This window comes from Gymnodraco acuticeps, unplaced genomic scaffold (assembly GCF_902827175.1).
Source record: "Gymnodraco acuticeps unplaced genomic scaffold, fGymAcu1.1, whole genome shotgun sequence".
In the NCBI taxonomy this organism is placed as follows: Eukaryota; Metazoa; Chordata; class Actinopteri; order Perciformes; family Bathydraconidae; genus Gymnodraco; species Gymnodraco acuticeps.
This window is the reverse complement of record NW_022990125.1, coordinates 1,344,224-1,488,402: the sequence shown is the minus strand read 5'-3', so window position 1 is coordinate 1,488,402 and position 144,179 is coordinate 1,344,224. Positions and strand designations below refer to the sequence as shown.

Below are 144,179 nucleotides of genomic sequence, written 5' to 3'. Positions count from 1 at the left end.
ATTAAAGACATTTACTTGATGATTTCTGGAATAGAAGTCTTGACATTGGATGAATGCAGGTTTATTATGGGGACAAATTAAGAGACAAAGTGATTCAGAGCCCTTTAAAAATACATTTTGGAGATTTTTTTTTTAAGAATTCAAATGTTTTAAGGGTAAAACGTGTTGAAGTTAGTTATTTTTACGTTTGAAGTGTTCCGTTTCGTATGTTTAAACATGCAAATGAAGCATTATGTTATCCTAACATTTGGTGAATTGAGGCGAAATCTACACTTAGAAAAACTGTTAATTCAATGCCTACATAAATACCCTACAAAGTTATAACAAAAATGTGAAAGGCAAGGGATTCAACTAAAGTGTTCTTGCTCACTGCTGCCGACATGTTTATTCAGAGTATTTTAGCCTACACAAACACAATGCAGCATTTTCTGTTATCTGAGAGATACATTAGACGTTACTGTAGGTCCCTGCCTTCACGTAACCACTAGTCAAAATGTCCCTGTGTTATAGCAGCTCTGAATGTTGGTGGGACATTGAGGCGTTACCTGAGAGTCCAGGTCCTCTCCCTTCATACACAGATTAGCATCAATGACATTTAGTCCAACGAGCAGCCCAGCGATGACAGCTCCTTCCTCCTCCATCATCAAGGCATTCGCTTCATAAAATTCACTATAAAGTAGTAGTGAGAAACACTGTCACTGACAAGAAAACTGCTTAATGTTCCAGCAGTTTCACATTTGTTTGGTTGTTACAGAGCTTATTTTCTGCTATACTTCAAAATCCAATGGAAAAACATTGTGAATTATGTAGAGGGAAGCAATGCGATGTTATCTTCCAGGCCGAGAAAAAAAGACATCATCCCCGTACCACTTTTGAGGGTCTAATGAAAGACTCTATAGAGTGGTGCAGGCCTGAGTCCTTAAACCGGGAAATGAGTCAGCATTTTAGCACTTCCGGGTTCCCTTGACTTGAAAAATCCCATTGCTTTTTGTCGGGGAACCCTTGGGATGCTACATTCTGGGTCGGGATACAAAAATACGTCAATGCACCACTCTACTCATGCTGCATTATGGGGAATGTAGGATCCAGTGTTTTTGGTGCTTGGACCAGTAGCAGGGAGACAAAGACTTATTTACCACAAACAGGGAAGGTATGTGCAAATTGCTTTCATTAGGTGATTAAAACAGAAAACTATTTCATTTATTGTCCTTACTTCTAAACAGTTATTCCAGGTGCCAGTGGGCCTCACACTGTATGAGACTCACCTGAGCAGGTCCTTTCTGTTGATGATGGTCTTCATGTAGTCAGAGAGTTTCTTCTGCATCAAGGCCAATCGCAACCAGGCACGCCCACGTCCTAGAGGAGTCCTGTAACCAAACACAGGAGACTTCAATTAAAAAACTCTTCAATAAACAGCTTCAAATGGGCACCAGGGTTCGTTTTTTGCAAAAAAGCGCCATGATAATTTCAACAAAGTCTAATAGTCTAGTTGCCAGCTTAGTGAACCCGGAAATGTTTAGTAGAAACATAGAAACTGCCTGATGCTAACTTGAATATGTTGGGCAATTAGCACAATTAGTGTTAATTAGCATTGTAGCCTATGTTGACAATAGTAAAAAGAACTGGCTTGGCCCATTCGGATAATTTTGGTCTGGTTTTGGAGGTTATTGAGGATGCTGAATCCATTTCTGAAATGTTCAGGATAAACAATTGCAGTTTTACCAGAACGTGGCCATATTTGTACTACCATGAATAGTGTTGCGACCATTGGTTTAGAGAGCACCCAATGAAAGTGATTGCCTCTACTGTGGACGCGTTATTTTTCAAATAAATAAGCAATCTGTCCAATCGAAATGATCCAGAGCCCCCTAAATCTTCTAAATCAACCCAAAATTAATCAGAATCAGCCCACAGAGAGTACAATTATGTTTTTTTCTGGCTATAGCTGCCATTTTGTATCCCGAAAATGTCAGAAATGGACTCAGCATCGACAATAACCCCCAAATCCCGTACTATACATTTCAGACATTAAACTTTGGTGCACTCAACATTTCAGGGTTCACAACAGGACTCTGAGCTTAAGTTATGACAAATCAGTCCTCTTTAGGTAATTGATGTATTCAACTCACTTGAGGCCAGGCAGGTCTTTTACACTGGCAGTGATTTCTCCTGCCTCGGGGGTCAACTTCTCCACCAGCTCCAACGCCCCCCAGAACGACTTGTTCTGCCCCAGGAAGGTCTTCTTGGCTGAGGAGGGAGACAGTGATTGGTAAGCCTTTGTTTTTGAGGAATTTGGGTCATCATGCTCAGCAACAGAAACTAACTTGGAATAATCTTTGAACTGAAGTGTACAAAGATAACTCAAATGTACCCAATACAGAGCATTCAATTGGCACAAATGTCGTTCTAACCACTTATATATCCCTCATTTGGTTGGTTTGAATAGATATTTGCTAATTAAAGTAATTTTCATATGATGATAATACAGATGTAGATTGGATGGATATTTTAATGAATATATAAGGGAAATCGAACAATATGGAAGATAAAAGTAGATTGTTAATATTTCTTTACAACTACACAGATTGTATATTTCTATGTATTCTGGTAGTGAACTAAGAGACATTTTGTATATATAAAAATCATTGCAGTACGCTTGCTTTTATGTTAACCAATACATGAGGAAAAAGTGTTTCTGTGTGTTATAGACTGTTGCTGTCATACACTGTTTGAAGTGCGCTGTACATACTTTTCAAGCCATGTTTCAGACAGTGCTCCATGACCACAAAGAACTGCTGAAGAGGCGCATAGTCGGAGTCCAGCGTGCGTCCGAGGTTCAGAGCAGACTCGATCAGGCCCTTGATGCTCAGTTTGGCCATGTTCATCAGGTTAAGCCTTTCAATCGCAATGGGATCCTTGGGATCTAACAGAGAAGAACCAATAGGAAGAAGGAGGTCATAAGTCATGACACAGACTCAACGGGAGGTACATTTAGTAAGATCCAATGTTTTCCAGGAAGTGTTGCAGTGTGAATAGGGCAGTACATGATGGTGACAAAACAAAAGACCTTTTCCTGGAAAGTCGGAAAAGATTGAAACTTAAAACTGACCTGATGCATTACCCTTAATACAATTATTAATACAAACATTAAAGTTTAAACGATGAATAGCTTTGAAAAAGAGAACGGCGCTGACAATAACCAGAGACTTTTAGTCAAAGAGTTATACAGGGTTGTGCTCTCCTTTAGCATTTGTTTACATTTAATGAAACATCCAGATATTTGATCTGTAGTTTGCATTTGCTTGGACTTGAGTTATATAACATGAAACTATTGACTTCCAAGACAAAATGACGGATAATTAACTAAGGATAGGACTATGAGGGACTTTATCGTGAAACATCTGTCGTGGTGAATTGCCATTATTTGGGCCATGTTATACAGGACACATAAAGGTTGGTATGTTATTGCAAAAATGGTGTAAATATGAACCACGAGTATCATTTGAATAGCTCAGATTAGATTTGAAAAGCTTTTACTCATTGACTAGACATGGAAATATTGCAATAAATAAAAATGATCAGCTTGAATGAAATGACTCTGCAGTTCTAGATTTTCAGATACACATGGAAAATTAAATATCAAGCATCCCTGATACTAAACGCATTGATCAGACTTTAACATAAGAGAGTGGTGCTGATAAATTTGGTTTTACAGTGGCCGCCGGACAGAACAAATGCATCTGTTGTCTATGACATTTCCTCTGACATGTCATGACAGTAGAGAAGTTTGAAGTGCTGCAGTGTCAGACTTGCTAACCAGCTGGAGAAACTGCCTCCTTCCTCGGGAAAACAGTGACCTGCCTGCTCTGTGCTGAGAGAAGGCGTGGCCAGAGAGGCGGAAGAGGAAGCCTTTGCTGTGCAGCAGATACTCTGCTCCAATCCAATTAAACCATGAAACCACAACAAAAACGTCCACATAAATTACGTAAAACAGAGCTGCAACAATATGTCGAAAAATGATCGCCAACTATTCTATATTCAGTGATGTTATGCAAAAACATTCTAGCTTTCCAATATGGAGATTTCTTTTTGTCTCCGTTTTATATCACATTGAACTTAAAGTCTTTGGGTTCAAGACTAACATTAAAAGACACCACCTTGGAGTGCGAGAAACTGGGATGGACATTATTCAGTTCTCTTACATTTTATAGACGAATGGATTAATAAAGATAATGATATAGAGACTAATCGATAATGAAAAGAACAGCTTGTTTATATCTGGATTCAGTTGCATCCTGTTTTGCTAAGTATCAGTGAGGGTCAAAAACATCACCAAGGCGCAAACCTATTCCTGATGTATGTTATAGTAAGATTAACGAAAGCAGACACCAAATATTACCCATCATTGCTGTCTATTTGATTTGCTGCAATCTAATTTAATCAAACGTCAAAACAAGTGGCACTTCCTGGTTGTTTTGTTGCCCGGCCCCGTCTTATTTACAGGCGGCGTCATCCTGCTGTGTTGCTCTCAGACTCTCTCACCAAACCCTGAAATCCATGGTGACACAGCTCAAACGGGACACATTAGCACAGCTCACTGGATTGAACGTGTTGCGTCTGGGGACCCTGTGCAACTACCACGCCCAAAACAGAGATCCCACTGTGCCCTGCAGCCCTCCTCAGGACCGTGAGCTAATCTGTCACATTACCTTCATGGGCCGGCTCTGGATCTGGCGTCAGAGAGATGTCGTTGAGCTCTCGAAGGCAGAGCCACTCGCCGTCCACAGACACGCGAAAGTTGCACAGATAAATGGTCTCTCGGGCGGCCTGGGTGATCTTGTCGTTGTTGGGAGTGGGGGTTTCGCTCTGAGGCGTCAGATCAGACATGATGACTCAGCTGATGCAAAACCAACACCACAAGGGGGAAAAAAAGGTGCTTTTGTTCGAAAAACACGTCCCAGCAAATAACAGGTCAGGGGCAAGAGGAAATGAGAGAGGATGACGAAAGCATCAAAGCAAGGAGCATAAAAAGGCCAAAGACAAGGAAGGCCTCTAGCAGCTCTCAGCAGGTGTCTGAAAGGGTGCTGCTTTCTTTTCCTCCTCTTTAAGCCTGCATCCTCCTCCCCTCCTGCTTACAACTGAGTGGAATACGCGGCTGTGTTGAGAGAGGCTGCCCTTCCCTCTCCTCCTCCACCTCCTCCTCCACCTCTTGTTAGCTCTTTTGTACAGACTGGGGGATTTAAAATGCAAGAGAGCACAGTGTCGAAAATCACAACCCTCCTCCGGTCAGCTCAGCACCGGTTCACTGTGATTGGACTGCCTGTGCACCGCAGTGAATACACTGGGTGGGTGTCGACCAAGATGGCTGACAGCAGTACTGGGTACAGCAGCACATTGTCACGTGAGCAGATGGTGCATGCGTAAAAAAAAAAAAAAAGGGGGGAGGGGGTCCCTAGAGTAGTCAATGTCTAATGATGCAGCATTGAGGACTCATCTGTCTCTCAGGCATCAACAGTGTCCCCTGAGCTGGGTTAGAGGCAGGTTATTTGATCTTATGATTATTGAACGGGCTGCAGCAGGACAGCCAAAGCAGTGAGCAAATATAAGGCCAATCATACGGAAACATTTTTCATCATGTGATGTCTGTCTTAGAAAGTCAGAAATAAAGGCTTGTATTTCTGTACAGTTTCCACCTGCCAGGTGCAGGTTGGTCTAATCAAAAGGCTAAGTATTGATGAAAAGGGAACATTAAGGGGATGATGTTTGTGTTATAGAGAGGATGGGAAAAATAAACGGATGTTGTAAACCGCTTATTATATAAATGTTTAAAAATCATTGTATAAAAAGTTATTTTTATGGCTTATAATATCTGAACAGCAGGATCAGATTTGTTTTCTTACTTGGCACGATGGCAGGTCATTGACATTTTAAATGGACACTCAATGTTTTTGTGTGCCACTATTTCAATCTATGCAGAATACTTTAGAATTGGAACACCACCGCGTCAATTGTCATTGGACAGAACAAATAAGCAATAATAAATGGTACTTTCATTTGTGTTTAAAAAAAACAACGTTTTACATACACAACCTTGCTGACAAGTTACCTGGAATTTACACAGCATTCACCTAACACTTTATTTGGCAAATGGCAGGTGGCTTTGTTATTGGCTGGTTTAGGAAGAAGTTGTCTATTCTGAACAATTGATCTTTCAGAAAATAAAATAATATATTTTGTATGTTGGCCAATTACTTAGCAAAGTACCAAACTCACTCCAAGGACAATACATATGCCAAAAGGACAACATTAGAAAACAGCAAAGGAATAGGCACAATAGATTTGTTTCTTAGAGTCGACTTAGAAGAAGCAGTCCCAGTTTTATCCATATTGCAGTATTTCATTTCATATTGCAATATTTAGGGCAGTCTTGACTTAAGAGAAACTTAGTTGACCAACTACATTTTGACTAGTGGTAATAGTTTTTTATTCAATCTATCATTTCATTTAATTGATAAATGTGCAAAACTGAGTTTCAACTAAAAGAATAATGCAAAATCACCAACTTATATCTAATGTTTACAACATATGTGCACATAACACCCTTTTGAGGTTAGTCATTCAGCATTAAAAAGGACTAATTGAGTAAAGAACATCTCAGTCAACTAAGTCTAAAACAACCAATTAGTCGACTAATCCTCTTGAATGGTGAGTCCTTAGCAATATGATGGTACAACGCTGACAGTCATCAACACAAACATACAGGATGCTCACATCATTTCCCTCCTTACAAATGAGTGTCTCACCTAGATAGACAATAATGTTATGATGATGATGCAACATTAAACGAAATGATGTTAGTCTATCATGGTGTGTTTCTGTTCCTGGCATAATATGTTGTTGGTGAGGTGAATTGTGGGAGATTGATCACAGACAGCTAGCTAATGTGTGACCAATCCACCGTTAAATGTAAACCATATCAGCCAGTGGCGTTGAGAAGCGATTAATCAAGTCAGACAAAACAGACTTGACGCACAGGACGTGCAACCGGATGAAGTTTACAGCAGCTATGTTTACTAATTGATACACCACTAAGCTGTCCTTTCGCAAACACATGTGAGGATGCAATTTAACTGAAAAGACAGTTTGTATTATGTATCATCTCCCTAACACTAGCTGTTATCAGTTTTATAAATCAAACGGAGGTAGTAAGTAGTTTGTTTAGGGACAGTCAAAAGTTAGCTAACAACCCTCACAAGCTAGCAAAGCTAACAGCAGGTACAGTTGTTAATGCTAGTACATTGCGGAGGCTGCTGTTAACTAGCTGGACTATTTTAAAGTTCGTAAACACTTACTTCTGCGCTTTGACTCGATTCTCTCAATCCTGAAGTCATACTTTCGAAGCGGGGAGGGTGACAGCGACTCAGCCTTTCCAAATATCAAGTTAGAGGAGTTCAACGCCTCCTTGAAGTATATCACCGAAGTCGGAGAGAGGGTCTCATCTGGACTTTCAACGTGTCCGTTTTCATCTGAGGAATTTTGTCTCACAGAACTTTCCTCTGAAAATGACTGCAGAGGTGGATGTCCCGGAGACACATCCCGCTCAGCCATCCTCTCTCCAGTTAGATTCCCTTCATGTGACCAGGGAGTGTGCTGTCGGTCAGCCTGCTAGCAGCGATTAGTGGCCATGCACCTCCGTGTTTAGCAAAGCAAAACAATCGATAGGCCGGTTAGTTTACTCCTTTTCCCTAGGAATCACAACGCCTTTCGCCCTGTCCTCCACAACCTCCACCTGACCCGGAAATAGCTTTACGTTAGCATTTTTGTTCAAATCTGTTGCTAATTTCGCGAGAGTTTGCTCGCTGTGTCAGCATTCCAGCCATTCGTTCACATGACCAGAGATTGTTCATATGAGGGGAGATACGTCACTAGCAGTAGACCCATGACTGAAGGCCTGGAAGCTCCCACGATTCATTGCGACACCGGCCGGAGCTCTTGTGCCTCTTATATTTCTGAGACTCTGATGAAGTTCTTGTTTTCTGTGTTAAAAGGACACAGACATTACCTTAACGAAAACAATTTGTATGATACAAGGTACTTTTTGTCATGAATGAGTGCGTATTTATAATAGCAACGATGTCAGATGTATACATGGTTTTGTGACCAGACGCTCCTGTCTCATGTAATACCCCAAATGGACACTAGAAGGAGATACATTACAAATATGACTCAGGTGGCAGGAGCATAGACTGTAAAGGGCAGGAGTTAAAAGAGACTGTAATACACACATGTGCTTTCTTTCTCAATATACATTTTTTGGACCAGCTGCATCTGCCAGGTCAGACATTTGTAACATTTTAGACCAATTTCAAATAAAAGGCCAAACATGTTGGTTTTCTGTTACAATGTTGGAAATGTTTTTTCCAGTTTTTATGCATAACTTACTTTATTTAGTTCTCAAGAATATCACATTTAAGATGTTGTCAGATTCTCTCGAATGCTAGGAAATGGCCCCACAGTGTCTCCGGTGTTAACCAGAATGACATGAGACAGACTTTTCATTTAAGCCCAGTAAATCAATGTCACACTCGAGTCTAGACAACAGAGCAGGGACATGCACAGACATTTTGGGGGGCGGGTGCTCAAGTGAGAAAAAGGGCACTTCCCATAATCATTTACATTTTTTTTTTTTTTTTAAAGTTAAATATAGTTGCACATCTCTGACTTACTGACCAATTTATTTTAATACCCTCACACTCACGTAATTGTTTAATACTCAACAGAATTCTACAAAAATAATCAGCTAACACAGAAACAATGGTCTTCTTTAGTATTCACATTGCACAAGAGCAGATAACAAACTAGTTAAATGAATAGTTATTAAATGAGCAGCCAACAATCAAAATGATGAAGTTACTGTTTAAGGCAGGACATTGCAGGCAAAAATATCGTTTTTTCATGTACTTGTTACTTCTACCATGTCTGAATTCATCTATAGATTTAAAGCTAACTGCATGCAAATTAGCACATTTAGGCCTAGTTAACGCCTAATTTGCATATCAATATGGCAATTGTGATGAAGTTATTAGATACACATTTTACTGTATTCACTTTAAGTGTCTCCCCTTAAGTCAGTGGTTCTCAAACTTTTTCTGTCAGGCCCCCCCTTTGGAGAAAAAAAAAAGTCGGGCCCCCCCCCCAACACAAATAGTCAGGCTCAGTGGTGGCGCCAGAGATTTATTTTGGGGGTGCTGTGGGGTAGCTTGACGTTTCATAGAGGGTGCTCAAACATTTAGGGTTTCCCATTAATGTACCGGTCGCTACAGTGGAATTTTCTACTGCAACACTCCCCACGCACACACACAGTGTACAATGAAGGCTCGATAATCAGCTCACGGCATATAGGTGTAAGCAGGGGTAAAGTCCTATTTTTATAGGTGGTGAAGTTAAATGCATCAATCTGGTGCACTTTGAGAGCAAAATGAAGAGATATATGGATACATCTCTCAACACCCATTTGAAACAGAACTGTAAACAGATTTACTATTTCTTTATGGATATTTTACAAATCACTCCCTTTTAAACTTTATTCTTTTTTTAATGTCATATAGTATTTCATACCTGTTTTTAATTTATTCTCTTATTTTTTTATAACTAAAATGATCATATAAATGTGTGCCTCGGAAATAATTGTTTACATTAATGGTGACCAAAACGTTTGAGACCCACTGAGATAACACTGAGAGAGTCCTTTAGCTCACTGAGTCTCTCAGTCTGACAGGAGAGGACTCTCCCCCACTTTGTTGGTAAAAAAACTCCTTATATCCGTTAGCGTAGCTCGCTAGCACCAGAAGCTAACAACAACGATCTCCGGTACCGGTGCGCTCTCTCTCTCGCACACACAAAATGGCTCGTTCCACACACACACAGAGCCGAGCTTTAATAAAACACAGAGACCCAGACGTAATAGTACTGTACTGTATAATATTATTTTCAAATCAATAATTTTTCAAAATATGATTTTTTTTTTAAATAACCATTTTTCCTCCTGGTCTCTCGCGCCCCCCCTGTCATGCCTCTGCGGCCCCCTGGGGGGGAACGCCCCCCACTTTGAGAACCACTGCCTTAAGTACAGTACATTAGCCTGTATGCCCATGATAAATTGCCTTAGCTAAACCTAGAGCTAACTTATCCATTAGCTAGTAGCCTACCTTAGTTAACTATATTTGTTATTGTCTTTTAGCTAATTAGCTGTAAACTCGAGGCACTGGCAGTTTAGTAATTTGTTCATCACTAGTCACCTTCAAAATAAGCCAAGAAAAGCCGGCATAAAATGGGACAGTAAAGTGGGAGGTGTCTGAAGTGACTGCCGATGTACGCACCACTGTGCAGGAGACGTGGAGGGAGAGAGGGAGGGAGAGCTACGGAACTTCACAGTCTAATCTCCCGACCTGATATTTTGTATTCAATCAATATATTTTTAGAAAGGGAAACTGTGCACAAACAGCAGTAGATATATATTCATTTATAAAAATAAAAAAGGGGGGGAAAAGGGCACTTTCTCTGGAGGAAGAAAAAGGGCAGGGGCTCAAGCCCACTTTGATGTCTATGTGTGCACGTGCCTGCAACAGAGACACATTAACCCAAAACACAGCCCATATTACACAATCTGCAAGAGCAATGTGCACCATAAGGGACAGAAACCAGCAGTTCAGATCTGCACATCATGTCTACTGCACATTGGGGGCTTGGTTCACACCCCCAGGAAGTGCGCGGGACTCTGTGCCCAATAGAGAGGCGAAGTCCCGCCCTTCTACTTCCGACCCATGGGACCTTATTTCGGAAAAATTATGTATTGAAGTCAATGTGGAGAGAAAGATTATCTTTCGATCCCGTTTGAATTGTGCCACGAATTTGTCAATCTTAAAAAATAATTTCCATGTCAAAAAAGTCACAGTTTGTCATAAAACTGTTGAAATATAAGACTATGAAAAATACGCAACTAGAAAGACTACACATCCCAGAGTCTCGTAAGTGATGTTATTAACGTTACACATTACACTCGTGTTACTCACCGAAACCTTGTAAAGCCGGTCCCACATGCTGGCTCTTACGGAACCGACTAACTCCCCTTTTTTGTATGTACAGCTCTCAACATGGCCAGACTTGTAGTGATTTTCACCTCTTTTAATACTTTTCACTTCATTCTGAAAGAAAGAGGTGAAATGTGCTAACGTGACGGCCATCGTGGTGTTGGTGACGTGTGCAAGACCAGAGATGTAGTTCATTGAGCATTTCACAAAAAAAAATGTGTTACTTCAGTTTTACGACACATTTAAAAAAAAATTGGACTTGTTTTCTGAATGGAGATCGGCTAAGCTAACGCAGTATATGCCCCGACCGTCCACACTGATAACAGCGGCCTATACAGACATAAATAAACCAGCGACTGTGTTCGCCATGACACAGACAGTCTGTGGTTTGTACTTGTTTAACTTTTGTCTAGTTTCTGAACAGATATAAGGAGCTGTGAGCTCTGAGTGCTAACAGCTAACGGCTGATGTTGGTTTTGTGGTTCTCATTGAAGATGACGTCACGGCTCTGCCTACACTGCGTTACTGAAGTTACTGCCACAGCTACTAAACTGTAATGGAAACGCAGCATAAAGTGAGCCTGGCCTACCAAGGCCTAACTATACCGTACTAAGCCGTGCGAGGCCCTGCAGTGGAAATACGCCATTAGAGAGGTGGTACTTTCCTGGGGAGGAAAAGGTTCCAATTTCTGATTGGCTGGGCGAATTGCAAACCACGCCCCGTAAAACTCCGAGAAGTTTTGTGAAGCCGCCATTTTATTTGCTCGCATTAGCATTATTAGCATTAGCCCAGCGCACCAACGGAGAGAGACTAATTTATGGCAACACAAAATAAAACGTGGGAGCGGTGGAGTGATGAAGAGGTGTCGGCGCTTCTGGTGATTTACTCGGAAGACGCTACCCAGCAGCTTCTACTGAAGCCAATCCCGAACTCCGAGGGACTTCGGGTGGCAGTATACGCCGTGAAGTTGTTTGCGGCCTGCCAGTAAACCCAAAGCAGCAGAAGAAGAAGTGACGTCAGCGGCTTCATTTGCATAATCCTCCCTCAGGGACTTATTCCGGTGTGAATGCGATCTAGTAGGACAGTTCCAGGGACTAAAGAGTTCGGGGGGACTAAGAACCGGGAACTAAGTACCGCAAAGTACTTGGTGTGAAAGCGGCTATTGGGCCTGTAAAAAAGTTCTCCACACATTTATTTTTTAAAGCGTATTAGTCAAATGTTGGCCCCCTCAGTGTTTCAGGTCACAGCAGCCTCTGAGCCTCTGCTCACAGGCCTCTGCCATGTTTACTTACTGTACACTGAAACCTCACATCTGTATGAGAACATATGCCTTATAGCTAATGTACACATGTACACACAACATGCCGCTCTTGTCTCAACAATGTATACATTTATAACTGATCAGGAAAGTAGTACTTTCATGACCTGGTTATAATTCCCTCAAAAACGATTACACAATGCTTTTGGAGGGAGTTCTAGACCCTGTTCTTTTCTGAAACTCTTTGTGATTTCAGTTTTCATAGGAGTTGTTTGAACATTAATCCAGCACTTGTCTTGTCATATTCATGTTTATATCTCTACTGTAGGTTTATATCCAGTCTTTGTATAATTCATCTCCATTTTCTTTGTGTAACTTCTGGACTCATGTAAGTTTGTTCCACAGTTTATTGATGGTTATCTTTCAAAGAATATCTACAATGTTCCTTCAAAAGTTGTCGCTTTAACATCTTAAATTCCCCGAGTTCATTTTTTGATTAATAATTCATTCATATGGGTCAGTAAACAGTATTCAACATTGGAATTTAGTTTACATTAGTGTAAATGTTCAATGCAGGGGTGGATCAACAGCTTCTTCAAAACAGACAGAAAACACTCAAAACATTATAGCCATCAAATCATCACTGGTGAACTATTGTCCTCAGTTAACATTAGATCCATAAAGAAGTAAATAATACACAAATAAATAAGTGTGGTAGAAAAAAAACACATTTTTGATGGCACCAATACAACTGCAGACTATACTAAAGGGCTCTTTCTATTTCAATTTTTGATAAAAAGAACATGTAAAATATAGGTTGGTCCTTGAAAAAGAAAAAACAAACAAAAACTTAATTTAAATGAAATAAAAGACACAACCTATTGCCGATGTGGAACATTTTGTTGAAAAAAGGAGACGACTCAGCTGCAATTTTGCCAATTTTTATGTAATGATGTGTCTTGAGGAATTTCAGAGAACAATATTACATCAAAGACATGACTGGCTCAAAATAAAACCCTGTGAAAAAACAAAAGGGATCAGAACCGCAGTATCACATTTTCACATTTCAAACTACAAAGGGGTCGACAAGCTTCTCAAATCCTCCATAAAGGGAAATTCAAGTCCAATACCTTATATTATAAAACGTAATTTAAGGTTAAGCTAGCAAACTGTAAACGCCCTGTTTTTCTGTCCTTCCGTCTCTCTTAACTTTTTTTTCCAGGAATAACACTTACAATACATACATGGTGGAAAACAGGGAAATGCTGACATGCTTTAGGTTGTTAAAGTGCAGCTGTTTTGCATTATACACTCACTTATGAGGGACAATCACTTAACACAAAAACTTTTCTCACATATGTCGCACTGATGTTAGCCTTAACAATATTTTGTGTTATGGATAAAAACATAAAACAATGTTTTGAGAACAAATTTCCACTTGTGGAAAATCCAAGTATAGTGATTATCAAAGCACATGACGACAATCTCTTACTTTGGATATGGCATGTTCAAGTTGGTTGTTTATGTTGAAGTATCCATTGTTAAAAAGGCGGTCTTACAGGGGAAATTGTAAGTGGCCTCTTGTACAGTCTACAATAATGACTGAATAATTAGTTTTGTAATCATTGTCAATCATAAAGATACCCATCCCAAACAGTTTATAGGACATAAAACCAGACATGCCAAAAAAAGGAAATAAATAGGCACACACTCCCTTCATGTAATACAAATAATATTCTCTTTTTTAATCTACCATTAAATAATTCTTAATAACCTTGGACTTGGAAAATTGTGATTAACATAACTATGATTTAGAAAATGTTGGGTTTTAATATACTTAAACATGTTCTAATATCATCTTTATAATAAGGAACACATTATCAACATGTCCCAATAATCAAAATGTACTTCTGATGATTTGAAAACACAATAACATTTTAATAGAAAATAATTGCTGCATCTCATTAGCATAGGTGTGAAATAATACATTTTCGGTTAATCTCCTACCTGACATATGCATACATATTTTTCATATAGTGAACTTTCGAAACTTATTTACAATAATAAAGCAGGTATGAAGTCAGTCTCAGGGTAGAGGGTGCAGACAGACTATGTGTCTGATTCACACGACAGCAACAATCCTTCTGTTTTGGCAATAGCCCATAACTTTCCAAAAAGTCTCAGTGTCATGTCTTTCTTTATGGCACCTGAAACATGCTAAGCAAGTAGTTTTTAAACTTGATTTTCAAACTAGATAAATGTTACTCATTAAGTTCTAAAGTTAAATGTTACTTTCCAGTGACGTAATCAAGTTGAAGTTTAAGAAAGGGGAGTTCAGAACAGTGTTAAAATGTTACACATGCAACCAAAGTGTGCGGTGCATTCAAACGTTTAACACAAAACACGACAGACACAGATCTTGCTTTTAAAATTTAAATATTGTGTTCATGTGTTGTAAAATCCCAACAAAAGTCAAAACCACATGCGTGTTCACTGTTTTCAATCTGGATTGCATTACAAATACATATATGAAGACATTTATAAAGACTTAATTTGACCAACAAATTATTAAAAGGCCTTTTAAAGCCTAGCTCATTGACAAAGAAAGACTGACACTCAATATTGTACTACGCATGCGTGAACCGTGGAAACCGCTAGGAAAGTGCGGTTTTCGAAAACAACAAGATACATATAATACTAACTGATTGTAAAAACTGTCAGTACTTGCCCCCGCTGTTTTATCTCACCACAGTAAATCAATAATGTTGGTAAATGCGCTTAAATTATTTGTTTATTTGGCGAACGAAAAGGTATCCTGGCATAAACATTGACTGTTTATGGGCGTCACGTTCACCTTTACTTTACTGCAGCTAGCTTAAGTTAGTTAGCATTGCTAACATAACTGCGTCAGTAAAGTTGAACAAGCAGAAGCATGCGCGAAAATATGTAAACAGGACTAATGTCGTAATTTTCTGAATGAAAATAAATAAGCCATAAAGAACAGGCTCACAAATCGTGTGGAATATAACAGGTACAGTAGGCCTATGTTTTATGTTTAGCTACAAATATTTGTCTGAAGCGAAACATTTACCTGTCATGCTGACACTGACAGATGTGAGCGGTTATCAGGTTCATGAGATATTTCGCTATCCAAGACAGTTTCGCAAACACGTCACCTTTCTCCTTGTTGACAAGATAATAACACAGTAACCCTATGGTTGGTCATACAGGTAAACCTCTACGACCTTTAACGTTTGGCTGGCGTACCCCTGACTGTTACTTGTTAATGTTTTACATTAGGGTTAACACGAGTTAATGAGTGGTATTTTTGTTGAGCAGAGGTGGGAGACAACCCAGTCTCACGGCATTTCGTGTTATAGTCACGACATTTAATCTATTGATTCGTGTTCACCAACACGATTTTCCCCTTTTTTTGTGTCACACAGAACGGTTTTAAAAGCAATGTATTTCTATTGGACGTGTGTTTCGTGCCTGCAACACGTCTTTTTGTCCGGTCGGGTCTTGGAAGACCGGCAACTGTTTGGTTCATAAAAACATTTCCTTCTAATTTTTTATTCTTTTCTATATAACACACTGTTATTTACTCAACAATAACACACAATTATCCTTGTTTTTATTTATTTGTTTAATTCCATAATCTCTGGCTTTTTTGGCGTCCGTCAGGAACTGAATTTCAAAATAAAAATAACTGGAAACAGACGTAGGCCTATATGGGACATTTAGAGCATCATTGCGATACAGCCACTGAACTGATTACCCAAGATCCTCAGCTATGGTTTAAGCTCGGTGATTGGATATTTTAGCCGCAATGCACATTGGGATATGGTGTTAATGCGATATGAAATCCGAAAAACATTTCGGAGTTTAGGATGCCCGAAGACACTACACTACCCATAATCCCCAGCTATCGTTTGGGACTACAGTCCCCGTGATTAATCTTCAAGCTCTGGGATTGGATGTTGGAGTGGCAGTGCGCCAAGGTTACGCTGAGCGTCAAACAGCTCTTTGAAATGGAACGAAACCACGGCAGACTATCCAAAGCGGGATTCGAACGGGACCTGCATATAAAGTGCAGGAGGAGATAAAAGAGCTACATAAAGTGCAAGATGAGTTACCCCTGTATTAAAGTGCATTTAGCGGTGATTGCACGTCTGTTTGTTTCTTAACCATTCTTTGAGTTGACCTTTAAAGCTATTGAGAGTGGGACAATCCCATATCTCAGTTGGGAGGCTATTCCACAATGAGCTGCCCTTTAACGGAGAGGACATTTTGTCCAAAAGTGGTCAGTCTACGGTGGACTTCACAGTCTCCTCTGGTTTCTGACCTAGTGCAGCGTCCAGTGTGTTTTTTGTGGATGAATTCCTCTAAGGGGGGGACAGTCCATGTAAACATTTATAAAAAAAATACGTACTTTTAAAAGACTTCAAATTGTCAAAACTCAAGAAATTGTGTTTTTCAAGGATGGTACAGTGGTGGTATGAATTTGGCTTTCTGTCAAACACCTTGATATCTCTCTTGTACAGCTGTTCTATTGGTTTCAGGTTTGTGGCACAAGCAAATGACCTGTTTGTAAAACAGTATTCAATGTGGGATAGAATCATGCAGTGGAGGTATGACTTTGCAGCATTGACAGTTAAGAAAGGTCTAATTTGTTTAAAATGTTGCAAGTTGAATTTAACGGTATTGGATACTTTGATATGTTTCTTAAAAGTCAAGTTCGAGTCCAGTATGACTCCAAGATACTTGAAGTGGGAGACTAGTTCTAATTCTACTCCGTTTGAAAACACATTGGATCCTTCGATTTTGACTGGTCGTTTACTGAACATCATGCATACTGTTTTTTTTGCGTTTAACTGTAAGCAAATGTTGTTCAGCCAGTGTTGAACCTTGTCCAAAGCATTTGAGAGACAGGATGAGATCATTTCAGTGTTTTTCCTGTGTACAAAGATGACCGCATCATCGGCAAACATTTGTACATTCAAATCAGGACATACATTAGGCAAGTCATTAATGTACAGAGAAAACAGTAATGGTCCAATAATGGAACCCCAACAGGGTTCACAAGGTAGGGGGATTTGGTACAGTTGACTAAAAGACAACGTATTCTGTTTGATAAGTAAGATTTAACCCACTGTATTGAATCTGCTGAAAAATTTAAATACGTCAAATTTGTAAGGAGCACTTGGTGGTCAACAGTGTTAAAAGCCTTCCTGAGATCAAGGAAGACAGCACCTACATATGGGTTTGTGTCCAACATAGATTTAACCTTTTCCACAAAGACACAGTTAGCTGTCTCAGTGGAGTGGTGAGCACAAAAACCAAACTGCATTGGGTGGAGCGGAGCGAAGCCTTTGTCTAAATGTTTGGTGATTAGTTTTGACACACATTTCTCAGCTATTTTAGAGACACATGGGAGGATGCTGATTGGTCTGTAATTGGACATTATTGCCTTATCCCCAGATTTAAAGATCGGTGTCACCGTGGCCACCTTCCAGGATGATGGGATTTCCCTCGTGCTGATTTGTTTGTTTGTTTGTAGCCTTTATTTAACCAGGTGAAAGCCCCTTGAGATCAAAAGATCTCTTTTTCAAGGGTGACCTGCAGGACATTAGTTACACATGTAACATAAAAACAACAGAACAACAATAAGGATGACAAACAACATACAGTAATGTACAGGGTACAGTTTACAAACTCTATTTACAGAGACAGGTACCATAAGTATCAAACAGCATGTCACCCAGCTGAGTTTTAAAATGATGCAGGGGAACCAAAGTGCTCAGTTTTAAACATGTTTGCAGACTGTTCCAATTTAGTGGAGCTGCACAACTAAAAGCTTTCTTCCCTAAGACAGTCCTAGCACTTGGCACATTTAATAAAACAACATCATGAGATCTCAGGCAATATGTACTTTCAATTCGTCGAGAGATCAGAGAGCAGATATAAAAAGGTAGTTTACCCAACATGGCTTTGTAAATGAACATGTACCAATGACTGAGCCTCCGTACAGTTAGTGAAGGCAGACCTGCCTTGGCGTACAGTGATGAGTAAGTGCTTTACAGTTAGTAACAAATCTCAGGGCACTGTGATAGGCGGCATCTAACTTTTCCAGGCAATGGGCAGGTGCATTCATATAGATCAAATCACCATAGTCCAGCACAGGTTAAAAGGTCACAGTGACTAGCCTTTTCCTGGCTTCAAAAGAGAAACAGGACTTGTTTCTGAAAAAGAAACCTAGTCTAACCCTCAGCTTTTTAAGCAGGTTATTGACATGAAGTTTAAAAGTAAGACAATCATCAAGCCAGATACCTAGGTATTTATAACTGGTAACCACTTCAAGTACTTGTCCTTGCATAGTAACAATATCCAAAACAGGCTCTGGTGTCTTTTTAGCTTTTGAAAATAGCATTACCTTGGTTTTATCAACATTTAAAAGAAGCATTAGTTCAGAGAGCTGAGTCTGAATAATGTTAAAAACAGCCTGTAATTTAACACCAGCCTCCTTAATGGAGGGACCTGCACAATACATCACGGTATCATCAGCATAAAAATGTAAAGTAGCTTCATCCACATTTTCACCTAAACTGTTGATATATATGGAGAATAAAAGTGGACCTAAAACAGAACCTTGAGGAACACCATTAGCAATGTTTAACCACTCAGAAGACAGCCCATCAAAGTGAACACATTGGGACCTTTCAGAGAGGTAGTTCACAAACCAACCCACTGCATGGCTGGATATGCCGATACTGAGTAGCCTCTGCTTTAAGATGTGATGATCGACGGTATCAAACGCTTTGGAAAGGTCAATAAATAGAGCTGCACAACTCTGCTTATTATGATAGATTGATTTACTAGCATAGTAGTTGGTTTTATTAGACTGTCAATATTTGTCTTTATAAAGTTGGTGTCTAAATCATCTGCATCCTTAGAACCTTTTAACCCTAAGATTATATTTTTTACCTGCACCTCTGTGATTTCCTCCAGGTTAAAAACGGCGTGTGCATCCACAGTCGGGCTAGGTGAGACCTCAGATGGCGGGAAAAGCTTTGTGATGTCCAGAGCACTATTTATGAAATACTCATTTAGAGAGCTGGCCAACACCGCAGGGTCTTTTATCAGGGCATCATTGATTTTCAATTCTAGAGCATTATTTTCCTGTTTCTTATGTTTACCTAATAATTTAGGATTTGCCAAACTTTTTTTTACCGTTACCTTTCGCACCTTCAATCATGGGCGTAGGAAGCATCCTGAATGTGGGGGGACATTTTTAACGGTGGGTGTGGGGGTCCCCCACCACGAAAAAAAATAATACATTTCCTGTATTCTGGTGCATTTTAACAGGTGGTTTGATACTTTTATGTGGCTATACCCACACGGAAAGAGAGTATACGAACATATATGCCAATATATGGCAAATATATGCAGAATATATGCTGCATATATGCCATATTTAGGTTCATATATGTGCATATATGTGGATTAATAGGAGATATATGTGTCATATATAGCTCATATATTTCCACATATATGCCAAAGTCAGGTTCATATATTTGTATATCTCCTACATAATGCTTCATATATAGCTCATAATCTGTCTTTTTGCATATATGTCATACAGAATCCCACACGGAAAGAAAGTATACAAACATATATGCCAATATATGGCAAATATATGCAGAATATATGCTGCATATTTGCCATATTCAGGTTCATATATGTGCATATATGTGGATTAATAGGAGATATATGTGTCATATAGCTCATATATTTCCACATATATGCCAAAGTCAGGTTCATATATTTGCATATATCTCTTACATAATGCCTCATATAGCTCATATATCTGTCTTTTTGCATATATGTCATACAGAATGCCTACATAGGTCTTTGCAAGGTAATGTGGTAATGTGCATATTATTCCAAAGTTCTATATAACTACATGAATTAATCATTGTACTTATTTCCATTCAATGCAGATTGAGGTTTGCGGATTGCCCAAGACAATTCAATGTATAAAGACAATATTGTTTGATTACGGTATGTTTTATTGTATGAAGCAACATTTTTAGTTTAGTTATTTCACCCAGGACCGGAACCGGATGTTTATATCCGCTCGACGTCAGCTGATCAGTTTAAGATTAGTAAATTATTAAATATTTGATAATTGTACATTATTGTTAAAACACTAGGGCTGTCAAGTTAACGCGTTAAAAATTAACGCCACTAATTATTTTAACGTGATTAACGCATGTGTATTTTTTTTCCTCGGCCGCCCCGTAGTTTCAGAGCGCATCGAGTTTAAAATACCATCTACAAGCTGATGCTGACAGCCCCGCTCCTGCTGCCTGCTTGCAGCAGACCACACTTCCACGCTCACCGGCAGGCACCGACTGGCTATTGGGAGGACCGGGAGGGTGTGTGTATGTGTGGCCCGAGCGAGCGAGAGAGAGACCTTACGTGTATTGTGGTTGTTAGCATCTGGTGCTAGCTATGTGAAAGCTATGTGAAACTTATATGCACATATATGTTTCACATATATGTGCATATATGTGCAACCTATATGTGCATATATGTGAAACCTATATGTGCATATGTGCAACCTATATGTGCATATATGTGCAACCTATATGTGGATATATGTGCAACCTATATGTGCATATATGTGAAACCTATATGTGCATATATGTGCATATACACTGCACCCATATATGTACATATATGTGTGTGCATATATGGATATACATGTACATATATGTTCAGAGACATATATGTAGGGGTCCAATTTCAGATATGTCACATATATGTTAAACATATATGTGACATATATAAAAAATATATAGGTTCATATATATTCCTTCTAGGGCTGAACGATATACCGTGTCATGGCGATAACCGCGGTATGCGCATGCGCGGTATTCACACCGCAGGGACGTGCGGTTTTATTCATTTAAAAAAAAAATGCTAACGCACTTTAGCACATAATTCAAAAATAAAGATACCCTTATTACTTATCGAAACTGCACATACAATATATCCGATTAAAGCTGAGACTCCACAGATTATTTAAGTATAGTATCTAAGCGATCCGATCTCGCAACAGGGGAAGCAAACACAGACATCACAACACGTACCTTTTACGGAGCTTTTCCGGGAGATCGTCTCACCGTAGCTGTCAATCTGATCAAAAGACGTGTTCAATGGCATTAAAACGAGAACGAAAAAACGCGGCTGAATCGGTTGATCCATAGGTTGATAATGTATCTGTGGCTTTGAAGCAATTGTTTATAATCCATAATTCCATTTTTATGTAAAAATTGGAGCACAAAAATTAGCTGCTAATGGTAGCCACCAGAGTGTATGCAGCTTCCAGTTTTGGCTACGCGTCACTCTCACTCCTTATTTGTTCATGTGTTGGTGTGTGTAGAACTTCCCCTGCATGCACAGCAAACCACCAATCACAATAATTCTTGATCAGATCACAGCAGGCCCGCCCCGCTAGTTTGCAGACCATCAAATATGGGCATAGATATGTCTCATAATTATTTGTGTGAACATAAAAATAATTTGTGTGTAAATATGTGATTTGTAAATGTAAAACAACATCCACAAATGCATTTAAAAGATTTGCAAACTCACAAATACATTTGCAAGTGTAAAACGGATCTGCAAATACGCTACATATGTTCACAAATAAAAAAAGATCTGTGAATATCTCTTTAACATTTACACCTTTCGATCAGGCATTTGTGAATCCAATTTGTATTTGTGGACTAAAAATGCGCTTGCGGATCTCAAATCTCTGTTCACGGATCTCAAATCTCTGTTCGCGGATCGTCTTTTTACACACACGGAATTTTGAGACATATTTTCCGCCGGTCTCGGCTAAAATCTACTCGTGTCACTCGGTTATTTTCGGAAACCACGTGATGGCCTGCTGATGGCGACATTTCCGCATGATTTCAAAGTAAGAGCATGATGGTTTGTTTTCTGTTTTTGTATTATAATGAACAGCGGAACGTTAGATGCATTCTTCATCACCATCACCATCATCATCATGTTATAGTGATACAGTTAGTTTGTGTTATTGATTCAATATAGCATATATCGAGCACTTTCGTTGATGTTGAAGTGCAGGCTATACGCCACTTTCGGGTCCCGGGGGCGTATAGCCTGCACTTCAACATCAACGAAAGTGCTACCATGATTTAAAGGAAGCGTTTAACAAGTCCAAAGCCTTGTCGCTACCTCCTCACCGAGATTTTGACTGTCCCATTGATCTCTTACCGGGAGCCCCCATTCCCAAGGGGAGACTTTACTCGATTTCGAGACCTGAGAGAGCAGCAATGGACGAATACATCTCCTCTTCACTCAAATCAGGGATTATCCGTCCTTCATCTTCTCCAGCCGGAGCGGGGTTTTTCTTTGTGGGAAAGAAAGACGGGTCTCTGAGACCTTGCATAGACTACAGTCCACTAAATGACATTACGGTGAAAACCCGCTATCCTCTGCCACTCATGTCATCTGCTTTTGAACTGCTTCAAACTGCTAAGATATTCACCAAGTTAGATTTAAGAAATGCATATCACTTGGTTAGAATAAGAAAGGGGGATGAGTGGAAGACAGGATTCAATACTCAGAGTGGTCACTATGAGTACATAGTAATGCCTTTTGGACTATGCAATGCACCGGCTGTGTTTCAAGCTTTTGTGAATGAGGTTTTGCTGGAATTTTTGAACATTTCAGTTCGTGTATCTGGATGATAATCTGATTTTCTCCCCAGACGCTAAATCTCATGTCCGCCAGGTTTTGCAGAAACTGCTTGAGAATCAGCTATATGTCAAGGCAGAGAAATATGAGTTCCACACGGAAGAGGTGTCTTTCTTAGGATACATAATCTCACCTAATCATATCCAGATGGATCCTGCTAAAATCAGTGCAGTTTCCCAGTGGCCCACACCAGACTCCAGGAAGAAGGTTCAGCAGTTTCTGGGGTTTGCTAATTTCTATAGGAAGTTTATTAGGAATTTCAGTTCTGTTGCTGCCCCTCTGCATGTTCTGACTTCTCCTAAGGTTCCCTTCAAGTGGACTCCCCAGGCAGACTTCGCTTTCCAACGCCTCAGAGAGAGATTCACATCAGCTCCTATACTCACCATTCCAGATCCCCAGCGCCAGTTTATGGTAGAGGTTGATGCTTCCAATGAGGGAATTGGAGGATTACTGTCTCAACGTTCTGTGGAAGACAACAAAATGCATCCTTGTGCTTTCCTGTCGCGGAAGTTGACAACGGCAGAGAGGAATTATGATGTGGGAAACAAGGAACTGTTAGCTGTAAAAGCTGCCCTTGAGGAATGGAGACACTGGCTAGAGGGGGCAGAGCAGCCGTTTTTAGTCTGGACAGATCACAAAAATCTGGAGTATATAAGAAAGGCTAAGCGACTCAACTCCCGTCAGGCCAGGTGAACACTATTATTTAGTAGGTTCAACTTCACACTCTCTTTTCGTCCCGGGTCTCAGAATAAAAAACCTGATGCTTTGTCTCGTCTTTACGATCCAGAACCACTTGCTGTAGAGCCCAAGACCATCCTTCCACTTAACCGTGTGATCGGAGCTTTTTCCTGGCAGGTGTAGTCGGACGTTAAAAAGGCGAATGTCATGAATCAGCATCTAGCGAGTGTCCCAACTATCTGCTGTTTGTCCCTGAGTCTCTTCACTCCAAGGTCATCCACTGGGCTCACTCATCTGTGTTTTCGTGCCATCCGGGAGTAACAAGGACAATGTTCAGGATTAAACAACGTTTCTGGTGGCCAGCCATGAGGAAGGATGTGGCGGAGTATGTAGCGGCTTGTCCGGTGTGTGCATGTAATAAGACCTCGTCTCAGGTCAAGATGGGCTTGCTCCAGCTGCTGCCGACTCCCCAACGTCCTTGGTCACACTTTTCAATGGATTTTGTGACAGGATTTCCTTCATCCAGAGGCAAGACTACGGTCCTAACAGTGATGGATCGATTTTCAAAGATGGCTCACTTCATCCCATTGTCCAAGCTTCCCTCTGCCAAAGTCACCGCAGAGGTCATGATGAATCAGGTATTCAGGATCCATGGATTCCCTGATGACATTGTTTCCGACAGGGGTCCACAATTCATTTCCGTTTTCTGGAAGGAGTTTTGTGTCACACTCCTAGGTTTATGTCACGGTTTTAGTGTTGTCTGTCTGGTTATGGGTTTTGTAAGTCTGTTCATTCGGTGTTTTGTCTTCCTCCTTGTGTTTTGGCTGGTCCTCCTCCCTGTCGTTAGTTTCCCTGGTGTGTCTGATTGTCTCATTGTGTTCACCTGTTGCCCTTGTGTTTCTCCCTCCCCTGCCCAGCTGTGTCTTGTCCTGTGATTACCCTTCTGTGTATTTAGTCTAGTCTAGTCTTCCCCTGTGTTTCATGTCGGTTCATTGTTTCCCCTCCATGTTATTCCACGGTCTGTGTTCCTTGTGCTGCTCGTTTGTTTTTGGATACTGCCTTTTTTGCCACAGCTTTTATTATTTAATAAAGCTCGCTTTTCGTTAATACTGCTTTTGGGTCCTACTTTTTCCACGCATCCTGACAGAATGAACCGACCTACAATGGACCCAGCGGATTTTTATGATTTTGAGTTGGATCTGTTGGATCTGGATTTCTCCCTACAGTGTTATCATGCCGAGTGGAGTGGAACCTCTTCTAGAAGGGACAAAGAGGCTATCCTCAAAAAGGCACAAATGGAGGTGGCCGAAATATCTTGGTTGAGGAGTTCGTTGCCTGAGTGGCTACAACTTTTCACAAGTTGTCCTGAGGACTTGTCCGAAGCTTCTAACCCTTTCCTGGGATCCGACTACTGTCCTGTTGGAGGTCCACGGAGTCTCCAAAAAGCCTCTAGGAGACGCAGGGCCAGGATTCCAGCCCGTGCTCCAACAGCCATGATCCCGGCTTCAGTTCCGGTTTCCACAGCCATGGATCCATGCACCAGTACCGGCCCGCAGAGTTATGTTTCCTTGCTCGATTACCTGGCCCACACAGCCATGGTCCAGGCCTCTGTTACGGTTCCAGCGGCTCCAGTTCCAGCCTCAGTCCTGGCCCCAGCAGCCATGGTTCCGGCCCCAGCAGCCATGGTTCTGGCTTCAGTACCGGCCCCAGTAGCCATGGTCCCGACTCCAGTTTCGGCTCCAGGACTGGCATACCGGCCGACGCCAGCCCCCCGAGTCCTGTCGGCGTACCGGCCGACTCCAGCACCTCGTCTCCTGTTGGCTCTCCAGCCGACGCCAGCTCCCCGTGTCCTGTCGGCGTACCGACCGACACAAGTTCCCTCTCAAGTCCCCTCTCAGGTCTCTTCTCGAGTCCACTCTCGAGTCTCCTCTCAAGGCTCCTCTCGAGTTCCCTCTTAAGTCTCCTTTCGAGTCACCTCTCAAGCCCACTCTCGAGTCACCTCTCGAGTCCCCTCTCAAGTCACCCCTCCAGCTCCCTCTCGAGTCACCTCTCAAGTCTCTTTTCGAGTCCCCTCTCGAGTTCCCTCTCTAGTCCCTACTCAAGTCCCTACTCAAGTGCTGCTGGAGGTTCCGCTGGGGGTCCTGCGAACTCCATGTCCTGCCTCGTTGGGGGTCCCGCCGACTACTCTTCTGCCAGGAGTCCGGCCAACCCTATGTCCTGTCCCGTTGGGGGTCCCGCCGACTGCTCTTCTGCCGGGGGTCCTGCCAACCCTATGTCCTGTCCCGTTGGGGGTCCCGCCGACTGCTCTTCTGCCGGGGGTCCTGCCAACCCTATGTCCCGTGCCGTTGGAGGTTCCGCTGGGGGTCCTGCCAACTCTATGTCCTGTCCCGTTGGGGGTCCCGCCGACTACTCTTCTGCCGGGGGTCCTGCCAACCCTATGTCCTGTGCCGTTGGAGGTTCCGCTGGGGTTCCTGCCAGCTCCATGTCCTGTCCCGTTGGGGGTCCTGCCGACTACTCTTCTGCCGGGGGTCCTGCCAACCCTATGTCCTGTTCCGTTGGAGGACCCGCTGAGAGTCCTGCCAATCCCATGTCTTGTTCCGTTGGAGGTCCCGCCGTCACCTGTATCGCCGGGGGTCCTGCCAACTCCTGGTCCTCTTCCATGGGGGATCCTGCCGAAGCCTGTCCCACCAGCTACGGTTCCTGTCCGGCCGACACCGGAGCTGTCTGGTCTTCGCCCTCGAGCCCGGCCCCCTGAGAGCCTGGCCCCCTGAGAGCCCGGCCCCCTGAGAGCCGCGGTTTTCGCCCTCGAGCCCGGCCCCCTGAGAGCCGCTGTCTTCGCCCTCGAGCCCGGCCCCCTGAGAGCTGCGGTCTTCGCCCTCGAGCCCGGCCCCCTGAGAGCTGCGGTCTTCGCCCTCGAGCCCGGCCCCCTGAGAGCCGTGGTCTTCGCCCTCGGGCTCGGCCCCCTGACTCTTCCTGCCGCTGCCTTCGCCCTCATGCTCGGCCCCCTGAGTTCGCCCGTTGTGGTCTTCGCCCCTCCATGGACTCTGCCTTGCCCCCGGGCCGTCCGCCCGAGACCCCCACCATGCACTCTGCCTTGCCCCCGGGCCGTCCGCCCGAGACCACCACCATGGACTCTGCCTTGCCCCCGGGCCGTCCGCCGAGACCCCCTCCTTGGTCTCTGCCTTGCCCCCGGGCCGTCCGCCCGAGACCCCCTCCTTGGTCTCTGCCTTGCCCCCGGGCCTTCCGCCCGAGACCCCCTCCTTGGTCTCTGCCTTGCCCCCGGGCCGTCCGTCCGAGACCCCCCTCCTTGGTATCTGCCTTGCCCCCGGGCCGTCCACCCTCCACCCGTCCTCCAAACCCCCTCCACCCACCCTTTCTTGGCCCTAGTTGTAGACTGGAGGGGTTACGGTCCTGAGGCTAGAAGCTGGGTAGCTGCTTCATTTATTGTAGACAAGACTCTGATCCGAGATTTCTACAATCAGCCTGGGCCATCAGGAGTCGGCCCTAGAGGGGGGGGTACTGTTGTGCACCGACAGAAATGTTAAGTCTAGTCATGTTTCATGTTTTGTTTAACCATTTTCTGTCTTGTCTCCCACTTCCTACCCTTGTGTGTTTCCTGTGATCATCAGCACCAGCCCCGCCCCTGATTGTTCCCACCTGTGTCTTGTTATCCTGTGTTTAAATTCCCCTGTCTCCCAGTGTTCAGTGTCAGTTTGTCTTGTCTCTTGCCATAGTCAGGTCTATGCTCTCTTTGTGCTCTTGAAAAGTTTTGTTCCTCACTACGTGAGCGATTTCATTTTGTTCTCATTTTTTGTCGTCTCAACCTGAGATTTGATAGTGACCTTTTTTTGTAAAGTATCTTACCAATACTTTACCTCTGTCTCCCGGGTTGTGCAATTGGGTCCTATATCCTGAGTGTCTGAGTTCATAACACACAGCCATAATCACTTTTTATTATTAGTGTAGGACACTTATGTATGTACAACATCTGAAGATGTGTAGTTTTATTCATGTTTTCACATAATTTTACAGCATATTGCTATATTATTTCAGACTCAGTATTTATATTCTTTAATTCAAAGAAAATCAGTGATATCTTTAAAAACTACAAATCCTTTTATATCAGCTGTGCACCGTTATGGTGAAAATATAACCTATCTACCATTTAGATCAAATATAAAAGTCAGCTGAATTAATGTTGATGTATTGTGTGAAGAAAAATTGAAGATGTTGTTTAATTACTGATATATTTATGATCCACGTCACATATTCAGTTCCCCTGGCAGTTCTTCCAGTTTGTCTAGAAGTCTTCTAATCAGGGCTCTATAAATAGAGAACTACGGCAGATGTGTAATATTTAGGGATGCTCCGATCGCCAATTTTTGGGCCGATCGCCGGAATCAGTATCGGCCGATACCGATAGGCGACCACCGATCCGATCGAGTGGGCGGGGCCTATGGGGATCTTCCATTTAAAGTGATGTTTACAACTCATTAATGGGGCTCATTCACTGGCGTTTCCACAAACAACAACCAACATAATTATTACATTCAAATGAAGTACATTATTCAAGTTTACATTAACTTTGGACAATAACACGGGAGAAATTAGCGGAAGCGCTCTCTTTTCCTCTCTCTCTCTCTCTCTCTCTCTCTCTCTCTCTCTCTCTCTCTCTCTCTCTCTCTCTCTCTCTCTCTCTCTCTCTCTCTCTCTCTCTCTCTCTCTTTATCTCTCTCTCTCTCTCTCTCTCTTGACAGCCTGTCAGTATCTCATGCAGCTCACTGATGAGTGACCCGACAGTGAAGAATAAATGTAGCTCAGCGCAAGTTCAATCAGGAAGACCAATATCCTCTGGTGTTACACGTCATTCAATACTCTCTCCTCTCTCATTAAGTGATCAGGGGCGTTACTCCCTGGCTAGCCAATCATCGCACCCACTAACCCCTTTAAATCTGCTCTTCCCTCTCCGTCAGTTGTCATTTCAGGTGTCAACGCGCAACCCTCCTCCACTCCTTCGCCTCCTGTCTCCTAATACAGGGCCAAGCTAAAACCTTCTCCCTTCAGACCGGACCGAACTACTTATCACCACCACCAGTGTCTAGACCCCGGGGGGTTCATCAGAGCGGTTTTCCCCTCTTGAATGATCATCCTGCAAACCGGGGCCTAATCGCCAAACATCATTTCATTCACTTGTTGTAATCCGTCAATCACTATTCCTTCATATGATGTGTCCCGGTAATAAACATGTATTTCATACATCACGTCACTCCTCATTGAAATATATTTATAACTAGTTTAGCTAGTTCCAGAGGTAGATAAAATAGCGTAGTGTAGTGTGTTAGGTTTAACTCTTAGTGTGTGTTTTTCTCCGCTCACCGGTCCGTCACAGCGGGTGGAGCTGCGGGATTTCTGCTTCACACACGTTGCATACCGCTATTTTATTGTCATTTTCGGACACCTTAAAATACTACCAGACTCGTGAAGCCATTTTTGCAAGCTTGTTTTGCCGCGCACAGAGAAAAGTGTCATGTATTTTACGTCATCATTTTACATCATGCGATCGGCATTTTTAGAGAGCACTGATCGATCGGCAGAGTGAGTATCGGCCGATATCGATCGGAGCATCCCTAGTAATATTTAATGAAGCCGAACTGTGTATTACAATGCCGTTATGTGATGACTTCCAAAGAGAAAAGCAAGCACACTCGGATTAAAGTATTTTATTTTTTAAAACATTTTTTTGGATTTCATATCGCATAAACACCATATCCCAACGTGCATTGCGGCTAAACAATCCAATCACCGAGCTTAAACCATAGCTGAGGATCTTGGGTAATCGCCAAAATCGTTTTACGCCAAAAAAACCCGAGATTATGGAATTAAACAAATAAATAAAAGCAAGGATAATTGTTTGTTATTGGTGAGTAAATAACAGTGAAAAGGAAAGAAAAGAAAAAAGAAAAGAATAACAAATTAGAAGGAAACAAATATTTGAAAAAATACAGATTTCAGTATTCTGAGGCTCTGAGCCCCATTTATTTTCCTCACTGACCGCAAAAGAAGTCCGACATTATACGATTTTAAAATAAAAACATTAATCGTGGCTTGATATTGAGTAAGAACATGTTTTTCTGAACCCCACAGCTTCCGGTCTTCTAAGAGCCGAACGGACAAAAAGACGTGCTGCAGGCACAAAACACGCTACCAATAGAAATACATTGCTTTTAAAATCGTTCTGTGTGACACGAAAAAAAGGGGGAAATCGTGTTGGTGAACACGAATCAATAGATTAAATGTTGTGATTATAACACGAAATGCCGTGAGACTGGGTTGTGGGAGAAGTCCTCAGATCAAATATCTGAGTAAAAGTACAAGTACCAGAGTGTAGGAATACTCTGTTTACTAGTAAAAGACCTGCATTTCAAATGTTTGTCAAGTAAAAGTAGAAAAGTATGAGCATTAAAATATACTTAAAAGTACCAAAAGTAAAACCACTTAATGCAAATTGGTCCATTTCAGAATAATATGATTTAGATATGATTATTGATGCATGAATGTGTTTATCAAAGCTGGTAAAGGTGCAAGGTAGCTTGTGAATTTACTCCAGGTGTAACTAAAGTCTTTTTCAAGTGTTGAATATATTTCACATCATTAATCCAAATCTGTAAAGTTGTTGTTTTGTAGCCTTTATTTAACCAGGTGAAAGCCCCTTGAGATCAAAAGATCTCTTTTTCAAGTGTGACCTGCAGCACATTGGTTACACATGAAACATAAAAACAACAGAACAACAATAAGGACGAAATACAACATAAATTACAGGGTACAGTTTACAAACTCTATTTACAGTGACAGGTAGCATGAGTATCAAACAGCATGTCACCCAGCCGAGTTTTAAAATGATGCAGGGGAACCAAAGTGCTCAGTTTTAAACATTTTTGCAGACTGTTCCAATTTAGTGGAGCTGCACAACTACAGTAAAAGCTTTCTTCCCTAAAACAGTCCTAGCACTTTGCACATCATGAGATATCAGGCAATAAGTACTTTCAATTCGTCGAGAGATCAGAGAGCAGATATAAGAAGGTAGTTTACCCAGCATAGCTTTGTAGATGAACATGTACTGAGTCTCCGAACAGTAAGTGAAGGCAGACCTGCCTTCACTTACAGTGAGTGTACAGTGATGAGTAAGTGCTTTACAGTTAGTAACAAATCTCGGAGCACTGTGATAGCATAGCATCTAACTTTTCCAGGCAATGGGAAGGTGCATTCATATATATCAAATCACCATAGTCCAGCACAGGTAAAAAGGTCACAGTGACTAGCCTTTTCCTGGCCTCAAGCAAGAAACAGGACTTGTTTCTAAAAAAGTAACCTAGTCTAACCCTCAGCTTTTTAAGCAGATTATTGACCTGAAGTTTAAAAGTAAGAGAATCATCAAGCCAGATACCAAGGTATTTATAACAGGTAACCACTTTGAGTACTTGTCCTTGCATATTAACAATATCCAAAGCAGTCTCTAGAGTCTTTTTAGCTTTTGAAAAGAGCATTACCTTGGTTTTATCAACATTTAAAAGAAACTTAAGCTCAGCGAGCTGAGTCTGAATAATGTTAAAAACAGCCTGTAATTTAACAACAGGGAGGGACCTGCACAATACATCACGGTATCATCCGCATAAAAATGTAAAGTAGCTTCATCCACATTTTGACCTAAACTGTTGATATATATAGAGAATAAAAGTGGACCTAAAACAGAACCTTGAGGAACACCATTAGCAATGTTTAACCACTCAGAAGACAGCCCAAAGTGAACACATTGGGACCTTTCAGAGAGGTACTTCACAAACCACTCCACTGCATGGCTGGATATGCCTATACTGACCTGCCTCTGCTTTAAGATGCGATGATCAAACACTTTGGAAAGGTCAATAAATAACTTAAGGTACACATTACACAACAAATGTAGTGCAGTAAAAATACATGATTTACCTCTGAATTGCAGTGAAGTAGCCTAGAAGTACAAAGTAGCATAAAAAGGAAATACTCAAGTAAAGTACAAGTATGTACTCGAGTAAATGTACTTAGTTACTTACCACATATGATGTTGAGCCTGACATGGATGGGTAATATCAAAGGAAATCATAGTGAAGCTAAAACAGGGTTCTTTTTTCCGTTCCTGAAAGACTTTGAAACTCTAGTATGACGTTTTATTGTTCCAGGTCCAACTTGGCATTTAATTAATACAAAAAATAAAAATAAAAGAGTAAATCCCAAGTCGACTCCAAACCATAAAGGACAAAATCGTTCTTTCTTTTTTGTAGTTCTTGAATAGTTTGCTATGACTAGAGCCACTAAAGCATTTGAATCCCAAAACTATGTCATTAGATCTTTAAATTGAATCTTTTGAATGTTGATAATGCTTGATATACATTTGTATTTCTATTATTGTGTTGCACTGTTGGAGAAGCCTGTGACCTAAGATTTTCATCGACATAACTACTCTGTAGCTAAGTTTCTTATGACAAATAAAGAACCTTGAACCTTGTATGATCTGATGGTGGCCTTAATTGTGAAAGAAAGATGATGACATACTAATTTGTCAGTGTGTTTTTATTCATGGTTCAACCTTTCTACGAATACAAATTCATTAACTTATTTTCAGATGATGGTTGTTTTGTGGTGCCTGAATATAAAATGATCTAAAATGTGACTCTTTGGTGTATAACTCATGATGTGGAGGTCTTGACATGTAATCCTCGTGCTTCCAACAGATGGCGCTGTATATTCATACAGACACTGAAGTTATCCTGCAATACATAATCATTTTGGATTCAAATACTTAATACTAACAACATTTGAATAAACATTAAATGTGCCACAGATAGCTTTGACCAAAAATGTAAACTCTTTTTTCTTGTGTAAGGAGGTAAGGACGCAGGAATATTGTTTATTTTTTTCAGATCAGGGATACTTTTTTAAATTCTAATAATTCAATATTGATACAGAAAATGAATGAAACCGACAATCAAACACAATAGCCCTCCCATTAGTCATCCAGTTTCAGAATAACAAAAATGGTAAATAAATCAGTATACAAATTCACATAAATAAACAAAATTCTATATATTTTAAGAAACCTTTCCCAACTATCAGTTTTTTTCATTAATAACGTAAGACTCCTTATTGAATTATTGATACATATATTATACAAAAGTTATTATTGCTTACTATTAACAGATGACTTTACAGTTGAACTGAACTGTGTGTGTGTTGAGCATTGACCCTGCCTGCAGCTGTTATAGCTGTACAATGCCTTGGCGTGTGTGTTTTTATGTGTGTGTGAGTATGCGCGCGTGTTGAAACAGTGATGATGGTGCAGCGTGGAGCAGTTGACCTCCCCCCGGAGGAGTGGCTGACAGGAGGACGGTCCGGCAGCATGCTGAGCGCAGTCCCCGCACAATGCCTCAGACTAACTTCCCCGAGCTGTGGAAGTAGACTTCTTTACCTTCATGCCACCGCAGGGGTGACAACAGAGCCACACACAGAGCACCAGATCAGACCTACAGCGGTAAGTTGCTCCACCTTGAGATTTCCTGCATGTGCGAACAGGCGTCTCGAACATAAATCACCATAATATGAAATCCTACAGCGTGCCTTGAGCGACTTTATGTCACTTTTTAATAGGTTTCATGTCATGCTTTCTGCGTGGCCTTCAGTTTTGTTGAAGCAATTTATCACACGATTAAAGGGTGGCGTGTGCGTGAATGCACACCGGGAGCGCGTTTTGTTTTGGCTCAGTTGTTGCGTGATTTATGACCCTGCTTCAAACTCATGTGTATATTAAGAGCCTAAACATCTGCAAAAAGTCTGATATTTGTCAGTAAAGTATCCTGAAATAAACAGAGCTCACAGGACTTGCAATGGTCCACAAAGAGTGTTTGCAATTGGTTGTGTCTGTATTTTGCCCTTTTAAAATTAGACTAAATCAGATTTTTGGCAGACCCATATTTGGTCAATCTGTCACGTGCTGAATGTCCTTCAGAATGTTGCTTTCTGATGGTTATATTGTGGATTAAGAAACTTTAATTTGAGTCAAACTATTTGGTTGTGTCGAGGCTCTGAGTGTGCATTGATTCCACAGAAAGCAGAGATATGACATGTGTTTCTTTGTCAGGTCAAGCATCAACAGCCGCTCCGGTGAGCCGCTCTGTTCGGGAGATTTATCACACGCAACCTGACGAGATGAGCAGCACAAAGAAGTAAGCGACTTCAACAAGCTTTGCAGGAGTGGTGTCCACGGAGCTGCTTGACATTTAATACATTGAATAATGCACACTTGGATGTAAAAGAGCACACACATCCTCTGGTGCTTAATTTATGGAAATACATGATTAGATATGATGTGAGCTTGAGTAAAAAGTGGTTCAGTAATGTGCTCTGGCTGCAAGAAGACGTTTCAAATATTGCTTCTATGACAGGATATGCTGAAACTGCTGTATTTTAAATCTGACGTGCATGTAGCTGAGAAACCACCTTTAACTAACTAAACAGGGCTGGGTATTAACACATCCTGAAAGGTAGTTTATTAACAAACTCCAGAGAAGATCATTACAAGTTTGTTAAAGTTTAAACGTGAAGACATGAACAGATATGTAATGGCTTTAGAACGATCCAAGCCTTGGAGGTATACTTGCAGGTGACCCTGAACACACCGTGCTCTGTTAGTTTCATGCTGCACAATCTCAACTGTGATGAATCAGTCAGCATCCCTGTGATCCTTAACAAGTATCAAAGTGAGATTTTGATATTATAGGCCCTACAATTTCTGGTTATTATTTTTATTATTTCATTTTGTGAACGTGCTCTGAACTGATGTCCCCAATGCATTTAGTTTCTCCGGGGCACATTTTTTCTCAAGTTGTCATGCCAAATTCAACTCTAAATCCACATTTAGGTGATATATTTTTTAAACAAATGCAAGTTTCCTCCCCGATGAGAAGGCAGTTATGTTGGTTAATGTTTACTGAATATATCAGTTCAAATTCAATAAAACTTATTAATGGTGTATACTAGATTGTATTTAGTTGCAGTAATTGTATTATTTTGTACTTATAGTGGTAAAATGTCTTTAAAAAGTAATTCAATTTATAATTAAAACATGTGCAGATACCCTGGTGAGTGTATATTGTATTATAGAGTTAAAAAGGCGGTATTGCATCTTTTAAAGAGGACTATCAAAATGTCTTACGGATTTTTTTCACTTAAGTGCTGTCAGTGTTCCAGGTACACGGCATCAATGTGACTTTGTGTTTTTGTGATTGCTTTTAGAAAACTATCACCAAAATGTTGCCCCTGCTGAATAATTGTTTTATTTCTGATTTCAGGATAGTAAACAGGCTGTTGTTGAACAATATGTATATATGTTGTTACCATAATTATGCTGTTTTATCTAGTAAAGACAACAACGGAAAAAAAAGCAGGAATTCATGAAAGTGACTAAAACCAGCAATATGACATGAATTCAGTGATTTCAAAAGAGCTATTTGATGTTTGTCATCATGATTTAGAAACCATGATTCCAGGATGTTAAATTCCAGTTCAAACCTGGCCTTTCCCATGTGATCCACATTTATTTAGAGAGAGCAGTGGGAACTTTGTGTGACAATTACCATGTCACAAAGCTTTGCATTTCTACCTCGTGCACCATAGTAACTTCTGTCAGCCTGGCGTGGTTATCATTAAACAAAAACTGTAATTGTTTATTGTGTGCAGAAGCCCTTGGAGGGGTTCAGGTCAATGAGATATCTGATGACATTCTGCCTAGTTGCATGAGGGATTTTCTAAACTTGATTGGAGTACAGCATACTAGATACATGACCCAGACACATTCACGTTCGTATCTCATGCTTTGACTACAGTTGATATTATATACCATAATAACACAGTCGGGATGCCTGAAGGCTGTTTGATGTTTCCACGGTTTGGACACACAGCCGCCAGTTTAGCTTGAGTACAGAGAACACACTCACCTCCTCACACAGATAGTAAATGTAGGCTACAGGCAGATTACTGTACGCCCTACAAGGGCAGGGAGACTGATAACGTATCTGTGGAGTGAAATATAGCAGCTAATAAACAATCAAGAGTGCAAAGTAACAGCTTGTCAAGGTTTGATTGCTTGTTAGAAGGTTGTTTGATTGATTAGATATTGATAATCAATACAGACATACCTTAAATTATTGACTGAAGGGAAAATCCACCCTAAAATACTTCACAGCGCATTGGGTTGGTTGTGTTATTTGCATGCTTTTTTTTTTACCTTTTTACTTATTTTCTTATGTTGCTCTTATCCATAGGAGATAAATAAATGTTAGATTGAAATATTTAATGTGCATCTTTAAGGGATTTTGATAATTAAAATGAATTCAGTGATCTAAAACAGAACAGGCAGAGTCAGAATTTAACATCCAAACTTGGAACAAGTCAAGATCAGTAACCAGTCCTGAATGAATCAAATCATAAGTAGAAGTACTGTATAGTTGATATTGTTGTCAATGTCATAGAAAACAAAATGCCCTTTTGCCTGATTATAGGTAGACTTATAATAATAATAATAAAAAAAGGTTACTCTGATTTACGCCGTTTAATTGTCAGAGAAGCATCAAACATTTGACCTTAACCCTAACACCTGCGTTTTCTTTTGCATTTTCCATCCATCCATCCATCTTCTCCCGCTTATCCGTGGTCGGGTCGCGGGGGTAGCAGTTCCAGCAGAGAGCCCCAAACTTTCTTTTCCCTGGCGACATCAACCAGCTCTGCATTGCATTTTGTGCAATTAAATTCCTTAATTGATGCTTTGTGTTGCAAAGTACACAACAAGATCAGCAGCCTGCAGAGTAAACACACATGTACAGATTTGGCCTCATCACTGAGTTTGTAGTCATATTGATTATTTGCTGGTTTCCTGTTAAAGCCATTTCATGCACACATTATTAAAATATGTGATGGAATAATCCTTTACTTATGGTATCCTATATTCCTTAAGGAATATAATACTCAGTGAAGAGTTTCTTTTATCCCCAGCTAATACACTCTTTTTTGCAACAATTGTTGCCCTTGTCGTTTCCTTCTTTTACTGTGTTAAGTTCAGTGTAGAAATACAACTCTGGAGCAGACATGTGTGGGGGTCAGGCAGAGTGGAGTTTGGCCTGTTATGTCCATGATTGTTCCATAGGTGGCAATGGAGGAAGTAGGAAGGGCAGTATTAGCAGGAGAGCTGCTGAAGTCCAGAGTTGAACTGCTGTGGAATCATGGTGTTGTTTTAAAACGCTTTACGAGTCCACCCAGAGCGGGAAGAGTGACGCATCAAAGTTAAACTATGATAAGGTGTGTTTGAGTAATCTATCAAATTACATTGACCCAGATTTATTAAAAATACAATTTCTGTAGTGAGAGAAAAAATATCTGATGGCATTTTGAATAACATTTTGGATTTTAAAGAAGTTAACAAGTTCAGTTTTGGAGTAAATAAACCAGATAGCGTCAGTATGTTCTGAAATTAACATATAAAACTTGAGTTAACTTTATTTCTAGAATAATTGTAGTTTGTGTGGTCTAAAAACCGTACAACTAAAGACAGCAAGTGTTGCATAGTTTTTTTCTTTCTTCAAAAAGTATTGATCAGGGAGTTGTTTGTTCTCACATAATCTGCACATGTTAATCAGAAACTCTGATAGGCACTTCTCGGATTGTTGCTAACAGATTTTGCCTCCTGATTTTTCTTTGTTAAATTTCAAAACAAGACACTTATTAACTAAATGTAATAATATGTACAACATGAAGATTAGTGTGGCATTATGCAGAGAATGTCTACTCATGGACAGGACACTCAATCCCCACCAGCTGGAGGAATACTGGGTGTTCCCCTGCCACTCTGCTTAGCCCATGCCGTCCAGTCAACTTTGACCTAGAATGGACTAAATTGGGTTAGAAAACATTACTGAAGGTATTAATGACATAATCACATCAAATGCATTTATCACTCAAATTTAGGGGATTAATGGACACAGATACAACATTTAATTACTAGCTAATTAATTAATAACTAATTAATGAATAGCTTGCACATTCCTTTTTTATTGTTGTTTTTTATATATATTTCTTTTATGTCTTGTAATTGCACTGTAGAGGAAACTGCGATCTAAGTTTTCATACAATAAATAACTACAATGTAGTTGTGTATAAGTTATGATAATACAACTTGCATCTAATAAAACAGAAAGTAATTATTTACATGCAAGTGGACAAACACTTCTCTAATCAACACTCAAGAAAGCAAGTGTTGAACTCTAGTTAATGCCGATTTCAGATAGTAAATACTTCTCTGAGCCAACACCAGAAAAGGCTACTACACTTTTCTTTTATTATGTAAGTTTATACATTTTAGTTTTCTCTCACAAACAAGGAGATTCTGCTATCTACTGTTAATTACACAAACAATAATTAGTTGTTTTTTTAACAATAATCTTTTTTGGATTGCCTGGGGCCGTTCAATAAGTTCATACCTTTTTAACTAAATGTGAAATAAATGCATTGCAGACACACTGAAAATGTGCTTAAACCAACACAGAAAACGCACATACTAACAGTATAATAACGTTTAATGTATGTTCAAAAATATTCAAGTCGAATGTCTATTGTTATCAAGAAATGACACTAAAGAAAACAAAGATTTATGCAATCTGTCCAATCCAAATCATCCAGAGATTTAAATCTTCAAAATTGACCCAAAGTCTATCAAGAACAAATATGGACATTTCCTGGTTTAAACTGCAATTGTTGATCCTGAAATGATAGAAATTGACTCAGCATCCTCAATAACGCCCACAACCACTTCAAAATTGTCCAAATCGGCAAAGCCATTTTTAAACTATTGTTCCTAAACGCTATATTGGTAAATCATGGTAACTAACTCAATGTTTTTTCCTCACTTTATCTGCAGTTGTAATCATATGCAGACTCTATGCATTACATTAATGCACACAATGTTAACAATATCTGTTTTTTTTACTGCACATATTTTATTCCATTCTATTTCAATGTAAATAATGCTATATTTTATTTTACTATATTTTTTATTATCTTTAATGTTATTATAGTTTTCTTAAAATAGTTCTCTATCTGTGTTTTGAACTTTTGTTTTACTTTTATGTATGCACCACGACACCAAGTCAAATTCCTCGTAGATGTCAACCTACCTGGTAATAAACCCGTTTCTGATTCTGATTCTGATGTAAATGTCCCCGTTGCTAGACAAATAAAGGATTTCTGCCCAACATATGAAGGTTAGCATCTGGCCGTTTCTATGTGTATCATAACACTTTGGTGAACTCAACATTTCCGGACTCTATGAGCTGGCAACTAGACTTTAAGGTGAGGACGAACCTGTGTGGAGTCATCTCGGAAAGCAGGGGGGGGGGGCTCCCACACGCCGTCCTGCTACAGGCTTCTGTGTGTTGTCACTTAAGTAAAGCTGGCGTAATCCTGTAAGGGCGGATGAGTAGACAGACATGTGATGCCCCACTTGTTCCTTAGATGGAGAGGGGGCTGGCAGGCATTACCAGCCAGATGGAGAGGCTTTGTAGTGTGTGGGCGTGTGGCTGATTAGACACAACACTAACAGATACCTTTTCAGATTCCTACTTCCACTTCAATTAAAACACCTTGATTCAGAGTCGTACGGTGTGGATATATCTCAACGTTTTAATTAGTCAACTTTTTGCGTATGGCCAGCGCCAGTCCCTTTGGTCAATACGCTCTATTAGCAGAGACTTCCTGTCCTCTCCCTAACCCCCCCACCTCCAGATTAAATCAATTACATCCTACCTATCGACTGCGCACTTTGCCCTCCTCAAGGACGACCCACATTCTCACACTTGAGGGTAGTTTAGTCACAGGGGAGCAGATCTCAAGTTGCTATCTCAGAGCTGCCAGGCAGTCCCATAGCGTGTCTGTCAATGAGTCTGTAACGGGTGGAGATGAGCGCTACCAGCAGCACCAGACTGAACCCAAATCCAAACTTACTGTATCCGAACGAGCCGAGGAACTATGGAGCCACGTTGTCTCAGGAGGAGAAGTGTGAACAGTCTTTCTTCCTCTTTTACTACTACAGGATGGAGGATGAGGCGGTGCTGGACCGGGGGGCGTCCTTACTCAAGCACATCTGTGACGAGGAGGAGGTAGAGGGTAAGTTATCCTGTTCCTGTGCATTCAAATGTCTCTAAATGTGATTAGAAGAGGTTTTATTTGACCTACCAAATAATGTAAACCACAAAACAATAGTAACTCAACTCGCAAAAAACAACAAAGGTGGTGCATTATAAAAACTTTACCAAGGTTTAGCCTCCTACTGAAATATTTATTTAGTACCTTGAAGAAGTTCCTCAGACATAACTAAGTCTGCTTAACAAAAAGTATGACCTTAAGCTATGCAATTATTTACATTTCTGACGCTATCTTTTATTTTAAACAACTCACCTCGTCTGAATTGATTTTAGAAGCATTCATTGACATAAACAGGAAGGACCTTATCTAGCATTTTTTAAGAGTGCCACATTTCTGGCCCTTCCTGCACGTACACCGTGACGCTCACCTGTTAACGAGCTGGCATGAGAGAGATGTAGAACACGGAGCATGACACCCTGTGTTTACCTCACTAATCCCCGTAAATACCCTCAGGACAACAAAGAGGATACAAATTCCGGTATGCTCAAATGTCTTCAAAGATTGCCTCCTGATAAAATGACAATTGTATTCTATTGGCATCTTTATAAATTGATTAATGCCACCAGAAAATAGATAGTAGCATTATTCATTAAAGTATAGATCTCTATTCGACAAATGAGTGATGAGACAATGATATGTTTTTCCATTTTTTATAAATGACACAACCAGATAAGGCATATATATATATATATATATATATATATATATATATATATATATCTGTGGTGCATGATATCAAGACAATCTAATTTCACAATATTTTTGACCAAATACTTTGATATCAGTATTGTGTCGATATTGTAGGGTTGACCATTTATGTGTACACAAAGTATTTACACAATGAGAATCTTGTTAAATAATCCCCAGTGATGTGGATTTGATGACTAAGCAGGCAAAGGCCAATAATAGAAATGCTAGAACAGTCTGGTAAGTTCATGAAAGAACATTGCTTTACTGAGACATGCAGCCTTTAAAACCACCAAAGGAAGCACTTACCATATCCAAAATGTAACCTGTTAGACATCAAGCCTATACAACATATAATAAGTACCCTGTATCAAGATTGATGCAAAACAAGTGACATTTGACTTTTTTAGAGAGGTTTAGCAAAAAAGACTCCACCTCTGGGGTGATTTGGGTGGAAATGAGCGTTTTTACCGTTTCTCTGGAACCCATCGGTCGATTTTGGTGATTGACATCTCTTTCTGACCGTTAGAGCCAATAGAATCAAAGGGGAGTTCACATAGACACCAACGTTAACACAAAAAGGTGGGGTCTTTGCGCATGTAGTTTTGCATGAGAGTGAAGTTATCTCTCGCTCTGACATCTGGAAATGGAAAAGCAGGGTTTATTGCTTATGGATTATCAGAAATCATTTCAAAGGGACATAGACACATTGGATTAACCTATGGATTAACTTCAGCAGCGTTTTTATCGTTTGAATGCCATTGAAGACCACTTTTGACCAGACAACGCCCTGTTGCCGGTTTTAGCTACCTAGCGCCACATGTTTTGATGTCTGTTCTTGTTATTACCTCCACGAGTTCTTATCATAGAGTGATAATGTATGTACCAAACGATTCTGTGTCATCTCACAATGCGAATCGATGGGTTGGATGTGCAGAAAAGATAAATAATAAGGGTTTTATGAGTGAGTTTCTGTGCTGTAATCTGTTAGCATTTTTCGCTCGTTGCTAATTCAGAGGCTTTCAGTTAGCATTGTGGGTTTAAAAAAAAAAAAGTTTCTTCCCGTTACATGGACATAAAACATTCATAGTTTATTACATCTTAAGAAGCCCTCAGACACTTTTGCTTGCAGATGTTGTGATTTCGGCCCCTTCGGCGGGTCCGTGGGGTTTAAGAGGGAAATAACATCTCACATCATGATATTGATATTATATCGATATATTGCTCTATCCTTAAATAGATTGGTAAGTTTTTGTAGTAACTTTATTACTTAAAAAATGTTTTATGGCAGTGTTTTGGAGTGACAGCTTTTATTTCCATTTATATTTATTTGTTATGCCCAAAACTCAGCTCATTACAATTTCAGTAGCCCTCAAAGTCCCCTCTCCCTCATTATGCTTCTTGTTACTTAGGAGCAGGGCTAGGTTTACATGGTGAGGATTTTTTTTGGGGTAATCGTCCAGCAAGTTAAAGGGCCTGGCATAGTGACAGTTTTACCACCAAAGAACTTCATGGTTTGTTTTGTTTTTTGAAGTAGTCAATGGTTACACACCATCCCAATACTGTTTGTCTTTTTTGGCAAGGATAAAACCCAGGACAAAATGAGCACAAAAAGTTGAATTCCCTCTGAATGACAATGTTTGTTGTTTACTAAAACATCAGTTCTGTCCGGTCCCATTAATTATTAGATTACACTTTATAAGCAAGCTTGAACGCCTGGCAACTTGTTTATGCACTGTATAGAAATACATGTTAAGCATTGGCTGTTTAAAAGAGTTTTCAACACAATGGAAAGGTTTTTTAACTTTAATGTAATGTAAAACATGCAAAACCACTTTAAATTAACTCAGTTATCTACAAGCTTGAAATACATATAACAGGGTCAACATTGGAATTTGCACATCAGTCCCTCATGCTGGAGGACAACATTTTGTCAGGTGTCACTTCAGCTTGAACCCTGCCTCAGCCTCTCTAACTTCCTGTTCCTAACCAGCATCTCAGCTGTGACTGCATGTGTCCTTGACTGCGGACTAATTCTCTTTTTGGAGTCTTCACTGTTCAGTCTCTTCCCCACTGCTTGACTGATAATAAGAACAATAAGAAGTAAGATAGCTTGTCATTTCACACATTGTACAAAATGAAAGTCTGGAGGATCCTTAGCTCACTTAATTATCTTTTTCTGACACTGATTAGTTAGTGGTTTCACTCAAGCCAAGATGGATCATTTACTTACGCATGCAAATAAGAACTCTGGTGTGACCTTAGGTGACATGATTGTACTCCATTGATGTAATTCAAAGTTTCATGTTGTAGCTGAGTCAGAAGTAAAAAAAAGAGGTATAGCTAATTCGGACAAAAAACTGTCTCCCCCCCACTGATCCAAAAGTATATATTTAAAGCCATTTAGCATTAGCATGCTGCTAGTGCTGCGTGGCCGTATGCCATCCTCCCCACTGGTCTGGTCAGGTCCCAGCGGCGCGGTTACTGGGGAAACTGGTGGTGGTGTTGCCTCTCCTCAGAAATCTAGTGAGCTAAACAAACCTCCCAGCATACACCAGATTTTAATTCATTCAGTGTGTGCTTACAGGCAGCTCCAAAAGAAGTTCTTCTTCCAAGCAAAAAAAAGAAGAGGAAGTTGCCTCACAAAGCTGCTCTGGCAGTGTGCAAATCTTCCTTTCGAGCTCCTTGACTCGACTATTTTTTATTCTTTCTCCGTCACCCTCCTCTATTTCTCTTACATCCTTTCTTGGCTCGTTCAACCTGTGCAAGCATCTTCATGCTCTGCTTTATTGCTCATCTATCAGCCCGAATAGCAGCGCCGTCTTTCTTTCTATCTGTCTATGTCTCTTTTCTCTTTTGTTGTTGCTGTCCAGCCATCTGCTTCTCTTATAATGCCCACTTTCTGTATGTTAAGTCTGATCGCTTCATTGTTCGACTCTAATATTACAGTAGCGTGGCGTGGGGAAAAAATTAGGGGAAGCCAATAATACGTCCTTTCTTTTGGGTCGGGGGTGTGGTGGTCAATGTAATAACGTAACCAGATGAGTGATTACAGCACCCAGTATCATTTTACACACATTTGTATCATACAGATGCAGGACTTACACACACCTGTTATCTAACCCAGGGGTTCCCAACCTTTATTGTGCCAAGGACCGGCAGATACATTAAAAAAAGATCGCGGACCGGTTGTCAATTTTAACTGATTTTAATATTTACTTACCAGCAGGTAGCAACAGAGCAGGGGCGGATCTAGACAAATATTCATGGGGTGGCAAGAGGGTGGCAGGAGATTTTGAGGGGTGGCATCCCCTGACAGAAGTATATGCTGATTTGAATCGCAATCATATCAATCAATTAGGGGTGTAACGGTACACGTACCCGTACTGAAATTATTCGGTACGGGCCCTTCGGTTCGGTACACGTGTGTACCGAACGAATATAGCGTTAAACAATTTAGAACATGAACAACTTTCTGGAAGTAATCTCAGGTATATATCATAGAGCGACCAAGTAATTTCATTGGATGAGAGGCATACTATGAGAGCTGGTCACAGGGATGCGTTCAAATGTAGTCAGTAATTTGAGGAACTGTCGAAATGGCGAACGCAGATAAAGTTGAGCTGAAAATCCTCCGGCATCATTGAAGTCTCCGGTTTGGGAACATTTTGGTTTCGCAGTTACGTACAAGGATGACGGACAAAGACAGGTGGACCGAACCAAAGCTGTTTGTCGGTATTGTTCAACTAACATTGGTTACGCGGCTGGCAATACATCACACTCATTTGAAAAGGCATCACCCGAATGTGAATATCACCGGTACCAAAAGAAAAAAGACTGAAGTGCAAACCCAACTCCCACTAGCATTTAAGCCTCCACCACTCGCAGAAAGTTCAGACCGAGCCAAAGCTATTACAAACGCCAAATATCCTTATGTTGCCATGTTAGCAAAGCGCTACCTGGCTGTGCTACCTCTGTCCCTAGAGAGGGTGTTCTCCACAGCAGGAGACATTGTTAGTGCCAGCAGATCTGCCATTTCAGCAAGCAATGTGGACAAGTTAATCTGAACATGAAAACATGAAAATACAATGACAAGCAAGTCCTAATGTCAAGCTGGCTGCTTAGGTACTAGTACAGTTCAAATACAGATTATTTCAGTTCATCGAAATGCTGCACCTTAATGTTTATTTTACTATATTTTGTATTTATTTGAATACATTAGTCACAGTTTAATAATAATAAAAAAAATGTTTTTAATGTTTTGTGATAATTTTTTCTGCTGTACCGAAAACGTACCGAACCGAACCGTGACCTAAAAACGAGGTACGTACCGAACCGAAATGTTTGTGAACCGTTACACCCCTACAATCAATGTTAACTTGGAAAGCCACAATATTAATATTTTAACTCAATCACATAGGTGATATTATTGTGGCACATCAGTAAAGCCTTACATATAAGGTGGCAGACGTAATTTAATGAATTTTAACTGAACAATAACTGAATGAGTTTGTCTCACTCTTAGACCAGCAGGGGAACCAAATCTATGCAGACTGCTGCAATAAGTACATTAATTAACTGTCTCATCGATGTTTGTCTGAATGAATATGATACTATTAACAATCATATTATTCCTATCAGCTGAATAAATAAATAATAATAGATTTAATTTGTTAGCGTTTTTATAGGTGCTCAAAGACGCTTTACAGATATAGTGAAGAACTGTTATGATTCACATATTCATTTATTATTGAATAAACTATATTTATTTTTTGGAGGAGTTAATGATGAATGTTCATCAAGATGCTTGCTCACCCTCCTTCAAATTTGAAAAACAAGTAATTATATCATTATTGATATACAGTTACAACCTTGACTTTACATCAGAAAGAACAAACATTAAAGAAGTGACTAACTGCATCAGTTAGGGTTAAACGTGTATTCAGCTAAAACATCGCTGCAGTTATTATCCAGTGGAAGGTCCTTACCTACTGGCCTAGTTAAATCAAAGTGGTTACTTTCTGTTGGCTGGGCAGTGTAGTTTTACACACCGTCTTATTTTACTTTTTCAGGACTTAAAATTGAAGAAAAAAATATATACACGCATACAAGGTCATCATCTTAACCGTTTGTTATTCTCATCGAGTCATCCGTGAGCAGTGCATCAAGTTGGCATGTCTATTACAGCTGAATGCGGCGATTACTATCTTGTTCAGCAAAACGCCTCACAAATGTATTAAGATCAACAGCTGTAGTGCGTTTTGATTCAATGCTGAGTACAGCCAAACTTGACATTCTCTTCTCTGTCATTGTAGACCGCAAATACCTCATTCCTTCAGTGCTTGGGTCCGAAAGGCTTCTCGTTTTGCGCCGTCCCGTTCAAATGAATTCGCCACCAATCATATTTCCACTCTCGCGCCAGGACCGGGGGAGGGGTTACATGACGTGCATCTTGTGCTGCATTCACTTGCACTCGGACATTAGAGACTTTCTCTCATAAATGTCCGATGAGCAACAACTTTTCTTTCAAAACAAAGATGCCAACTGGGGTGGCAGCTGGGGTGGCAAGGCTATTGTTTAGGGTGGCAGTTGCCACCCCATGCCACCCCGGTAGATCCGCCCCTGCAACAGAGGCTAATTGTATGCAACAGCATGAACAAATACCAGAACAATATGCATCCAAAACATATTAACAACGTTTAAAGAAGAACCGGTGTCGTTTTTTGGTTTTTCGGAAAAACGGAAAACCAAAAAACCGACGTTATTCAGTTTTTAAACCAAAACGGGAAAACAGATAAATCAACGTTTTGGTTTTGTTTGTATGATTTACGGATAATCCAGTGATGGGAAAACAAGGAGAAGGCGCATTATGAAGGAGGTGTGTGTGTGTGTGTGTGTGTGTGTGTGTGTGTGTGTGTGTGTGTGTGTGTGTGTGTGTGTGTGTGTGTGTGTGTGTGTGTGTGTGTGTGTGTGTGTGTGTGTGTGTGTGTGTGTGTGTGTGTGTCACTGGCATTTGTTTTCAGAAGATATTATGATAGTGACGTTCGTTCCGGTGCACGTCCGACAGCATTTAGTACTACATCGAGATTAAGATTAAACTAATTTATTTTGGGAACACCCGCATATACTGTAGGCTACCTATGGAGTTAGCCAGATGTGTGTAAATTACTGTTCATGGTCATTTGAAAACAAATGCCGGTGTCGGACAGACACAAACACACCGAACACACAGAGCTGAGCTGAGCAGAGCACACACACACACACACACACACACACACACACACACACACACACACACACACACACACACACACACACACACACACACACACACACACACACACACAACACACACACACACACACACACACACACACACACACACACACACACACACACACACACACACACACACACACACACACACACACACACACACACACACACACACACACACACACACACATCATGCGCCTTGGTGACTGGACATCTCCTTCATAAAACTAATAAAAGGGGGAGTAATCGGGCAGTTCGGTGTGTGTAGAGGTGTGTGTGTGTGTGGTTAACACGTAGCAGACTGCAGTCACTCGCTGTTCTGATGAAGGTAAACACAGCGAAGGCGGTGCGTAAAAAGGCACAGCTCTCGGCGCGCTGGTGCTGCACTTCTCAAAAGCGGAGTTACACGTCCCGCTGCCTCCTGATGCTGCCTGCAGCCATTTCATGAAGTGAAGGAGGTTTTCCTTCTATAAAACAGCTGCGGGCAGCAGATACCGTGAGAGTCCCGGACATGAATTCATAGATCAAGGCAGACTGGTTTACTCTCCTGTTTTGCTAATCCGGTGCTTAAACAAAGGCAAGGCAAGTTTATTTATATAGCACTTTTCAACACAAGGCAATTCAAAGTGCTTTACAAAAAAATGAAAGACATTAAGAAAATGGCATTTAAAATCAGTCATTAAAAAGAAAAGCTAATAAAATAAATAGCTCTACACCCCTGGCCGACATGTCCTTAAAATGAAGTCCGAGTTTGAAATATATCTCAAATAATGTATGCACTGCCATTTCCCCACATAAACACAACAGTCTGCAATTAAACGGTTGTCTCCTGTGCGCTCCTCTTCTTACTTGACGCACCGGCTTCTCGTGCACACAAGAGGCTGAGACCAGGCTGAGCCGCCGAATCCCTCGGAACATCATAATAGCCATTTTCAACGGTTATCTGGTGAAAGATTAACTATGGCTACTGGAGGAAATAATATGACTGGTATAGGTGCGAACATTAAACACTTTCTGAAAAAAATATTATGATAAAATATTTGTATATATTTATAATTCTGCAAATATTACGATAAACTCAGAGCTATTTCGCGGCCCAGCAGTAACACCTCCGCGGCCCGGGGGTTGGGAACCCCTGATCTAACCGACAGGTCCGCACGCACTCTCCAGACAAAACTCTAATAAGCATTCATTCACAAACTAAATCAGGAGACCTTTAACGTCTTACGTCCGATTCGCTCCTTTTTTCTTCTCTGTACACAGTACATTTGCCTATAGCCTATCCTTCTGGACAAAAATCTCTATTACTTTTTTGTAAAAGTCCTCCTTATGTTCTTGTAGTTTCAAAAGTCTATCATAAATCTAATCTAATCAATAGATTTATGATTCAAAAATTATAAAAGTAGGGTAGACATGTGGATATTATCCGGCTGAACAAAACGTGCATTTATCTAACAGCTACGTTTCCCACAGACCTTATTTGGAGCTATTTTCTAAAATCCTCTGGAGAAATCTTATTGCTTTTTTGTCGAGGGAAGCCATGCGCAGTTTACTTCCGGGTTTTAGGATGCGTCACTGAAGCTCTCTTGTCTCCTCTTCACACACCACACTTTTCGCGGCACACGTACTTACAGCCAATCAGCTCTGAATTATGTGAGATGACGTATGGTGGGGATGGCAACACTATGCCCCTATGGTCATTATTTTTTTGCCACACACATTAAATAGGAAAATATTCTGAGCATGCGCAGTGTAGTTTTTACAGTCACCATTGACTTAGAGGCAGGATCGGGTTTTGTCCCACATGGCTCTAAACAGCTCAATAGGCACACACTGTAGACACTAATTAGAAGAACACCGACTAAAACAGAAATGTACAGACGAATCAGATGATTAAACATGATCTTAAAATATATTTTATATATTTTTTAATTTATTTTTTGCATGTTTTTGTAATCATTATTTTTAATACTTTCTGCTGACACTAGGTGGGGCTGTGCCTGCCCCTAATGGCCAGTCGCCACTGCTTATATCGATTAGATTTATGATTCGAAAATTATAAAAGTAGGGTAGACATGTGGATATTATCCGACTGAACAAAACCTGCATTTATTAAACAGGTTTGTTTTCCACTGACCTTATTTCGAGCTATTTTCCAAAATCCTATGGAGAAATCCCATTGCCTTTTTGTCGAGGGAAACCGAGCGCAGCTTACTTCCGGGTTTTAGGATGCGTCACTGCAACACTAAATTGATGCGATTTGATTGGATTGTGAGGCAAGGGAAGCCAGCCGCCTCTGGCTTCCCTTGGCATGGCCTTGACTAATCACAGGTTGGCAGGGGCATGACGTGAGCCTTGTCTGATTGGTCAATCCCTCCATTTTTTTTCACCAAGGGAAGCCAGATTCGGCTGGCCTCCTCTCGCAACAGAGAGTGCAATCTACTGTTTGACCATAACATCTAGAGGGGCACTGTTTCACTCTTTGTAAAATACTCAATGAGAATGGGGGAGAGACGGGCCGGCAGCAACACACAGCAAATAATTTCCGAAACTAAACGAAGTGTTTTTATTTATTTATTAAAATTATAACTACAATCCGAAAAAACAGGGGAAGCCTGGCTTCCCTTGGCCTCCAGGAGAAAACGCCACTGTGAAGGTAAAATGTAACAATATGTTGCGTTTTTTTAATTCCATATGATCTCCTCTTATATATCCTACGCTATATGATATAATAATAATAATAATAATAATAATACATTACATTTATAAAGCACTTTGAGCACCAGGAAAAGCGCTTTATAACTGTAATATATTATTATTATTATTATTATATCCTCATAAAGACAATCTGATTTCTTATGCTGTACTCGACAAAGCCCTGAGGAAGTGAGCCAGGCATCAAAGCACATTTTCTTAGTGGCCTAACGGTGCTACTACAGCTGTCATGTCAGTACGTGATGTCATTGTATATGCCCAAAACACTTATCCCCATTTGTTTATATTGGCAAGAAAATGTCTGTAAATCAGTTGCTGATTGTTTTTTGCTATATCAGCTACTCAGGTGGAACACTTGAACAACCCTTCTTCAAATAATTGGTTCCTAAAAGTTGTTAAATGTGCTAAAAATGTTGATGCTCCAAAACTCAAATGTAATGTAAGTGGGCCTGGTTTCCACTCCATTTCAGTTTGGTACACAACATGACACATGCCTTGACTTGACATGCCAACTTGTAGGGACGGGTGGCGCAGTGGTCTGTGCATTTGATCATCAGATCAAGGGGGCGTTGGGGAACTCCAGTTCGAAACCCGCTCCCGCCCCACTGCGTCAGGCCGTTGTGTCCTTGGGCAAGACACTTCACCCGAATTTGCTCCTGTGGGTATTGTCCACAGTAGATGACCATTACATGTATGATCTGTATGTGTATTTGTAAAGCGCTTTGAGAGTCTTTGATAAAGCGCTATAATAAATATAAGGATTATTATTATTATTATAACTTAGTGTGGCATGTTAACAATGTCCCACGTGTACTTGCAGCATTGTAAAAATACAGACACAAATATTTTTCACATGTTTGGTCATGGTTCCAAAGGGGAAAAGATCCTCTAATAAACTGTCTGAGCTTCAGCATCAAGCTTGCAGTCTCATTGGTCACTCGCACTTTCCTCCATCTTGGCAACACTTAATTCGCAGGATGTTGCCAGCTCAAAATATTGTGCAGCATCCCACATTTTTTCTTTCACACTGGAAAAGTGTCAGGATGTGCAGTATTCTCTCATCATACAATGCCTTTTGGAAATGAAGGAGCTGCCCAGAGCTTGGAAAAAATGTCCCTTGTCCCTGATATTTGTAATGTTTTAATATTTTAACGAAATTGGGAAAAATAACTAAAAACATCACAGAATCATAAAATAAATCTCCACAATTCCCCCAAAAATCTCAACTTGGAGTTTTGTTTCTAGGTGAATGTATGTTTTGATGCCGTCGGGGTTTTAGCTGTATACGATTGATCTAGCTCTTTTATGTTATCCCATAAACATTGGATCGGTGGCGTCTTTGTTGAACCAAAAGCCAAGGCTGCAGCCCAGTGGTGTGGGTGATGCGGGTCTGTCTCCAACTGTTTTCTTCGGGATAGTTCCTCTTAACCTGGAAAAGTTAACGAAAAAGACTGATTGCGGAAGTTATAGTAAATTAATCACCAAATATTTGTTCATACATCTTTTATATATATTTCATGGCTTGAAATGCATTTAAATCGCATCAGCTGATGTATTAATTTAGGTTCATATATTTTGATAATGTATTTAACTTTTGTATTTTATAAGATGTAACAAGCAAATCAAAGTGCAAAATGTTTTATCGCCATTAGAAATCAGCAACTAGCACGCTGCTCTCTTAAAATCTTATTTTTATTGTTTATTTTCAGATATCTTGGAGAATTAGTTCTCATTGACATCAATGGTATAAGCACACTACAAACTGATGTCTGATATCTAGTATTTAACAACTAGCCAATATCTGCTCAGTGTTTTGGTTTCATTTACATGAAAACCACATTGAATTCCATGACTTACAATATCCCTTCCCATTTTAGGTGAAACAGCTCAAACCTTTTTAGATCTGTTATGTCTCTCATACAATAGCATAGCTTTGTATCCACTTTGGTGTCAGTGAATTTAAATGAATCCTAAAAAAACAGGCATTGTGTAACCATAGAATAATGACTGCTGTTGTTCTTCAAGAGAAATCATTGTTTGTTGTGTCGAGGGTTTCAGCCACTTCCTGGTTGGGTCATGTGCAGTGCTTGGCTCAGCGTTACCCGACACACTCCAAAAGGAGACGTTTGACACTGATAGTATAGAGCCTTTTGTTTCAGCAGGACGTTTGATGTTTACCCTGAAAGGTTGCTTTTAATAGCCTTCCTCTACTTCGGAAGGCAACCTTGTGGCACCAAAAACGTGGTCAAGAATGTCAGATTCAATACAGTGTCTGGGTAACCGTATTGTTGAAAGAAAAGTACACATCATCAAGAGTTATTGATTTATTATTATTTACTTGAACTACAGTATGACATTACTTAAACTAATAAAGAGCAAACATTAGTCAGTATACTACAATGGATATTAAAATAATTAAAAGCAACCTTTCAGGGTCCATTGTGTAACCATAGAATAATGACTGCTATAGAGCATCTATCTAAAAGTTTCAATGTCATTGAAAGTGAAACCTAATTAGTGTATCTGAGTTCTTTCTTGGTCCATGCTACTCTCTTCCACCGAGTTCTGTGAAAATTGGGCCTTTAGTTTTCCCATAAACCTATTGACAAACACATCGCGCTTCTATTGGCTAGCGTTCTGACGCATTGTAAATGATAGGCTAAGGGGCGGGACATCTCTAAGCGGTTTACCTATCACAACAGAGCCGGCCAGCTAACCAATCAGAGAAGACTGGGCTCTGATTTCAGACAGAGGGTGAAAAGAGGTGCTGCAGCACAGGCAGTATGAGAAAAATAAAGAGCTTTTTGAACATTAAAGCATGGAGACATATCACAGGAGAGGCACAATACAAATATGAACCTGAAAATGAGCACAATACTCCTTTAAAAACACAGAATAATAAAGTGGCATAAATATCAGAAATGTTTCAAACCATTCCTGTTGCACAATCCACGTGTTTCCTGTCTATTATCATATGCAGCATTTTCCAAGCAATAACGTCAGCAAGTTTAAGGGGAGCTTCAGATCTTTAATGTTGTTGTAACAGAAAAAGATTTGCAGTATGGTTCATTGCTGTGTAAACACACGTACATAATGTATCACTCAGGTATGATTATATTACATTTCACCTGAAATTCCAGACTAGCAAAAAATGTAATAAGTTAGGAAGAAAATCCATCTAAATGGTATGTTATCAACAAACAGTCTGGTCTGCTTGGCACTGTTGACCCTAAACCACCAAACTACATGTAAAACTGTCCTGTTGGTATTGTGCCAAAATAAATACATAGCAGAGATGTAGTCATGCATGCAGTTATGGCGTTTTCACTGCTATGTCTTACTTATTTTTCTGTCCAAATATTTGTTTTGACAGTGTACTGCAACCTCTACCTGCTGACTTGAGAACGTGAGAATGTTCCCTGTTTGACTGAATTGAGAAGTGTCATGATTGGGTTCAGGTCATGTTGTATTTGATGTGTTTTGCAGTATAGTTATCACATTGTGATTCTCTAATTATTCTATCTTTGCACTTCCTTATAGGTGTTTTGGTTATGTATTTAGTACATATTTAAGATGTCAACTGTGAAGCCTAGATGCATTACAGCAGTCTGGATTTGTCAGGATATAGTGTCAGATAATTTATCAGCCGTTCTGTTTTTGTTGCAGGTCACCACACCGTTTACATCGGCGTGCACGTGCCCAAGAGCTATCGGCGTCGGAGGCGTCACCGTCGGAAAACCGGCCACAAGGACAGAAAGGAGAGGTTGACGGAGAACACCTCTGACAAGTCGGACGCAGAAAACAACGATGAGCCCAGCAACAGCATCCTCAAACCTCTCAGTAAGTCTTGATGGACGTCCTGTCGGGGCGGATTAGGGCTCATGTCGCTCTTTTCTGAAGGATGCTCTCTTTTCCAGAATAAATGCCCCTGTAACTCTACATGAAAAGTTGCTGAGTCCACTTAGTGGCCAGAAATAGCCGTGCGTGTCCTGCTGAGGTAAGAGTCAGTTTCAGTCAGAATTTTCATTGGAAGTAATGGCTACTCGGATGTAATCGTACTAGTGCTGATTTGGGTGTCTTAAGGATTGTGTGTAGGAGCATGCTGTGCTTTTGTCCTTGGTTGTAGACATACGCGTATCACTCTTAGAGTGCATGCCCATGTGTGGGGTTCAATTTGTGTTAATGCTTACGTTGGCTGGAGCGTCCTCTGTCCTTTATAGAGTATAAAGTGCGATATGCCCTCAGGCGGACCCTCGGACAAAGAGCTCCAACGAGTTTGAGGAAAACTGAGGAAGAAAGGGAAGAAGAAACATTACATCCATTGGGTGACATCTTTCATGAATTGGAAGGGGTTGAAATATAATTTACAACAAGATATATATTATGTGTCGTTGCAGGTTCGGCCCCATTGTATCACAATTGCTGTCTGTCTGGAGGGCGGTAGAGAAACTATGTGGCTGCCCCTATGCATGGAATCCATGTTCCCCATTATTTAACAATGCCAGATTGTTGATTGGGGCCATCCCATTCAGTTTCCTCAGTGGAAAGTGAGAGGGGTTCATATACTGGGGAGCGTCTATGGAGATGAAGGTCTGCGTTCGTTTCAAGAGCTGTGTACAGAATTTGATTTACCTCGTTCTTCCTTTTTCTTTTATTTACAGTTGAGGTCGGCTTTAAGGGCTAGCGGTGTTCCACTACAAAGTCCTCTATCACCACACCCGCTGCATACAATTCTACACTCCACTAGAGGCACAAGTGGCCTTGTTTCCAAACTTTACTGGTTCATTACACAACACACTTATAGACCCCTGGCGTTAGAGGCGATATGGAGGGCCGATATCCCAGATCTGGATCCAGAGTTTGATTGGGATGAATTCTGGTCCAATATACTAATAGCTTCTAGGAATCCTGACCAACAGCACATACATTATAATTTCACTCATAGAGTTTACCTTACGCCTAGGAAGCTCTGTTTAATGAAGACGTCACTGGGTTTTCTTTCTTTCTTTAGATTTGTTTTGTGCAAAAAAAACAAGATATAGATTATTAAATAAATAATAGTAATAATATAAAATAATCATAATGGGCGTGCACTGTAGAAAATAATAATCATTTCAATATCATTTACATTTTCCGAATTCCTCTCGTGCATGCACGTGAAGTGACAAGAGGACCAAAACAAAATGTGATTGTTATACATCACTTGACGTGGGGGATTTATTTCAGGACATAAATCCAATCACTGAATATATTACAGCCCATCTGGTGTTGCTACTGACTGTGATAATGCATATTAAGCAAAAACTGTGTCTATATCCAAGATATAGATCTAACTGGAGTTGCACCGCTCTGTGAGGAGCCTTCAAAGCAACTGAAGAAGGTATTACAGATGGTATTTAGTTGTTTCAGATATCATCCAGCTAGCTGTTTAGAATGAAATGCATGAGAAGCTGTGTAATCTGAGTTTTTCTGTCATTAAGTCTTATATCCCACTACATTCAGGTTTAGTATCACCATGTCATACTGTTGTAAATTTCCCTTGTTTTCCTTGATCTGCGTTCATTCATTCTCATCAAACCCATTCGACATCCTGTGTGTGATTCCACATCAAACATGATGTATTCTGTGTTGATGATCAGAACCAAGCTAATATAAAGTCCAACGACTGTACTTCCTGTCTCCGTGCCAACTCTCTAACCGGAGTGCTGTTTTGGATAAAGCGGCTACAGCACAAACATCAAAACATACATAAGATTCCCCAATACATACAGTGCGTGTTATCATTGAAAGCCAAGCAGTTCCTACTAATGACCCATTCTGATCATTTCCGTGAACTTAATCATTTCTAGCGTCCTGAAGATACAGCTTAAGTTTACTGTAGCAGAGATTTCCTCTTTTTTGTTTGTTTGCCATTGGTGTCACAACCTGTCAGATTTATACTGATTATATTTGTTTATATCGATATAAGATATATGTATATATATATGTATAAACAGCAATGCAGTAACTCTTTAGACTTGCCGGGTAATATGCTCACACTTCGTTAAACAAGATTAGTATTTTTATTTAAACAGTCAAGGAACATTTTCGTTTGGGAGTTTGGTTATTGTGCTTGTAGTTACGTGATTGCGAAGCCGACTTTTATGTTGGGGTCTTAATGCTTGAATGTGCAAGATGAACTGGTAAATGACAGCTTAATTGTTTCTTTCTATTATTGTAAACTGCATAAAGTGTTACAAAAAAGATAAATACAAAGACTTGGCTAAAGAAAAACCTATTCTAAATCACTCAAATATCCATTGCAATGATTAGGCAACTGATCAATCAAAACAAAATAATCACTTACTATTTGTTACAAAAATAAGTACATACATTTTTTGACAATTACCTGTTGTCCACTCGGTAAGGCAAGATCATTAAAGATGTTTAAATCTGGAGTAAAACACGTAAAATAAAACCGCTCACACCCACAACTGGTGTAAACAAGGTGATGTCACCTCAAAGTGCTGTCCCATTCATGTTTATACAATTTCAGGCCCCCGCACCTTAAGGACCCTAAACCCTGAACCCTAACGGCCCCTACACACGGCGGCGTGTGTTGCCGCTTCAACGCTTCTGCCCATTCACTTTGAATGGGGTGACGTCACGATTCGCCGAACTGCATTGTGGGAGCAAAGCGTAGCTTTTCTCGCGGTGCTCGCTGCAAAAGTAGAGCAATGTTCTACTTTTGACGCCTCGACGGAGGCGTCACCCAATCAAATCCCGCTTATGCAAATCTGCCAGTACAAGCGCGAGCCAATCAAACCGCGTGTATGCTGGGAGAGCCAGACCGCAGTTCATTTCCTCATATGCCAAAAAATGGAGGAGAAAATAATCGTAGCGGTAGGGAATCACCCGGTGCTTTATGATCAGTCTCTGTTCACCTACCGGGATACAAACCGGAGGAGCGAGGCATGGAGGGAGGTGGCAGAGACAGTGGGTGAAACTGGTAGGTTTTCACCTGTTTGGGGAGTTTATATCCAGTGTACTTCGTTTGAATGGACAGCTAGCAGGCATAGACAGTATTTAGCCAGCATGGAATGTTGCGTAAAATAGCACCATAGGCATTAATGGCATAAATGTTCATCATATGTAAAACCTTTTATGCAATTGACAGGAGAGATTCATGTGATTGGTCGCGTTGCTCGCGTAAACTCCCCAAGCTCAAGACACGCCCACCGCCAAGCGGCAACGCACGCCGCCGTGTGTAGGGGCCGTAACGGCCCGTCCACACAGCGGCGTGCGTTGAAAGCTTCACCATTCACTTTGAATGGGGTGACGTAACTTTTTGCCGAACTTCATTGTGGGAAGCGACGCGGAGCTTTGCTGGCGTGGCTCGCGGCAAAAGTTGAGCAATGTTCAACTTTTGAAGCCTCGGCAGAAGCGTCAGCCAATCGAATCGTATGCTAGAACAAGCTCTAGCCCACCAGGGATACTCAAATACAAATCTTAAAGGTCCAAAATAAATGTTTCAATAAGATAAAGGTCAGTTTATTACGGTCATTCAAACTTTTAAACAATTGCAACAAGATTCTTAACACGAGGTTGTAAAAACAAAAATAATCTGTATGCAGCAGTTTTCATTGTTATTGTGTCTGTGCTTGACCCCTCAGAGTCGCAGTGGTGTCAGTGGACTCATCCACAGCTAAGGAAATGCACTGTGCATTTTTTATTCCATCACAAAGCTGATTAATCAAATCACCAGCCAGTATTTCTGTTCTTCTGGTTGCTGTGGAATCTGAGAGGGGGATTTGCTTGATTTTACCTGTTATTTCCTCTTTTTGTTTGCCTTCAACATGGTCTCCATCACTTCAGTCATGCATTATTTTATACTTCAGTTATTATCCAGTGGAAAGTCCTTACCTACTGGCCTAGTTCAATCAAAGTGGTTACTTTTGTTTGGCTGGGCAGTGTAGTTTTACACACTGTCTTATTTGACTTTCTCAGGACTTAAAACTGTTTTTTGGGGGCAGACCCCCTTAAAGAAAAAAATATATTTACACACGTAAGGTCATCATCTTAATAGTTTTGTATGCTCATCCGTGAGCAGAGCATCAAGTTGACATGTCTATTACAGCTGAATGCGGTGATTACCATTTTGTTCAGCAAAACTCCTCACAAACTTACTAAGATCAAAGCTTTAGTGCGTTTTGATTCAATGCTGAGTACAGCCAAACTGACAGTCTCTTCTCTGTCAGACCGCAAATACCTCATTCCTTCAGTGCTTGGGTCCGAATGCTTCTCGTTTTGCGCCGTCCTGTTCAAATGAAATCGCCGCCAATCATATGTCCAGGCTCGCGCCAGGACCGGGGGAGGGGTTACATGACGTACATCTTGTGCTGCATTCACTTGCACTCGGACATTAGAGACTTTCTCTCATAAATGTCCGATGAGCCACAACTTTTCTTTCAAAACAAAGCTGCCAACTGGGGTGGCAGCTGGGGTGGCAAGGCCTATTTTTAGGGTGGCAGTTGCCACCCCGGTAGGTGAAACTAGGCTACTAGCTACAGTACAGATCGAACTAGATGAGCTGTTAACTCTCGCTCTGAATTATTTTTTTTAAACTCTCGCTCTGAATCAGACAGGTTGAAAGAGATTTTTTTGGGGGAAAAAACGCTGACGGGATGCTGAATGTGATTGGACCAATGCGTTGACAGACACACACAGACAGTGGAACAGGACATGCAGAGCGCTGTTTGCAGTCTATGGACATAGCGGATCATTTTGACTCGTTGCGTTGTGGCGATGTCTCGCAGATAACATGGACGGGACAAAAGGCCTTGGGGGTGGAGCATTCGGCTTGTGCCATCTATTCACATTTTACTCCCTCGCTTTACTGATTATGCTTTAAATCCAATCCATCATAGCTGCATCAAGTCTTTACTTGCCTGCCAAAAATCCAATACATAAAAAAAAAAAAAATGTGTCAAAGGGGAAACAAATCCTATCCTTGATTCCTGAAAACACCCCATGAAGTCAGCATGTGAAACCCTACACACGGAACATGTGAAACCCTACACACCTGGGTTTGTTTACAGCAACACTGGTAATTCTCCATTCATGGAAAATGCGACTGTTGGCTGGGGAAGCATTGACGTTTTAATAACAGTCAACACTGTGCTGCTGGCTCTGCTGGTTCATATGGGTGCAGTAGCGTAAACGCTGTTTATGTTATGTAGAAATCTGTCATGGATTTAAGGGGTTAATAGATGGTCCAAAGTAAAAAAAATGTAAAGTTACTAATATAAAGAGTTGCTGCCTGTACTGGTGAAACTATCAATAGAATAGCAACATGTCTGATTTCAGTTTTCTGATGCATCCAAACACAGCTGTATTAGCAGGACATTTTGAAGATAACTCACTGTGATGCAGAAACATTACAAAAAGAGCACATAATGTGGGAACCAATTGCGCATGGTTGTCTTCTTGAATCTCTTATTCATTGATTCCCCAAGTTCGTTTCTAAGTGATGATCACTATTCTTCTCAAATATATTCCTTCACTTGGTGTTTTGGTAGGGACAGCACTCCAAAGTCTCCCATTGGTTGGGTTGACAGAGCATGGTTTGACTTGATCTTGTTTAGCTTGCAGGCATAGCTGACCTTTCAGGGTCAAAGTAGCTACATTAGCATGCAGCAAGCTATTAGGGAAAGCTAGTGAGCTAGCCTACTAACCTTCAGACGTCATGAATGTCATAGGCATACACGTAAAATGGAGGTCATTGCCATTTCGATTTTGATTCAAATCAGTGTTAACAATTATTGCTAAAGAGAAGGTTTTTTTTTGTGATCTGGTGACTCCAAAGCAACTCTGCCTTTGTAAAATGTTGGTACGGCAAAAACTGGAATTTGTAAGGCATGGAAAAATTGACAGGCATGCAGTTTACCTAATGTCCTACTGTTATTCACTTCCCTTCCTGTGTTATTCCCTCTGGGAATCATGCCCCCCCCCAGGGAGACGGCCCTTGTCTGGATTGAAATCCCCTTGTTTGGTCAGATGGACGCTGCAGGGACTGAAAGTGCATCCTCCTGGTTACATGTGTGTCCACTGCAGGGACATTTGACCCCTGCTCGTTTTGATGATTATGTTTTTTTCAAGGCTTTTCCCCCATCCTTTTAGATCCAATGTCCTCTCAAATAGGATTTCAAAGATTACTTAGGAACTCTGTTCTCCTACAAATGGGTTTAACTTCACAAAGTCAGACAGAGCAAGCCATGACTGCCGTGATGTTTGCAGTTTTTTGTAAATGATCTCCAATTGAATGTCTGTTGCTTCACTGGAAGAATACCCACTTCTCTTAGAAATGAATGTCTTGAGATTTATGGAGGGTTTCAAAGTTGATTAGATAAATACAAAGGTCAGGCAAAAAACTTGATTATTTTCCCTTCTTGTTCCTGAAAAGGTGGCATTTTGAATGTATCCAGCATTCCTATGGCAACAGTGATCCCTTTACAATCACAACTATTACTTTAAAAGTGTACACAGTGCGATACTCCACTTGGTGGTGAATACTTTCCATGTGTGTTACAAGGAAGCATCCAAATGGATTCTGGTGAGTTATTCAACTATGATATAACGTAATGGCCTATTGGCCTTGATGATTCTAGTTGGAATAAATATTCAAAACATTTGCTATTACCCTTTAACGTATCACAAATTGAGGGGAGGTTTTGTTAAAACCTTTGCCTGTGCTCACACAGTGCCAGCAATGGGAAAATACTCCCAAGACATGGGAGATATTCTTCTGTGTCATATCTTTTAATTTTTTTAATGTATATCAGTAGAAAAGGTCTGTCGATATTGATTGGATAAACTACTTACACTAAACCTTTGAAGGCCATTGTTTTGTTTGAATTCTTCTATCTGGACATGAGTTATTGTTATGATGAGTTAATATTCATTGATTTGATTCTTAATTTAACATTGCCCCCAACCACAAACATTCAAGCCTTTTTAACCCTTTGTTCTACATGTCCCACATAGGTCTTCTAGCTTCATTGTTCAGTGTTAATAACCCACAAAGGGTATTTAAAGAGAAAAGGACAAAACGTATTTCTCAGTCTAGTCTAGACAGTACATTTGATGAAATTGCACTGTAGTAAGGATTATACGCATTATCACATCTAATATCTCATAGGAGTTTAGTTTTTTACTACTTTTATTCAACCTGCCTCCACTAATTTACTTCACCCAAATTGCTATGATTCTGTATCTTTGAACACGTTATTTGATACGTCTTGACACTGGCCTGAAGATACTCTATCTAACAATAAAGTATCCACTAAAATACATACGTCATTGATATGGTGTACAGATCAGTACCAATAAAACAAGGCTTTACTTTGTTGTAATAAAAGGTAAGTTTTCTTTTCGTTGAGTGATCAATCAATGTTAGCTTTGGCAGGCAAGTATGTTTTAAGATAGAAATAAAAAGCGCCTGGCTACATTGATCCAACAAAAAAAAAGAAAAATATGACATTGTTTTTTTAAAATTGTAATCCGTCATTGTGCGCCTCTGCCACTTGCATGTGAAATTCTGTAAATTCATCATATGTCAACTCACAGCTCATTTATTGATGCAGTGGTGGCTAACTGGGAAAGTGCCTGCATGTGTCCCTGACAACAGGAATAATGGCAATATTTCTGCGAGTTTCTGGAGAATCAGTGCATCATGCGGCGGCGTGTGGCGCAGTGGATAGCGCCTTGGTGTTCGGATCAGGAGGTCACAGGTTCAAACCCCACTGCAGTCAGCATGTCGTTGTGTCCCTGAGACACTTCACCCCAAATTGCTCCTGTGGGGATTGCCCACAGTATTGAGTATGTAAGTCGCTTTGGATAAAAGCGTCTAACAAGTAACATGTAATGTAACAAGTAACATGTAATCATGCCCTTTTCCAGACAAACCTAGAATCGCACTTAACCCTGCTGTGATCAGTTGCGTTGGGCTGTTTACAGTGAACGCACAGTGAACATGTGGCTGTGCATTGAGTTCACCTTTTTTCATCAGGTTGTGTCCCCCAGCTAGTATTTGTTCGGTTCTCATCAGAACCTGCTCTGCTCAGCTATCACAACAACATGCCAGAGCTAGATTGTCTGAGTATAAACAGTGTGCTTTCAATGAACCACTCTCTGGCTGTTACTCTGCATTCAAGCCAATCCCTGTTTTCTGCCTGTGAGCTAGCTGCCCTGCATACTGAACCTCAGACTTTGTGGCACGGAAAACATTTCCTGTACACTCAGTGATCCTCTCTTTGCTATGAATGAGCGATGCTGAGTTGCATTATTATTGCATGTACAGTCACAGACAATGAGCGTGCTATTAGACCCCTTAGCCTTACACTGTGCTGAGTTTTTCCACAAAGGTCAGAGGGGATGGAAGGTATTCGTGTAGGATGCATGTCAAGAGGGGGACTAAACAGGCCTTTAGTGGCAGTCACACTAAGCTTTCTGCCGGGCAGCGGGCATTCTTCCTCCATCCCCTATCCCATGAGCCTCTGCTTCTGGGACAAAGTCCTCTTTGTATGCCCATGGCTCTTGGCTAGTGCACACAGAGCTTTGAAATTGCGTTTGAACGATGGGATTTTCATCTCTATCCCTCCTTTTCGTGCTTGCTCTCACCCCTCTTTGCTTTCACTCTGCTTTGAGTCTCACCCCCTAACCCTTCTCACCCACCCTCCCACCTTTTGTAATATCACTGACAAGGTGCTTGTGTCCAGCTTGAATATTCTGGACAGGCAACATCAGTTTTTCCCTAACAATTTCAATATTTATCTTGGATAACATTTTGACCGTCTGCCTCCCTACACTGCACTACAAGAACCTTAAGATAATTTCCTTTCTAATTGTATTCTAATATTTCAAATGTTCACATATTTGATTGTGTTTTATAGGTTTTTGTGCATGTAAATGGTCTGCAAAGGCTAAAATCCCAAAGTTCCCTCCAGAGGGAGTTTCTCTCTTACACACTCCCCCCTGCCTAAAACACCTCCATTGGACTCCTTTGTTTACTTCTGCAGCATAGTGACCTTATTATGTAACACTTATGCTTCTATTGGCTAGCGCTCCAACACATTGTAGTTGATAGGCTGATGGGCTAAGGAGCGGGACATCTCTAAGCGCTTGACTAATCACAACAGAGCCGGCCAGCTAACCAATCAGAGCAGACTTGGCTCTGGTTTCAGACAGAGGGTGAAAAGAGGTGCTGCAGCACAGGCAGTATGAGAATAATAAAGAGCTTTTTGAACATTAAAGCATGTAAACATGTCACAGTAGAGACACTAAATACAATTATGAACCTGAAAATGTACATTATATGGCCCCTTTAATTCTGCTGAGATTATGTATTTTCTTCATCAGGATGTCTTTATATTGATTTAATAGAGAAGAATAAAAATGTGTGTTTGTGGGTTATTTTATCATAATTATACTTTAATGGCGCTATTAGTAAAGTTAAAAAACAACACAGAATTGCTGTTGCTGTATTCCTTTACTGCTTTTGTATTTAACTGCATGCCCATAAGAAATACAGCAGTGACTCTCCTTGCAAGGCTTGCTTTTGTTTGCATGCAATTATCCCCATATAGATATTTAAAGCTTAATTTAATTTAACTGTTTACTGTAATCAGCTTAAATGGCTGTGGTTATGAATGTCAGCTAAATGTGTGAAACGTACTTGTAAATTATTCTACCCAAGGTGTTATTAAACAAGTAGTGTTGACTTAAGCTAGTTGTAGCCTGTGAAAAGTGTGCGTGTGGCTGCATGTGTGTGTGTGTGTGTGTGTGTGTGTGTGTGTGTGTGTGTGTGTGTGTGTGTGTGTGTGTGTGTGTGTGTGTGTGTGTTTGCATGTGTAGACAGTTTGTCCTCCACCTAGTAATCTTCCAGCTGCTTGTCTGGCTCGTACCTGCTGCTATTATTGTGCCTGCCAAACACAAAAGGGGGGGGGGGGGGAGTTCAATCCCTTTAACTTTTTGACTGCTGACTGATTGAATGAATGAATGATTCACTCAATGTGGTTAGTGTTATAGTGCAGAAGTGTGTATGTAATTGTCTCAATTTCACCTTCAAGGGAAAGACCTTAAAGGGGCCCTATTATAATTAGTTTTTTCTTTCCATTCCTGTTGTGTGTTGTATAGCTGATATATAGGTATTTATGCCATGTGTATGTAAACCCAAAGGGAGTTTCTCTCCCAAATACCCCTACCCCCCGCCTCCATTGTAGTCCTTCTGTAACATAGTGACATCACTACGTAACACTCCTGCATCTCTTGGCTTGCGCTCCAACAAATTGTACGTGAGTAAGGGGCACACATCTCTAAGTAGTTGACCAAAAACAACAGAGCCCGCCAGCTAACCAATCAGAACAGACTTGGCTCTGGTTTCAGACAGAGGGTGAAAAGAGGTGCTGCAGCACAGGCCGTATGAGACAAATAAAGAGCTTTCTGAATATTAAACATGTAACAGGTCACAGTATAGGCACACAATACAAATTAAACCTGAAATGAACTCAAACGGGATCAAAGTTATTTCTCTGTAATCCAGCTATTTTAAGGAATTCTTTATTTTAGAGCATCGCATATACATGGGTCACATGGGTCACATGGGTGGTCCTTTTGCCACAACCTGCTTTTTTCTCGGGGCTTCTATGTCCAGATGAATAGTCCACAGGAAAAACGGATTTTATTAATCAACTCTCTGATGCTGCAGTATGCTGTTATGTAATCAGGAGGCTTTGTCACTCGCTTACATACAGATAGTTGTGCTTTTGTACTTGTGAGGACCTTCACTGACATAATGCATTCCTTAACCCTGAGCTCAACTATCACAACCACATGCTGGAACATGGCTGTGTCCGAAATCACTCACTCATTAATTTCTCCCTAATCAGTATTTATGGAGCTCTATAGGACTTTATAGTGAACTCATTGCCAAATAAAAACATTTATGGGCACTTGAAGACGTGCCAGATAGACAGTGGATCATCCATGACAAATATGGAAATGTGACAAATACATATCAAAATCTATATTTTAAAGTTGCCTCTGAGAGAGATATTCTGAGTGATTTAATTCACCTTGTAAGCATCCTATTGATCTATTTGCATCTATTTGCATCATATTTATCTATACCTTTTTATGTGTCAGAGAGAACAGAGTAGCGTGGTATCTTGTTTTCAATCTGGGGGCAGTAGGTGTATTTTTCTAAACAATGCTTTGCTAAAATGATTTCATGCCTTCAGAGCAATACATGATTGTAGGCTATAATACATTATATAATGTATTATAGCTGATTAGTGAACATTGTTGTAGAATACCTTTCATGATCTATTGTGGGATTTTAGTCAGTCCACCAAGTAGCGTATTATAATTCTCACCATACTTCTAGTGGCAAAATCACTATATGTGAACCATATAAAGTTGGCATATTTCTACCCTCAGTTTTACATATAAGTAAATACAATAGAGATTTGTTAACATTAACTAGCCAATATATGAGTGGTTTAAAGTATAGACTAAAAGATCATTTGAATTGCAGTCAACATGTCAGACCTGAAACCTGATTGAGTAAATCATTTGATTGAAACTAGCAAAACATTCACAGGACTTTCAGCTCCAACTGAAAAATAAATGTATAATTAACTGATGCAAACCAATCTAGGGCCTTTCATTTGAGTTGAGCTATAATTATGTTATGATGAGGTACACCTGCATTTTAACATTTTTGCAGCTCATAAGACCTGATATCTGCTTCAATAATGTCCTTCGGATTAGGTTTGGATGAGTAGTTACATTTGAAGCATGTATGGGTATGGACAATGTTGGAGTCACAGTTATGAACAGTACTAAAAAAACGGATTTTTTTCTCCCATCATGCAACATTTGCAAGACAAGCAACTTTTAAACACAAGGAGTTTAATTTCCTAAGCAGAGATGCCATCTTTAATCAATTTGAGCTTTTCACTAGTAAAACAAGCTCCAATGATTCCACTCACAATGGTGTTGTGTGGCTGTTTGCTAATGACAATAATCCTTGTGTACAGTGCTCTACACACATGGGTCTGCTTTCATGAAAGAGGGTTAGTGATTGTTTGTGGGCTTCCTACTTGAAGTTCAAATATTGTTGCCACTTGTTGAAACGAGCTAAGGTGGTGTAATAATAATAATAATAATGGGTTCCATTTATAAAGCACTTCATATTTGATTTCAAATCCCGAAGTGCTACAAGTAGTGAGCATGAACAGTATAAATAAACATTACACAACACGGTAGAATTAATAAAAAGCAATAAAAAAAAAATAAAAAAATAAAAGGGTGATAAAAATGTCTAGGCAAAGGCTCTTTTGAAGAGATGGGTTTTGAGGCCTTTTTTAAAAGCCTCCACGGTCTGTGGTGCTCTCATTTGGTCGGGGAGAGCATTCCACAGACTGGGAGCAGCCGAGCAGAAGGCCCGGTCTCCCATAGTACAGAGTTTAGTCCTGGGGGGTTTGAGGAAGTTGGAGTTGCTGGAGCGGGTGGTCCGCAAGGAGGTATGGGGGGTGAGGAGTTCCTTGAGGTAGGGAGGGGCAGTTCCATGGACACACTGGTGGGTGAGGACGGAGACCTTGAATTCGATCCTCAGTTCCACGGGTAGCCAGTGTAGTGCTTTAAGGATGGGGGTGATGTGATCATATTTGCGCACCCTCATCAGGATCCTAGCAGCGCTGTTCTGAATGTATTGGAGCTTCTGGATGCTTTTGTTAGGGATCCCGATGAGGAGTGCATTGCAGTAGTCCAGCCTGGAGGAGACAAAGGCGTGGACCAGCTTTTCGGCGTCAGACAGAGTGAGTGTGGGGCGGAGTTTGGCGATGTTCCTGAGGTGATAAAAGGAGTTCTTGCACAGCTGTTTAATGTGGGCCTCAAAGGTCAGATGGGTGTCCATTTTAACACCCAGGTTGGTGACTATTGAGGAGAGGGTAATGTCCTGGCCGGAGAAGGTGATGGTGGTGATGGTGGATGACCGAACCTGGTGTGGGGTGCCAACTATAATGGCTTCGGTCTTGGAGCTGTTGAGTTTCAGGAAGTTTTGCTTCATCCACGCCTGTATCTCCTCCAGGCAGGCAGTGAGTGTGGGTGAAGGCAGGGCTGCAGAGGAGGTAGGGTTGATCCTGAGGTACAGTTGGGTGTCATCAGCATAGCAATGGAATGATACTCCATGTCGGCTGATGATAAAGCCAAGGGGGAGCATGTAGAGTGTGAAGAGGGTGGGGCCGAGAACTGATCCTTGAGGGACACCACAGGTGACGTTGTGGGTACCCGACTCTGCCTCGCCCAAGGAGACGTACTCTGTTCTCCCGGTGAGGTATGATCTGAACCAGTCAAGGGGAGAGTCAGAGAGTCCGATGGTGGAGTGCAGACGATGGAGGAGGATGCCGTGATCGACGGTGTCGAAAGCTGCAGTGAGATCGAGGCGGATGAGGAGAGAGGGAGAGCCAGCATCAGCCGTCATCAGCAGGTCGTTGATGACCCTGACCAGGGCAGTTTCTGTGCTGTGGCCTGAGCGGAAACCAGACTGGAACTTCTCAAATAAGTTGTTGGAGTTTAGGTGGTCCTGGAGCTGAGCAGCAACTAGTTTTTCCAGCACCTTTGATAGAAAAGGAAGGTTGGAAATGGGTGTGTAGTTGGCCAGGACTCCCGGGTCAAGGGAGGGTTTTTTGAGACGAGGTTTGATGACAGCGGTTTTTAGGGCAGAGGGGACATGGCCAGCCTGGAGAGAGAGGTTTACGATCTTAGTGATCATGGGGCTCATGGTACAGATGTACGATTTTACAAGAGCTGACGGAAGGGGGTCCAGGACACAGGTGGAGGGCTTCATCCTCCTAACGATGCCCTCAAACTCTCGCTGAGAGATGTCCGTGAAACAGCGAAGAGGCTGGGTTGTCCCAGGCTGTGGGTCAGCAGTTGTAACTGGAGGTGCAGAGGGGCTAGAGAGGAGGGAGCGGATAGTATCAACTTTGTTAGTGAAGAAGGCGGCAAAGTTGCTACACTGCTTCTCAGTGGAGTCGGAGTGTAGAGGACTTTGGGGTTTGAGGAGGTGGTTTATGGTGGAGAAGAGTTGCTTGGAGTTTCCAGTACTGTTGTTGATGAGGGAGGAGTAGTACTGGGACCAGAGTTCCCGTTAGCCGGTAATTACCGGACTACGACCGGTAAAATATGCTGAAGACCGGCAAATCTAAATCTCTCCGGTCAAAGTGTCCGTTCAAAATAATTTCCGTTTAGCGCAATACCGCATCAGTTGCGCCATTTATGTGACAGACAAGAATAGTCAATTCTAATGTCTAACACACAAGAGGCTTCTCAATACTCAAATTTCCCCTCCTCGACTCCTCGGTCCTCCGGTAGTGACCCGGAAATGAATTTCAGCGCGCCATTTTGAAGGACATCTAATTTCTCTAAATGCACACCGAGGACCGAGGATCGAGCGTCGAGGAGGCTCTCTGGAGGAGCTCTAACCGAGGATACACTGATGGTTCCTCCACGGCTCCTCCACGGATGCATTTCCGGGAACGGTGGAGGCGTGACGCACGGCCGGACTTATCTCAGCCAATGACAGCTATGCATGCATCCCCTGGATATTATTTTAGAAACTGCTTTCATCGCGTCGTGATGTTTCCAGAGAGAACAGCTGTAAGGTCCATGCAGAAAGCAGAGCAGTGTGTATAATATATATCACTCAGTATAACAGGCCTACTCTCTTTATTTGCTTGTAGGTGTGTGTTGTACAGTGCGTAAATGCGGCGGACAGACGGGTCTCAGTTAGTTTGGTGTCCTCTGCTTACTTTTAATAGGCCTACTTGTAAATACAACTTTTGGCCCGTAATTTCAATTCCCCATTTCAGCGACCAGAGAGAGGGGGGGATATATCCAGTCTCTGATTGTGTTACGTTATTATGAGAGTGCTCTCATACTTTAAATTGTATATATCTATATAAATATATTTGTGTGTGTGTGTCCGCATCTGTAGCCTGTTATTGTCTCATTATACCGCACTCTCAATGAATTCAAAGTAAATATGTGGGGGAACAATGTTCAGCTGATCTAACAGAGATACAGCGCTATGACAAAACACTCGACAGCTTATGCAGCTGTTGCCACGTAATAATGAACGGACGTCTCTTTAAAATGACCGCTCAGAGGAGAGGAGTTCTCATTTCTTTAAACGTCTGCTGCTTCCTCTCCTCTCTCCTCGGTTCCCCTCCTCGGTCCTCCGCTCGCATCTCCTGTGGGCGGGTCTAAGTCTCGAGGAGGGGAACCGAGGAGGGGAGTCGAGGAGGGGAGTCGAGGAGGGGAAATTTGAGTATTGAGAAGCCTCTTTAACGTGGAGAGAGAGATGTCCTGTATGGGTTGATTGTGCGTTGATCTGTTGGTAATGCCTCAGGGTTCCGGTGGGCATGTAAACAAATGCATAATGCTGCGCTATACTTTGCGGCCTCACCCGGTTGCATAGCGACACTTATTGTTTAGGTGTCTTTTAATAAGCAGGTAGTCATATCATTAGCTAGAACTAGTTAGATCTGATCGATATGGACATAAACGCGAGTGAAGTCTAATCTGACGGGAGAGAGAGATAAGCTGCTGCTGACGAGTCGACACGCAGCTCTGCATGATCACATGCAGCGGTGAGCGGAGCAACACACACTTCAGGTTAGAATATCACACGTAGCTATTTTAATGACCTCTCAAACTACCGTAACTAGTTATAGATATGTTTAGTTTTACTGTCGGGTCACTCATTACTGATCCGCGAGCTGCATGATACTGACGGGCTGTCAGGAGAGGGAGAGAGCGCTCCGTTTATTATTCCCGTGTTATTGTAAATTACTGTACGCTTTTGAATAATGTAGTTAATCTAAATCTACTATAATTAGTTTGTTTAATATCGAATCATATCAATGTGTTTTAAAGCACAATAAATAACAAAGAAGACCTTTGACCGGCACTTTTCTCATTTTGTCCGGAAGATTTCAACTTTAACGGACATGTTGACCGGCGACAAAATATTCTAACGGGAACTCTGACTGGGACCGTGCATCTCTGAGGGACTGTGCGTAGGCCTTCTGGTGTTCACGATAGGCTAACCGGTGAACAGTGAGTCCTGAAGCCTTGAGCCGCCGCTCAAGGACACACCCAGCTGTCTTCATTCTCTGCAGTTCGCCGGTGTACCATGGGGCTGAGCGCGAGAAGGTGACCATCCTGGTTTTGAGGGGGGCGTGCAGATCAAGTGCATGCTGAGTGGGGATTGGAAAGAGAGCTCCATAGAGATGGTCTTGTGGTCAGACACCCCCAAGTCATACACTAGCAGATTGCTGATGGGGGCGGAGTTTGTGATGACCAGGTCGAGCGTGTGGCCCTTGGCGTGTGTGGGGACATTTACATGCTGTGTCAGATTGAGGCAGTCCAGCAGTAGCAGAAACTCAGTGCCAAAGTGGCAGGAGGGGGAGTCGACGTGAATATTAAAATCTCCAAGTATGATAATATTGGCAGAGGTTGTGCATAGCGTAGTGAGAAGGTCTTGTATCTCTGGGATGAAAGCTGAGTTGGGTTTGGGTGGCCGGTAGATCAGAAGTATTGTCAGGGCGAAGGGGGGTTTACATTTAAATGCAAGGCATTCAAAAGAGGACAATACAGGCAGGGGCAGGAGTGACAGTTCCAATTCCTTTCGGTAGATGACAGCTAGGCCTCCACCACGACCAGTGCTGCGGGCTTTCTCCAAGTAGCTGTAGCCAGGAGGGCAAGCTTCATTGAGGGTGGAGTAAACCTCTGGCTGATGCCAGGTTTCCGTGAGGCACATGAAGTCCATTTTCTCATCGGTGATGTGGTCATGAATGAAGAATGCTTTATTACTGAGGGATTGTGTATTCAGAAGTTCTATTTTGGCTTTGGAAGATGTGGTGAATCTCTACCATTGGCAACATGTTTGGATAGCACTAGTATAATTCATATATCAATCCTGTTGAAATTATGTTCTGTTGCTCTTTAAATATTCAAATGAGAAGACAAGGGGAAAGAAAGCCAAGCCTCTGCTGGAGAATAGGCCAGTTTGTGAACCATTTCCTAATTGTTAATGAGGGGCTCCAGGGCAGCTTGCCAAGGCTGGAGGGCCAATAGCGTAGGCCTATTTGAACAGTAAAGGGGGGGCAGAGAGGGAGAAGGGGCTAGCTGTGGGGACTCTGTCACTGAGGGGACCCCTAAACCCCATCGGCCCCCTCCTACCTGGTCCACAAAGTGCTGGAGCAGGCAGCTGAGAGTGACTGTCACTTCCACCCGGGGCTTTAATGAGGGTTCTGCTGCTGCTTTAGGACTCTGGTGAGCTTGTGTGGCTTACTATCTGAGGAGCAAACCCAGGGTCAGCTGATTTGGAGAGTTTAGAGGGGGGTCACCGAGTTATTAAAGATGTCCAACAACAACAATAACCAAGAGGAGAAGGAGGAAAAGGAAGAAGACACGGAAGAGAAAGGAGAGGAGGTCATGGTGAAAATCCCCCCACCTCCATCTCCTCCTGAGGTCAACGAGAAGGGTCCGACTGAGGAGGACAAGCCAGACCCCAAACCCTTGCCCAACGGGCACCAATGCCAGCCTATGAACCGCAGTATTTTTCCTCTCTCCGCAGTTTCACCGGCAGCCGAGAGGATCCGCTTCATACTCGGTGAGGAAGATGATGGCCCGGCACCCCCTCAACTCTTCACGGAGTTGGATGAGCTGCTGTCGGTGGATGGACAGGAGATGGAGTGGAAGGAGACGGCCAGGTAAGGACCACAGTCTGACACTCAGGTTCAACAGAGCTGTCAGTGTTCCATTTTGAGGGACCCTCTTCATTTATTTGTACTCGATCATTTAAGAAATCACAAACTAAATTCTTGATGTCAATCTTATTTTGAAGAACATTTATTTTAATAAGTTCACTTCAAACATCGTTTGGAGCTTTGGATGTTTTTTCAGTCACACCAGTGGCTGAAGAAAGATCCTTGAACTTATTCTTACATCAGGGAATTTGCTGTCTGAATTGAATTGAAAAAGCGAGCACACAGGGTTCCCCAGGTCTCTCCTGTGTGACCACTAGTGGGAGAGAGATGGGCTCATTGTTTTATAAATCATTAGCGCTGGATGAGTGAAGCTCTCTCAGGGGGAAACTGGATCCCTGGGCTGGTGTTTGAGGCTCCACATGAGTTGATCTGTTATCCTAACCTCTGACCAATTGTACTGCTGAAAAGGTTACATTTTGGTTCACTCTTCGTCAAATGACTTGCAGCAGAATTGTACTGAAGAACTTAGCCAAGTTATGATGATGCATTTGTCCTGCCCCTGATGCACATATGTGATTGATATTAGCTTGGTAAAACATTTGCTTAGATATACTTTAACTGCGTCACTATGCCAACATTCAAGTTACATTAGAGCTTGACATTCAGGCAAAAATACAACCCTTTAGGGATAGTATTTACCTTAGTTTTACCTGGATTGGATTAGATACACGTCAAAATGTAAATTAATTGAAAGTGCGTCATAGCATTTGACACTTTCGGCTTGAGAATAAGACTTCTGATCATGTAATGGCATCCATCTAGGAAAAAACCTAACTATCGAAAACAGACACAATGTTTTTCACTGATTGATTCCCAGGTATGAGGTAGAATTTAGTGTCATATTTCCCAATGTACAATATTAATTATACAGGGGAACACAGTTACAATAAATACATAAAACAAGTAGAAACAATCAAAGGTTAAAGGGAAACATACAAGTTTTTTCTTCTCTAAAAGGGATATTTCTCTGCAGTCAAGAGTTTCAACTGAAATACCACAATACAAGTGTACACAAAAAAAAAAATCTATTCAAGAGGATCAGCAGGACTGAAAAGGTTGACATAAGAGGCCAGTTCAACCCTTTAAAGCATGTCAGTTACTTATTTAAAGCGTACATTGCTTATTAAAGTTGACATAAATCTATCCTGCATCTTAATTCCAAATTATTATTCGGCAAATAACTGCAGAGATTAAGACCCGTTCCAATGTCTCACTAAGTGCACTCTGTGGACCCAAACTGAATAAAAGATCTCACAAGTGCTGGGTAGTGCTGGCCGTCTGCCAAGTGCAACTTTTGCAGCCAAGACTGAATAAAACCCTGGCATAAAGACAACTGCTCAGTACTAGTTTAGTTTCTCATCTCCCTGACTCTGAGGGAGGGGGGAATGGGAAGTGATTAAAGAGATACATGAAGGAGATAGCAATGACAGTGCCGCCTCTGGATTCAAAAACCATTATCTGAAATGATTCTCACCTGTCCATCACACAACACATTTAATAATTAAAAAAACATGAAATTAATTACAAAGAGGCAGTTTTGAAGTATTATTATTAAAGTAGAAGGGGAATGTAGTCGTGGTGTCATTTACTTGACCAAATGCCTTAGAATGTATACATATTTAAAAATGTTTTACATAATCTGTTAATACTTGCACCCATACAAGATCATTTTAAGATATACTTTGGATGTTATTTCCAATAGTATATGGACAAACATGACACATACATATATGCACTGCATTTGTGTCATATTTAATGTATTATGTGGTGAGTTTCCAGGTTATATTGGCTTCAACTCTATCAATCCATCTTGCATTTACAGCTCCATACATGTAATATAACATACTTTTTATTTGAATGGAAAATGCAAAGAACTATATAATATATTCAAGGTCCCATGTCATGCTTTTCTGGTTATTACCCGTCCCCTTGTGTGTTATGAAGGTTTTTCTGCATGTAAACGGTCTGCAGAGTCACAAACCCTCAAAGTACACCCTGTAGCGAGTACAACTCTAACACAGAGAAGACCTGTCTATGCTGCCCCAGAACGCCTTGGTGGAGATTTCTCTTTTCCATTTGTTTCTTCTGGGAACCAAGTGACGTAACAACGACCCAATGGACCCATTGGTCCAAATGGACCAATGCGCGGAGCCGTTAAGTTACGTCCGCGGATTGGTCACACACACACACACACACACACACACACACACACACACACACACACACACACACACACACACACACACACACACACACACACACACACACACACACACACACACACACACACACACACACACACACACACACACACACACACACACACACACACACACACACACACACACACACACACACACACACACACACACACACACACACACTCAACCTTTTCTCAGCTGCAGTTCCACGGATTTGTCAGCCAGAGACTGCAGGACACGGCGAGGCTGTAATTTCCTGGTTGCTAACAAACGCCATTGTAACACATAAACACTGATCTTCCGCTGTAACGGTGGTGGACTCATCAGAACAGAGTGGGCGAGCTGACCAATCAGAGCACACTGGGGGGGCAGGAGCTCCAACAAGCCATTTAGGGCAGAGAGTCAGACACATACTATCTGTTACTGTATGTAGCTGTCTTCAGGTTCCCAGTTTAATCCTATCCTTGTTCTGCCCCTTTCCATTCCTCCAGGTGGATCAAGTTTGAGGAGAAGGTAGAGAAAGGAGGTGAACGCTGGAGTAAACCCCACGTGGCCACGCTGTCCTTACACAGCCTCTTTGAGCTGCGGACGTGCATAGAGAAGGGCACCATCATGCTGGACCTGGAAGCTTCCACTCTACCTCAGGTTGTTGGTAAGTTGGCTAGAGTTGGTGTTTTCTCAGTACTTGTCCAATATTAAAAGAGCACACATTTTTCCCAAAAAGGTTCGGGGACTTGTAAGAGACTGATTGAAAACAGAAAACTTGAAATTCTTCATCCCCCTTTAATGCTTCTTAATATAGAGTGCTTTCATGAGACTCTCCATGCTGTATATGTCTTTCAAAGTCATCATCATCAGTTTGTAACACAGGCTTTCTGTTTTAAATGTATCCCCTTCAAGCCCAAACTAAAATGACTCAATGTCTCGCAGACTTTTCAAAACTCTACAAGACCCACAGAGGACATTACAGTTTACACAGGCAGAATACTACTGTTCATGACTACATTCATTTTAAAATATAGAATCTGGGGATTGCCCTTTTAATAGAAACGTAAGTCACCTAACGTCCTAACCATACCCCACAGTAACCATTAAAAAAACATTCATAGAAAATACATTTTATTGTCTCTTTAAAACAAAATCATTCTGCGAAAAATAATTGTGCCAAGGCTTTTTTTTTTTATGGCATATAATCACTCCAGTGAATAACAGAATTCTGCAACATGTTGAGTTGTAATGTGTATAAGTCTTTGTTTTAACTGTTACCCAATGACACAAGTGAAGGTCAGAAGAAAACTTGTCTGCCAGTTAGATGTTGTCTGCTCTGTGATGTGCGATGTGTTGCGTTCCTGCGCATCACACAAGGGGCTGGCTCTGAGGATTTACTTCCTTCCTCTGTTTCGCTTTAAGTGAAACAAAAGGTCGCTTCCATAGTCAAGTCCATCCAATACTGTACTTTATGTTGGAACAGTGAGGAACTCAAATAGTAGTTTGTAAACGGACACACACTTCCTTATTTGAGGACAGCCAACCCTCTTCCTTTTTGTCTGCATGAGGGAGCAGGAGGAAGAGTTACCAGTTGCGAGTGATTAATGTGATGTAATTGAGAGCGCTGCACGGACTGAGCGGACACAGTGGAGCTGGGCCTCTTGCTTTGAGGCCGGCAGGCTTGACTGATGGGCCATTAACAGCGCTGCCCCTCCACGAGAAGAGGAACTCCCCGAGGCTTCTATCTTTCACCATTCAGGCTCCTGACCTTCTTTTTAAAAATAGCCAAGACCTTTTGATTGAGCCGTTTCATGATGCCAGGAAGACTTTCACACAGGAGCATTACAGTCTGGGTGGCACTAATTAAAGCCTTGCAAAAGTGAAGGGACTTTTTATGTCGCCTCACGCATTTGCTTTGTGTTGTTACTAAATTAAGACTGCCGAAGGCTGCACGAAGGGATATATAACATCCGTCGCCTGCCCATACCATAACCCCACCACCACCATGGGCCACTCGATTCACAACATTACCCTAACCCTAACCCTACCCCTCACACCAGATACTGACTGGTTTTCGGACCCCCCCAGACGCCCCCAATAAAGCAAAACTGCACGTTTCAGAGTGGCCTTTTATTGTGGCCAGCCTAAGGCACACCTCTGCAATAATCATGCTGTCTAATCAGCATCTTGATATGCCACACCTGTGAGGTGGGATGGATTATCTCGGCAAAGGAGAAGTGCTCACTATCACAGATTTTTTCAGATTTGTGAACAATATTTGAGCGAAATGGTTATTTTGTGTATATAGAAAATGTTTTAGATCTTTGAGTTCATCTCATGAAAAATGGGAGCAAAAACAAAAGTGTTGCTTTTATATTTTTGTTCAGTGTATAAAGTCAGTTGACATGAGGCTTTGCTGGTGTTTTTTCCGCCCTGCAAGTTGAATAAATGTAGGTTTTTACTACGAAATAAGCAATTGCAAGACAATTCTAGTTTTTGGCGGGTCTAATTATATAGTTGTCAAATCTTAAAAACAGTGGTTAAACGTTCTTCCCTCCAGAAAAAGAGTGAACTCATCGTTCCTCACCCTCTTCTTTCCCTCTCCCCTCTCTGCACCTTCAGAGCTGATCACAGACAACCAAATAGAGATCGGCCAGCTGAAGCCAGAGCTGAAGGACAAAGTGATGTACACGTTGCTCCGGAGACATCGCCACCAGACCAAGAAGTCCAACCTGCGCTCTCTGGCTGACATCGGGAAGACGGTCTCCAGTGCAAGTAGGCTGTTTTCCAACCAGGAAAACGGTAATACTGATGCCAGTGTGGTGCAGTCTTCTTTTCTTTTTAAATGGTGTAAAGGAAACTAAATCAGCTACTTTACTCCTATAATTAAATAAGCGGTAGTTTCCCGAACCCTTAGTTACATTTAGTTTTTTCTATTGTCACTCAAGTTATAATGAGTAGTTTGTTTTTTATTATAGACCTGATCGACCCTTGAACTTTATTTTTAAATATTCTTATTTATGCTAATATAGTAAAGGATGGAAGGTGTTTTTTATACAACACATTTCAACAGAAGGAGATCCTTAGTGTTTTACAAAAATTAAAACATTATAATATTACATTTTTATATTTTTTAAAAGCCAAGGAAAGACAAATAAAACAAGCTAAATAAGAACAAGATAGTTATACAATACAATAATAAAAGCTACAGTGCATTGTAAGATATGAATAGTTATTTAATGTAATAAAAGGCAACAAATAAATGTTCTTCAGCCGTGATTTTAAAAAAGTCAGGAGTTGCAGATCTGCAGTTTTTTGGCAGTTTGTTCCAGAGGATAGTCACTGAATGCTTCTTCTTCACTATACTTTCTCACCAAACTATTTACAACATTTCTCATTCAACTAGAGAAATTACATTAGATGTCTGTTGCTAATCCATCCTTCTAACATCATGTACTCACTGAGGCAACTGTACTAACTGCATTTACAGTTGCTTCATATTGAATTGCAATAGCAAGACTTAGCTGTAAATTCTGACTCTGAAGAGTTGTTTTATGACACTTGGTGTGAAAAGTCCAAGGCCAAAGGAGAGATCATAAACCTGAGCCAGTCATTTGAAAGGATATGACTACCTGAGAACTAGAGAGATTATAATTTAAAGCGAATGCAGTCAGAGGTTGACATCATTCTTGCTTCTTTCTTTTTTCATGTTGTTGACATTTCTGAGAATCATGTTTAGTTCACTGTATAATGTAACAACTCATCACACAGGGAGGGCTGTCACTTTGCCTCACTTAAAGTTATACCAGAAAGTTAATACCAAGAAAACTGATTCCAAAATAATGCAAAGAGTACACAAAAACAGTCAATGTAAAAGAACAAACTTATTTTTTAAACTAATGCTAAACTTAATTGGTGATCTTGACGGAATTGTAGCTGCTGTAGGATATGAATTTAACAATAATATGCCCCATGTTTTATACAGAGCCCTTTCAAATAAATTCACTCAACAAAATTCTTTAACAATTTAAAGTAACTATTTTCTCAGCACAGAGTTGCAAGAAAAAAACGCTTTATAAGTGATTTACATTACCATGGTTTCCTCTTAAACAGTCTTAAATTAGATTAAAAAAAGTACATTTTTTAACATAAACATGATTATATAGGTCTACTGTTGTTTTTAACTGCAAATCCAGAGGGTCATCAAAGTTGATATATGCTCGGTGGATCAATGGAATCAAAATCCATAATAAAGGGCAAAATGTAGCATCCCCAAAAAAGTGTTATTATCATTTTGGTGACTGCTCTAAGATTAAGATTTGAGATTTAGCTATATTTTTAGATAATACCCTGTTTAATGCATGGCTTAGCATTGGAGCCTAAATGAATCCAAAAGCTGCCTTTGTATGAAGACGTTAACATTAGGGACAATTAACAATCAAACAGGAGGAACTGCACATGGATTGAATGGATGAACCAATTTAACTATATGTATGTGTTGTTTAAACAGGTCAATTCATTTATGCACTTTAATTATTCTAGAATGTCCGTCAAATTTCTGTCCATATGACTGCAAAATACAAATAGGTATTACATTTTGTACTTTACCCTCTTTAAAACGTCTTGAACTGAAAGCTACATGCCTTTGATCAGTCTCTACAGCAGTGCGATCTAAAGTAAAGTGACAGCCCTGACACACACTGATATCTAAAACACAAATGGGTGCTTTGATTGTAACACATTAAATGAATGAATGTTTCATTGTATTGACAATGTAATTAATCTGTTAGCAGCCATGGGTCCTTGGAGAGTGAAGTTATTAATGACCTGCTATCAGATTTATGAAGCCGGTTTACAGTATGATTCCATCAAAAAGAAAAGCTCATGGAATGGCCAAATGGAAACCTGTCATATAAAAAGTTCTGAGATAACGAGCTTCACTGATAATTATAATTGATACTAAACTTTACAAGGATAAAGTACATCCTCTAGTTTATTATAATACAATTTGACTCCTGTCAACTCTCCAATGGCCCATTGCCTCCAGATGTAATGACCCCACTTCTCTTTCCTTACTTCTCTGCACATAAAATGACATGTTTTCCTCTTTTAACTACTTGATTGTGTTTTCCTAACAAATACCTTGCTTTGGCTCAGTGGGCTTGTCTATCAACTCTTCCTTCTGTCTCTTTTTCCTCCTTTGCTGCTATCCTGGATTGGGTTTGTTAACCTTCTGCTGCTAATAAAGCTCGTAGTCCTCTTGACAATTCTGTGACTTGCCTGTCGGGTCACATATCAATGGAGGACTTGCAGAACCAAAGAAGTACCAGCATGGACTGGCTTAGTAAGTGACCTGAACCACGTCTACGTTCACACTGCAGACAACCGATCCGTTCTGAATCATTACTAGTATTCGTATGAACAGAAACATTAAACCTATATATGAATTCATTTGACCAACTGAGGCCTCTTTAAAAATACCAAATATACCCAATTTGCCATGCCAACCCAAATATTATTTCTCTTAAAATGCCTCAGTAACTCTTTCGGTATTCCATATCCATGTGACTCACTGGAACATTTGACTTTCGTCACATCATGTGAGCGAAAACGGTCAAAATGGTTAGCTGCAGTTGGAACGTAGTCATAAAAGCTGTAGTGTAAAATGTCACCTGTCCCAATGTATAAAGTACAGTAGTAGTCAGTAATTGGCTTTACAGTATGTAGTAGTGGCTTTGAATAGTTTTTCATTCCTATTAGTTTAACAGATTTGTCTACCGAACGTAGAATAGCTGTTTGACGGCGAGGTAAAATATTTTAAATATACACTAAACCGATATAGATTTTTTCACGTGGCTAAAATATATTTACCCTGTCTGACTGACTATATACAAGTCCCTCATACAACTCCACTTCCAACTCTGCCTTTATTTAAATGTTATTTCCAAATCCTTCAATCTATATTTGGCTAGGATATTTTATTACTATATCTACTCTACATCATTTACACCGGCTGCATCATACTGTCAAGCATGTTATTACCCGAAATCCTCAGGTGGCAGTTGTAAGAAAGGCAACAGTGGCTTCAGAATTTGCTCTCTGAGATGTGTACCGCTGTGGATACTCTCTCTCATCCCTGGCATCTCCAGGAAGAAAGTGAGGTCACGTTCGGCTGTCAGATCTTCAACGCTCAAGTTGATGGGTTAAAACCGGTTCAAACCAGAAGTCAGCAGAGCATCAGTCTGCTGCTCACCTGCCTCATAGGAGGAACACACTACCGCTTTGATGTAAAGATAATCCAATTGTCTCTACTGTAAAGCTCCAGAGTAAGGATATGCTCAATATGAGAAAAGCTCATTTGTGTATTTATATTTTTTTTAGGAGGCAATGCTTTGGGCATTTTAGCCAAGTCTACACAAAAAAACATTTCATGATTGTTGTAGAATTAAGTGGGCCAAACACTGATTGAGTTTTTGTGCTGTATGGTGTTAAATACCATATCAAAAATGTTTGAAAGAGTTGGTAGGGTTTTATACGGGCGGAGATGATCATATACCTAGGGAAGGCTGTATGCTGATCTTAGAAAATATAATGGAAAATTCCACATCGGACTGAAAATTGTTTAGTTGTGGCTGTTTTTCAATTTTCTGAAGACTTTATTCATATCAGGGCTATCCTTATTAGACAATGAACATATGAGTACAATACTTTAAAGTTAGCTTAAACAGTGACCATCCTTTAGTCAGGAACGTGTCCTCCGGTGTTAGTTAATGGTGGCTGAAACATCTTTATGCTTTCAAACACTGTTGCCTTGTTATTCATGTTGGCGCTGCATGGGGAGCAAACTGTCTGGGCCACTGGCTTTTTTTGCGGTCTCTGCCATCCTTTTTACCCCCACTTTAGTTCTTAGACCAGCTTCACCTTCACCAAGATCTAACACTACAGGGTTGATATGTTTTTTTTACAGATAGTCCTACTACAACTCCCCGGAACCGGACCTCCAGCAGTATGAACGACATTTCTGACAAACCAGAAAAAGACCAGGTGAGTCAGCCTAATGACTTGATTGTGCAAGTTAATTTGTTAACATAGAATACAAGAAAAACATTTGTGTTACTTGGAATATGAAGCTGATGTTTCTGTTGTTGTTTCTATTGACAGATGGCAAATATTTTATGAACAGATTCATCCAATTACGATGTCTTAAAATCTCTATGAGAATTATTGTGAGCGTTTTTACATATCAGATAAATCTAGGAAGTATAGAAATCATAAAAGAAAATCTCCAAGGTTCACCTTATTTAGGTGCTTGAACAACATTGAAAAAGTTGTAATAGATTTTTTAAGAAATCAAAAGCTAAATATCTCATTGATTGTGTCGTGCAAAAAGAAGTGTGGTAAACGTGCTATTGTCCGTCATTTATTCAACAATTTTTTTGAAATGACTCGGATGCCTTTTAAAGTATAGCTTGACCAAAAGGACAACATCACTGGCTGGCGTTGCAAAGCTAACATGTTAGCCTGAAGTAGCTTTATCCACTGCAGAGGTGCAGGAACCAGTCAGAGCAGTCTGTGGCTGCTAGCTCAGAACAGAGTTTAGATTGTCTAAAGTACACTGTCCCATCTGCTGTCGTCATCCCCCGGCCTGCTGCAGCTGGATCCAACCTGCCACAGCCAAGTCTGTAGTACATATATCCAAGTTCTTATATAATATCTCTACTTGTTGAAGCGAGGATGACGCTTAGGCAAAGGATCTTTGGAACAATGACTAACAGAAAGACAAATTAATGCTAAATCAATGATTAAGTGACAACGAAAAGTACACACCCAAACGTACGTTCATTCTTTTCCAGTCCACTACAACTTTAAGATATAGTATGTCTTAGATTATCTGTCCCACTCAGAGGACATATGGAGGACTTTCTCTTTGTGTTTATCAATGAATTTCCCTCATTTTTGTAGCAGATGAAATATTTTAGCTTCTTCAATGGTTACCAAGCATCTGGGAGAAAATGAATGCTGTCTTAATTGGTTTTGAAGCCAGTCAGTGCTGTATTGATAAAGATTTAGCTTTTACTAAATCATTTACTTCATAGTGTTTATATTTATATTCATATGTGATGTAGAAGCACCTATGCTGGGCTCAATGCACTCGTTGCAAGTTAACGTATTATACTCACTTTCAGGTTCGCGTTTTTTGGGTTTCTATTCATTCAAATGATTCAGTGTTTTTCTAAAAACGTATTTTTCCTCAATATTTTCTGAGAATACCTGTATTCTCCCTCTGTTTTAAATGCTTCGAAACCATCCTTTCAAAAAAAAATCCCCGTCAGCACTGATGGTTTGATACTTTTACAGCATGAATAGGCCCCAAGAGAAAAAAGTCACCCATTTTATAATTAAAAAAATACTTGAAATCAAAATGTCTTATAAGAGACCTTAAATTCCTTAGTTTTGGTTTAATTTTCCATTTTGAGGGGATTCTTGACTTCTGAGATGGGATTAGTGGCAAAACTAAACTATATATCACATTATTTTGCAAAAGGAAATATGCATTGGTGAGATGCTTACACCTTAATGTAAACACCTAACTGTGAACATCATTGATAGCGGAATAGTTAGAGTTCACAGCAGCCATTGGTTCATCTCACACCAGAATAGGCCTCTGCATGGGGGGAGAGAATTAGGTCACCAACCCAGTTAGTCCTCCTGTGGGACAGACATGCAGACAGGATGCACATCTCCTAAACTGAAGCTCTTCCACACCAAATCAGACTATAAATACCATTCAGACATTTCCTCTGATCCCACAGGCCCTCATTACTGACCACATGTCACCTCACGACACGAAGTTAGAGGCAGAAACACATTCAGAAGTAATATTCGGTGCTAAATTATAAAAAGTGTAGAGTTTCAATCACTAACATCTTGGTTCATCGCTGCATTGTTCGACGGAGAATGTTGTGGTACCTGGTGTGTAACATATCTTATCTATTTGAAAATAGTAATTTATAATATCCGCACATTTTTCAACCATCCCAACATAAATCAGGCAAATATCATTAATTCCAACTGCAACATCTATATAGAAATGTAGAAACATAAATAATACACCATTTTTTGTATTCTCTTTCAAAGCGTCTTTGAGTTTCTAGAAAAGCGCTATACAAGTCTCATCTATTATTATTATTATTATTATTATTATGAGAACTACTACAGGTAATGAAGAATTATTATTTTTGGGGAATGTGTAAACTAACCCTTTTAAGAGGTAGGGAGCAGTACAACAATTTTAACAAAAAGTAATGTGATTTAGGATCTTAAAAATGTGTATAAGTAGATTTGTGCATCATGTCGGTTGAGACTGAAGTGTGACGGGAACACATGCATGTGCGTAGTTTATGGATTAGCAGTGATCGGACTCAGGTCAGGTTGTGAAGTTACGCAGGTTAACTTTCGGATCAATCATTTACAGACAAATGTCTTTCTAGTATGTGTGGCTTACAAGGCTCTAAAGCCGCTAATGGGATGTGTTTGGATCTTGCCAAGAAGAACAAGTTTATGGGATTCAAGTCCTCAGAGGTTGATGGCAGCGAGCCTATCAGTGCATTATCTGTATTTTTGGCGGGCCGGATGACAAGTGAACAACAGCCATTTTGTTCTTTTTGTCCTGTTTTTAAACGTTGTTATTGGTTGAAACCAATGATGAAGAAAATAAGTCTCTTTATTTACAGTTTAATTCTTACTTTATCTTATTTTGGACCCATTTTATTTTACAATGAGGAAACTGCTGTCTGACTAAGTTTGTTACGGCTCCCTGCCATCAGGGATAATAAGGGGGTGAAAAGTTAGGACGATTCTAAGGGCCCTAGACTGACAGGGGCCCAAACTATTTTAGAACATGAACAAAAACAAATGTAAGTAACCAATGTGATATCTTTTCATGGGGCCCAAAATCCCTGGCGGCGCCCCTGCCTGCCAGTGATAGCCGAGGTCTAGGGCATTACATTTCAAGGTTGGGGGTTCGATCCTAACCCCCGCAGTCAGCATGCCAATCTGTCTTTGGGCAAGATGCCCTCCAATTGGATTGTATTTTGTATTTGTATTTCAATCGAATGGCAACCTCTGCCTCTGCATGAATGCGTGTGAATGGATGAATGCTGACTCTTAGATGTAAACGTTTTTTAGAGGTTGTGAAGACTGAAAAAATGCTATCCATTTCCCCTTAGAATTTGGTGGACAAAGTCACTGTGACCTCACTAAACACGTTTTTAGCCATAATTCTTATATAAGTTCTATAAGTTGTTTTGTTTTCTAGTATGTGTGGCTTACTGGCAGCCTTAATTTGATTTTGATTTGAGTTGTTTGTGATCTAATCCAATTTAAATCCTGGCTCAGTGGATTTTAAAAACACAGATAGTAGTCTTCCTCAGTTTGGTATTCACAGGTGGACAGGTGGTTTATTTTAACAAGGCTTTACATGAAAGAATCCTTATAAAATAGAAGAATCCTAAACAGCAAGTTAACACTGTTGTCCATCTAAAATCAGAGGAAAATAAAGTGTTTATTTTCATAATGCGCCAGAGTTGAGATAATGAAGCATTATAGATTCTTAGTGATCTTATTAGTCCAATCCATTTGGCATCTTTATTGCATTGTGCACACATTTTGCACGTGCATGTGGTTACAGTTGAAATAAAATGGGCAAATATTAAATTTGATATAAACTAGCTATATTGCGTATACATATTGACCAAAAATGTATATTCTGTCCAGTTTCACATAACTTTGCAACATGTTTTTACATTATCTTAAGGTTTTTTTTATAGGTTGCGAATGGGCCTAACTCATTAAATAAGTGCATCTTTCTATTTATTTGAAACCAGTGGACCTATGGAGCCTCTTTCCCGCTGAATAAGAACCCGCTTATTTCTGTTTTTTGTTTATCCAAATTAATTGTCTTCAAAATTCAAGTTGAACTGTTAAATAAAATAGTGTTATTTACAGTAATGTTTATGCAAAACACACTTGAATGGGACCATAAATGATTCAGAGGTGCTTTGAATTGTCACTTGCTGGGTCTCAGTAAATGATTCCTGCTTGCTCTGCTGTTTGAAAGTGAATAAATAACCCACTAGTTTTCCATGACAATCTTGTCTCGATGTTTATGGTTCTTTTTCTTTGATCTATTTATTAATGATCTCAATCTGGTCATAAACATTCCAATATTTTTATTATATGGAACATCTAATGGAGCAAATAGCATTGTGGCATAGCAATACGAGTAGACTAAATGAATGGGGATCTTCTCAGTCCAGTTTACTTAACAAAGAGGTCATTCTTACTTGGTTCTCTTTTCATCAAACAAACAGTGTGTGTAGTTATTCTTTAATTGGTTAGATCTTCCAACCAGCCATTCGAATAAATAAAAAAAACTACGTTATCACTAGTATATGAAGAAAGAACAGAAATTAAACACTTTAGTGGGTTAAACATGCAAACGCACTGGTATGTTCCCTTTCTTTTACAACTTGGAAACAGCTTCTCAAAAACACATTTGCAAGACTTTAATGTCTTTTTGAGTTGTTGAACCTGTGAAGCCCAGCAGGTGTCTGACCCCATCTTTAGACATCTCACCGTCACTAGAAGAGAAAGAAATACGGACCTCATGTTACTACTTGTTTCTTACCTAGATAGCTTGGGAGCCTCCTGGTTTGGTATTTAGGCTGAAAGGGATTGTCCTGTTTGATATAGGTTGTTTAATTCCGTGTCGAGTAGCTTGCTGGTGTGAACATAACACTTAATGTCTCCTCTTTTGTACTTTCAGCTGAGGAACAAGTTCATGAAGAAGTTGCCGAGAGACGCCGAGGCCTCCAATGTGCTGGTGGGGGAGGTGGACTTCCTGGACTCACCGTTTGTGGCGTTTGTTCGTCTGCAGCAAGCTGTGATGCTGGGAGCCTTAACAGAGGTCCCTGTTCCCACAAGGTGGCTGAGATTTGTGTCTGAACTAAAGAAATTCTTAAATATAAGCTCAAGTAAAACTAGTGAAAGCTGCATCAGTCCAACATGTCCTAACAGATACCAAGGTTTCATAACGCCAATAAAAATCTGTAAAAAAATTAGGATAAAAAAAAGTCTGAAAATATGCTCCCGAAACAAACACAAAGTGGGTACAAGTAGGGCATCTATATATTTTATTTATCTATAATTGCATAGTTAACACAACAGTTTGGATTAGTTTGTATAGGCTTTTCCTTTATTGTGTCTAACTGTTTGTTCTCTGGCTTTTGATGAGGTTCATAAAACTACAGGTGCGACACTAAACTGGTGTCAGTAGTGTTGTTGTACACAAAGAACCATAAAGCAATGCTGAAGTCCTGTTGAACTCGTACGTTATATTATATCCTTAAGAGATTTATCTGCTATGTTGACATATTGTGTCATAGGCATATTAATGTAAAACACATATAATGTAGCATGGAAAATATTTGGGAGGGATTTCAATGGATGGATTAGACCAAATGATGATATGTGTGCTTGTAGTGAGTGTGTCCAAAGCTTAGAAATATGTGAATAACTGTTCACTCAAGAGTTTGTTCTGTTTTATAGATAAAAGTAAATAAAAATGAAAAGGCTACAGATGATATTACATCACGGATTTATACTGAATTCAAAGCTGTATCCATTAAATGACGACACATTACATTACATACACACTTAATCAATGATTTTGTCCCATTGGCAGATTTTTATTCATCTTGCTTGGACCCAAAGGCAAAGCCAATTCGTACCATGAGATTGGCCGAGCCATCGCCACGCTGATGTCAGATGAGGTGAGACTGCCACTAGCACACATCAGCTGTAAGCCTGTCAAGATACTTACATCATCGGCTTAAGCCCAGAGAGAGGCGTGTTGTTGCTGTAACCTATATCTGACTTACTGTTGTTGCTTTGCCAGTTTTGTTAACAAAGGTCCTAGCCATCAAGAAATGGATTGGCAGTAAATAGGAACATCGACAAAAAGGAATGAATGACTGCTAATAGCCATGTCTGAAACGTGTAATATTTATTCAAGTTACATTTTGTTCAATTTTGTGAAAGAGCTTATGGTATTGTGGTATTCAATTGGATAATGTTTTCAGCTGTTGATCCATTGATCCTGTGTAGGGTGACAATCAATTTCCCAAAAACATGAGACGCGTACTTCCTGTTAGACCATCATTTTATTCAACCGGTATTAATTAATAAAGTTAACCAAGGAAAAGTATGTTTTATGAATCAGGAATATACGTAAAGTGGTCCTGTGAGGAAAAAGTGTTTGTATATTAAAGTATTTCGACCAGATACAAACCTACATTTAAAAAACGTTGCTTGCAAATTCAGTCTAATGTGAGCAGTAGTAGTTTTCCAAATGTATTCAGACACAAATAGTACATTTCTAGTCTGAAACTACACACTTTGTTGGTAAAATACATCCAAAGGGTTTTGGGATGATCAACATTGCTCCATTGGTGCTCTATACCACAATCATTTGTTTGTTCTTTATAGGATATTGCATTTGGCAGATTTCATTTACACTTAAATGCCTCGTCCCTCTCTGTTTGAGTTCAGGTATTCCATGACATTGCGTATAAGGCCAAGGACAGAGAAGACCTGCTGGCCGGTATCGATGAGTTCCTGGACGAGGTGATCGTGCTTCCTCCTGGAGAGTGGGACCCAGCCATCAGGATAGAGCCTCCCAAATCCCTGCCCTCCGCTGACAAAAGGTCAAACACTTTTAATGTGAAGCTATCATAATCCTAGTTACTGATGATTCTTTAGCTCTGCTGAATATACACACAATGGTTTGTTTAACACTGCACAATGTTGGCGTTTACATTAAAGAGCATGCTGTCTATTAGTTAGAGACACTTCCAGGTAGCAGACCAATAGAGCTCACATACACATGTCTTTACACTCTATAGATTTCTACCTGCACAGAAGGCCGTGGGAAAAATAATTTCACTTTCTTAGAGTAGTTTTCTAGTAACTTGAGGATTGTAAAAAGTGACTTTCCTAGTTGTTATCTTATCTAAGATTACACTGATTCTACAAGCTGCGTAGTTGTCCGCTGGTCATTCATTAAACCACACATAGAGGAATCTTAAGACTTACTTTGTACTTGCAAAACATTCACCTCTGTTATACAGTATATCCAGTGAGGTGTTAAGCTTTAGAAGCAGCTGGAATCAAAGTGTAAAAAGTGTCTGCAACAGGTTCCAACAATGGAAAATCACATATTTGAATCACCTGAAAACTAAGAAAATGCTAGCACGTATAAGACTATCTTGCATTAAATATGTAAAGAGACACACATCTGTCGATCGGTATGCTGTGTATGCACTGACTACGTAACGTTATAGAACAGCAAAGGTTGCAAAATCCCTGAAGTGCGTCAAGCTGTACAGCAAAGTGTTTAAATAAATAAAATATGAAAGAGCAGCTGTGTTTTATTTAAAACTCGCAGTTTAACTCAGTAAACTAGAAACATACTGAATGTGGGCACTGATCAGACTATTTAATCACGCACATCGTCTGATTTAAAACTCAAGAAAAGAGGCCATGAGAAAATGCTGACACTGACATTTTCACAGCAAAAAACTGCAAGCTGTTACCTTCAGTAGTGTTAAAAAAACATAACTTTAAGGTGAAGTGCCCTGCAAAACTGAACAAAACTGTGGGTGTTTTTCTGTATTTCAGGAAAAACATGTATGCAGGAGGAGACTCTCATATGAACGGAGACATGCCTCATGATGGAGGTCACGGAGGAGGGGGACACGCTACAGGGGACGAGCTGAAGAAGACCGGAAAGTATGAAATTGTGGAGAGAAAACAAATATTTCTAAATATCTGTTTTTATACAAGAATCCGGGTTCCTGTGGATCCTTAACTAAATAACCATTGAAAGGTCTTAGAAAAGTTACTTGCCTTAAGCAGTAGGAGAAATGAAAAATGGACAGCTTGTGTATATTCATTCATCTTTCATTCTGTGTATTCATTCCAAGGCATTTCAAACAGTACAACATGAACATTCAACAGCTAAAATACATTTTAAAACAGTACACAATAATCCTACTGTTATCCAGAGAAAAATGTAAAAAATGCCAAAGCACTGTTGCATAAGTCATGTTTTTGAAAAAGATTCTTGTATTGCAGTTCTCAGCATACTCTAGGTACATATCCAACATATGTTTCTCTAGCTCATTGGTCCATAATGTTGAAAAAAACACACCCTTTATTTCACTGTTTTCAGGTTTTGTGGGGGTCTCCTACTTGACATCAAGAGAAAAGTGCCCTTCTTTGTCAGTGACTTCACCGATGCAATTCACATCCAGTCCTTGTCGACCATTTTGTTTATCTACCTGGGAACTGTGACGAACGCCATCACTTTCGGGGGTCTGCTGGGGGACGCTACAGAAAACATGCAGGTCAGATTGTGATTTTTTTTGGCAGTTTTCCAGAGTGTTTATGTTCTGAATGATTCCTTTACGGTTCCCCTTCATGTGTGCAGGGTGTGTTGGAGAGTTTTCTGGGCACAGCGATCACCGGTGGGATTTTCTGTCTGTTTGCCGGCCAGCCTCTCACCATCCTCAGCAGCACAGGTCCTGTTCTGGTGTTTGAACGGCTGCTCTTCAATTTCAGCAGGTACTTTCTCCATCTCCTGAGTTTTCCAGAGGCCCAGTAGCTAATCATGGATGGTTCAGATCTTGACAAGGAATTTATAATCATTGTAAACTTGGGTTGGTTTAGTTAGGGTGACCAAACGTCCTCTTTTGCCCGGACATGTCCTCTTTTCACGCCCTGTCCGGGTCGTCCGGGGGGGGGTTTATAAATTCATGAAAATGTCCGGGTTTCGCGGACCGTTTGCATGTACTTAAATTGACTGGCGCACAGAATACTACGGTACTCTGTTGCGTGTGTGACGTAATCGCTGAGTCTGAAGCTTTGTGGGCGGCTCTACAACTACGCTGACACACAAACAGAGGAAGGGTACAGAGCGGACCGCAGCTCACATTCACAATGCCAAAGCGCAAATGTACTTTTACAGATGAATTGCAGAAGAAATTCCAAATGTACCGACCCGGTCGGAACAAATGGGAGGCGGAGTGCACTGTGTGCAAAGCTTGCACATACGTGTGTGTGTGTCCAATAAAGGTGCAGGCGATCTTAAAGCACACATGGACACAGACAAACATAGGAAAGCTGTGCAAGGTGAGAGTTTGTTGGCAAAGTTGACAGAGTTCTTTGTTAGACCAGGCAAAACAGAGGATGCTGTAAATGCAGCGGAGGGTGCGTTTGCATTTCACACTGTGAAACATCACAACAGCTACAGATCTATGGATTGCACAAGTGCCTTGCTAAAAAAACATTTCCAGACTCTGACACTGCCAAAAAATTCAGTAGTGCGCGCACTAAAACCAAAGCCATTGTCAATGGTGTTATAGCGCCCCACTCGATTGATGTCGCACATGAAGCACTCAAAGAAATCCAGTACTGTGGTGTTTCTACAGACGGGAGTAACCACGGAGCAGTGAAAATATTCCCAATCATAATCCAGTACTTTGACTGGAAGAGGGGTGGCATGCAAACAAAATTAATCGAGGTTAAAGACACACCAAATGAGACAGCAGAAACCATTGCACTCATTGAAACATTGGCAAAAAACAATTTGTCTGAAAAATGCATTGCATTTACTGGCGACAATTGCAACACAAACTTTGGAGGAATCGGACGTGATGAAGGGGGAAAGAATGTGTTTGCAAATTTGAAGAGGTTGCTGCAGAAGAACACTCTGATCGGTGTGGGTTGCCCAGCACACATATTGAATAATTGTGTTCATCATGGGGCAGACACAATATATATTGACCTTGAGAATATCATGTTCAAAATCTAGTACTTCCACATTTACACTGTGCGCACTGAGAGCCTGAAGGAGTACTGTGATTTTGTTGACATTGAATACAGAAGGATGCTTTCTCACAGCAAGACAAGGTGGCTGTCATTGTTCCCAGGCATTGAGAGGATGATACAGATGTTTCCAGCCTTAAAGGCATTCTTTCTGTCTCAGCAAAAACCACCCATAGTGATCAAGAAGTTTTTTGAAAACGAATTCAGTGAGATCTACCTCTGGCACATGCACTCACTCATGTCTGCGTTCCACACCCACATTCAAGACATGGAAAAGGAGAAGAACTCCATTATGGAGGTAAAGAAAATAATGAACAGCATCCACACCATTCTTCTTGAACGCAAGAGCAACAACTTCATGTCCCTTAAAGTTAAGGGACTACTGGCACAAAAGCGTAGTGATGGACTTGGTAAGGAATATGAGAGAAGGGGGTGGTAATTGATGATGTCAAGTGTTTTGACCAGGTCACCAATCTGAAGAGATTCACAGAAAGGTGCAACCGTGATGAGGAGTTCAGTGGCCTGCAGGTGCACCAGAAGTGGACCAAATATTTTGAGAAGGCCAAAAGCATTGCATGTTACTCAGAACTACTGAAGATTGCACAATTTGTCTTTGCACTTTCCTCTCACAATGCAAATGTTGAGAGGGTTTTCTCACTGATGCAGAGCCAGTGGACCAAGGAGAGGAACCAGCTGTCTGTTGAGTCACTGAAGGGGATTATATTTGTGCAATACAATTTGAAAGACATGTCTTGCCAACACATCCTCACTCCCAGGTCGGCCTATGTTGACGTTATGTCAAGTCCCATGTCGGCTTTTTCCAACGCAAGGGGGGGGGGGGGGGGGGGCCTTAGCATCCATTTTCAACGCAAGGGGGGGGGCCTTAGCGTCCATTTTCAGCTTTCCGGGATATCAATATGCTTCTATGGACGCTCAAGCACGGCATTCGTTTGTGTCGGCTGCCCTTAAAGGCAATGTGAGCGTCCATTCTCATTGGATAACGGAGAATTGTACACCCGGAAGTAAGTATTCCCCTTACTGTCGATTGATTTTACAGTGATATCTGCACTACTCATCGACTAAAAAACACCAGATTATCCTTGTTAATTACACAACATTGATTGGTTTAAATTGTGTGCAATGCTTTTGTATTTTTCCCCTTCGATTCGGAGAAACAAATATTTGTTCGGAGTAAAGGATGGCAGAAGACACTACACTACCCAGAATCCCCAGCTATCGTTTGGACTACACCGTGTGCTCTGTTTGACGTCACGTGATCTTCAAATTTCTCCCTGCAGAAAAAAAAAACATGGCCGAACTTCGTTTTATTCTCGGTGGAAAATGCCTATTTTAAAGTTAGTTTGGTCATTAAAATGCGTTTTGATGTCATTTGATGCGAGAAATATGAGTTGTTATTTCAGATTATGTGTGCAGTGGATGTCCATGATCTTTAGTTTGCTAGTTATTACGAAGATTACTTCAGGAAATTGCGTCCATAACGTTTTCATTGTTACCAAGGTGGTTGCTAGGGACGCTGCTATCGATATTATTTCTGTTATGTTGTGTAACTGTTTAATGGTGTTATCTTTATTGCTACCCCCTTCCCCGTCAATGTATAGTGTTGGTCCACAGCGCAAACGTATTAGTTTAACAAAATCCGCATCTAAAGATAGCCTACGTTATTTCCCCCTGTGCAATTCCAGTCTCACATCTCACAGCACATCGTCATTAACAAATACCGGAAAACAGACCGAAAACATTTAAAAAAAAAAAAAAAAAAACTTTATTCCGAGTGTGCTTGCTTTTCTCTTTGAAAGTCATCACATACCGGCATTGTAATACACGGTTCGGCTGCATTAAATATTACATATCTGCCGTAGTTCTGTATTTATAGAGCCCTGATGAGAAGACTTCTAGACAAACATGAGGAACTGAAAACGTGACGTGGATCATAAATATATCAGCCATTAAACAACATCTTACATTTCTTTTCACACAATACGTCTCCTTGCAGTATCAACACTAATTCGGCTGACTTTTATATTTGATCCAATTGGTAGATAGGCTGTATTTACACCATAAATGTGCACAGCTGATATAAAGGGACACCTAGTGGTTAAAGCATGTTATTGAATTTCATTATGTTTATTATTAGATATTAATAGGATCCCTATAAAGTATATTCATTACTCGTTATTCTCTACTAATAGTTAATTAAAGACTGTATATAATGACTATTTTGCACATCCCTTTCAAGATTTCAAGATTTTCTAAGGTTTATTGACATATCATATAGGCCTACACAACTATGGTGTAGTTCTGCATTGAATGAAAAACTTGGGTCGCAGGTTCCTCAATAGTGCATTACAAGACATCTATCAATATTTGTGCATACCTCCAGCAATGTTAACTATGTTGAAGCACTTGTTTTAACTGATATTATACATAATGTATTATTCTCTTATAAGATGTATGTAGATATTTCATCTCCGGCCTTGTCAGGTATTGAACAATCAATAAATAAAGAACACAGAATTGTTGAATATAAAACACAGAATTTGTGTGATTATACTAAATGATTTACAAATAAACACCACTGCATATTTAACTGTTACACATGCTGATGTAACGCAAATGTTCCAACTTGGGATCAATAAAATATATCTTATCTTAAGCTGATCGATGGCTACTGCCATATTTGCAAAATGTGCCTCTGAACCTTGACAAGTGCATGTTTCAGGCTTATCAATTAATATAATGTAATGTTATCAATTAACAACAGGGGTCACAAACATAAGACCAGCTGTTAAATAAAGCTCTTCTGACCTTAGCTGGCATGTGTGTATATATATTAATGCTGCCCATTATGGGCACAAGCAATTTTCACCCATTTATTAATTATATGTTTAAAATGTGAGTGTTTCCTATCCCCTAAACCTCCAGGGATGTACACAGTTTAATACTGGCAACTTCTTATTATGGGAAATACGAAAACGTCTTTTAAAACTACAACTCCCAGTAGAGACGTGCCATAGATGGAGAACATGTTGCGAAACAGAATAGCCAGCATGTGTAGTTCTGGGGACGCGGTGGGGGAGGGGGGGGACGCGGTGGACCCGTTCAAATCCAGTTTTGGACAGTCTGCCGTGGTTCCAACACATTTCAAGTGCTGTTCGAGGCTCGGCGTAACCCTCGGAGCACACTCTCCAATCCCAGAGCTTGAGGACTATCACGGGGTTTGTCAAACAGAGCACATGGTGTAGTCCAAACGATAGCTGGGGATTCTGGGTAGTGTAGTGTCTTCTGCCATCCTTTACTCCGAACAAATATTTGTTTCTCCGAATCGAAGGGGAAAAATACAAAAGCATTGCACACAATTTAAACCAATCAATGTTGTGTAATTAACAAGGATAATCTGGTGTTTTTTAGTCGATGAGTAGTGCAGATATCACTGTAAAATCAATCGACAGTAAGGGGATACTTACTTCCGGGTGTACAATTCTCCGTTATCCAATGAGAATGGACGCTCACATTGCCTTTAAGGGCAGTCGACACAAACGAATGCCGTGCTTCCATGAGCGTCCATAAAAGCATATGGACATCCCGGAAAGCTGAAAATGGACGCTAAGGGCCCCCCCCCCTTGCTTTGGAAAAAGCCGACACAGGGGACTTGACATAACGTCAACATAGGCCGACCTGGGAGTGAGGATGTGTTGGTCTTGCAAAGACTTTCATGCTTATTTGTTGAGCAACCGAAAACTGCTGGGAAAGATCAGCTCCACAGCTAAATATCGATGGGCAGACAAGGAGGATGAAGAAGAAAAGCAGGATGAAGAAGATTGAAGTATGCAGCTATGCAGAGAGAGCAAGCTATGTAGCTGTGGGAGAGAAACTTTACACTTTTCATTTTAAATTGGGACCCTAGAAAACTGTTTGAAGCTAGAAATATGTGAAAAGTTGTGGTTTCACTGGTTGTTTACAATGACAGGGCCTGGAATTGTGTTTACAAACATTTAAAGTAGGCTTATATGGTGCCTCAAAATGTGTTTGGTTTGATTTAGGTAATCAAATGTTATGTTATGTTCACTAATGGCAATTATGCAAATGTGAAATCCAAAACTGCATAGTGCACTTTTAAAAATAATTAGATTAGTATCTTTGTGAGGTTACTGTTTTATTGTTTACATTGACAAGATACAAAGAGATTATTTGTTAAAGCTGGATTTTCTATTTTCTACTATTTCATATATTTTGTTATTTATTTTTGTCCAGTAAGACTTGAAAAGAGAGCTATTATGTTGTTACAGGTTGATGTTTAAGTTATTCTTGTGCATTTGAGATTTGTCAGAGATAATTCTAGGCATAATAAAGCATGTTGATTGTTGAGTAACCTTGGTTTGGTGTGTCTTTGGTTATAGAGAGATATTATTGTGTTATATACAGTAAAATAATATAAATAATAATTGTATATCCATACAGAGGAGGCATACTTTAAAACAATAAGGCATCTTTGAGTAAACGTTGAGTATCATTAAGTATCTCGAGGCTGGGGGCAGCATGTCCTCTTTTTTGGAAATCAAAATATGGTCACCCTAGTTTAGTTATGTATTTATGAAGCTCCAATCCGGCCCATGAATGTTAGTGTTAGTCATGAAGAGTATCAGGGCGACTGTGTAAATATTTAGGTGTAAAGAATGTTGAATGTGCAGAGTTTGACACGTCGCATTTCATCAGCTGAAGCTGGAGAGTCTTTTAAAATACAATTTTAAGGGGTGAACGTTCAAGCATGATTTGTGGCACAACAAATAGGTTTGATGCTAATTACCGTTACAATATTCAATTTGCAAAAGTGTGATAAGGAAACCTAAAGCATCTAGTGCACATACACTGTGAAAGGACTTTACATTGAAAAAAGAAACACCCGTTGTTCTTTTATTCTCAGATTATGGATTTTTAATGAAGAAAATGGTGGCATTTCGAACATTTCACCAGGATAATTGTACCTTTTTTTGTTAAAGGAACATCATATACAAATTATAATATTAAAGTAGAGACATTTTTGCAATTTTTATTTGGAAATAGTTAAAAAAAGAATCAGGTCGTATAACTTCATGACTTTAATATGCAGACGCAGTAAGCATGTGAGACATTACATTACATATTATTTAGCTGACGGTTTTATCGAAGCGACTTACATAAGTGCAAAAACCATAAAGAATCAAACTCTGAACAACAAGGAAAGTGCAGATATATTCACTTCAAGCATGATCGTACCTTAGTAAGTGCTGGTGAATTAGTTACTAGGCCTAAATTAAAGTGGACCTATTATGCTATATTGGAAATATATATTTTAGGGGCATACCTACAGTATACAAACCATGTCTGTGAAGTTTTTTGCTTAAAATACCAAACAGATCACCCATTGTAGCCATGCCTCATACTGCTCATACCCCTCTATTGCAGCCCTGTTAGAGAAACGCGGATTATGGGTGCTTAGCTTTAAAAAATTAAAATAAAAAAGGAGGCGGAGCTAATGCCTGATCAGAATTCTACCAGAGATAAACCTGTACTCTCCAGTACAGGCATTGTTTCTGATATTCTCAAGATGTTCTATTCTGTGTCACTCTGTTCGTATAAAACCTATATTATATATTTCTGATTACTCTTTGATATTTGGTGTGTTTATTTTTTCCATTCAGAGATAATGAATTTGACTACCTGGAGTTCCGCCTGTGGATCGGCCTGTGGTCGGCGTTCTACTGTCTGGTGCTCGTGGCCACTGACGCCAGCTACCTGGTTCAGTACTTCACCCGCTTCACTGAGGAGGGCTTCTCCTGCCTCATCAGCTTCATCTTCATCTACGATGCCTTCAAGAAGATGCTCAAACTAACTCACCACTACCCCATCAACTCAGATTTCAAGATGGACTACGTGACACAATATGAATGCCTCTGTATGGCCCCGGCTTTTTTAGGTGAGATGTTGTTTAACTTTGGGGTGTTTTTACACATGGCTGCTTATTAGACATTCATATGGATTAACCCATTAGCTGTTTCAGGTTTTGAGATCAGTTTGCCAACCAACCGAGCGAAACATTGAGGCAGCAGTGACATCTTTTAAAAATCTTTTTTACCCTAGTAAAATAAATCCAAATCAGTTTAGGTTTACAGCCCTTTTGCTACAGGGAACTAAATAAGTTATATTTAAGAAAACGTTGATTAAAAACAGTACATTTATCTTGAACAATACAGAAGATGTTCCTGTGAACTGATTCCTTTTTTCAATGTGTTGATGATACGTCACAGCTTGCCTCTTTATTATATGTTCTAACTGAGGTTGGGAGATGAAGAGGGGGCAGCCCATCTGGTAATCCTCTGCGGCTTTTGCTGACACAGGCTGTTGTCCTCTATATAAACTGTCTATGGTTGTAACAAAGATGGGACATGGATGGAAATGTTGGTTGGTAGATATTTGTCGATGAGATAACCTATTTGGGGCATATTTTGGCTTTGTTAGAAATGTTGCCAGCAGAACTAGAGTGACGTCATTGAGCGTAAAACCAGTGAGCTACAGCACTCCCCACCCCCCACAGAGTCAAATCTCTTAACAATTGGATTTGTCTGGCAATTTGCTAGAGACTTTGGTGTTACTGGTATTTGCTAACATGCTGAATGTGAGCATGTAACCAAGGTAACTAAGCTTTTGTTGGGATAATACAATTCTGGATTTATGCTCATTGAACATGCATGCTACATGATTCTGATTGTCAATGTAGCAAGCAATAATATCCCCCCATGAATATTTAGAAAAAGAGACCAGAAACCACAATAACTATACTAGTATAGAGTAGGAATTATAAATAATACTAAACAAATAAACCAAATTGCTTTTTTCCTATCTTTAGAAACAAAGTTATCAACTTTTTTTCGTTTGTGTCATTTTCATTGCCCCAACAATATTTTGAACGGCCTCAGCATTTGATATAAATGTTCTCAACTTGTCATATAAGGACAGTGCAGGAAAACATTGTCAAGCTTTCCTAATTACATAATTTATAAAACATGTTGTTTTCCATCATTAAAATAAAAATAATCTACCAACTTCAAAGGGCCAGAGGAAGGATTCCCTGTGTCAACTGTGAAACTTAAGACCGTTGAATTCTTCATGAGTTTGCTAAAACACAATATCCAGAATTAAAATTGTGCTTGATATATTCGTAATTTTTCTTCTTACAAAATCTCTTGAACCACATTTCTTCAATTGACCAAGTAACTCTTTCTAACAGTGTTCATGCTGCAGGATAAACTACTTTTATACATGTGTTGTAATTCAGCTGCCTCAATAACGACATGAAGCTCCATTGCCAAAAGAGAATTACTCAAACAAAACCTTCATATTCAATCTAGGTTCTGACATATGAAGCAAATGATTCCACAGTCTTATCATTTACCTTTTTTGCCTTATTGATCTAGGAATCACACCCATACACTCTCTGAACAGCCGACATAGGAGCAAACTTTCGATAGACTAAAAGACAGTGTGCTGCTGTTAAATCGTCGTTTCAGACAACTTGTCTTTTTCTTCGGATATTTGTTATGCATGCAAAATTCAAACTGTTGTTGTGTTTCGTCAGTGAACAGTACAGATGTGGTTGGAGATGCTTCAAGCTGGTACTGGAACAACACTGAACTGGTAAGAGATCCTGTTTTGATCCATGTTTATTTTATTATTATTTTGCTTCTGCGACCGAAAAAAAGAAAGAACAACTAATAGAAAAGTTAAAAAGACTATATTGCAATATACATATATATTGTCTCAGTTTGATATATAATATGTCATCAGTGGTGGAAGAAGTACCCAGTGTTGTACAAATACTCTGTTACAAATGTTTTTCATTTAAAAACGTACTAAGTAAGTAATAGTACTCACAGTACGTCATCTATGTACGGTAGTTTACTGTGCTATTTCATGGATTTAAGTTATGCAACACTTTGGCTTGAATGCCGCTGGAATTCTTTGACAATCTTAAAAAAGACTCTTTGAAATTGGGTCACAAATTACAAACCAACCCCGTTTGGTAAGAGAAAGATAAGAGTTGAAGAAGAAGGTTTTGCTTGTCAGTTCAACAATATTCTGATCAGCACATTGTTTCTTATTTGAGGTTATTGTGACACTGATTTTCCTATCTCTGTTTACTCCAAAACTCTCAAAGTCTGAGTTATCAGTCCGCTCTTCTCAGCCTCAGTGTCTTCGCCTGCTTTGGTGGGACGCACAGTTTCATGACTGCTTTTACCTTATAATGAAGATGCTCTTTGTTTCTTTTGTGCAGCCAATGAACGCCACATGGTCGTCCCTGTCAAAGACGGAGTGCTTGAAGTACAATGGAGAGCTGGTGGGGAAGGCCTGCGACTATGTCCCCGACATCTCCCTCATATCCTGCATCCTGTTCTTAGGCACTTACACCTGCTCCATGTGTCTGAAGAAGTTCAAGACCAGCCAGTTCTTCCCCACCACTGTGAGTCATCGTCACACACATTGGCCCTATTCCAAACTGACCCCTACACTCTCTGACTCGTGGCAGCATGTACTCCCTCTATAGTCATACGCAAAGCTAATGAGCCTCTCCTCCTTAAGGTGTAGGGCTGACTTCATGGAAATAGGAAGAAACAGGAAGTGCTGTAGCCATAGTTTTGTATCATCCAAAATTAAAAACAAACAAACACTAAACCCTTTGAGCCCGATTGCCCTCGCCAGCAAACACAACAATATTCACGAAACTGTGTCTCAGGGCTTCTTAACATTTAACAACCTATTAATGTGTCATACCCACTTAACGAGAGGAAACTCAGCTCACGATATGAACCATTTTTACCTAAACAAAACACAAGTCTAGCACCAAGCCTCTGAATTAGCACTTAGCGAAATAATGTTAACGCACTTAGCACATAACTCACGGTAGCGATATTTTATACTTCATGCTATCTGCACAAACTATATATCATATGAAAGCTGAGATTCCATAGATTCCATTGGTATAAGTATCATCACTGTGCGTCCAAAACTCACTGCAGCGAAGGCAAGTAAAGACAAGCAAAGACAACATACAACTTCACTTTACGGGGCCGAAACTGCAAATACGTCTTACCTTTGCTGTTTTCTGATCAAAAGTTGTGTTCAATGGCATTAAAACACATTTAAACGCTGCTAAAGGTTAATCCAATGTCTCTGTGTTACTTTGAAATGATTACTGATAATCCATCATAACATTTATGGCAATAAACGTGTTTTTCATATAGAGTGTAACGGAGCTTCTGGTTTTGGGCATGCTGCATGCGCATCATTTTAACTCACCAATGGTAATGTATAGATGGATTTAGGAACTTCCCCTCGATTCTATTGGTTCTAACGGTTAAAAAGAGGTGTCAATCACCAAAATCGACCAATGGGTTCCAGAGATATGGCAAATACACCCAAATGACCCCAGAGGTGGGTTTTATTTTCTAAAACTCTCTAAAAGGTCAAATTGCACTTGTTTTGCATCAATCTTGATCAGTGTTGGGTGTAATGCATTACAAAAGTAACGGAGTTACAGTAATGTATTACTTTTTGCTGTAACGAAGTAATGTAACGCATTACTATATGAAATGTGGGTAATATACTACCCGTTACATTACATGTCACTTGTTAGACGCTTTTATCCAAAGCGACTTACATACATTCAGTACTGTGGACAATCCCCACAGGAGCAATTTGGGGTGAAGTGTCTTGCCCAGGGACACAACGACATGCTGACTGCAGTGGGGTTTGAACCTCAACCTACTGCACCACACGCCTCCCGCACTGCACCACACGCCTCCCAACAATACTTGTTGGTTTAAATCTCACTGATTGTGGTGAACCCTTTACGTGACGGTGTAAATGAAGTGGGAAGGGAGAGGTTGTAGGGGCCCGATCTGAATTAAAATCTTGTGTCCAAATGTTTGATCAGCAGGTTACATACAGTACTTAACTGTTTCTATTGTTTTACACCCAGGTGAGGAAACTCATCAGTGACTTTGCCATCATTCTGGCTATCTTGATCTTCTGTGGAGTGGATATGCTCGTAGGAGTGGAAACTCCTAAACTTATTGTGCCAACTGAATTTAAGGTGAGTTCCTTCCTATCTCATGCTGCTGCTGAGTTCAAGTGCAATTCTCTATTGGTGCATTACTTCATAAAACATAATTAGAACCAGTAGATTCTGGTTGCTCGCAATTCTTAACATTCAACCTATGTTGTTCATTATATAATATAATTATAATAATAATTATAATTAAATAAAGTCTTTTGTCAAGTAAGTTTGACTGAAATGACAAAATCATTTGCATTGGCTAGATTAAATTGACTACATGTTTCCATATATTCAGGCGTCCTAAAAAAGGACTATTGATAAAGCATCAAGAGTAAAATTAAACATTTGAGGAAAAAGTTAAGAGAGAAGACCTTGAACATTACTAAATTACAACTTTGTTTCCCGAGCATAGTGACATAATAAAAAATACTGGCTGTTCTTAGAAAGCAGCAGCATTAGCTGAAGTTAGGGTTGGTTGATCCACAGCTCCTCCTGTTTGTCTACATGTCAAAAGGACCTAGATACAGTGAACCCGGAAAGTGCTTTTCTGAATTTTAAAGCGCCATATGCATGAAATGTAATCAATCGAGCGGTTTTGAAAGATTATCTGAAGGAAGGTAAAGTGATCAATAGTTTATGCGCTAACAATAAAGGAGATGAGCAACATTGTTTATTGATAGTAAACATTATTTCGTCCTCCCCAACAGCCTACAAGTCCCAAACGAGGCTGGTTTGTGCCCCTGTTCGGAGGAAACCCCTGGTGGGTTTACCTGGCGTCGGCTCTCCCTGCCCTGCTGGTCACCATACTGGTGTTCATGGACCAACAGATTACTGCTGTGATCGTCAACAGGAAGGAGCACATGCTGAAGGTACAGAAGAAACATTACTGATGAGAAGTGTGTTCAAAGCCACAAAATGTGTTACCCAGCAGTTAAAAGTCTTCCAAGTAAATACGGTTTAATACTCGTACACAAGGTCGAGTTTTTGCCCTACCAAGGAAGATTAGCTATACAACATTTCCCAGAACCTGCCCAAAATGTAGTGCAGCATAACTTGAACATTGAATTTCATTATGGGTGAAATGCTTGAGTCTGCATTTTGGGTTTTAAAATGAGAAATCCCACAAGAACAACAAAAAAAGTTATCTTTCCAGTAAAAGAGTCCTGACCTGATTTATACGAGGATTTTCATGCTGCAGCTTGTACAGGACACTGGCTACCTTCACACTGTAGTTACATATTGTTGTCATTCTTCTCGTGGGGGTGAGAGATGTTTCATGGCAGTGACTGAACACAGTTTGGTTCAGAAAGGAACAACTTGAAATGTTCGCAGGGTCATTGCTAGAGCTGAGCAAGACTGCCTTTGATTTCTGCGGTGTTACTGGTGTCTTTAAAGATAACTTGGAAAGCGCTATGAGAGAAAGAGCCGACACGCTACTGTATTAATCAGCATATGGTGTTATATAAACATGGAAGAATTTTCTGCTGGTTTTTACATTTGCCTGTGCTTTCAGCTGTGCTCTACATACAGTCTATGCCTGAGCATGCACAGCCTCTGACCTTGTGTTTGTTGTCTGTACTAGAAAGGGGCAGGCTACCATCTGGATCTGTTCTTGGTGGCCGCTCTGCTTATTGTGTGCTCCTTCATGGGTCTGCCGTGGTACGTGGCCGCCACAGTCATCTCCATCGCTCACATCGACTCTCTGAAGATGGAGACGGAAACATCGGCTCCTGGAGAGCAGCCCAAGTTCCTGGGTGTGAGGTAAGACTGCTACAAGGTGTTATTCACATAAAATACACTAAACAGAAAATCTTATTTATCGAAAGGAACTTAATTTTAAAGGATGCAATGTAAAGCATTTAAGTAAGATTCATAGTAAATGAAGATAATACAAAGTTCTTACTGCATTAAAACAGTTTCATAATGCTTTGTAACAATTTTCATAACACATTAAAAAGCATTTTATAATGACTTATATGGCAAAGTATCAGAATATCTCATAAATGCTGGTCACTAAATAACTTTCTTTAGCAAGGATCATATTGTATTATAATTAAAGTAATAAGTCTTAAAATAAGAGTCAGAATCAGAATTTCTTTATTTGTCCTGCTGGTTATAAATGTGTCTTAGAATGTCCATCAATAACAACACACTGTTATGAATAAAGACAAGATAAATAGTTTCAGTACTGTGTGTACTTGCATTGTTTCTTTAAATAAAGTAAACAGTCACTACCTAAAGTGACATATAACCAACTTGTAATGTATTTTATTTCATGACTTCAAAGCATCCAATAACCATTTAGAGCAGGGATGGGCAAATGGCTGCCCTCAGATACATTTATAAACAACGTAATTAATAATAAAAAAATGTTGTAGTACTGATACCGTCCACTAGACTCCTAGTTACGTCGCGAGCTGCGTACGTGATTTCATTCGGCAGCCAAATACCGCGGAATAATCTGTGACGCGTTTGTGTGTATTGTGTTTGTTTCCCGGGGAAACCCTCACAAGAAACACCGGCTGTTGTTATGCCTGCTCTGACGTTAAGTTACCGCTTATAATGTAATTATGCCTTTACAGGCTTCAAAGTTGTTTTTATCATCTGAATTTGGCGAAACAAGTTTAATATTCTAAAAACCAAGACTTTGTTTATTTGAAATTAGATGAAAACAAACTGTCACGGACCCTGCCGTGTTATCTATTATTACTATACATTTTTCATTCATAATTTCAGCGGGAGGGAGGGGGAGCGACGCTGAGGAACAGCAGAGTGCGGGCTGACAGGTGTCTGTGTTGACATTCCCCTTATTGTGGAATAAGGGGAATGCAGAGACTGGCTACAAGTGTTTTAGGTTCAAGTTAGACAACTAATGTCTGGGTTAGTGTTCATGACTTCATGTGTATGTCATCTAATGGTTCATCTCAATACACACACATTTTCCGTGCTTTCCAATAGTTTAAAATAGTTGTATTCCATTGTTATATAACCTATTCAAACATGCCACTTGTACAAATTAAATAATATTTCTGTGAACTGATATTTGTTTAGTGAGCTTATCAGAGGATGTTCCCTGAAAGATTGTAAAATGTTAATGAAGATGTCAGACTTAGTATATTTGTTAATAATTACATACAATACATGGAATTTGTGTGTGTCTGTGTGTGTGTGTTTTCCAAGTGAATCTGCAGCCCCCTGGTGGCCAGTACATTAATTATGTGGCCCCCACCACCATCCAAGTTGCCCATCCCTGATTTAGAGTGTCCTAAAACCACATAATAATGCATTCCAACAGTGATGATTATATTGAGTTATAAAACACTATGGTCATTGCAAAAACATGTCAGGAAGTGACAATTATAAACTAATAGAGACTGAACTTTAATCATTGAAAAATGTTTTATAATGTGCTATATTGTAATGCCTATAACTATGATTATGCAGTGCTTGTAGGCAGAATATTACTCATTAAGTACATGTTTAATGCATTATAGACAGAAGCACAAGAGATGCTGTGTGAGTGCAGAGTGCACCTGCCATCACAGTTTGGTCGATATGACTATTAAATAAAATAAAAAAACGGACAAACAAATCTGATTGACACTATTCAACCCCCCCCCCCCCTCCCCCCCACCAAGTAGTTTTGTGATGTCTTTTATAACTAAGGCACAAACATAAACCATGGACTAAAAACAAGAAATATCTCGTAATAAACTCAATTGTAACTATTTTATTTAGGTTGTGAATTAAGCTTAAAATATATTTATTTACACAGCAGATATCTGTTAAATTGTTAATATTAACTCCCCGTTAAAAGCACAGAGGGAAGTGAATTAAAAACATATTACAGAAATTGCACTTTAAAGAAATATGTTACAAAAAAACGATATTTTCTTTTTATCCCTTTAGAGTTTTGTAAGGTAAAATTCTCTTACTCTATGTACGCCAGGTAACTTGCAATAAGAAGGTTAAAACATAATGTTTTGGAACATGTGACTTCATGTTCATTATGAGACAGTTAAGACACTTTTCTTGGTTGAGTTGTTTTTTGTGTTTCTGTTGGGAGATGTCTCCGGAGTGTCCTGAGGTGTCAGCTGTAAGCTGAAATAACAAAGTCTTGAAACATCTACAACAACTTTGAACTTCAACAAATGTTGGGGGTGTTTTTTTGTGTTGGCTTAACTGTATGAGATTCAGGATATGATTGATATCCTCAAGTAATCAACACTATTATTATTATTCAGGCTTTTATGGGATCTTGTCATTGTAGGAAAGAAAGAAAATTATCCCAAAAAAATAAAATAAATTAAACACGATGACTGTATTATTCTCTCTTTTTTGCAGAGAGCAGAGGGTCACTGGGGTGGCTGTGTTCATCCTGACAGGACTGTCTGTATTTATGTCTCCTATCTTAAAGGTAATTCATCATTGTGTCTACATGTGTAAGCTTCAAATGTATTCTTCCCAAACCTTTAGAAATCAGTGCAGCAGATGTTGGATATGACCACCAACATGATGAACGTTGCTTGAGTCCCTGAAAGACCATTTTGTGTGTGCTTACTGCCCTGTCAAGTTGTCATTTCTCAATCAATAAAGCCCTTCAAAATGCAATAACTGCAACATTAACACAGACTAAAAACGGTTTGATCTGAAAGGTGGTTGTGCAACATAAAAGAGCATTCATATTTGTATAATCGACAGGACACAAAAATAAAGATAAATAAGCTTTTATTTCTGCATCTGTAAGTCCACAATATTCACACACTGAACTCTGATCTACATTTTTGATGAGGTCATGATAATACTTCAAGATCAATAGAGATTAACAGTTTAAAATGTAAACTTATGCGTTGTTGTGTTACCATTGGGGCTCTATACAGGAAACAGAACACCTCTCAGGGACATTGTTTGTATTAATATATTATGTGTTATAATAGTTATTAAGGTTGACAAAACCAGCCCTTTTATCCCACTTATTCTTATTTTTGCATTTTTTTACAAGGTGATATTAGGATGATAGTTGGGTATTATATCGTATATAAACAAATATTATTAATTACTGCTTCTATTACTCAGTGAAAGCTACACATTTGTTTAATGTGTATTCATTGTTTCTCTCTGTTTGACCTAGTTCATCCCCATGCCAGTGCTGTATGGAGTCTTCCTATACATGGGAGTTGCCTCTCTCAATGGAGTGCAGGTAAATGTTGCATAATAACGTCATAAACATAATACAGACACATGTCATGTAAGAGTTTCTTCTGAGGATCCAAGTAACACTGCATGCCAGACACTAGCTGTGTCTCTGATACATTCCTACGTGCAGTGCATTGTGTCACGTGGACCTCTGTCTGTCTGCAGTTCATGGATCGTCTGAAGCTGCTCCTGATGCCAGCAAAGCATCAGCCGGACCTGGTGTACCTACGACACGTTCCCCTCAGGAAGGTCCACCTCTTCACCTTCATCCAGATCCTCTGCTTGGCTCTGCTCTGGATCCTCAAGTCCACCGTGGCCGCCATAGTTTTCCCTGTCATGGTGAGAGACAATTGTTTTAACGTTCAGCCAAAATAATAAAAGTGGTTACTGGCAATATTTAAAGGTTGCCCTTTCCTGTAGTGTGTCTTATAGGTTTTTCTGCATGTAAATGGTCTGCAAACGCTAAAATCCCTAAGGTCCCTCCAGAGGGAGTTTCTCTCCCACACACTCCCCCCTGCCTGAAAAGCCTCCATTGGACTCCTTTGTTTACTTTTGCGAGATAGTGACATCACTATGTGAAACTCGGGCTTCTATTGGCTAGCACTCCATCGCATCGTACGTGATAGGCTAAGGTGAAGGACATCTCTAAGCGTTTGACCAATCACAACAGAGCTAGCCAGCTAACCAATCAGAGCAGACTAGGCTCTGGTTTCAGACAGAGGGTGAACAGAGGAGCTGCATCACAGGCAGTATGAGAATAATAAAGCGCTTTGGAAACATGTCACAATCAAGGAACACAATACAGATAACATCAGTGTGACTGAGAAGCCAGTTGAAGGTTGAATACATGATTTGCTGGGGAAAGCCTATGATCGATCTAAATTGTAAGGGCAACTGATCAAAATGTGGCATTGGAATCATTTAATTTGTAGTTGTTGTAAATCAGACACAACCAACTCAGGTGAAAACTCAAAACGAAAATACCAGTAAGTGCAAATAGCTATTTGTGACGTAATTTTATAATCACCACAAAAATAATTATCTTGTCTTTTTAAAGGATAAGTATAAAAAAGTCTTGCACAATCAGAGTGAATTATCACCCCGCTGAATCACTCTGTGTACAAATGATAGGCTCAATTTACGTGTTAGAGGATTGTTTAAATGGTGATAAACCACAGCAACTGTTATGGTGTTACATAATTATAGTTCAGGGTCACTAATGCAGCACTCAAGACCATATTCACTGAGTGATTGTACTTGGTGTTGTATTTATTCTATTAAGAGGATCTTCTTTTATCATTTGCCTTATTTAAGTATACATTTATGAAACAGATTAAACATTTCTTGACTGAAACCTATATAATGATATGGTTAGAAATACAACTAACCTGCTTGATTTTGGCTTTTAAATCATTAATCATTGAACATAGTATTTTTATAGTTTCGTATCAGTCTTTTTCATCAGCTCACATTTAAACTGATTATTCATTTGAACAAATGACTTCCAAAGTACCTCTGAGTCAACTCTTATCCACCTGTTCTGCTTTAGATCCTCGCTCTGGTGGCCGTCAGGAAAGGGATGGACTACATGTTCTCCCAGCATGAACTGGGCTTCCTGGACGACGTCATCCCAGAGAAGGACAAGAAGAAGAAGGAGGACGAGAAGAAGAAAAAGAAAAAACGAGGCAGCATAGACAGCGACGCTGAAGACGTAAGGGTTTTGAGCTGAAATATTATACACTTTAATGCACAAGCTAGTATCTTTGCAGAAACAAGCTTATGATTCATTTTGTATATGTAATGTGTTGCACATGACAGCCCATTTCCAAGTCCAAATGACCCTGCTCAACTCCCAGGTTTCTCTTTATTTAGCAGCATGTACCATCGACTATCCATCCACTGGTAATACAATCAGTGTAAAGAGAAGAGGGTTTAACAATTCAACATACTTTGAAATCTTTAAAACTGCACGTCCGGTCAGGGAATACAACTCTACATATGGCAATTAGTGCATTTTAAGTATTTAAATAGAGTTTCTCTCCCAATTGATGTCAATGGAAAGGATCTTTTTGGGCCCAGTGACATCAAGTGACTGACTCTGATGTTAAAATACCATTACGAACACGCTTCCGATCAGGTTCATTTCTCCTCAGATCTGTCTGCGTCTGGTTTATCTTTTTGAAAATTCACTCATGGACATTGCATTTTGTGAGTTTTTAGTTTTCAAAGATCCAGTTCAATAAGATGAAGCCAGTTTAAAAAATGTAAAGAAAATATGTAAAAATGTATTTTTGTAAGATCAACTCAATGTCTCTACTCTAACATGATTCAAATTGTTATTAAATATAAAGATCGATGTTCCTAAATGAAGCTCCATCCCCTTACATCCTTACAAACAGACAGAAAGGTTCATCACATCACGGTGATATGATTTACCCCACCACAAAATGTTTCCATGTTGCATTGTCTCTTTCAGTTTCGAGAAGCATGGAAGTATTGAATGGAGCCAGAGATCCTAAGCGATTTTTAGCAATGTTTCCTTAAAGAAAAGGTTTTGTGTGTAGGTCCCGTCTCAGGATGTGTGTTTCCTCTGTCCAACAGTCTGACTATCCTCCTTACAATGAGAAAGTTCCCAGCATTAAAATCCCCATGGACATGATGGAGGAGGAGCCTTTCTTAGGTGATAAGGCCTCCGACAGTGAGTAGACCCGAACTACCTGCAGCGGGGGGGGGGGGGGGATACTTCTTCCTATAAAACACTGACTGACTCCTGCTCTGCTTCCTCATTCAGTGTCTCTGGTGGCTTCCAGAGTTTATGTTTCCTCTTCGTCTTTCACTGATGTTCATTATTTCATTCTCTTTCTTCTTTCAACTGCAGTTTTGCTTTTGTTCAACAGGCAATTAAATTAAATAACTTTCTCCTGCTTTTAAACTTTTCTTCTTGAATTGTGATGCTATGTTTATATTTGTCTTTTGACTTGTGCATTCTTGCTTGACCTAACCTTTTTTTCCCTTCTGCTTAACATATTCATTGTGGACTTCCTGGTTCATTTGGTTTTAGACTTAGTTTTAGTCATCACAGTTATTTAAGCTATGCATAAAAGAGGCTGTACGACTGACGTTAGCACACCTACATCTATTCTTGACTTATTATGTAACTTTTTGGTTAATTAACAGTTAATGTTTGAACAAATCACCATTTACTACATTAAATCAACTCACTAGCTTTGTTTGTACTTTATCACTACAAACTATAGTAAAAACATTAGTATTATCTGGTATTTTTAACAACCAAAAAGTAGTACAAAATGTATTTTTTAGAGAAGTATTTATAGGAATATACACCATAAACTGACAAGGAACCCCTACAACTGAAATTGTTAACTGCACCTTAAAACACTTGATAATAAGCTTTTGAACTCGGTTTGATTTCGGTTTTTTGGCTTTTCTACTAAATGTAGGAAGTACTGTCAAAAATGTAACATGGACGATCTAATCTATTCTGAACACAAGTTGTCAATCCAACCTAAACTCTTGAAGCAGCTGATAACACCTGCTGCTTCCTTCTTTCTGCTTCAAAGGGTTTTTCATTTTAATCATCTCTCTGTAATCGATTAACTGATTCGTCTGATTGTTATACAACTTTTTTAAACTTGTGTCATAGCCACATGCAAGCTAAATGCTATGTTTTTGCTTTCATCTGCAGGAGAGAAGTCCCCATCATCCCTTGAACGACACACATCGTGCTGAGCAACTTCGCTACTACCAGGCCAACTACCTGTCCAGGTGAGATATGAGAGAGTGCAGCTCAACAGGCCGCATTCAATTATGAAGAGGGACAAAGCTAAATATAGGCAGCTCTGATTTACCTTTTCAATTCATTCTTTGATGACTGCGGCATTAAAGTCGCAAAAGGTCAGAAGGCAAGCTAACTAACTATGATAGCCTGATCTTTAAAGGGCGGCTTTTAACTTGTAGTATTATGATTATATGGTGAAAATGGTTTAGCTGCTAAATGCTCCACAAAAGGTCTTTAATTAATTCAGTTGACTTCCCGAAAGGAACTGCCAACTGGGGGCTACAATATTTATATTTTACTCATTGTAAAAAGCTGAAATTGTGTTTAATTAGAAATTATATTGTAATCTTGCTAACGCATATTCAGATTAGAAGTACCTGCTGAATAACAGAAATGAATTGCTTCAAATTAGTACAATGTAAATATATGTATTCAGTAATTGTTTACTTTTTTCTGCAATTATTTTTGAACTTAAACTGTTAGTTGGTTCAATGATATATGCCTCTATTTGACTCCAATGTCTTCTAACTCATCATTACATTTTATTTTCCACGAGGCACATTTAGGGAATAGAGAGAAATATTTAGAGAAATCAATGATAGATTCCAGTCTTTTTATGAGCACTGACCTCGTCACTACATGAATGTAAGTGTATGTTGCGTGATAAATACACACTGTGCTCACTGATATGAGCTTAAAAGGAGACAATCAGTTTTCAAGAGGCAAAACAAGCCTTGGTTTTTGGGCAATATTTAAGAGCAATTCATTAATGAGATGTTGAAGAAGAGATTAGATTTCCCCATCATGACGTCCAGGGTCCACTGTTATGCTCCGGAATTACACAATCTGCTCTACGGTTGTTGCAACAGGATTAGTGTTTTGGGACAATGTGTGAAAAAGCAGCTGGGAACGCAGCACATCTGTGATGACGACCAACAACTGCACAGGATTTGTTTTAGTATTTGGTTTGGTCACATTTTATCACTTTATTTTATGTCTAGATCAGGGGTGGCCAACCAGTCAGAGGTTAAGAGCCACATTTTTTCTATGTTACTGCAAAGAGCCACATCAAACACACAGTCACTGATAACGCTTGTTTCAGTTTTTTGTTTTCTGGAGACAAGATGTCAACCACGTCACTGATGCATCTTTGTGGCATTGGGATATATATTTTTTAAATCCTCTGGAGCAGAGAGAGGAGCTGTGGATTATTGTTATTGATTATTGCATCAGTGTTTCTTAGGGTCAAAAACACTAAACTCACAACTTAAAATGAAAGCGTTTAGTTTATTTAATAAAAGAGCACATGTTCAATGTGAAAAGTGACAGTAGTTATAGATTATTTGCAATTTGGTGCTATATATATATTTAAAAAATATATATTATATATATTTTTGAAACACCTTGAATTTCAGGGGGGGGGCACGGGGCTCCGTTGGCGGGGCGCAGCGCCCCTCCAACACAATGGTAGGGGAAACACTGGATAGTGTTTAATCAACGATAGGTTTTCCCCCCCTCAAAGGTGATTGGTTCACTGCATCGCAGGTATTATTGTGATTGGCTCTTGGGTCACATCAAAATTAGACGGGCTGTCATCCTCTCATACTGACACCTGACACCACACATACACACGTAGGGAGAGCCGGGACGAAAGTAACACGGGACGAAAGTAACACGGGACGAAAGTAACGGAGCGATTTTATCCGAGCCCAAACAACTTTGACCGGCCAAATTACGTCAGAATTATCAGCATTCAATACTTAACAGACCTACTAAATATCAGGTTTAACTGTCAGGAGTAGCTAGTGTTGTCACGGTACCAACATTTTGGTTTCGATACCAAGTCAAGAATTGCGATTCCGATTCTTTTTTGATACTTTTCTTAAAAAAAGGGAAACAGTCTTAAATGTAATTATTGTGCTTTATTTCACACCAGAACCAGAACCATAACACAAACTTTTAAACAATGAGAACAATAAATAAAATAAATGACAAGAATTCGTATTAAATAAAATTAATACATGTCTCACAGACAGGCCTCGTGGTGTCCGTAGGCTTGCCCTCACTGTCAGAGATATAGCTCAAATACTTCCAAATTTCGCTTCTGGCGTCTTTTTTGTCAACAAGCCGAGGCGCAGCGGCAGCTGCACTACCACTTGCAGCCATGCTTCTCGTTTTCTCACATGCTCTGGCAGCTAGCGCGTGCACGAGAGAGGGGAGGCACTTAGAGCGTGCTTGAGAGGGGAGGGACTTAGAGCGTGCTTGAGAGGGGAGGGACTTAGAGCGTGCTTGAGAGGGAGGGACTGCAGGCAAGGCTGCAGTGCAGGGAGTGGAAGCAGAGCGCTGAACACACACGGCTCTTATTAAAACGGCGCTTTCTCACCGGAGTACTTTTCCCCGTCATTCTTAAAGTACCGATACTAATGAAACGGCGGAATCGTAACTTTTTTAACGGCAGGGTATCGCGGTACCTTTCAAGTATCGGTACACCGTGCAACACTATTCAGGAGTCAATGTCTCTCCCCCAAACTCACACATATACAATTCGATATGAACTGAAGAGCCGCATGAAACTAGGCAAAGAGCCGCATGCGGCTCGAGAGCCGCGGGTTGGCCACCCCTGGTCTAGATAAACATAATTTTCTTTTCTTTAAATACAAAATATGCTTAATATTGTAAGTACTTGAGCGTTAATTGAATCTGAAGAAAACATTTCCTGTCCTGACATGATAAAACTTTTAATTAAAATAAAAACGTTTTAAAAATATTTTAAATACATTCTATTTATTTGATGGTCATTGGTACTTTTTACATACATAACTGGAAGTAAAGTGTGATCAATACAATTCAATGTTGTCCAGGTCCTTGTATATGAACACATATTTGGCCAATGTAAATGATTCTGAGTTTGATCTCATGTTATACTTTCAGATATCTGGCTACATATCTGTGTCAGTGATGTGTAACGGGGCATCAATCATGTTGTGATGATATTAGGGTCTAAGACCCCGGCCACACGAGGACGAAAACGGCTAAACGCATAGGATTAACGCAAACGCAATCGCAAACAAGCTTCCGTCCACACGCAATAGTTATCTGGATAGTGTCTGCCCACACGAGACCGCTCCGTTTAGCTCCAACCGCTGCAGTACATATGCAGGAGCCTGTACGTGGCGCTGTAACATCCTCCACAAAAGCAGCGAAGAAGCATGGTTGTCATGCAGGGCCGGACTGGGACAATAAGTCAGGCCGGGAATTATACACCCAGCCAGGCCACTACCAGTTTTTTGTGCCATTTTGCTGGATTTATTTGTCAATATTCACAGCGTTGCTGCAGTGATAGCCCTCTAAATCTACTACCCAAAAATAAACATATGGACATGCTCCCCCGGTAAGATTTTTTACTTAAATGCATCAATCTGGTGCACTTTGAGGGGGAAATAAAGAGACTACACCCATATCAAACATAACTGTATACATTTAAATAATCATAAAATCATAAGAACATGGCCATAACCAATAACATACCATATCCAATATGAAAAAACACTGAAACTTGTTTATTTATTTGTTATTGGTTCATTTATAGTTGTGAGTGTGTCTGGGCTCCTGAACCAGCCTCACCCGTCTCCCCCCTGCTCCTCTTTGAGGCAGAAGCAAAGACTAGTTTTAGCTCTCAACAAGTTTTAATAGTTTATCTTGCCTTCTTTCACCGAGTTAACGTTTTTTTATTTTTTCATTATTCATGCATATTTTACTAATCACTCCCCCCTAAAATGGAAATAGGCCTATGTGTTTACATAAATGGTGACCAAACCGTTTGAGACCCACAGAGAACTTAGACTAAGTTAACTATCTAAACACTCAGAGTCCTTTACTTCACCTGAGTTGTAGTTATCAGTCTCTCAGTCTGACAGGAGAGGACTCTCCCCCACCTTGTTGTTGAAACAGCTCCTTATATCCGTTAGCGCAGCTAGCTAGCACCAGATGCTAACAACAACAATACACGTAACCGGTGCGCGTGCTTTATCTCACTCGCTCGCGCCACACATAACACACACCCTCCCGAGCTTGAATGACACACAGAGGCCAATCGAGGGCATTAGTATGATCTGTATGAAAGTGGCCATGTCGGCAGGCCACATCATGTAGACAGCCAGTCACCCTCTGTGAGGCACAGTCAGACCCACATTTGCGCAGCGTTGCGTTCACAATACATACGTATAAAAAAAGAAATCCTCAGGCCAGCAGGCCACTTAGCAGGCCAGGCCATCGGGAAACCTCCCGGTCCTCTCGATGGCCAGTCCGGGCCTGTTGTCATGGTTGCCCTTGTCACTACCCGATCCGCAGTGCGCATGTGCGAGATGGTCCGCCATATTGGACAACTCCGGACGGCATCCCAAGATGGACAAAACGGATAAACGAGAGAGAGATGAGTTATTGATATGAGTTATTGTTATTACAACGTGACTTCACTATTATTTAACAACTCTTTTTATGGGGTTCTTTGATTTGGGGTTAAGTACATTGTCAGAATAAGTGAGAAATACATGTAACTTCTGTTAGACAGCTATCATACTGAACACATATTTACTGTGAATGTGTGCAAAAATGTATGGCATATAGCTGTCTAACAGAAGTTAAATTCATTCCTCACTTATTCTTAACCCCAAATAAAAGAACCCAATAAAAATAGTTGTTAAATAATAGTGAAGTCACGTTGTAATAACAATAACTCATCTCTCTCGTGTTTTCCTTTTGAGTTTTGCCAAAAGCCACTGTGTCAATGTTGTCCTACTTGGGATGCCGTCTGGCGTTGTCCAATATGGCGGACCATCTCGCACATGCGCACTGCAGATCGGGCAGAGCTGCAGATCGGGTAGTGACAGCCCTTCTGTTTATTCTCCGCGGTGGGGGCCGAGGGAACCGGGCAGAGTTTTTTGCCAGTCAATGTGTATTAAAGTTTAAATCTTCCGACAAAATTATAAAAGTGCCGGTCAAAGGTCTTCTTTGTTATTTATTGAGCTTTAAAACAAATGAATAACGACTCTATATAATATAATAATAAAATACACGGAGCCTCTCTTTTTCCTCCCTCTCTTCGGACAGCGTCAGTGTCTGTTTCATGCAGCAGCTGATCCAGTAATGAGTGACCCGGCCGACAGTAAAAATAAACATATTTATAACTAGGTAGTTTGGGAGGTGTCTCCGTCCTGTCAGATTAGACTTCACTCGCGTTTATGTCCATATCGAGAGAAAGATAAATAATCTGAATTCAGTGTGCAGTTTACTTTGACGCGGGGGTGAGCAGCAGAGGTGGAGAGAGGCGGGGCTATTGCGCAATCTTTATCAGAAAATGATCGCTGAAGCTGCAGTACATATCCACAAAAGTAGCGAGTAAGATCCCTCCCCGGATGTGTAAGTCTGCTGTAGATGTTGCACAAAGAACGGTAGCATCATTGGTCAGTAGCGTCCGGAGCACGATAGCAACTCTGCGATCCGCCATTGTTGTTGTTGTTGGTGGCGAAACACATCAGCAATGGCGCGGGGTACGCGGAGGTGAGCAGCAGAGGTGGGGAGAGGCGGGGCTATTGCGCAATCAGTATCAGAAAATGATCGTATAGGGCGCACACACGGAGCTGTTTGACCCCCCAGAGCGTTGCGTATGCCGTTCTATCCACCTTGGGACCCGTTATCGTTTCCTCAGTCGTTTAGTGCCGTATGCGGTCGTCCTCGTGTGGCCGAATGGTCTATATGACACTAAACAGTAACGCAAACGGCCGTTTTTGTCCTCCTGTGGCTGCAGCCTAATCCTGTCAAGACTGAAGCCAAATTGCTTTTAGCTCATATGACATCAGAAATCAGCAATCCACAATCTCTTGTTTTATTTCTGCCTTAATTAAGCCACCAAAAGAGAACTCTAATGCAGACAGTCAATTATGCATAATAGTATTTGCATTACTAAGGATAATTTCACTTTAGTATTACTACCCAAAGTGCGAATAACACTAAAACGTATGTATGCTGACACTAATGATGAAACTGTTGTTCCAACTCTTGTAGTTTTGAAAGATGTTTGTAATGTTACGTTATGTTACATTACATTGCATTTAGCTGACGCTTTTATCCAAAGCGACTTACAATACGTACATTCGACCAGGAAGACACAACCTTGAAGAAAACAGAATCATATAAGTAAATCAGGTTTCATAGAGCCAAACATTTCAAGTGCTACTCAACTGGCTATAGATAAGCCAGTCCTTTATTAGTATATAAGTGCTCTGTTAGCAGCTATTTGTTAGTAATTCTATCGCTCGAGGTGGAGTCGAAAGAGATGAGTTTTCAGTCTGCGCCGGAAGATGTGCAGGCTTTCTGCTGTCCTGATGTCAATGGGGAGCTCATTCCACCATTTTGGAGCCAGGATAGCAAACCCACGTGTTTTTGCTGATGGAAACTTGGGTCCCCCTCGCAGCGAGGGTGCAGCGAGTCGTTTGGCTGATGCAGAGCGTAGTGCACGCGCTGGGGTATACAGTTTAACCATGTCCTGGATGTAGGAAGGGCCAGATCCATTCGCAGCATGGTAAGCAAGTACCAGTGTCTTGAAGTGGATTCTAGCAGTTACCGGAAGCCAGTGAAGGGAGCGGAGGAGCGGAGTGGTGTGGGAAATTTTAGGAAGGTTGAAGACCAGACGAGCAGCTGCATTCTGGATGAGCTGCAGAGGTCGGATGGCACATGCAGGTAGACCAGCCAGGAGGGAGTTACAGTAGTCTAGGCGTGAGATGACGAGAGCCTGGACCAGAACCTGCGTGGCTTTCTGGGTCAGCTGGGGACGTATCTTCCTGATGTTGTAAACCGTGTATCTGCAGCAACGGGTTGTAGCAGCGATGTTTGCAGTGAAGGACAGGTTGTTATCTAGGGTCACACCCAGATTCCTTGCAGTCTGAGTCGGGGAAACAACAGAGGTGCCGATGTTGATTGTCAGGTCAAGAGTGGGACAATCTTTTCCCGGAAGAAAAAGCAGTTCAGTCTTGTCAAGGTTGAGCTTGAGGTGATGAGCAGACATCCACTGAGAGATGTCAGCTAGACAAGCAGAGATGCGTGCGACGACCTGGGTCTCTGAGCGGGGAAAGGACGGAATTAATTGGGTGTCGTCAGCGTAGCAGTGGTATGAAACTCCAAGTTCTTGGAGAGTGTGAAGGAGGATCTGATGGTTCACCGTGTCGAATGCAGCAGACAGGTCCAACAGGATGATGACAGAGGAGAGGGATGCTGCTTTGGCAGTGTGCAGTTCCTCAGTGACAGCAATGAGAGCAGTTTCTGTGGAGTGACCTGCCTTGAAACCAGACTGGTGCGGATCCAGAAGGTTGTTCTGATGGAGATAACAGGAGAGTTGTTTAAAGACAGCGCGTTCAAGTGTTTTAGACAGGAACGGGAGTAGAGAGACAGGCCTGTAGTTTATAACATCAGACGGGTTGAGAGTGGGTTTCTTTACGTTTCTGTTTAGTTCAGTTGAGTTTTTTTTATCTATAAAAGCTAATTTCTATTGCAAAATATAACAACAATTGACCCATCCAAGTTGTAATGAACCAGAACAATCCTTTCAAAAGAACATCCTGACATTGTGGACTTATTGTGTGTCTTATTCACTGTTTTGACGATCCTTGACGAGAAGATTGTTGCTACAGCTAGTTAGCCTAGCTTAAAACAAAAATTAGAAGCGGCCCTTAACAGCAAGCCAGCCTCTCTCCTAAACTTAAAACCCCTCACTTATTAACAACTCTAGTCTAATAAAAGTCGAACATGTGTATCTTTGCACTCGAGGCAGATTATACTTTCCTACAAAGCAAAACTAGCTGTTTTTTCGCTCTTTATGCTAAGCTAACTAGCTGCTGGCTCCAGGGATAGTGTATTTTTCAAAATATCAACTATTCCTTTAATTATAACATTACACTACCATCCCATCATGTATCCAAACAATACATATGTTTGTGTTTCAGCCCTGAGATGAGTCCCCTGAAGACTGTGCCTCGGATTACCATCGACATGGAACCAGACGATGATAATTCATTTTACTGGAAGAGCAGAGGATCGGAAACGTCTCTGTAGAGCACCGAACCACCGCCAGGCGACTCTCTCTCTCATTTCCCTTTTTAAAAAATATAAATTTTAACTCCAAAATCCTCTCCACCATTTTCTGACTTTGTTCAAAGTATGTGGGAACGAAAACAAAGGGAAAACACTGAGGAAAATAAAACCACCTTATGTAAAACCATTTCTTATCTGACACTTTTGCTCACCTCTGCACAGTAGGCTGATAGCTCTTCCCTCTTCCTCTTTCAAACACTTCCCACACTTTCACAGAAATGCTGCAGCTCTTTGTCCTTGCATGAAATCCCTCCCTGCTCCTTTTTATAAAAATATAAATATCATCGGTCTGAATTTTTTTATAAATCAATTTACTCTAATTACGATTTCCTGTAGCAGGAAAATTATGTTTTTTTGTATAGCTCTACCTCTTGTTTTAGATTAAATGCTTATTATAAACAACTGCAACATGTTGATTTTTGACGTGGCATGGGCTTTTGCTATTTTCTCTTTCCTCTTGAGAGTTAAAATGATTCAAGAGGTTCACTGTATTATAGCTTGTGACAGAAATATGTTTGAATTGAATATTTGAAGTTAATTAACAATGCATAATATATGATGCAGATGAGGTAAATATTGTATTATCACTTTTTCATGTGGTTTTAATTCCTCCACCTTCTCTTTCTAATTCTCTCAACCTTTCTGTAACGTTTTCACTTCAAAACTTTTGTTACTCTTAAATCAAATCCTTTCTTTATCTTTTTTTTAAATGATTATTTTGTGTGTATGTTAGTAACTTTTTCTTATGTCCTTTTTCCCCCCTTTTGTGGGTAGAAAACAGTTGAGCGATACGTTATCATCAGAATTTCCTCAGCCAAACTTAAATAATACCTAGGAACGTATTTCATATAATCGCTTTTGCTGCACAAACTACTTTACCTAAGTGGCTTATAAGAGATCGATTCCGACTGAAAATATTATCGTGACGAGGAATTATGAGAAGGGAATCAGATCCATGTGAACTTCATGCAGCGGGTTTATTTCTTCTTGTCTCAACTACTGTGGGAACTATCTGATGTGAAAATGGTATCACTTGTTTCTTATGTTTTATATATATTTAACATTTGGATTTTCTTCAAGTCTTTCCTTATAATAGTACTACTCAGATGCAGTACTGTGTGTACACCAGGGAGTTATTGGTCGCTGTCTTCATTCTTTTCTGTACTTTGCAAAGTTTGCTTATTCATACGGGAACATCTGTGTGAAAAATGTCTCCTTAGGTTTTCATTCATGTCCAGAATTTGCCTTGAGTAGTTAAAAAAAAATCTAGAAAGACTTAATGCCACACAGGAAGGTAGCATAAAAGGATAACTTCCTTTACATTCAAACTAGCTAAAAGTCTATTTTATTTTAAAAAGAAAGTTTCACGACACATTGAATTTGAGACATTTTGAATGGATAAATGTTGGCTAGCATATCCTACACATACTGAAGTTAAATGATTAGCTTTAAGATTAATTTTGTTCAGGATTGTACATTTTTTTGTCCTTGACATCTTTCTTTTTGTTAAGGTGTAGCATTAGGAAGATATTATTTCTCGTCCAGTATGGAGAGGAATGATTACAGCGAACAATAACTCAATATGCTCGTACATAGACTTGTTCAAATCCAAACATCTCCTCAAACAAGGATTTATTATCAATCTGCTGAAATGAGGCAGAACATGTTGTACAAACTTTGTTGCTACAGAGCGCCCAGCGCGTCCACACTGTCACAGCCAGAGATAAAACGTTGACTTTTATTGGCCAGTATTACCAACTAAAGCACTGTTTTTCATTACATTATCTCCACTTTATCTCTAAAGGGCACACTGACGCACTTTCTCACAAGTAGGATTTCAATTCTTAATTCTTCTCTGTCTTCATCACCACTATAGAAATAAATTCAAACTGAGTGATTCATGAGCCGCCTTCCTCCTCTGTAAATCATGTACATATAAAGGCACTTCGGCTCAAACCAAAATGCAACAAGTTTCTTCGTACCATCGCGGTTTTTGTCTTGCAACTCGTTTTTGTTTCAGTTCATCAACCTAAGTACCAGCATTAGCTAGCCTACACTCCACATCAGTGTTTTTATTCGTCAGCTGCAGCGAGGGGACACAGCGTGTGGAGAACTGTTAGTTTAAAGTGTGTTGTTCTGTCAGCATGTCGGACAAAAGTCGACAACATCAAATGAAGTATCTTGTTAATGATGTTAATTTTAGCCTACGGAATACATAATGATACAATGTTTCTTTTGATTAACGTTTTGTGACTTTTTAGGAACAGGTGAAATGGTTTATTTTAGAATTTCTATTTTTCAAAATGAAATGTATATTGGAAATAAACTGAATTATCAAACAGTGATGGTGTGCTGCTTTTCAGTCTGGTGGAAGAAAATAACGTTACAGCAAAGAAGATTTTGAATCATTTGAATTTATAAATATGCTTGATATATTACTCTGTTATGATACATTATTATATAGCTGAACAATGTCAGCATGGCTCTCATGTGGAATATGAACGGTAGCATAACGATTAATTTATTAATACATTAAAAGCATATTAAACAACTATTCTGTTATTTCGTTATCAATTCATGATTGATTTGAGAGTCTTAAATGTGAAGATTTACTTATTTTCTCAGTTTTAAATCAATGCATTTTATTTTTACATATTTCTTCAACACAACATTTCAACCACCACACCTTTAAGCTTTATCAAATTGTTGCATTTTTCAATAATTTATCTAAAATAATGATAATAACAAATAATCGACAGAACAATCATGATGTAAATTATTAGTTGCAGTATCTCAGTATGCACTACATTTACTTACAACAAATAGATATTTTTGGAATGAGAAAAAACTGCTTATCTTCTTTGGGTCTTCATCTTTCTGCATATCAAAGTATAGTACATGCCATGAAAAGTAGAATAGTATTATGCCCTTCCTGACAGAGTTTTCGAAGGATAGCAGGTCCAGTGGCTCCCTCTAGTGTTTGCGCAGCTGCATCACAGCCTGCATGACACACACACACACAGCTGATATCAGGTTCACCAGCAGGGTTGCCCTTTCACATATTTACAGAAAAGCTTTTATGATTATGGTTGCTTTTATGTGGTTTTTTTTAAAATTCTGTTTATGTTTTCATTGTAATTGATACAATGAACATCTCTGTCTGTTCAGATACTTCAGGTTATAGTATACTTTAAACATTGACATATAAACTACATTTCTCTAGGGTTATTTTTTACCCTATGTCCAGGCTACAAGTATAACTAGAAAATGCGTGTGAATGCTGTAAGCTGCGCAGATTTGTTGCCCATAACACACCTGTGGACAAAATAATGATTACATTTGAGGTTCTTTTCTGTATGACTACCTGTTGTTTACTTGCAGAATCACTTCACATCTTAGAGCAATATGTCTCCCTCATGATGATATCAAATGCTCATCCCATTGTACTTTGAAAAACATGTTTTTCTCACATGCCTTCAAGGTGAATACAGAATCTAAAAACTGGAGAAAACTCTTCACTTTTCTGGTTTCAGAAAGCGTCCTTCAGAGCCACAAAGTACATCATATACTTATTTTTCCACAGGCTGTCCTTGTGGCAAGTAAATATATCCTAATGTGTGTAATTAGTGGAGTGGCCCTTTCACCAAAAACTTGTGGGGACCAGTTTCTTGTCCTTAAATGGGAGGTGAGTGCACCGATCAGTCTTTGTTTCCTGTTCTATTTTGAAGAGTGTTCACATGTGTCATGTCTGTGTACTGTATACTTCCTGTTTCTGTGTTTTCCCTCTTATTTGATAACCTGATTCTCTTCACCGTGTGTTTTTGTGTTTCAGCTTCCCTCCCCAGGTGTGACTAGCCTTTGTGATTACTCTTGCATGTTTAAGTTCTGGTTGTGTTAGTAATGGTCAGATCCTTGTTCTGTCTTATGTGTGTTGAAGAGTTTCTCACTTTTGTTAACTTGCTCTGCCTTTTCACCTGGAATTAAAGGTATTTTGTTGTTCAAACCTTTTCCTACATTTTTAGTCCATTCTGCTCTCAACCATAATAATGAGTCTCACTACCACATCACAACCAGTGGCGTTTTCTCCTGGAGGCCAAGGGAAGCCAGGCTTCCCCTATTTTTTTGGATTGTAGTTATAATGTTAATAAATAAATAAAAACACTTCGTTTAGTTTCGGAAATTCTTTGCTGTGTGTTGCTGCCGGCCCGTCTCTCCCCATTCTTACACCTGGGTAAAACAGAGTCCATTCTCTTCGGTTCGAAACATAATCTCAGCAAATCCGACGACTTCTCAGTTGCAGTGGGCGACATTATTGTCACAAGTAAGAAGCAAATTACATACCTAGGATCTATTCTTGAGGCAAACCTCTCCTGTGACAAAATGGCATCCAATGTAATAAAAAAAGTAAATCAAAGAACTAGATTCCTATACCGGATCTCCTCTCTGGTAAACAAAAACACCCTGAAAACTCTGGCAGGAGCACTCATTCAAGGGTACTATGACTAATGGCAATTTCCTTTTCCTATGTCCTATATATTTTTGCCGTTACTTTCACAGAAGGGTTGAAAAGTGATCCAGACGCAGACACAAACAGATGATTTTCCGGTCCTTAGTTGTGGTTTATGATGATGTTTATTCGTCTTTACATACCAGGGTTAATTTAGCGTTCTAGTGATTCTATAAGCATCTGCCGGGCTGATAGAATCGGTATGCTCTTCTCCTACTGTGTCCACACCTCTCCTGTCACCTATGACCTCCTTATATACACCCGGTGCAGCTAAACCCCGCCACCCAGTGTTCATAAATAATATTGCACTATACATATAACTTAAATAAACTGACACACCAACATCACCCACAAAATGGCTCCTACACACCGGCCCCTAATTGGCTTTAGTATGAAAACAAAAACAATTACCAATAAATAATAAAGGAGCTATACAAATGGTGTGTATGTGTTAGCATGTAATTCTTAAATAATTTTTAGTTTATTTTCTTATCCCTTATTTTAAGGGTCATCAGTCTTTGCTGTTCTTAGGTTGAAGCAGTAGTGTTGCCATCCCGTCCAGCACCGAGAGAACCTGTGGGTTATATTTTCACCCAATTCCAAGCCTCTCCTTATAGGGCTCCTGCATTGATGAGTCAGTCACTTCTTCAGGTCTGTCACTTGGGTTCAGCCGGTGCCCTGCTACCATAGCAGCAAAATCGCAGATGAGCTGCTCGGTAACGTGTTTGTTGTTAGGCAAGCTGGGATTTTCTTGTCTGAATGGCAAGTCTAGGCAGTAGTGTCCATCTGACATTTTCACTTTCTCGGCCACAGGCTTGGCTTCTTCCTCAGGCACTGCGTCAGATTGGTGTAACTCGACATCTGCTGTGAAGTCAGGCATGCTGTGACAGGAGTCTGAAGTCGGCTGGCTTTCAAAAGGCTCGTCTTCTGCCTCTTCATAGCAATCACCTGAATCCCGACCCTCATCTTCTTCTTCTTGGGGGGCCTCAGTTTTGCCTTCAACATCCCTATCACTGTCTCCTTTGGCATCTGCTACAACATCGCCATCCTCTTTGGTGTCTGCTACAACATCTCCATCCTCTTTGGCGTCCGCTACAACATCGCCATCCTCTTTGGCGTCTGACATGTTTGCAGAGTGATTCATAATGTTCAGGAATTGTTTGTCTTCTCTGGACATTTCCTCTGTTTCCTTGCTTGTATTTTCCTTGAAATCATGCTTGTATTGTTTGACCAATAGCTCCTCTAGGTGTACCATGGCTATCCGATTAACAGCAGCAGCAGGGTGGCCATTAGCATCTCTGCTGTCGTTGCTTCCTTTTAGGGGACCATAGAAGACCCACCCCAGTAGGGTCTTTGCAGCGTACGGTCCTTCTCCTTGGCTGTTGATCAGCTCCCAAGGTTCCAATACCTTAGGAGAATTTGTCCCAATGAGTAGGTCAATGCCAGAAGCAATTTCATTAATTTTGATGTCGTTTAAGTAAGGCCATTTTTCCAGATCTTCTTGTAGAGGAATATTGTGCTTGGAAACAGGCATGGTTTTATGTGTAAACACATCGGATAGTTGAAGGAAATTGTTTTCGTCCAGACTCGATATTTCCAAACCTGAGATATGATGACTAGACACAATCTTTCTCTGATTCATTGTCTTTAGGAGAATGTTAGTCCTTTGTCCTGTAAGGTTTAGCCTCCTCATTAAACTTTCTGAGCAAAAGGTGGATGAACTTCCATGGTCCAGAAATGCATAAGTTTGTAACACTTTGTCCCCTTTGTGGCTCTTTACTTGTACTGGTACAATGGAGAAGATGGAGTTTTCATCACCGGCCCCAATGTGACCACATGTATGAGGTGAGATGACACTATTACTTTCCATTGGCTTCCCATTCTGTTTTGTGTGTTCTGCTTCCTCTCTTTTGCCTTTTTGTTCAATGTGGAGTATTTCAGGATGACTTTGATTGCACACATAACATGTCAAACGACTGTGGCAGTGTTTGCTCATGTGTCCTATTTTTAGGCATCCAAAACACACCCCTTTTCCTTTCAAGAAGTCCATTCTTTCTCTGTGTGTTTTCTTCAGGATGTGTGGACACTGCTCCAATGAGTGACCACTTCTTCTGCAGAACAAACACAAATGTAGGGAGTTGTGGCTTGGTGGAGGTATTTTCATTCCATTCGTTGTTACATGTTCTAGCACTGGTGTTCTTGGGCAGGTAATAATTGTTGCAAAACTACTTGCTCTTAGGCTTGGGTTTCCCTTTGAAAAGGTAGAGATAACAGTTTTGATAGCTGCAGTTGGTTTATCATCCTGGATGCTTCCAAACAGAGGATCTGACAGTATCTTCACTTGCCTCTCTATGAAGCTAACAAGGTCAGGAAATGTAGCTCGATGCCCACGCTCTTCCTGTAGCTGACATGCTCTATTCCTCCACTTGTCTCTGAATTTGTAGGGTAGTTTCTGAAGTATGTGTTTCATGTTTGAAACAACAGTCATTTCATCCATATAGGTGAGATGTTCCATTGCAATGCAACAACCTCTTAGGAACAAGGAGAAGGCTTGCAGTGCTTTCACATCTTCGGCTTTGATCATTGTCCAGGTAAATGCTTTGTTCATGTATGCAGTGGCGATCTTATGTTCATTACCAAAGTGCTCTTTAAGCAGCTGTTTTGCCCTTTGATAACCTTGAGCTGGAGGCAGATGTTGGCAGCTGCGCACTAGGTCCTGTGGTTGTCCTCTAGTGTATTGCTCTAGGTAATGCAGGCAGTCACTTTCATCATTAGTTTTCCGCTCTACTCCTTTTTCAAATGCACGGATGAAAGCTTCAAACTGCAATGGGTCACCGTCATAAACAGGAATGTCTCTTGGAGGTAAAGTAGAAGTGAGATGTTGTTGAGCCAGCATAGCAGTGTTGTCATTTTGCCTCTGGATTAGGTTATAGATGTCACCTTGATTACCATTGTTGATTACAGGTGGTGTGATGTCAACATGTCCCCGCACATGTGTCTGTATACTTTGTCTGGGAATAGAGGTTTGGGCTTGATGAGGCAAGAATTCAGTGGCCTGTACGTTAAATCTTGCTGTAGGGTTTCTGTAGTAAGAGCTCATCCCATCTGATGCTCTAGAGGTGTGTCTTGATCCCATGCTGAGCACGTTTAGCCTGGCATTGGCTTCTGCCAGCTTAGTTTGTATATCCAGTTGTTCCTTTTTCCGTTTCACCTGTTCTTCCAACTGTTGTTCCTGTTGTTGTTTCTGTTGTTCCAACTGTTGTTGTTTCTGTTGTTGTTTCTGTTGTTCCAACTGTTGTTTCTGTTGTTGTTTCTGTTGTTCCAACTGTTGTTTCTGGTGTTTTAATTGTTCCCCTTCTACATCAAGCTCATGTTGTTTGTTCAGTGCTGCCGCCCTTTCGATTAAAGCCGCCCTTTCTGCCTGGGCTTTAATTCGAGCAGAAGAGGTAGATGATGCGTGTGATGAACCAGGTTTGTATTTTGACTGAGGGTGTGATGCCTTTGAAATGCTGTCATCAGGTCCGATGTCATCTGAGCTGACACTTTGTTCTATGGCACTTCCCACAATAGAGTGTCTAATTGCCTGTCCACTCTCAGATAACCACACATTTGCATCTTGTATAAATCCATCAAATATATGCATCTTTTCTTGCAGCCACTGCCTTTGCTTTCCCATTTCTTCTTCAGGCAGTTGAAGGTCAGTTAATGATTTGTGATTTTCTTTTAGTTCATCACACAACTTCTTAAATTCAACCAGTTTCAACTGTATTTCCTTTGCATTGTCTTCTGAGCTCATAAGCTCTTTCAGTACTTCCATTAACTTCTTTGTAACTGAAGTTTCTTGCTTTTTGGCAGTTTGCAATAAACAATTCCAATCCTTTGGCAGTGTGAGTGATAATCCTTTTTTCTCTCACAGATTGCAGTCCAACAGCGCCATCTTGTGACGTGACGTCAGATGTCACAGACATGATTAATGTTCACTGTCCCTTTAAGTTTCGTTCTCAGGAATTGTCCGTTAGCTGACAGCGCGCTGTTTCAAACAGCTGACAATGTTGCAGCACCACATCCATTTACTAAGCCATTGTCCAATACAGCTTAATATCTCTTTTACAATCTACTTATCACCAGTAGCGTGGGGTGGGGAAAAATGTAGGGGAAGCCAATGTTTTTGGGTCGGGGGGGGGGGGGGGGGGGGGGGGGGGGGGGGGTGGTCAATAACGTAACCAGATGAGTGATTACAGCGCCCGGTAACATTTTACACACATTTGTATCATACAGATGCAGGACTTACACACGCCTGTTATCTAAGCGACAGGTCCGCATGCACTCTCCAGCTGAAACTCTCTCGTCTTATTAATTTAAGCATTTTCTTATTAATTTAAGCATTTTCTTATTAATTTATGCCAACCTCCACCCACCAATGCAATACCAGCCGCTCAATGCGCAGTGCAGATTCGGTAATTAATAAATAAGAAGCATTCATTCACAAACTAAATCAGGAGACCTTTAAAGTTTTACGTTCACATCAAAGTATCAGTATGCGTTGTGTTGATAATGGACGAGACCCGCCGAGTCAGCGTAAAGTTGAGACGATCTCTGTTTAATGTCTGAATCTGATAACAGATAAAATGATCAGTTTTACATACATTTCCCTCAGTGACTCCTCTCATTGCTTGGAACGTTTACAAAAAGGGAAGAGGAAACGTGAGGGACACAATATATACAAAAAGTAAAATCACAAAGAAAGGAAATTAAAGTCCTCACAACAATAAACTCCTGAGCACAGCTCTCCGACCTTGCCAGGTATTTAACATTCAATAAAATGAAGAACACAGAATACAATAATATAAAACACAGAATGTGTGTGATTATACAAAATTAAATTAAATAAACCCCACTGCATATTTACATCTGTTACACTAACACACACTGCAAGTGCAGCAACAGTCCTCGTCTCTGTAATTAGTTCAGTCCGTAGTCCAAAAGTAACACAAAAATATAAACAATCTCATCTATTCAGGTGATCGGGCCCTATATGGCATGCTATCTGCGGTGCTGATTTTCGGATAGCAGCACCCTGTGCTAATTAAACAACTGCAATAAAACAACTACTTCAGACTGAACACCTGCAGCTAAATCCAGGCAAGCAATGCACAATAACCAACAGAACCACATCAGAAATTGCACACATAGCTACACGGGCAGTTCAGGCAACAGGTATGCACAGAGAGAAAGGGGTGTGCATTTCACTCACCCTATTTGAAGAGGAAGGCCATTCTCCTGTCTTTCATGGTAACGAAGTGGTCAATAACAATGTCATAGAACTTCCCAGCGGCCTTTAGGTCCTCCACAACAACAGAGTCAATGGATATTGTGGCTAGGTTGACAAGTCTGTCCTGTCCACACGTGTTCCTCAGATACGTTTTGATCCTTTTTAGACAGGAAAAGGAGCGCTCTGCTGATGTGCTGGTGGCTGGTATCGTGAGCATGAGCTGGATCAGCTTGTAGACCTCGGAGAGTGTGCCCTGTAGGTCATCCTCAATAAGAAGCTGTATCAGCTCTCCTGGTGGCTTGTGAAACAACCTGTTGTTGTACAGCGTGTGCAGCTCATTCCTTAACTTCTGCTCATCAAAGAATGGATACGTGTTGATCAGCTGAGCCAGCTCACTGCTGGGAAATGCATCAGGGTTGCAGAACGATGTGAATGATGTGTGTTCCAGTATCCGAAAAAAGTGCAGGTGCTCCATATCTGCAAATCTTTGGGTCATGTGCAACACTATGCCGTCAACAATCTGGAAGTAAAGACGCCGGAAAGACACAACCGTTTCCTCGTCTCCTTCTTGGTGCTGGTTAAACCCTTGCTCCAGGTCGTCCCAGCCGCGGCGACGTCGTTTACGTCGGGGCACAGGATCGCCGACTGCTTTGACCGTGTCATCGTAAATGCGACTGAATGTCTCATCTGTTCTTGTGGCTTTGAGAGCGCTGAGAGTGCTCATGATCCGATCCTGGCATTTTTTTATGTCCGCCGTCTTGCTTTGCAGAACCTGGAAGAGTGGTTCTGTGAGGCCGAAAATGGACTGAAAGACCCCGAGCAGGAAGGTGAAGTCAAAATCCTCAAGTTTTTGCTTCAAGGAAGCACTCTGTGCAATGGTCTCTTTGTCCCATCCCGGCTCTGTCATTATCCTGTCAAAAGCGATACAGAGCGACCCGCGTCCTTCATGGATGGCGTGTACTGCGCGGCTTTTAAAATTCCACCTCACAGCAGAACCCCCTGGTACACGCACAGCTCGATCAACTTCAGACAGTAGTGCTGATCTCTTACATGAACGTGAGAAAAAATTGTGGAAGGCATCGAGATTGGCAAAAAACAGTTTGGCTGCTTGGATGTTGTTTGTGCCTTGTGCTAAAACCAAATTTAATTTGTGAGCATAGCAGTGGATGAATAGCGCATTGGGGCAGTGTGCTTTCACTAAAGCCTGAACGCCACCGTGCTGTCCACTCATGCAGCTTGCTCCGTCATAAGTCTGACAAATCAGTTTGTTTGTTGGGCTGTAGTTCCCGATGGCTCTCATGACAACTGATGTTACAGCTTTTGCATCTCTTTCTAAACTGACATCAAAAAAGCCGAGGAAACGTTCACACACACTGCCTTTTTCATTCACATATCTGATTATGATAGTGAGTTGGCACTTATTGGAGATGTCTGATGTGTCATCCACTTGTACAGCAATGAAAGGAGAAATGTGTATTTCTTTATCAGTCTCATCCTGGATACAATGAGCTATGCTCTCAATTATGTCATTTTGTATGGTGTTTGACATACCACTGAAGACTGTTGACGATCCCAAGTGCTCCGCGAGTGCAGTGTCAAACTCTGCAAATGCACGTACCAGCTCTACAAAATTGCCCCTGTTAGAGCTGCCAGCGGCCTCATTGTGTCCCCTGAATGCTTGCTCTTGACGTGCAAGGTACAGGGCAGCAATGATGAGTTTCCTCAGAATATCCCGGTTCTTTTTTACTTGTTCGTTGTGCTTCTTTGTGCTAATGGCAGTGCTTGAATTGGAATGAAAAAGGTGCCAGTACTCTAAAATCAGCAACTTTTTCAAGTCAATTTTATATATACAGCCCACAAACAAGAATTTGGCTACTATAATGCTGGTGGGTTTGTCTCTTTACTACTGTATATTTTAGAAAGGTTCACTGTACTTAACATTTTTTATGATAGGCAGCGGATATGGCTAAAGCTCAGTAAGGTCAATATTAACTGAAAATATAGCAATCAAAGTCTAGATCTTCTGCTGAAGACACATGAAGCAGAGACCTTTCAGGTGAGAGCCCCTCTGGTGGTGTTCAACATTAATGACAAGGAAACAAAGCTCTGGTCAGAAGCATTTTTTATAAAAAGCTTTAACAAAATTAAGTATTTCTGTACATTTTGAATGCAATCTAACTTTCCAACTCAGAAAACGAAAAACGAAAAAGTGCCAAAAGTCTTCTCACATGGCTGAGCTGCTTTGCAATATACTTCACCACTGAAGAATACAAATATGTATAAAATAAACTATGATGCAATCTAACTTTCCAACTCAGAAAAATGATAAAGAGCATGAACAAAGAACATGTAAAAACAAATGCAAAATTTGCACAATCTAAAATGAGAAACTGTAACTGCAAGTAACAAAGTCTGAGCCATGGTAAAGAGTTACATTGAACACCAAGCTGATCAGATAACTCCCTGGTTGGTCTGAAGTCCTTCTATCTCCAGGATCTGTACAAATCGGCACATTATGCCAAAAGTCTTCTCACTGGGTGAGCTGCTTTGCAATATACTTCACATTGTTAGAAAAGGCTCCAGAAGGCCTTGGGGACATCAGTATCAGGGGCTGGAGCTGGACAGGCTCTTTCATCAGCACTTCTCCTTCCCTTTGCCAGCCAGGACCTCACATACTGTTCCGGATTGAACTGTCCTAGTGATGGTCCATTACATTTAATGAAAACCAGGCTGGACAGTCGGCTGACAGAGAGAGCATTCCTTTTTGCAGTAAGGATATCGTTCATGCAGCTGAAAGCCCGCTCACACTCACTAGTGGAGACAGCGATGGTTCGGACTGCTTTCAGTAGAGGCTCCATGGCAGCAGGTGTACGGGATGCCCTGGATTCCTTGTATTCGCGAAAGCCCTGAACAGTCTCTCTTCTGTCCACTTTCAGCACTTCGCACAAACGTAGCACCTCTACGTCCCCATACTGTACGTCTAACTCCTCTTCAGGCCAACTTCCAGGATGGATAACTTTCATGTCCTGGATTAGCTGATTGTCCCGGGCCTCCCGGCCATGTAATGGGATTTCTCTTGTGCTGACATGAGAGGAGGTTGTGGAAGTCATTCTGTGTCTCAGATTCTCTACCATACTGCGGAAAAACTGACCTGCATGAATCTGTACAAGCCTGCCATTCTCACGCAGGGCAACACCCTTGAAGGACTTCTCAGCTAGAGCTGTATGAACTGTAGTCATGTGTGGGCCAGGCATGGTGACCATGGATTCAAAAACTCGTATTTCTCGAGTTAAGAGCCTATCTGCTGTAGGCAGTGTCATCTCTCTTTTTTGGAGTTGCCGAGAGAGGTCGCTGAGCTCTGTGAGCGCATCGTACATCAGTCCCAGATTGCTGACAAACGTTGCAGATGTGAGCACATCATCCAGGCCCTTGTACTTTGCTCTGTCTCTGGAATCCCTGCTCGTGTCGTTTGCAGCATTTGTGAAGTGATCATGAAGCACTCGGTAGTTTTCCCAGACTGCTCTGACGCTCCTTTCACTTGAAGCCACCCAGCGGATGGACAAAACACGCCCTATCACCAGGAGACGCTGTCCGACTGCTTGCGCACACTGCGCTAACTGCCTCTGATTTTTGGGGGAGGCATGGAACAAGGAATAGAGTTTGTCAAAAAAGATCTGGAAATGATTGAGCCCTGAGACCTCCTTGACCACATCCCCAACTGCCAGCTCTAGACGATGATTGGAGCAGTGCCACACAAACAGGCTTGGGAATTTACTACACAACTGGGTAGCAACGCCTGTTCTCTTCCCTAGCATGACTGAAGCCCCATCACATGCAAAAGAAACGAAACACTGACCTAAAAAGTCCTCGTTAAAATCTCTTCCAAGACACTCCATTAACGCCTTTGTGATGTCATCAGCCGTTGTTCCATCCAACTCGATCAGCTCCCAAAAAAAACGTTTCGGGCTCAGCATCAGCTAATGCTGAGCGTAGACACACAACAAGCACCGTTTTACCACTAATAGTGGTAGATTCATCGACCAAAACACAGAGTTTTCTTTGGTTTTCTGTAATGTCTTTTGCCATTTTTTTCTTCAGCTCATGAGCTATGTGGTCGATGATTTCGCCACAGGTTTTATTGGAGTGCAAAACCCTGCCCACGTTCAGCCCATTCAGTTTCTGTACATTCAAATCAATTGGCATGTCTGTGAATGGCCGGCTATGTTTGCCAATTTTATATGCCGTTCGAAAAACTCTGATAGTGGTGTCTAATTCAGATGTATGCATAGACTGCACTTGATGTTGAATAGTTTCACGTGAAGCAGATGTAAGGATGTCAGCAGCTTTTACATGGGCTTGTGATTCTTTATGTTCTTTGATTTTTTTTCTCAGACTAGCTTGTTGTTTGCCCTTGTCAACACCGAAATGAGACACTGCACACTCACCCCATTCAGTTGACAGTTTCAGTCCTTGTCCAGTGTGTATTCCCAAAGATTTGACATCTCTGCATATCCGACATCCTAGCTTCTTATCTTTAAGAAGGAGCCATGCATTGGTCTTGCAAAAATATTGCACCTGGTCCGTTGTCCAGCAGTCAGGTGCATCGCTTTGCCCGGTGTTGGTGGTGGCAGTTGCGCCAGCAGCAGCTAACGTTAGAGGCTCTGGAGGAGGCGGCGGAGCTAGTGCTAATGCTAATGCACTAGAACTTGGAGCAGGAGGATCAACCAAAGAAAGCTCCCCATCAGACACAATTTCCAACACAGGCACAGCATTCTCTGTATTTGAAGTTTCTTCCGGCGACAACCGCTGTCTTTTTGCACTTTTATTAATCCACGCTAACATTTTAGAAATGCTAATTTGTGACATGACTTGCTTTCCTTCTCTCGGGGGCGTGCCTGCTCTGTTCTATCACTCTACATAGCCACCCACTGGGTGGGAGTTGCACTGCATAAACACAACACACGTGTATCTAGGTTTGTAAATTGTAAAGCATTAAAACATGGTTTTACTAACAGTTTTCAGTATGTTGTTACTTCGGCATTATTATTAATATTATTTTGAAACGTGTATTACTATTAAATCACGGTCAAATAGGTTAATTTTGACATAGTCGTTTCCACCACAGTATTTACATGGAGAAGATAAGCCCCGCCCCCTCTCCAGCACGTTCTGTTTGAATGACAGGAGTAAACAGCTGACAGCCGCTGTGAAACTCCAGCGGTTAGAGCGATGAGAATGTCCGTTCGGCACCTCATGACGCATCTACTGAGTACCGGGCGGCTGTATATATATATATATATATGGATGTATAATAAGAACGGCGGGAGAGTGTTGAGTACTGGCACGGTGCATGAGTACCGGAGTACCGCCAGCATGCCGGTACTGAGCAAGAAGTGCCGGTACTCCATGGGTCAGAACCAGAAGTGCCGGTACTGCGTACCGGTGAGTACCGGCCCAATTCCAGCACTGGCTAATGGTTCTTGCTACATCCAGAGCCTCGTCAATCCTGACGCGTCCAAAAAGCTTTAATTTCACAGCACAATCTATATGATTTTTAGATTTACCGTGCCTCTCAATTGCCCGTGACAGGTTGGCAAGGTCGATGAATCCTGAAGTTGCCCAAGGATTGTTCAGGGAGCACGAACCCTTGTCAAAAAGAAGACATGGCCAGCAAAATAGACGCTGAAGTTTAGCGCTTCCAGTTAGCCACTCCGTGCGGACATAATTGTCCTCATTGAACGTCCGATTAGATCCCTTATTCCTCTGTGTACACAGCTCGAGTGTGGGCGTTGTCCTGCCATCTGCTTTAATTTTTAGTTGCTGCTGTAGCGGAAGTTTAGTGAAGTTATGCTTAATTAAGTACGCCAAATCTCCTCCCTCCATAATGCTTCATTTGCTTGATCATTTCTAACGGCGGTGATGACAGTTACAGTATTCAAATTGATGTTGATGTGATTGGATGGCAGTGTCCAATCAAATCGCCAGCCGCCAGCCGCCCCTGAAGGGAAGCTAGAGGCGGCTGGCTTCCCCTGGCATGGCCCTGACCAATCACAGGTTGGCAGGGGCATCACGTGGGCCTCATCTGATTGGTTAATCCCTCAATTTTTTTTCACCAAGGGAAGCTAGATTCTGCTGGCCTCCTCTCGCAACAGTGAATGCAATCTACTGTTTCACCATGACATCTAGAGGGGCGCTGTTTCACTCTTTGTAAAATACTCAATGAGAATGGGGGAGAGACGGAGAGACGGTCCGGCAGGAACACACAGGAAAGTAGAATTACAGAAACAAAACAAAGTGTTTTTATTTATTTATTTAAGTTATAACTACAATCCGAAAAAACAGGGGAAGCCTGGCTTCCCTTGGCCTCCGGGAGAAAACGCCACTGCTTATCACGCTGCACGGTGCACATACCCGGCCGCTTTCCCAGTCCTCTCTCAGCCTCTTCGGTCCTCGCAGGTGGGAACAATCTCCAGCGGATTGTTGCGTGTGCAGCTGATCCGTGATGAGAAGTCGATGGTGCAATAATCCAATTATTTGTTTCCCCTGAAAACGATCCTTAATCCAATTTGAAGTGAATCCAATTGTCCAGTTTCACTCAAAAGTGCGATTCCACTTAATGTAATGGCAATTTCCTTTTCCTATGTCCTATATATTTTTGCCGTTACTTTCACAGAAGGGTTGAAAAGTGATCCAGACGCAGACACAAACAGATGATTTTCCGGTCCTTAGTTGTGGTTTATGATGATGTTTATTCGTCTTTACATACCAGGGTTAATTTAGCGTTCTAGTGATTCTATAAGCATCTGCCGGGCTGATGGAATCGGTATGCTCTTCTCCTACTGTGTCCACACCTCTCCTGTCACCTATGACCTCCTTATATACACCCGGTGCAGCTAAACCCCGCCACCCAGTGTTCATAAATAATATTGCACTATACATATAACTTAAATAAACTGACACACCAACATCACCCACAAAATGGCTCCTACAATGACTATGCTTGCACGTCATGGTACCATAGCACCTCCAAGGCGCTAAAAATAAAACTTCAAACATCGCAAAATAAACTGGTCAGACTACTGCTTGACCTTTCATCTAGAACCCACCTAACCTCTGCCCACTTTGACAACCTAGGATGGCTTAGAGTAGACGACAGAGTACAGCTACTTGGCCTGGTCTACAAGATCCACTACCCATCCAAGTACCCATGTACATGTCAAAATTCTTCCCAAAGGTCAAGGAATACCATGATCATAACACCAGAGGGAGCTCCACAAATCATGTGAAACCCAGATTTGGCACAAAAAAGGGGGAATACACGTTTCGCAATTATGCCACATCAAGGTGGAACGCTCTTCCCACAACTGTAAAGGAAAGTAAAACTATACTTACCTTCAAAACCTCTCTTAAAGAGCACCTTCGGGGGAGAGCATTGCAAAACTGGCCCCGGTAATGGTACAAATCTCAACCTGTCTTTCAATGGACAGCTTCCCCCCCCCCCCCCATCTATGTATATACTCGCATTTTAGACTCTGTTACTAACTGTATATCTGTAGACTTGGTATGTCTTAAATGTCCGGTTAGGATGTATTAGAACGAAATCTAAAATGAAAATTGTAAATAAGCAATCTGTATGTAAAAAACCACCTGTATGTAAATTGTAAATACGCCATCTGTATGTCAAATATGTCTTATATTTCTTAAATGATATGATGAATTGGAAATGGGGGACCCTGATGTAAACAAGACGAAAGTCTTTCTCTGGTCTGCATCCCCTTAACAATTGTATGTTTTGAGCTGTACTGTACTGTACCCAATATACAAGCTGTTAATACACTTTTCAATCAATCAATCAATCAATTCTCATTGAGTGTTTCACAAAGAGTGAAACAGCGCCCCTCTATATGTTATGGTGAAACAGTAGATTGCACTCTCTGTTGCGAGAGGAGGCCAGCCCAAGCCCCCAGGAAGTGCGCCGGACTCAGATGAAAATATTCGTGGTGGCCAAACGGCGGTACTACACTTCCGTTTGGTTGCCAGGCCCGGAAACACTATTTCCCATTGACTTACATGGGGAAAGAGTGGTCTGTAAATCGTTGGATAATTTTTAAATAAATAAACTAAATAAACTACCCAGTATGAACACTTGTATAGCCCTTATTAAAAACATTCGTTCCTCAAGTTGTAATAATGTGCTAATAACGTTATTCTGAGAGTTATTTCCCTCTGCATTATGAACGCGCATCTATCTTAGCATATTCATACACAGTAGGCTTGTTTGAGACGCGTTGCAGCTCGCCTCGAAAGTAGACGAGAATAGCCGATCGCAGCCCGGGGAGGTCTCAAAAAGCTCGCCTGAAGTCGGACAGCTCGGAGTCGGCTTCGTTTTCTTCTTCTCTCGGTTTTTTGGCGGATTGCAAACAACTTTAAGGTGCATACCGCCACCTCCGGAGTCGGCTTGACTCGGTTTGCATTTATAAAGAATGCACACATGTGTTTAATCGTTAATGTCAGATATGTACTAAGTAAATACATTTGTTCCTGCTCAAGATTAGATTCAACTTTATTGTTATTGCACAGATTACAGGTACTGAGACAACGAAATGCAGTTTAGCTTCTAACCAGGTGCAACAAGCAGTAAAGTGAAAAGTAATGTACACAATAGACATAAAATATAGAATGAATTGAATGATGAATAAACAGTGAGGGGTATGAATACACTAGATATCAGCCTGTGAGCAGTATGAACAGTGTGTATGAATATGCTAAGATATATAAAGTATGAAAACGGTAAGCAGTGCAAGTAGGCTATAGTATAAAATATATGGATATTAATTTAATGATGATAAACATTGTGGAACAATGATGAAAAATGGGAATGGATGTGGCGACGTAAAACTGACACAAAACAACAACAAACTTTTGCCGAGCCAATTGGAGAGTTTCATCACCAGCACGGGGTAAAACCCACCAATGAGCGCTCAGCTCGAGATACCAGCGAGTCGTTTCCCATCAAGCATTTCATATTTTATACTCAAGCTCAATTCTCGCACTGAATAAAAAAAAGTGAGTGAGGGACTGCAATATAAGAGGGAAAGAAAGAGAAACTTTAAAACTGTTCAATTGTTATGATGCGTAAAGGCTGATATTGTTCTATAATCGTCTGAAACAGTTAAGTCATGATGTGAAACGGTTAACAAAGAAAAAGGGACACTCAAGCTGCTGCTACACTTTATTTTATTTATCTAAAGTTAAGCACTTTTAAGATGCACATATTTTCAAAAGCTATTTTATTTTTAAATGCAGCCCGAGAGGAACATTACACATATCCACAGTATTTACTGTATATCTGTATAGTTCAATGTTAATTGACAATAAATATTGTTGTTTTTGAATTGTACTTTCTTTATTTGATTGGCAGTCAGTTGTTGATTACATGCAGACGTTGATAAAGCTACAGGCACTTCAATATATATCACACTAATTCATAAAGCAAGTTTGATGTTCCGGACCTTTGCATGGGGAGATTTTCTCTAACTGGACCTTGTTGAATTTGAGTTGAATACCCCTGCTCTAGCCAATCAAACCGCGTGCTTGTGTGTCCGGGGCGGGAGATTAATGTGATTGGTTGTTGGTCGCGCGCCAGACACGCCCACCGGCAAGCTTCAACGCGACGCTGCCGTGTCATGGATCTGCGGAAGTGAATCTGCGCAGCCGTGGCTCAGAGAAACTTCAGAAACTGTGTTTTTTGTGATATTTGGCAGAATAAATACAAAAGAAATACAAAATAGAAAAAGAACGACATTAGTTCAATTGTATGTGCGGTGTTTGTTTTATCGTGAAGGTGTGTTGTATTATTATTATTTTATTATTATTGTATTATTATAATTGTATTGTTATTATTATTGAATTATTTTATTTATTTACATTATTAATGTCAACACAGGTCAGTTTGTTATTGTATATTAATTAATTGAGAGAGGGTTAAATAAAACGTTATTGACCGATTAAACAAATAGACAAATAGCAAATCACAGAGCTCCGTTTGAGAGCGCCATATATTGCTAACAATAATAATGAAGCTGATGATGTCACTTCCTGCCCACTCCGAAGGGGTCAGAGGTCGCCCCTCCCCCCCGCCGTCTCATCCCCACGTTGCAGAGAGGAGCCCAGGTGAGCAGCGAGACAGGTGGAGAGGACACATCCGGGTGAGTCGAACCACATGCTGAGGAGAGACAGGTAAGAGACAGGTGAGAGACAGGTGAGACAGGTGAGAGGCAGGTGAGAGACAAGTGAGAGGCAAGTGAGAGACAAATGAGAGACAGATGAGAGACAGGTGAGAGATAGGTGAGACAGATGAGAGACAGATGAGAGACAGGTGAGAGGACAGGTGAGAGACAGATGAGAGACAGGTGAGAGACAGGTGAGAGACAGATGAGAGACAGGTGAGAGACAGGTGAGGCAGGCAAGAGACAGGTGAGAGACAAATGAGAGACAGGTGAGAGACAGGTGAGACAGGCGAGAGGCAGATGAGAGGCAGATGAGAGACAGATGAGAAACAGGTGAGAGACAGGTGAGAGACAGGTAAGACAGGTGAGACAGGTGAGAGGCAGATGAGAGACAGGTGAGAGGCAGGTGAGAGACAGGCGAGAGACAGGTGAGAGACAGGTGAGAGGCAGGTGAGAGACAGGTGAGAGGCAAGTGAGAGACAGGTGAGAGACAGGTGAGAGACAGATGAGAGACAGGTGAGAGACAGGTGAGAGACAGGTGAGAGACAGATGAGAGACAGATGAGAGACAGGTGAGAGACAGGTGAGAGACAGGTGAGAGACAGGCGAGAGACAGGTGAGAGACAGGTGAGAGACAGGTGAGAAACAGATGAGAGACAGGTGAGACAGGTGAGAGACAGGTGAGAGACAGGTGAGAGACAGGTGAGAGACAGGTGAGACAGGTGAGAGACAGGTGAGAGACAGGCGAGAGACAGATGAGAGACAGGTGAGAGACAGGTGAGAAACAGGCGAGAAACAGGAGAGAGACAGATGAGAGACAGGTGAGAGACAGATGAGAAACAGGTGAGAAACAGGTGAGAAACAGGTGAGAGACAGGTGAGAGACAGGTGAGAAACAGGTGAGAGGCAGGTGAGAGACAGGTGAGAGACAGGTGAGAGACAGGTGAGAGGCAGATGAGAGACAGGTGAGAGGCAGGTGAGAGACAGGTGAGAGACAGGTGAGAAACAGGTGAGAGGCATGTGAGAGACAGGTGAGAGACAGGTGAGAGACAGGTGAGAGGCAAGTGAGAGACAGGTGAGAGACAGATGAGAGACAGCTGAGAGACAGCTGAGAGACAGGTGAGAGACAGATGAGAGACAGGTGAGAGACAGGTGAGAGACAGGCGAGAGACAGGTGAGAGACAGGTGAGAGACAGATGAGAGACAGGTGAGACACAGGTGAGAGACAGGTGAGAGACAGGTGAGAGGCAGATGAGAGACAGGTGAGAGGCAGGTGAGAGACAGGTGAGAGGCAAGTGAGAGACAGGTGAGAGACAGGTGAGAGACAGGTGAGACAGGTGAGAGACAGATGAGAGACAGATGAGAGACAGGTGAGAGACAGGTGAGAGACAGGCGAGAGACAGGCGAGAGACAGGTGAGAAACAGGTGAGACAGGTGAGAGACAGGCGAGAGACAGGTGAGAGACAGGCGAGAGACAGGTGAGAGACAGGTGAGACAGGTGAGAGACAGGTGAGAGACAGGCGAGAAACAGATGAGAGACAGGTGAGAGACAGGTGAGAAACAGGCGAGAAACAGGCGAGAGACAGGCGAGAGACAGGTGAGAGACAGATGAGAGACAGGTGAGAGACAGGTGAGAGACAGGTGAGAGGCAGGTGAGAGACAGGTGAGAGACAGGTGAGAGACAGATGAGAGACAGGTGAGAGACAGGTGAGAAACAGGTGAGAGACAGATGAGAGACAGATGAGAGACAGGTGAGAGACAGGTGAGAGACAGATGAGAGATAGGTGAGAGACAGATGAGAGACAGGTGAGAAACAGGTGAGAGACAGGTGAGAGACAGGTGAGAAACAGGTGAGAGACAGATGAGAGACAGGTGAGAGACAGGTGAGAGACAGATGAGAGACAGGTGAGAGACAGGTGAGAGACAGATGAGAGACAGGTGAGAGACAGGTGAGAGACAGGTGAGAGACAGGTGAGAGACAGATGAGAGACAGGTGAGAGACAGGTGAGAGACAGATGAGAGACAGGTGAGAGACAGGTGAGAGACAGGTGAGAGACAGATGAGAGACAGGTGAGAAACAGGTGAGAGACAGGTGAGAGACAGGTGAGAGACAGATGAGAGACAGGTGAGAAACAGGTGAGAGACAGATGAGAGACAGGTGAGAGACAGGTGAGAGACAGATGAGAGACAGGTGAGAGACAGGTGAGAAACAGGTGAGAGACAGGTGAGAGACAGGTGAGAGACAACTGCGTTGGTGTGAGAGGGGCATCAGACAACATTTATAAAATCAAAGACGGCGTAAAAATGTACTGAAACTTAAACTGTGATGAGTCAAAAACAGCAAAAGATATAAAAAATCTGAATACAAGTTTAACAGCTGAACGTCTTTTTTAAAGTTGGCATTAAGTCTGTAGCTGAAAATATGCTGACGGAGTTGCATTTTAAACACAGTGTAGTTAAAAGAGGATTTGAAGTGTCGTCCCATAGACACCCATTATCAAATCTAAAATGGCCTGAAAATGTACCAAAACTCAAACGTTGATAATTCAAAAACTGCAAAAGATATCAAAAATCTGAACACAAGTTTAATAGGTGAATTTATTGTGACCATTTTAAAGTTGGAATGAAGTCGCTGTAGCTGAAAGTATGTGGAAGGAGTAGCATTGTTCACAAGGTGTAGGTAAAAGAGGATTTGAACTGTTCTCCCATGTTAAAAAAAGAGTTTAAAAAGCTGAATATTTAAAAAAGTTGAAAAAGTTTTGAAAAAATGTAAAGTTTGAATGGTTTCTGTAGCTGAACGTAGAGGCTGAAGATATTCGACGGCAAACAATGGGGTGACATAAGAAGAAGATGAAGAAAGATAAGATAAGATAAGATGGACCTTTATTAATCCGTGTGGGGAAATTCAGTTGTACAAGCAGCAACTGGGTAAGTGTGAAAAACAGGACGGAAAAGATTCACACAGATTAATACAATCAAAAATAAAATCAAGATTTTTTAAAAAATAATAATAATAATAATAAAAGACTATGAAATAGGAGATGAGTAAAAATAAGAGTAAAATAACTGTCAGCATATACATATTTGGTCATCTAAATTATGAAGTACGAAATGAGTTAAAGTGACAAGTGAAAAGTGAAAATGGACATCTGTACATATAGTGACATATCTATCTACATATTTGGTCTACTACTAATATATTAACGTGGGTTGTGGAAACAGTGTATATTTATGTCCAGTGATTTAATTTAATTTATTTTGTACATTATTGACCCCTTGTTGTGCAGCGTGATGGCTACAGGCACAAAGGACTGTCCGAGGCGCTTGGTGCTGTGTCGTGGAGGGATGAGTCTGTGGCTGAACATACTCCTCATCTTCACTAAGAAGATGAAGTGGAAGAATAAAGAAACAGAAGAACAATAGTGGAATGCTGCTGAACAGCATTCACACTAAATATAAAACAGTTTTAATCAATACACATTTTTGATTTGAATGTATTCAATTAACTTGATTTGAATTCATATGTTCTCAATGTTTACATTTAAACTATTGCTATAACACTATATATATATATATACTGTATATATATATATGTATATATATATATAAATACATATATAAAAATGTAACTGCTCACTGTTCCCACAAGAGGACTCAGAAGAGCTGTGGAGGAGAAAAACTGTGTGTGTGTGTGTGTGTGTGTGTGTGTGTGTGTGTGTGTGTGGTGTGTGTGTGTGTGTGTGTGTGTGTGTGTGTGTGTGTGTGTGTGTGCATCTCTGTGTGTGTTCTTGTACGTACATCTTAGTAAGGACCAGTCTGGCATTTGGACTTTGAAAAATGAGGTCAGTCTCTCTCGTCCTCACTTCTCCCAGATGGTTTGTCGACTTGGTTTAAAAGGTTAGGGTAGATCAGCTCCAGGTAAGAACTAAGGTCAGACAGGGGCTGTGAAATATCAAGGCCTTTTCCTAGCCTTTCATGGCTTAAGGGGTTTGGGCCCGGAGGGTCACCGGTTCGCAGGTTCAAGTGCTGACTGGCTTGTTAGAGAGCTGCCAATTCTGACAATGTGCCCTTAAGCAAGGCACTAACCCACACACACTGCTGCAGGGGCGATGTACTATGGCTGACCCTGTAAATGCACATGAGGGGCAACAAGGAGAGATATACAACGAGATACGTTTCAACTGTTGTGAGGATGTTGACTCAGACTGTATGCATAATCGTTTCCTCTGTGGCTCACAGAAACAAAAAGCCTGAGTTATGAAGTGGGGCTGAGGGGCTCCAAAGATGTTTACTAGACAGAAGGTCTAGGTAAGGTGCATTTTGGGAAATGCAGGTTAGAGCTTTAAGCCTAAATAAACAGAGCAATGCATTTACATATCCAGATGGAGATCTCTGGACATCTTGACTGACATTATATTTTGTACAAACATGTTTGGTCCCCAGAGGATGAATCCTACTGATTTAGGTGATCGGTTTAGTTTTCTCTAGCGCCATTAATGGGTCAAAATGTGAATGTCCAAAAGCCTCAGCTGTATTTTTTATTGGGCTCATTAGCAAACGTTAGCTAAACTAAAATGTTTTATGGTAAACACTATATAGTACTGCATAACATCAGCCTACAAGTATAATCATTGTTAGCATTGACTTTAGCATTTAGCTCAACATACAGTAAAGAGCTTCTAGCACAGCTGTAAACTAAGTCACTAGATTGTGAAATGTTTTGATGTTTTATATATCGACTTATCATTATAATTATATACAAGGATATCATTTAATTTTCACACATTATTTAAATTCCCAGAGGTAAACAGTCTTTGCTTGAACCATTGAACTGAAATGGGTGACAGTGGGGCCAAAGTAGCCTATTTTTTTAAAGAAAATATTCAACGTTCACCTTTTTAAACACTAAGAACAGTTTAAGCACAGAACTAATTCTGTCATTTTTACATCAGAGAATAATTATTGAAACAAAAGACAAATATTCCTCTTTCAATAAGAATAATTAAGTGAAAACAACATAATTGCAACTTGAATCAATTATGTGTGAAGCGAGGATCTGTGGAAGCCCAAGATAAATAATCGTTTGAATATAAATGAAAATAGAAATGCTAGAGCAACATGGAGGCACTCCCACTGACGGGATAAATATAATATAACAAATATATCATTAGGCTGTTAGAGTGGTAATCACAGGGCTGCAGCTGTATCTTAAACAGTGTATGCTCGCTCACTGACGTCATGTGACAGCAGTCCAAAGCTGACTGGCAGGCAGGCACTGTTTCATGTTGTTATTTCACAATAATGTAATGTATTTGTTTTGATGACATCTGGGGGGTATACTACGAAGCAGGATTTTCGCTTAGGCGGCTAAATTCAGGGAAAACTCCGGCTTTCCGGTCCTACGAAGCTGGTTCTCTTTTTAGCAGGCTAGATCTCCATGGTAACTTATGCTTAGCGGCTAACCTGGGGGTATACTACGAATCTAGTTCAACCTATCCTGGATATGTTTTGAGTTATCCGGTTGACTTAATCCAAAACAAAGCCGCACTCGCTAAACTGTCCTACAACGCTGGCTATCAACTTGTTCGCTCAAGCCAGCCGTGTCCTATCTAGTTAGGCGCGCGTTCACATAAAAGGGGTGGTATCTGGAGCATTCGACCAATCACAAACATGGAGAAGCGTACTGACAGCGCAGCGTCATACTTCCTATATGAAAAGTCAACTATAATATTAGTCAAATATGAAGAAGTTCAACTTTAAACATCCATGACTTAAACAATTTATCCAGGATAAAAGCCACATAGCCACACATTCACCTGCAAGGTGAATACAGCTGGTAAAAGAAAAAGTGTTTGAATGCGTACATTAACAGGTTTATGATATCACTGCCCCGTCTAAGACACGAGTGGATCTGACTTTAATTACATTTGACTCAAGTGTTTCGTCAACTTAATGTGTTGCTTAAAATAATACTTCTGCATACAGTATGTGACACTGTGAGTGTTGCACGGCCAGATACGGCTCAGCTGACTCAGATAAGGAAATATATGATACATTAATGATGTGATTTGATATGAATAATAATGGGACACATCGACGTCTGCACTCACAGTGCCGCGGACTGTATAGGCTACTTAA

General features: G+C 40.7%; 2 protein-coding genes across 7 annotated transcripts in view; one reads left to right on the top strand and one right to left on the bottom strand.

Moving 5' to 3' along the window:
• The window catches only part of rufy3 (RUN and FYVE domain containing 3), a 17,742-nt gene extending 9,806 nt beyond the window's left edge, over positions 1 to 7,936 (bottom strand). The window contains exons 1-5 of one of the 4 annotated variants that reach the window (XM_034216672.1): positions 7,353 to 7,936; positions 2,750 to 2,923; positions 2,130 to 2,247; positions 1,266 to 1,367; positions 546 to 669 (exon numbers count right to left, since the gene is read on the bottom strand). In XM_034216672.1, the coding sequence (XP_034072563.1) occupies positions 546 to 669; positions 1,266 to 1,367; positions 2,130 to 2,247; positions 2,750 to 2,923; positions 7,353 to 7,608 (774 nt within the window). In that variant the 5' untranslated portion in view covers positions 7,609 to 7,936. Of the gene's footprint in view, positions 1 to 545; positions 670 to 1,265; positions 1,368 to 2,129; positions 2,248 to 2,749; positions 2,924 to 4,709; positions 5,326 to 7,352 lie in introns of those variants that run through there. The other 3 variants (XM_034216670.1, XM_034216671.1, XM_034216673.1) reach the window with 3 other exon arrangements.
• A 25,337-nt stretch (positions 7,937 to 33,273) lies between these two features.
• Positions 33,274 to 120,378, top strand: slc4a4a (solute carrier family 4 member 4a). 3 transcript variants are annotated; one of them, XM_034216628.1, is made up of 27 exons: positions 33,278 to 33,379; positions 33,986 to 34,070; positions 39,983 to 40,056; positions 53,440 to 53,613; positions 71,456 to 71,591; positions 74,341 to 74,501; positions 76,460 to 76,639; positions 80,805 to 80,881; positions 85,665 to 85,822; positions 86,583 to 86,670; positions 87,449 to 87,603; positions 88,577 to 88,687; positions 89,130 to 89,304; positions 89,388 to 89,521; positions 96,484 to 96,758; positions 98,418 to 98,476; positions 99,114 to 99,299; positions 100,818 to 100,931; positions 101,603 to 101,764; positions 102,478 to 102,656; positions 105,240 to 105,312; positions 106,027 to 106,095; positions 106,257 to 106,430; positions 107,641 to 107,802; positions 108,693 to 108,789; positions 109,798 to 109,877; positions 117,888 to 120,378. In XM_034216628.1, exons 2-26 carry the CDS (start codon positions 34,054 to 34,056, stop codon positions 109,839 to 109,841), a joined length of 3,234 nt encoding a protein of 1,077 aa, XP_034072519.1. In that variant the 5' UTR covers positions 33,278 to 33,379; positions 33,986 to 34,053; the 3' UTR covers positions 109,842 to 109,877; positions 117,888 to 120,378. The 3 variants fall into 3 exon arrangements, with proteins under 3 accessions (XP_034072521.1, XP_034072519.1, XP_034072520.1); XM_034216629.1 differs by having other exon boundaries at positions 33,281 to 33,379; positions 76,460 to 76,612; XM_034216630.1 differs by lacking the exon at positions 108,693 to 108,789 and having other exon boundaries at positions 33,274 to 33,379.
• Positions 120,379 to 144,179: the final 23,801 nt, after the last annotated feature.

What these genes read in the sequence shown, in the direction of transcription:
- slc4a4a (XM_034216630.1), top strand. An exon ending in CAGCATCCTCAAACCTCTCA is followed by an intron (nt 53,614 to 71,455) that starts GTAAGTCTTGAT and finishes CTCTCTCCGCAG; the next exon opens with TTTCACCGGCAGCCGAGAGG. An exon ending in TTGTGCCAACTGAATTTAAG is followed by an intron (nt 100,932 to 101,602) that starts GTGAGTTCCTTC and finishes CCTCCCCAACAG; the next exon opens with CCTACAAGTCCCAAACGAGG.